Source organism: Hetaerina americana, unplaced genomic scaffold (genome assembly GCF_022747635.1).
Source record: "Hetaerina americana unplaced genomic scaffold, ioHetAmer1.1.p SCAF_29, whole genome shotgun sequence".
Classification (NCBI taxonomy): domain Eukaryota; kingdom Metazoa; phylum Arthropoda; class Insecta; order Odonata; family Calopterygidae; genus Hetaerina; species Hetaerina americana.
Window position 1 is genome coordinate 1,034,435 of NW_027286863.1, and position 144,179 is coordinate 1,178,613.

The 144,179-nt window shown below is 41.9% G+C and overlaps 4 protein-coding genes across 4 annotated transcripts; 2 read left to right on the forward strand and 2 right to left on the reverse strand.

Moving 5' to 3' along the window:
* Positions 1-561: 561 nt before the first annotated feature.
* LOC139689936 (lipase member H-like) lies at positions 562-25,854 on the forward strand. The gene is made up of 5 exons (XM_071587085.1): positions 562-686; positions 1,375-1,559; positions 3,644-3,946; positions 15,745-15,942; positions 25,679-25,854. Exons 1-5 carry the CDS (start codon positions 562-564, stop codon positions 25,852-25,854), a joined length of 987 nt encoding a protein of 328 aa, XP_071443186.1.
* A 13,000-nt stretch (positions 25,855-38,854) lies between these two features.
* On the reverse strand, positions 38,855-42,234 carry LOC139689919 (uncharacterized). The gene is made up of 5 exons (XM_071587046.1): positions 42,093-42,234; positions 41,872-41,972; positions 41,499-41,665; positions 39,638-39,761; positions 38,855-39,551 (listed from the first exon to the last, which is right to left on the reverse strand). The coding sequence occupies exons 1-5, from the start codon at positions 42,175-42,177 to the stop codon at positions 39,312-39,314; spliced, it is 717 nt and encodes a 238-aa protein (XP_071443147.1). The 5' UTR covers positions 42,178-42,234; the 3' UTR covers positions 38,855-39,311.
* A 3,119-nt stretch (positions 42,235-45,353) lies between these two features.
* Positions 45,354-49,586, forward strand: CheA7a (Chemosensory protein A 7a). The gene is made up of 5 exons (XM_071587056.1): positions 45,354-45,410; positions 46,859-47,037; positions 48,344-48,499; positions 49,013-49,177; positions 49,307-49,586. The coding sequence occupies exons 2-5, from the start codon at positions 46,927-46,929 to the stop codon at positions 49,490-49,492; spliced, it is 618 nt and encodes a 205-aa protein (XP_071443157.1). The 5' UTR covers positions 45,354-45,410; positions 46,859-46,926; the 3' UTR covers positions 49,493-49,586.
* A 789-nt stretch (positions 49,587-50,375) lies between these two features.
* On the reverse strand, positions 50,376-102,975 carry LOC139689908 (serine protease gd-like). The gene is made up of 9 exons (XM_071587027.1): positions 102,742-102,975; positions 71,046-71,331; positions 69,220-69,397; positions 63,503-63,775; positions 63,076-63,330; positions 60,444-60,611; positions 58,733-59,037; positions 53,763-53,919; positions 50,376-51,086 (listed from the first exon to the last, which is right to left on the reverse strand). The coding sequence occupies exons 2-9, from the start codon at positions 71,316-71,318 to the stop codon at positions 50,788-50,790; spliced, it is 1,908 nt and encodes a 635-aa protein (XP_071443128.1). The 5' UTR covers positions 71,319-71,331; positions 102,742-102,975; the 3' UTR covers positions 50,376-50,787.
* Positions 102,976-144,179: the final 41,204 nt, after the last annotated feature.

The window sequence follows — 144,179 nt, forward strand, 5'->3', positions numbered from 1 at the left end:
CTGGGGCTTGGGTGTTTGTAAGTGTTATAATTGTTATCGTTGTTAATAGTTCGATGTAAAGGCCAGAATGCGCTGTTTTCGGACTTATACTGAATAAATAAATAAAATTTCAATTTTCAAAAGATGGTAAGATATGAAATTCAATCGCTCTGTAAAGTAAAATGAAATGCAATTAGCATGTAATATGCAGGATGCAGGGGCAATTACCTTTGATCTTAAGACGCCGACAGCAAATTCGGAGAAAAGTGATTGAAAAAGATATGTAGTATCTTACACTACGTTACCCGAAAAACAATATTGAGTCACCTCGTCACGTTCATAATTAGTAATCGTTACAATACAATCTGCCTGGCGAGTCCCATCGTGACCTTGTACTAAACATATGCAATTTGTCTGGCGAGTCCTAACAAGTGCAAACTAAGGATAAAAGTATTATGAATATACATTAATGATTGCTTTCAGTCAACTGCAGCAAGATATCATTTTCACTGCATAGAGTGGCTCTGTAAAGGCAACAAAAGGTAACAATTCTATTCTTTGTCCAATCTGATAGGATGGGCGATGCGGAAACCTCGCTTAGGGAGCTTCTCCGTGAGAGGACTTTTCTTCAAACTTTGGCCGGAGTTTGAGGATCCCTACATCGATGAATTGGACAACAAGAAGATACAGTTCTACATGCACAACAAGTGAGTAAGCGGGTCAGCAGATCACGCAATTTCCTCACAGTGAGGACATGTGCCGGTGGCAACGCTGACGCATTGCTAGTAGAATCTATGTGAGCAGATGTCATACGCACACTCTCTTCCGCTCCAAAGCCCCACGCAAACAGCACCTCTCGAATCGTTATCGGCCATGAACTGTTGTCACTAATAAACAGAACTAAAGTGTCTCCGAATTAGTTAAAATGCGTGGGTATCCGGTAACTCCAGAGTATATCCGTTATTTTTTTCCTTTGATTACCCTAAATTATAAAATTAAATACCGTCGAGATAATATTGAAATTCATCAAGCTTCATGGAAACTAAAATTATAGTTAATACATTTTTGTGCGTGCCATTATTCATACTTTTCATTTTGCTCGCAGCAGTAGTACTTGACAATTGATTCTGAGTTTCTCTATCGTTGACAATGTTCGGCAAAACTTGAATTTTGCCAGTAAGTTTAAAAGATAAAAATAGAAATACGCGGCCAGTTGCAGCGTTCCTAAATAAAAATTTCTTAAAATGACATAATGATTAAAAACATTTGAAAGCAAACGGTAACGGAGTCGCTCATCTTGCATCTTGAACCTCATCGACTTTCGCTCGTCTACGTACTGCATATTTATTTTTCAATCATTTCCCTCCCTCTATGCTCTGTCCTCATCTTTTCTAGAAAATCTGCGGCGCAATCCACTCACCGGAGGTCTCCTGCGTCGTCCAAAGAAGAGTACAGTCGAATGGGGAGTAGTAACATGTTCGAAATCGCACGGGATATGAATATTAGCCTTCCCACGATAATATTCATACATGGATTTATGGAGACGGATAAGCCGAACGTAATCACGGAACTCATTTCAGGTGAGCTCTTTCGTCATCTATGACACAATTCAGTTAGGTTACCCAACCTTTTTAAATCTCATTACCAGTGTACTCCAAGGCTACATGCGTAAAATTTCCGCACGATAAAACTTAAAGAGGATTCAAAATATACGAATTTTATGATACCAACGCTGTAGTTATCCTCCATTTGAAATAAATTATCCCAAACAATTATACTCGATAATAACAGCTTGTCATGATTGTAAAAAAGAGATCCCTATAAAAAAATGTGACCTGGCTACAAAATAGTTTCATTGACGAAATTAGTTGGACGAGACTTCCTCGTGACCCATTTGACAGAAATTTTGGTGAGCGAGCAGTTAAATCATGAACAGATATAACGAAAGAAAGGAAATGGGGCAGGTGGTGCCTTTAAACAGTGCTGACGCATAAATACAATAACATTATCAATTATTAGTCAACAAAGATGACGTGCATATGATAACACTGCCATGACCTTGGGATCGAGTTTCAAAGCTAAAAGTCTACTTTCAAGTCCTCTAAAAAACACTCCTAAATGTAATACAAATATTGGAAATCCGCAAAGTGTGCACTGCCAACAAGTTAATCATTGCTTTCCATCAGAAGACTCAATTTGTCCAAATTACAAGGGCTTGTAAACTGATTTGCAGTTTTGAGAAACGGGCCCAGAGCAGACGGAACAATAGCACTGTTCTAAACTGCGTCATCTAAGGGACAGTAATCAAACAATATAGGAAGTAGAATTGATTAGAAAGACCGAATACTATGGAATTTATTTATTAGGAATAATGGATGGGTAAATCGGGAAAAAGGCCTTGTAAGTGAGCGGAAACGCTTCCTAGTTCCTAAATTTACTTCCCAATCCGTTTAACTGCTTGGATTGCTCTTCATACAATCTGGGTTTGGAATACTGCCAGTAATGGTGGATAACATCCCCGAGTTCCGCCGTGAAAATCTGATTCACTAAAATTTCACCTAAGCTTTGTATATAGCGTGCTGGGCGCCACTGAGCTTATTCAAGTTGCAGTCGGCCATTGAGTTCGCGAAGGGACAGAATTGTGAAAAAATCGGGCACATGAACCGGCTAGTTTTTGTGATGCAAACTCGTTGGCTTTCACCAAGGAAGTTTTGGTTAATTTATTTACAAGACGCCATCTAAAATGATATTATGCGATTATTTAATTACGGAGAAAAACCATCTAGATTCCTCCTTTACAATGGCGAACAGGTTTTGCGAATTCGTCAATTTGTTGGCACTACTTAAATTCCTTTTCGGGCCATTTTTATCACCAAAATTCTCTCTTCCATTAATCATAATTATATTGAGTAGAGTCATAATTTAAAGTCGAAAATTTCGGACAACTCTCTTTCAACCGCCTTTTGATCAGTTTTAGACGCAACGAAGATTGTAAGGGCTTGACTGTAAGGGCTTAGTTAGGAATGGTTCGGGGTCGTCGAACTCAAGACAATTCCGAGTTTTTGACGCATTTCTCTCCGCAAGCACTGATTTTGAAATATGGAAATCGGAATCCCTGAACGCTGTAACGACAATACCTCCCTTGTGCGGAGGTTTCATCTTTCCAAATATCTTCTTCAATAAGCTCCCTGAATAAGTCGCACATCCTGATATCTCCACACTAAAATAAAAATTTTCCCAGGTTTTGACAACAAAATCTTGATATTTTGAATGGTAAGTAAAAAAAATCGAAATAATTCTAGTTTGAATCTGACACGGTATGTTAGCGCCGCATTGCGGTGAAACGCGAGGCAAAGGATGTTAAGTAAAAGGGAATCGACTGCGGTCAGAGCCGATCGATATTGAGAATCACTCACCTCTCTTTCCATTCGAAATTACAACAGTAGAATAGAATGAAGTTTACGACATACTCCTTCCCGAATGTCCTCTATTATCAATTACTTAAATGATTGGTGACCTAACCCCTTCTCCCACATGCCATCGTGGGGACTGGCAGTCTTACGTTGATGAGGACGTAAATCGAGTCTTCCCAAAGTCCCAGTGTGGTGGAGATCTCCCTCATACCGGCATACCTTTTCTAATTCCCTCCCTCCATTTCCTGAAGGCCTGAAGGAGACTGGTCGCCGGAACATCATCCTGGTGGACTGGCACACCCTAGCCGCCGGGCCGTGGTACCCGTGGGCCGTGGTCAACGTCCCCGCCGTCGGACGCCTGCTCGCCAACTTCCTCGACACGATGGCGCGAATCATCAACAAAGAGAACTACTTCCTGGCAAACGATAACGATCTGTCCTCGCCTTCCGACACCTTCTTCAGAAACCTTCACCTTGTGGGCTTCAGCTTGGGCGCCCACGTCGCCGGAATAGCCGGCCACTTAATTAAAATGGGCAGAGTTGGTCGCATCACAGGTAAATAGGACGGTTGGAATTCATTATTTCGGGGGGATGGGCACATAACCGAATCATATCTGTCGCGGTTAAATGGTGAATAACATTTTCCGGCAAAATTCAAACTACCTCGAAAGGACGCTGAAAATATCAGAGGAACCAACGGAAAACGGATGAAATTCTTCCCTAATCCGTGACTCCATTCATTTATCCTTACATCCGCGACTTTGACTTTTGAAGCTTAGTGGCGGTTATGGTATCGTGAATGCATTGAAGGCAGTTATTCGAGATGGTATTGACAGACGACTGACTGACTCTATCTAATTAATATTTTTTCCAAGCAAAACTCTTTCCTGGGTCAATTTAGGGGTGAGGATTAAAACTCCCATTGCCGCAATCAAAGTTTCGGTAGAGTTCCTCGAGCAAGTGTATTTAGGTCAAAACTATTGACGGACCTGACCTTGGTGAAAATGCGGGAACGTTGTGTAGCAACGCCTAGAAAACCTACGGAGTCCGGATCATCGGAAGACGGATGAAGAGAAGCTGTTAGAAAATGAGACACCCGTTGGAACGGGTCTAATGCGGCGTCTACAAACAATCGGCAATTTGTTGGGAATGTATCCAATCGAAGGTGCATCGCTAGCATGGCGGTCCTTCTCACGGGGGAGGGAAATGATTTATATTTCATGATTATGAAACAGAGAGAGAGGGGTAATTAGGGGACAACGGGGGGGGGGCCAAGGTTCAAGGTCGATGATCATAGGAGAGCGTGATTCTTAGCAGACGGGTGCCTCGCGGAATTCATGCGAAGATCCTGCAAGAGTATTTTTCGCAAGGCGGACATTTTCGTGGTACGTTGGTGGGCCGGCATTATTATAAGGTGCTGCATCTTGCTGGCTGTATCCGGACCCCCGGGCCATAATTCCGCCAACTCTCTCTCTCTCTCTCTAAAGCACTGGTTCGGTTAGAGCATCATTTTATCCCCGGTTCTCAATATCTGGAGCATTCCCGAAGTGCCTTTCCCTTAAACGTACTAGTTCTCCCCGAGGTATTTTTTCGAGTATAAACACGTAACGGTGCGTGCTGCTGACGAGTCGTTGCGCAATGAGGCCAAAGAAAAACAATCACGCTAAATACCCGCTGGATGAGAAAGTTCTAAGACCCGCAAGAAAATTTTCATTCATCAAACACGCACGGAAATGAGATCAGATTGCCTTAATTCTCGGGTCTCTCTTCGACATATCCATTTTTGTGACCCGGCTTCTCATTTACTTTTCCTGACTGGAAGAATGCGAGCAAAAATGAGGCAATTTTGACAAATAGATAGATAGAAGTCTTTATTTGGGCAAAATGAGACCAAATGGTCCCTTCTTCCATTTAACCCATCGTCGTATTCAATCCAGATTAGCCATAATATTTATAATTACATGCATACACATAAACAAATTTATGCAGAAAGACACATTATGCGCAGATTTGCACATGGGAAAAAATGTACATATATACATCCATATTAAAATATATAAACAATATAAATAAAGTATACACGTACGCATACGCACATACTCAATGTAAATGACAGTGAAGATAGAGAACAATAAAATAAGGAAGGTCCAAGCAAAGAATGAGGTTTGTGGGAAAAGCTAGGGAGAGCGTGGCATTACTCAATTAGTAAAAACCCACGCAGGAAAACACCCACGAAGAGAGGGGGGTGCGAAAAACCTGCGAAAATCCTGTGAATTTATTAGGTGATTTCATGCGAGAAAAACTGTTTTAAAATACGTATAGGTGGTACAATTATTATATACATTCAAATGGGAACTGGTTCCAAGAGCGAACCGTATTTGACAAAATATTTTCCCTTTATCTATAATACTCATGTTCACCAATTTAAAAATTGAAATTCAATTTTTTCGTCCAATTCATAGTAGGCGTTTGGTATCACCAAATGGGGAAAACATCTGCTTAAAAATTACATAGATATATTGAAATTTGCCATAATTATAAAGAACTATGAATAACAAAACCTTTCCATTTCCACCGAAAGCTTGATGCCCAAATTCCGTATGTGCCATCGAAAATATTTACAGCGAATGACAAAAATAACTCGAATGATTTACATGTGGCCACCCCTTTACGTTCTACTATTCCACCCCTGGTGACCTACGGGAAATAAACAGGAGCCTGATCTTCCCTCTTACTACGCTATATTTAGAACTCATTAAAAAAATAGAATTCCTTATGAATAATATTTCATCCTAGAATTTTATATTATTGTGTAATGATTTAGCATATACGAGCTAGTGGAATGCACCATCACTATGGAACGATTCCACGACAGAACGGCATCTGTATGATATAAAGATATAAGTATCCTTACACTTGGTGATTAATAAAACTGGGGAAATTCCCTTTTTTGGAGTTTTCAAATTAACTAGTCGAAACGTAGATGCTAGAGCTGGGATAATCAATTGATGAGAAAAAAATCGTCACTTGAATGATATTTTAAAATTTGTCGGAGAGGTTGGTCAGTCTAGATTCCGAGTACAAAATCCTTAGACTTCTCTATTAAATGATGGTTACCCTCGTCAGTTACAATTATAACTATTACAAAAACAAAAATGCAAACAAATATGTGCAGGTTTTATACTTGTTGAAGACGTGTTGCTTCTCATGGACACGTAGCAAAAGAATGAAATCGACCGGGTTTGACCGATTTCCATCGACGTCCTTTCCTTCGTTCGCTGAATAATCCGAAAACAATCGAATCGTGGCTCAATTTCAGTGGAGCCGAAAGGGTTTGACCTCGTCCAACGAAATCCCTTCAATTACATGCGAAAGACTGCTCTCCCCGATCATCGTTTCCTGTTTCCTTTTCTACTACTTTGGCGAGTGCCCACCAAAGGATATTATTTCGATATCCCTTTCCCAGCATTTAAAAAAAACTTTCGTCTTTCACTGCGAAATTAAGTAAAAGTGATGCGTCGAATCCGTTCACGGGTAAACAGGTTTTTGCATGACCACATTCCCGAAAAAGCTTCCGCTCAGTAAAAAGTTCTAAGGCTGTATTTCATGCCACCGGCCATCTCCCTTCTTGGCGTTTTTCAATGCGGTACGCTGCACTTGAATTACACCAAGAGGTGATGGTATTTGCCCTGACGTGTGCTGGGTCTCCCATGCACGGTCGACTCCCGGGGAACTCCGAAATCTTTCTCGAATTAACGGCCCCGACATTGCGTGACTTAAAAATATCATCCAAATGAAAAACGGCCATCGCTCGAGTCCAACCGCTTCCGTCTCGCGTTTGCCACCGCCAGAGTCCGCTGAAAGATTGATTAAAGGCAACGGCTAAGACAGTGTCACGCCTCTGCATCCAAAATGAAAGTATTTTATCTCGGTTTCACGAAATTTGATTAATATTTCGAGAATGACTCTATCTTTCGCGAAGAAAACTATCTGTTGAGTTATCTTACTTGTCATCCAGACCGTGACGTGGTAGGTGGGCCTGCGCGCTCCTTTTTACCTATTGAGCTGTGCTTAGCGGGAGCAACAGTAATTCTCTTCTAGTAATGTCACCCTTGCCGGATGGATCGAAGGGTAGGAACCAAATGAATGGAAGTCTACAACTGTTCCTTAGCGAGGCAGCTTCAAAGGCGTCTGACCCAATAGGGCGGCCATTACAGTAATGCTGTCACGTTAAAACGTCATTGAGGAAGGCATCGGGAAACCACCTCAGTTATTTTTCCCGACCAACTATGATGAAATCACATAATAGAGCTGAATCCTGGCAACTCTGTCTGAACCTGTGCGTGGAAGATGGAAAGCCTCCGCCGTCATCATAACACGAAAGTCTGGCACAGCCGAGCGGATGTCAGCGGAAAGGAAGACACGGAAGAGAGACTCCTAAAGTATGATTAGGGTATTGGGGTTTTTGGGAAGGTGGTTTGGTCAGGACAGTTGAAACAAATCAAGCAAGAGTTGGAGATAGGAAATACTGGTATGTTAGGTACGATGTGCGAGATGAGGTGGAAAGATATTGCAGCGTAAGTTACAGAATAATGGCGTGGCACGGTACAGCCGTAATACTGAATAGGAGAACAGTAGGGAACGTTGAAAAGGTTAATCAAAGAATATCATTAGCCGAAATAAAAGCAAACCCAGTCAAGTAAATGATCATAAAGGTGGACACCCCGGCCATTGGGAGAAAAAAGTGGACATTTTTCATAATCAGTGAGGCGGAATGATTTCTAATGTACCTGGAATAATAAAACTTTGTGGTAATGGGAGAGTGAAATGCGGCGGGCGGTGAAGGAGAGACGGAAGTGAGACAGGAAGTGAGACGGTTTCGGGTGAGGTGTGGACGCAGGGAGAAATCGAGTGTATTGAGTTTTTTAGGAGACATTGGTTTATTATAACTAACAGATACGCCACAGTGGACATGGGTACAAATGGAAAATACTCGTAGAAAAAGAGAGATATCAATCGGCTAGATTATAATGATATGGTCAGGCATAGATTAAGGAATAGCGTGGTTCAACTCATATAGTTTCCTGAAAGCAGAATTGGATTGGGATCACAATTTAGTGCTCATCAAGTGCAGTGTTTGATTTCAGAGACTGGAAAAGGGGAGGGGTACGAGAAACTACGATGTGGCAAGACTCAACTGGGGCGAAGGGAGAAGATGATGAAATACTTTGCGGGAAAAAGAGGACGGGTCCCGCAGAAGAAAGATCAAAAGTTCTCAAGCATAAAATAAAGTAAACGGTGAACAAAACAATATGAAAGGTTAATAGAAACACGGTCATGAAGCCGTGAGTTACAAATTATGTTAAGGAACATAGGTTAGAGAAGGAATTGGGAGAACTACGGAGAGTTACGAAGAAGATAGTACAAAGAGTTAAATAATAAACGGAGGGGAGAAAATATTGGGTCAAAGAAAAGATGGAGAACAGAACAGTGCGAGGATATGAACTCACATCGAGAGCGAAATGGGCAAGCTACACAGAGCTGTGAATGGATTGTTTGTGAAGTAAATAAGATAATGCCGCTTACTGTATCAGAGATGCATCAGGTACAATAACAATCACAGGCGAAGAGGATAGTCAGCTAAAGGATGTTGAAAGGAGACAATGAGTATTAATGCGAAGATCAATTTGTTGCGTTCCCCATCTGTGGAAGAGAATTCTATTCAAAGCAAAAAACTCTTCTCTGGTTAAATATTTTCACTTCTTAATTATATCTTATCAAATCCATCATTTTTACCGCCAGTCCACAAACTGTCGGGGCTCCTTTTCAGGGTCTGCAGCTTCCAGTCCAGGGTTCAAGGACAACGGAATATCAGGAGAACTGATAGTCACGTCTTCTCCTAGTGCGCGGCACAATCAGGGGGCTGAAGGGCCCATGGGAGCTGGGAGGTGCACAGTACCCTGGGGCCCCGCTCCCCCCGCTCGAAATCCTCTTCATCCTCTGGTCGCCCTCCTCCTTCATCCCTAGCGAAGACAAAACACGACAGGGAGAAGTCTCCTTCCGCGAATGTGATACCTTTGGAGGGTATGGAGCACCAATTCTTGCGAATTTCGTCGTGAATTACGTGGTTTGGGGGAAAAGCACCAAGTAAAATTGACAGGAGACTGAGGCGAATCTGAAGGCTGGAAGAGGAATGGACCAACTCTCCTTCGCCTACCGACGAGGGTTCTTACCATTCTAAAATTTGGATTCGAAAAATATAATTGTCGAACATTTCTTTGCTTTTCATTGCTTTTTGACAAAAAATGATTTGAAACGAAATTCAATTTTAAGAATATAGAAATAAAATGAAAACAAAAGGAAGTATCGCGGCAGCAAAAGTGAGGCGGGTTGTGGCCTAACGATAAAATAAAAATCAAAGTAACGAAATAGGAACGGGAGAAACGTTGGTCATAAAAACTACATTGAAAAAAAGAGTCAGAGTAACTACCGCTCATTATCAAGCGTTTTTCAATCGTGCAAATAACATCTTGTATAAGAATATTACGAATAACATGCAATTGTTATCTGAAACCAAAATTGCCGCTAAAAATTGATGAGCCGCTTTTAATTTTCCAAGTATTTACATGGTAGGCGTGATAATTCTTAAAGCAATTCAAAAAATAAACATAAAAGAATAAAAAAATAACATTCCTATTGTGTGATAAAATATTATTTCTACATATTTGCTGAGCCGACTTACTTTACCTACTATAAAGGAAGTGTAGAACTGAAACTAATCGAATCTCTCCTAGTTTTCGAGTTTTGAACTCCAGTCCAGAAGAAAATATTCTAAACTAAGCACGGGCACGACGAAAAACGTAGCGTACGAAAAAGCGGCGATTGCAGTCAAAGAGCATATCAGCGACCGACCGAAGATATGAGCAGCAGCAAAGACTTAGAGTTAGCAATGAAAGCTTCCCGCCACAGGGTTTCCAAGGGCTCATCAAACCGTTTCAAAGATTATTGTCCCGACCGCTGCGAAAGGGAGAAAGGAGACCGGGGAGAAAGTTCGCCTCTGCAGGGAAACACGCTCCCTATCCATTGTTTAGTTACCCCAGTGTGAGCATCACAGACACCAGGGGCATGTCCGTGAAATAGGAAAAGGTTTACGAATGATTTTCCGTTACTTTCTGGAAGGGCATTTAAGAGTTTCCTCTGAGTGACGAAGATGAAGGAAATACAATGCACAAAAACCTGAAGGAAAATATCGATGGATAAGCCTGTAATTTCCTGAAGAAAGGCATGGATAATGAAAACCTAATACCATATAAATACGTATAGCAAATTCAAGTATTGCAAATATATTGAAAAAGCAATTATAAAATTAAATAGTGATCAGCATATTTCGTAATATGCATTCCATATATTAAACGAAAATTCCCAATCAAGTGATTAAAACATAAAATATCATTGGGAAATGCTCAGGATTAACGTATATTAAAGTGCATTTCAATGAATGATTCGCAATAAAATAACCAGGAAATGAATCATAAAACGAAGTACACTCGCAGAAAAGAATGAAGCCTTTTCAAGTAGGGTGGTTAAAATTTGAAAGCTATTCCGTCGAGTGGCCACCACCAACGTGGCACACGCCGCGCCGCTGTCGCTCGGGAACGGCGATCAAGAGCTGACCGTGCCGGCACCAGTAAATGGTGCGGATAGCGAACGGAGAGTCGGGGACGGGCAATGCCCAAGGGAAGGGAATAGAGCATGAATATCCACCCTCCCCTGCCCTTTGCAATACACATAGCATGTGCGGAGGAAATAGTAAGCGAAGCATGTGAAGGGTTGCAGGCCGGAGTTAAAATAGTTGGGGAACTCTTCAAATCGGTTAGATTTGGTCTAGAGTTGGTTAGCCAGCCCGCCAAAGGTTTACAATCATTACTAAGCGCACTGCAGAATTAGTGTAATGGGTATATGACAAGAATTAATCCTAAAAAACGAAGATAATGAGATTCTCGGGAAGTAGGCAGGCTAATATAATGGTTAAAGTGGTGGGGGGGGGCATAAATTAGAACTTTGCGAATATTTAGAAAGCATATTGGAGAAGGTTGGGCACGCAGAGTAGTAGGGGCACGAAAGAGAGAATTCAAGAGAAAGTAAGGAAGCATGTGTGAAAATGCAGGAGTTGATGACAGGCACCAGAAGTGAAGACGTAAAGAAAAGACAAGTCGAACTTTAACGTTGAGAGTAGTTATGTATAACTTTGAAACTTGATCTTGGAGGCAAGAGGATAATCGCAGATTGGTGGCTTTGGAGGGCGTGGAGAAGAATGGAGGAAATAAAATGGATGGAAAGAAAAACCAACCACGAAGTTCCCAAGGGAAACGCCAAGAATGCAGGGCAAGTTGATGCAGGAGATACTGAGCGACAGTGGGATGATGGAGAACACTGTAATAGAGAGGAGAACGCTGGGAAAGCTAAGCCAGTCAGTTCTGGCTTGACAGCAGGCGACACATAAACAAAAATGATAGCTTAAAGTGTTTGCAGTTATAAAGCTACATATATTCCGTGTCATATTTTGTTTCAGGCCCTATTCCATTCCGTATTATAACCAGTCTTTTATTCTCCCTTTCACAGCATTTACTGGCTGTATTATTCTTAAATATTTAGATATTTCATGGAAAATTAGATGCCCAACAACCTTCAATTTTCTTCTACTTTGATTGGTATTAATTTTTTTGTTATAGACTTAATATTGTTCCTTGATGGTAATTCCTTTTTATTTGAACCAGGTATTTAATATTTGCCATGAAAATAGTTTCCTATTATGATGACGTATCTCATCGAGCCTGTCTACGGGCAGAATCCCAAATTTTTGAAAGATATTTCTTCCATTTGGAATATTTGTATATTTTGATCTAGCCTAAGACATTGCCTCTAGGATTTTTAGCTGTTTATTTTTTAGTATATTAACTTTTGTAGAACCAATGGATCTGCAGACAGTTACACCATATCTTAAAATGCTCTCAACCAGTGCAAAATACTCTCTCTTGATGACATTCAAACTTACAAAACTAGTACTCTAGTGAACTTGATGAAGGATGTACTTTAATTTGTTATTTATTTTTCAAATATGCCCACCAAATTTAATACTTTGATCAATGATTACACTCAAGTAATTATATTTATTTTATTGTTCCCGCATGGGGAAATTACAGTTATTGGAGGAAGGTAGGCAGTAATGTGAATTAATCTGTAATTGAATATTTATAATGTCAGAGGCTTTGTGTTTCACGGAACAAGACTTTGGATTTTTTCTAATTGATAACAAGATTATTATCAGTTACCCATTAACTGATATTATTTAAGTGAAGTTGTATGCCCTGAATAACTGCGTGTGGTTCCCTATGCTTTGATATGAGTACTGCATCATCAACATACAATATCAACTCTCAAAAATGGCAGCAATTGAATATGTCATTTATATGGGATGAGAATCAATATTAATAAAACAAAGGTTATGCGATTTTCTAGAAAGAAAAAGGCTAAGCTTAACATTAAAGTAGGAGGGCAAAAACTAGAGCAGGTAGAACAGTTTACGTATCTCGGTAGTGTTTTGGACCAACACGGTCAAAGTAGTAGGGACGTAAGGCGAAGAATTGCGCTAGGCAAAGAGGCTTTCACAAGGAGGAGGGAGTTAATGACGGGGACGTTGAGTAATGATGTTAAGAAAAGACTCGTAAAAACTTTAATTTGGAGCGTAGCTATGTACGGCGCGGAAACGTGGTCATTGAAGCAGGAGGATAGACGTAGACTGGAGGCTTTTGAAATGTGGGTGTGGAGGAGAATGGAGAAGGTGAATTGGACAGAGAAGAAAACAAATTAGGAAGTACTTGGTATGGTGGGCGAAGAGAGGGGTTTGTTGGGAGCAATCCTATGGAGGCAGGAAAAGTGGATGAAGGGAGTATTGACCGGCAGCGGGATGTTGAAGACTGTAATAGAGGGGAGAATGTTGGGCAAACGAGGAAAGGGAAGGAACAGGATAGGGATGTTGGACGGGATGAAGGGAGGAAGAAAGTACTCAGAGATGAAGAGGGACCTGATATAGAGTAGGATGATGGATTTTTTGTTTTGCTAGGAATAATGAAATGTTTGTTTGGTAGTTGTGCCCATCCAAAAACCTACCTTAAGCGGTAGATTACCTTAAAAAAAATATATCATAAATAGTAAAGGGCCAAGAATAGATATTTATGGCACACCTGATTCTTTCTCATGTTTTTCACTACGTACATTATTTATTTTAGTGATTAGCTTTCTATCTTTTAAATAATTATAAAACTAAAGGTGGGTGGGTCCACAAACCCCTACACAGTATTATTTCTTCAACAATATATTGTGATCTACTGTAATAAGCTTTTCTAAGATATATGACTTTTATTATCGCGTTAAGCCTCCTATCCATTCCATCTCTGAGACTGTCCACAACTAGCTCAATAGCTTGTGTGGGATTTCATTTCCTTGGAAACCAAATTGAAATTTTGATACAATTTCACGACTGATCCTGGAAATTCAGCAATATGTCTGACATAAACCTTTCCATGATTTTTTAATGGCTGGTATTATTGATACTGGGCGATAATTATTCAAGTCATAATGAGATCCTTCTTTATAAATAGGTTTTATGACAGCTTTTTTTAAACCATTAGGGATTGTTTCTTTGCATATGGAATGATTTACAACATCCTTTAATACTGACTGGTATTATATATTAGGGCACCTTTTCAGGTCCATTATTCTTATGTCATCATGACCCGTTGGTTTCATATCCATTTTGTTAATAATCTTATGTATGTCATCGTCTGTTTCCAAGTTTATTTCTATGCTATTTAATTAGTTATTCGTATTTACGGAACTCGGAGGAGTGATTAAACTAGTGGAGAAATTAAGTAAGTGGAGTAATTAAGTACGGTAGAAAGGACGTTGAGCTAAAGAATGAGTCAGTGAAATATGTATTTTTGGATTCAAGGATAGGTTGTGTCATTCTAGTTAGTAACTCTGGTCTACCAGAGGTAGCGTGTCTGCCTCTGCCTGCCCGCCTAGCGTGTCCTACCTCTGCATGTGGAGCCGAAGGTCGATAGTTCGTATCCCGTAACCGGCGAAAAATTTTCAGCTTAGAAAAAATTTGTTGATGGTTTTTCGGAACGAGGCAACCACATATGAACAGGAAAACACAATAATGGTATTTCGGAACGAGGCAACGAGAAAAATAGACTCCCACTAAAAGGCTACCCTGAATCCATGATGAAAGGTGGGGCAGAGCGAGTGGCCCAGTGGCCCGGCCCGGTCAGCTGCCGCGGCTACGGGCGAGAGCGAAGTACAGCGGCCACAGTACTGCCATGTGGAAGGCAACGGGAATTATTACCGGATTATTCTCCATAGAATATGCATCCTTGCCTTGCATTCTAATAAGAGTAGAATGTAGCAGCTGCAGTAAACCACTCCTAGGATTGAAATATTGATTATGATAGTGTGTAGTGCTCTTAGCAATCAATCTCCTTTTAATGATCATAGAAAAAAATACCACCTGTTTATTTATGAATTCTTAGAGGGTAGAGAGATTTGAAGGGACGTTTTAGGCATGATAGGGCAAGGAAAATATTAGTGGGAAACCCCGCTAAGAAGGCAGATGGAGTGGACCAAGAAGATAGCAGTGAGGAACGGTGACATGTCCAATGGCGAGGCAGCGTCGGAAGGAAAATAATAATCATTTGAGGCTGCAAGAGCGGAGGAAAGGAAAGTATGAGAAACCGAAGGCTTGCAGAAAAAAATGTTTCTCTTTCGTAGCGCTTTAGAGCTCATATTTGCCATTAAATAGAAAAATGCATGATAAATTTAAAAGTTAAACTATGTTTAGAGGTGATACAAAACCTACTGGTAATACTGTGAGACTACCACTAAAAATGACTGGCTACATATTTTCAGCTCGCGATGAAATCTCATTGGTGCGTCCTGTTCTCTCTCTTGCCATCTGCGTGGAAGGCGTTTCAACTCCCGAGGACCTTATATTTTTTGAAAACATTGGCCACTTAATGAAACAGTTTATCTTTGAATTTACCGAGTTAATTTAATGGTTTCCGTCAAGGAGAAATTCCGCGAGGCAATAGCAGACACCGTTTCAATTTATTTACGCACGATTATCTTATGCGTAACTCCTCGCACAAAAACTACTTTCCCTGGCAAATGCCTCAGCGTGTCCCTCCACGCTGAACGGGAGGAATCTTCCCCGGTCCATGGGCCTCCCTCTCTCCGCGTACCTAACGCTGACCTGCCGCGACGACCAGCTAATTTCTCCTCTCCTCCTCTCTCAGGGATAGAGCCGGCCCTCCCGATGATCGACCTCCTCGACCCGGACACGGAGCGACTCGACCCCGCGGACGCCGAATTCGTGGACGTCATCCACACGTGCGCCGGCCGCTACGGGACCCCGGGCCCCGTCGGACACGTCGACTTCTACCCCAACGGCGGGAAGGCCATCCAGCCTGGATGCAGGCACGTCCTGGCCAAGTGTGAGTGGAACCCCCATGCCCTACTCGACAATTAGAGCTCGCCGAAATTCAATCAAACGCCGAAGGAATCGCTTATCTCATCACTATCGGCCATTTGACGATCAGCGTGCATGGCGGGAGAATGTATTGCCGTTGTCTGAGTGAAAGAAAATCGCAGTTACATCCTAATGACTAAAGGTGACATATCACGCTCTATGATGATTGCAAAAAGGGTACCTATGTATACCCGTGGGCATTACTTTCGTTCTCGAAGCTTAACCGAAACTACCCCAACATTATTCATTTCAATATCTATAGCGGTCGTATTTATTGTTATCCACAATCACTGAGGCTTACATCATAATCCTTTGGATTTCTTCCCATTATACTTTTCTTTTGTCCAAGTTTTTACACATATTTTGTCATTTATTTGGTCAATTTGTTTGATTGATTTTCTTTATTTGGAACTGTCGAAGAAATGGTTTAAACACAAAATTTACTAAAAATTTGCAATTTTTGTGAGAGTAATTAAAAATTGACTAATTAGGATATTTTTCTTCCTTTGATAAGGTGGCATACGTGCTAAACTTTCATTCCGCTCGCGTTCTCGCCGCAGCACCGTTTTCATGCCTGCGGTAATCTTAGTCGGAAACAAGACGCCGAAGAGGAGCCTATAAGGAGTTTTCTTGTCTCTAATACTTGGCTCAGTTACTGCAACTTCCTGAGGGACGAACGTCTTTCATCGTGAAGAACTTCACGCACTTCATCGATATCTTCGAGAACGTGAAGATCAGCAAAAACGACATCCTAGTCAGTTTTTATGTCACATCTCTCCATATGAAAAAAACGGTGTTGGACTCGCATGGGAAACGACCAAACCTTTGGCTGAGATACGTTGGCTTCGCAAACCAAACGTGTCTTACGCGAATTGGAGAAACTCCGAATATCAAGTCATAGAATTGTCGGACCAACCAACGGACGACTATCTACTCTTCTTGGATGAAGAGAGGAAGGGACAGGAAACTTGCCCACGCGATATAGTACAGGGAGAACACCCAAGACTGACCGATACTCGAATGCTTCTTCGCGTCATCACCCATATGAACTAGCCAAGTTCAAAAGTCCATGAAAATCGAGGGAAAGGACCGCCACGAGAAATTCATACCATTGAATTATTGAACTTTGCTTCTTGGAAAATTTACAGATCAACCCTTGAAGGTTTCGTCAATGTAATTCTTCCAAAGAAACTGCGGGAGATGCCGCAACAGTAACTTTTAACGGAGTCATCCGCTAATGCGCATTTCAATGCAACAATTTCAGAGTGTAAAAATCATTCGCCTTGACTGGGATTCGAACCCAGATCCCTCAATATCCGGTCGAGTGCTTTAGCCACTTAAGCTACCGAGGCGTCCTCTTAAACTCTGAAATTTTGGGGCTTTTAAAGGAACTAGATGTTGTGACGAAATGCCGTACATACAATGTCACAGGCATTCGTAGTCGTGCGCGAGGCGCCACAGTCCACGAGGTTAAAGCCAACTTTAAACACTTATGGTGTTTATACTTTGACAAATTCGGATTCAATTTCAGAGTTTAAGAAGACGCCTCGGTAGCTAAAGTGGTTAAAGCGCTCGACCGGATATTGAGGGATCTAGGTTCGAATCCCAGTCTAGGCGAATGATTTTTACACTCTGAAATTGTTGCATTGAAATGTAATTCTTGTTATAAACTGCTTCCAAGTTATTATTTTGGTGGCACGCATGGACTGTAAGCGTAACTCAGATATATTGAGCGTAATTTTCCATTAAATGAATGAAAATACGTCATATAATTAGTATATGTCGTAACACACGCTTTCACGTTCATCCTAAAAAAAATATTCGATGCCATAAAATAAATTAAAAGCCGTACCCATAGACTATCGCCGCCAGATTTCATACAATTCCGACTGGAGAGCGGAGTTGTGGCGTCACGGATGGCCAGCACGAAGGATTGGATAAATCCGCAAGGGCTCCGAAAGCACATTCAAGATGGCGACTCATAAATTTTGGGGATGCAAACGTTCTTTAACGTATTACGGGCGGAGGGATCACGAATATAAGATTAGAGAGATTGACTGCAAGACAAACAGGTTTAAATGGTCTTTTTTCCAAGAACAATAAGAGACCAGAATTCTTGTAATCGAAATCCCCCAGGAGCCGGCTCGAAATAATTAGTATTAGCCTACAAGGTAGCGACTGCGCATGGTTATAGGATTGTATTTGTATATTTTTTATGCAGGTTCCCCTTACCTTTCCCCATCCATTTGAAAAACCCTAACCCCCTCATCGCTTTTTCGAAAGAAATCTCTTTCCAGTGAAAACATGAAAAGAAAGTGGCAAAGGGTCACTTAATGCACGAACTTTTTAATTCAGCCGCTAATAACTACCTCCCGCATTTCGGGCCCGCCTGCTGAAGGGCAGCCCACAAAACAAGTGACGTGGGCAGAGCCCATTTCTATATTCCACGGGCAGACACAAGCTTCGGGCAGAGATGGTGGAAGGATAGGTCATTGGATGAAAAATAAACCTTTTGACTCTTTCTTTCAACATTTTAACTAAAAAAATGCAATATGGAAGTTGTTATTAAAATGTGTGTGTACTTAGAATCAAGTTTGGTTGAATGGCTGTTCGAAGAGTTTCAGAAAGCCTAGAAAGTGATATTACATGTATCTAGTGGACAAATTTTTTCTTAGAAGATTTCCGTGATCTCACGAATGTTTTACGAAGACTATTAATGGTGAAAGAATCCAATTTATATCATAGATCATGATTTACATTATGAATTCAACACAAGGGAGAGAATATTCAAAGGGCATTGCGATAAAGGCGTTTCAGAATCACCGGGGGGGAAGGTAGGGAATGGGTGGAAGTTTCATTAACCATTTCGTCCCGAACTTCCCCAAATGCATTCACACATGCACGGCAGCTCTGGTTTACACCAAGCTTATCCCGGTACAGTTGCGCCAAGTTTGAATTTCCGTGATGATTAGACCCAAACATCATCACCGATGAATTTCAAAGTCTGCGCCTTCCTCTCAAACAAATTAATTTTTCTCTCTTACAAACATATCTGTTTGGTGATGCGGACTCTCATTCACTCCCTCAACATGACCAAGTGCGCTATGTTGCCTTGTTCATGTTGGGAGAATGGATGAGAGTCGAATCACAAAACTTATGTATGTATGAGAGAAGAGTTGACGGCTTGAAAGGCGGAGTTAGACTGAGAAGGTCATGAGTGATAATGCGGACCAAGAGACTCGGTTCAGGAGAATAATAGAAATTATAGGAAGAAGAGAGCACGTATGAAACAATGTGACAGAGGCGATAGAATTACTCACAAGCCAGTAAGGAGAAAATTAGTGAAAACGAGTACGTTCACCTCATCAACCTGATATTAATCTGCTCGGACAATGTCCACTGCGAAAGGAAATGTGGGGAAAGATATGCGTGTGGCCGTCGTCGAATTAAGTGAAACCATTATCGGTATTGTTTCACCCCTCCCAAATTATAAAATGATCCGTGCCCCCCCACCTGTGTTCGCATTTATCCTTGCATTCATCGATATATCGAACTGGCACTTTTTTATACAAAAAAGAATAAAGCGCATTAAATTCTACGTAAGCGTGTTCAATACGATTGTTTATTGATCAATTAAGATACGCGTTCGTACTGGAGAAACGCATATTACCACGAATGACATTTTCGTTGTAACAAACTAAATACAATGAAATGAAATAAATATTAGAAACTTTTTCAAAGGAGTAATAAATGCTTTAAAAGAGTGAATAATTCCAAAGCGGCAGTTTCAGTGGCGACTATTTAAAAAAAAACGTTCTTTGATGATCAAGTGTTTTTAAAATTCTTCCGACATACAGTAAACGATGGCTGAAATAATGCTAAAATCAACTAAACGTAAGATTCCTCCTGGATCTCGCCTCCCACCGTTGTATGGAAATAGTGAGATCCCACCGTACCTGCAGTAAGGAAATGCAATGAAAAATTAAAGCAACCCCCCACTCCCTGAAAAGCTTTAAATAATGTATAGAGTCCATATGTATGAAAAAGCTGCTAATATTGGCACCTCTCCTCATAAAAGAGCAGAAAATATTTTATGGCGGTATTATTTTTGATGGCTTAAATGAGACTTATGGTGTTCCTCAAGATGTGAGGCCCACCTTTCTTTCGACATGATGACTTTGTCGAAATAATGTAATTACCGAAAATTCAGTCGTTAGAGGCGTTAAAGCGACTTCTGAGTAGCCATCTAGCGAAGATAATATCAACTCTCTATCGAGAGATTTGGATGCTTTTAAATAGTGTAAAACATAGTAATTATTATTATTATTATTAGGTAATCTACCGGTTAAGCTAGGTTTTTGGATGGAAACAGATACTGAATAAATATTTTGTGACTCCTGGCAAAACACAAAATCCAGCATCCTACTCTAAATCAGGTCCCTCTTCATCTCTGAGTACCTTCTTCCTCCCTTCATCCCGTCCAGCATCCCTATCCTGTTCCTTCCCTTTCCTCGTTTGCCCAACATTCTCCCCTCTATTACAGTCTTCAACATCCCAATGCCGGTCAATACCCCCTTCATCCACTATTCCTGCCTCAACAGGATTGCTCCCAACAAACCCCTCTCTTCGCTCACCATACCAAGAACTTCCTCATATGTTTTCTTCTTGGTCCATTTCACCTTCTCCATTCTTCTCCACACCCACATTTCAAAAGCCTCCAATCTACGTCTATCCTCCTGCTTCAATGACCGGGCCGTACATAGCTACGATCAATATCAAAGTTTTTGCGAGTCTTTTATTAATATCCTTACTCAAGGTCCCTGTCATCAACTCCCTCCTGCTTGTGAAAGCCTCCTTGCCTAGCGCAATTCTTCTCCTTACGTCCCTACTACTTTGACCGTGTTGGTCCAAAATACTACCGAGATACGTAAATTGTTCTACCTGCTATAGTTTTTGCCCTCCTATTTTAATGTTTAGTTTAGCCTTTTTCTGTCTAGTAAATCGCATCACTTTTGTTTTATTAATATTGATTTTCATCCCATACCTGTCGCACTGAATTTCCAATTCACTGAGAAATGCTTGCAACCCCTTGGCTGACTGACAAACTAAAGCTTGGTCATCAGCGAACCTAACTGATTTTACGAATATCCCGCCCACTTTCATTCCTACCTCCAGTTTTTCCCATGCCTCTTTAATCATTTCCTCTGCATACAGGTTGAACAGCAACGGTGGTAATGGACAACCCTGCCTTACACCTCTTCCTAACACTGCCCATCCTGACTCCCCGTTCTCCACCCGTACCTGAGCAGTCTGAGACATGTACAGGTTGCGGCTTAGCCTCCTTTCCCTCTAATCTCTTCCTATTTTCTTCAGTATACTCATTAGTTTTCCCCAATTCACTCAATCAAACGCTTTTTCGAAATCCATGAAACAGGCAAATACCTCCTGGTTGCATTCTATATTCCTCTCGATTAATAGTCTCATTACTGCAATGGTATCACGCGTACCTCTCCCCTTCTTAAACCCAAACTGGTCATCCCCTAAGAATTGATTTGCCCTACTCTCTATCCTTTTGTTTATGATCCTGAGAACAACTTTAGCTGCGTGGGATATCAAACTTATTGTCCGGTAGTTCTCACGTGATGTCGCCTTTACCTTTTTCGGAATAGGAACTAAAACTGATCTCACAGAGTCTACCGGCCAGATTCATTCCTCATAGATCCTACGTATCAGGTCATATAGCCTCTTTCTCCCACAGTTTCCTAAACAATTCAGTAGTTCTGCAGGAATGCTATCCACCCCACGGCCTTAATAAGTCTCATCTCCCTCAATGCCCTTTCTATTCCATCGTCGAGTATGCCTGGACCTAAGCTATCCTCCTCTGCGCCATGTTCCTTTACTATATCTAACTCTGTTGGTCTGAGTTCTTTACCATACAGTTCTTCTATATATTCCTTCGATCTCTGTTGGATCTTTCCTGTGCCAACTATTATCTTACGCAACCTATCTCTAACTGTTAGCATAGATCTCCCTTTCTTACTTCCCGATAAAGATTTAACTTTGCTCTACAGCGCACCGATGGCACCCTTCCTCTGCAAACTTTCCATATACTCACATTGCGTCTTCCACCATGCTTCTTTTGCTTTATTTGTTGCCCACCTTAATTTATTGCTTAATTCTTTGTACTTCATTTTTCCTAACTCTGTGTTTACATTCATCCATTTTCTCCTCTCATCCATCTTTGTAATCATCTCATCCGTGATCCATAGTTTCCTAGTCCTTTTCGCGTTAACGGTTCCAATAGTGTCTTGTGCGGCTTTAGGTAAACCTTTGTTGATACTTGCCCATTTTTCTTCGATAGTATTTAGCTCTTTACCATCCTCCATGATTTCCTGTACAGCCTGTTGGTACTCCTTCCTTTTTAATCCCTTTAATGCTTTTACGTTCCATTTTCTAACCCGACGCCTCAGCCTTATCTTTTTGAAACGGACGCTACATTTCATAACAACTAAATTGTGGTCTGAGTCCGCATCCGCTCCCGGGAAGCTGTGGGAATTTATCACACTGTTCCTAAACCTGTGTCTAACCAGGATATAATCTAGCTGATATCTTCCTGAGTCACCTGGCATTTTACATGTATACCTGCGTCTTTTGTGGTGTCTAAACCAAGTGTTGGTGATGGCTAACCTCTGTCTCCTACAGAACTCAACTGCTTTCTCCCCGCGGTCATTCCTCGTGCCTAAACCGTAGTCCCCCACCTCATCACCATCTCTTCCTACGCCTACCGTCGCATTCCAATCCCCCATCACCATCAAATGTTTCCCTGCCGGAACACACGCGATTATGTCCTCTAAATGATCGTATATCCTGTCGACCACATCCTCTGCATGGTTTTCGGTGGCATGTATACCTGAACAGTGACCATGTTCGTCGGTTCTGCTTTTATCCCTACTGGTAATATTCTATCCGTTATTTTTTCTATGTTGACTACGCTTCTTCTTACCTCTTCATTTAATACTCTGGCAACCCCTCGTTGGCTCTCGTCCCCGCCGCTGTATATTATTCTATAATTATCACTCCAGTAATCCCCGCTTTCCTTCGATCTCACCTCGCATAGACCTATAATATCTAGTTTTCCCCTTTTCGTCTATCCGTTAATATTCTCCAATTTCCCTGTCCTCATCATTGTCCTAATATTCCACGTTCCTATTCTAACTAATGTGGTCTTCTTCTCCTGCGTCTTCTGTTCTGCTGCCGGTTTTCCCTTGCAAGGGTTTCGTGGGATGACGACCGCGGAAGCCTTGCCTCCCCCGCTGCCGGGCACGACACACGGCCGATTGGGCCGAGCCCCGTAGTTGCCAGGACTCAAAATCTTGGGAATGATAATTTAGGTGGTTTCCCGTTGCCTTCCTCAATAGTGTTTTTAACGTGACACCATCACTTGCTGGCCGCCCCACTGTGGTCAGACGCCATTGCAGCCGCCTCACTGAGGAACAGACGCTGCGTGGACTACCTTTCGTCTGGCTCCTAACCTCCGACCTATTCGACCCATGGGTGACCCTACCAGGAGCAATTATCATTACTTTCGCCAGCACAGCTCTAGGGGTAATCGGAACGCACAAGCCCTTCCACCACGTCAAGGTTGTAGTCCGGGGAGGGACATAGTAATTAAATCAAAATAAATTTTATTGACTTTGGTCAACAATAAAGACAAAATAAAAAGAATTCAAGCCCGAATAACGTTGAAATCAAGAGAAAAAACTGTATTTCGAGAAGAAATGTGGGTGTCTAATCTTAAAATGTTTTTGTGTTGCATTACAGATGCTCATCTTTGCGGGAAAGTTAATGAAAAATTGAATTTAAAAAATTTTGCAGGATAAAGTGATGTACGGTAAGGTCAAATGCACTCCCGGAGCACAATCGGAGCGAAGACCTCTCAGGTTTTACGGCAGATAGGACGTTTTGATTCGCCGCCACTCGTCTTTCTCGGGACGCTGAGTCACCCGGGGAAAATCCGGACCGCCGGAGTAACCGAAAGACCATCACTCAAGTGAATTATGAAATGCCGGGAGCGTCGCTTATCTTCGTGCGCACATCTTTTGCCTTGCCAGTCTCCAGATCGCCTACAGCATGCGAGATGCGGCGAAGCAAATTTTTTGAGCTCCTTTCTATGTTTTCAACGTGAGATGGTTCCATGCAAGGAGCAGCCTGATTCATTCAAAATTATTTTCATAAAATGCAAATTCACCCAAGCACTTTCGGAAATGGTTTGGATAACCGTTAGAGAAAGGAAGATTGAACGCTATATTAAATAATTTAAATGGATTAATAATAAGTGGGTTAACTTCCACGGCGTTGTCAATCACCCCCTGCTGCGGACCGTTAAGCGATTGGTAGGAGTATTTAAATCAGGAGCTGGTTAAAATTTTGTCTTATTTTCGCCCAAGTGAAGCCACTAGATAAACTCTGGCAATAAGAAAAATCAGCAAGATTGGATAAAAATATGGCGACCATTAAGCGTCCAGCTAATGATAGTGACCACTGAATAGTCAGTATCTAGTCTCTACGTAAGTTTTTCAATTGATTTTAGCGAAGGAAATCGCATATCACTGCAGCATCCTGCCCAATCCTGAATAACCACAAGAGGCATTAAATGTAGCTTTGGCCACGGTTTTCTGGTTCTGGCATTTATTTCTTTAACTTTGTATATCCATATCATATACTCGATAATAAACTTAAAAGTTTAGCAGTGAATAACCGATCATACTTCAGTCACTCATAAATCGATCCTCTCTTTTTTCTTTCCACAATTTCAAAGTAAAGTTCCATCTTTCATTTTCTAATGATCCATATCCCTAAAGGACCGCCACGTATCTCCACGTCGCGTGCATGGTATCGCTACTTTAGCGATGGATCACGTATCTGTGTCCTTCTACGTTATTCCGCGATACTAAAACGATACAACAGAAGTCCAAGCGCTAGAACTGGAGCAGGGTCGCTAAGCAACATGATTTTGCAAAGTGCGCGCAAAAGTTTGCGAAATTGAGGAGCACGGAGCTATGGATGAAAATAGGATGAGTCCACGAATAAGATCCATGGAATCCCCAGGCCTGAAAACATTGCAGTGATACTTATAAATTTCTCATACCCAATAGTTGATCACAAAAGAACAATCGATGGATGGTTTGCACTTTGCATGTCGGTAATTGCAATTGATGTCCATCTTCAAGATCAAACTAGCATAAGACCATTTTAACATGCCTACGTATTTATTTTCATTCCTGAATACTCGGAGAAAGATAAAGTTTCCTGAGTTTGTATAACCTTGTGTACTTGGTGCAGCAATTTGTTGATTTTGTGCTTCATTTTTCGAATTGGTCATCTTGAACTAAACCGATCTTGAAGCGCCTTAAATCATGTCATCCTGCAAATCGATTGGCTTTAACGTTGACAAGGATTTAATAATTTGAGCATTACATTATAAACATCAACCGATATGGCAATTTGAACGACTCGAAATTAAAATCAAATGCCAGCAATTGCCGATTGCACTAACCTAGGTTAGTGACCTAGCACCCCATGCCACACGCTCACGTGGCGGCGTGATACTTTTAATGTCGACGCATAAATCGCATACTTACGATATCCGAACAAGTGAGCATTACTAATATTGAAAATGATGGTTTCCATTTCGTCTACAGACGTTTGCAGCCATTGGCGAGCCTGGGGCTTCTTCGCGGAGTCCATGCTGAACGAGAAGTCCTTCGAGGCCGTCCGCTGCGGGAGCTGGAAGGAATTCGAGGCGGGGCTGTGCGCCAACAGGTCCAAGACCCAAGAGGAGCCGGTGTACATGGGGGTGGGCGCGAGGCAAACGTAAGCACAGCCAATCCCGCCAAAGGGCATTGCGGAATTGGATAAATAGGAAATACCGCGCTTGGGTCCCGCTACCTCTTCGCGAATGGAGGACCACGCAGAATGAACGACCCTTTGTCCAGTGCCTATTGCCCAGTATTATTACCCGCGATGGTGATTTTCCTCACTATTTTTCCATGTAAATTTTCTTACTATTGTCCTTTCTTTTACTTCTAATTGCTCTCTCGGTGTTTTGTGTTCGAGACTGAGTGAACTTGATGAGTATAGTGCACCTGGTTTGATTACATGATTTTATACAACTGGATTTTTAAATGCAAAGGAGAGATTTTTTAGCATTAATACTTTTTGTTGCCTAAAAGTAGTTTTCATTTACTCGAGTCTAGATGCTATAGATTTATTTTTGTTGTGTTTTCCTGTAAAACATTCCCCAAGGTATTTCATTTTTTTTACTGCGAAGGCTTTTGTAGCCAACTTTTAGTGAATGTAAATTTGTTTTTATGCCCATCATTCGACTTTTTACGGATTAAATTTGGCATCCAATGGTCCCTGTTTATCTTCGAGATTGTCCAGCTCTTTTTGTGCATCTGGGATGTCTTTGGCGATTAGTACTGTAAAATCTGCAAAGGTTAAACAGTCTAGTTCTACACCATTTAGCAATGATTCAAGTCGGTGCCTTGGTTATCCATTTTCTAGCGATTTTTTCGAGGGCGAGTCGACCAAAGGTGGGGATAGTCCTTTATTCTGCCGAACTTTCGGGGCCATGTTAAATTCTTTGCTTAGTCCTCCCATTAATTTTATTTTGGATATTGTTTATGTTTTTCCTTGATGTTATTTGTGGACTTTTGATCAAATCCCAAGTCTGCTATTTCAGTGGTCCCAGTTATCCTCATTCGAGGAGTGACTGACGGGAAAATTAGGAGGAGTGGATATTGGGGGATGGGTAAAGATCAACAAAGAGCGGTGTGTTATGACTGCTTGGCTGTTGAGGTAGACAAATAGTTGTATAATGTATATTGTAGGCGCTGCCGAATTTGCCATCCGGAACACTACCGGCATCACGGAGCACCTCAATGTCCGTATGGATGTGCGGAGAAGCAAGGCCATTAATCTGGTTTTGGCGGGAGTCAAGACCCCTCTCGCCCTGGATTCCACACTTACCGGCTGTGGTGTTCATCGAAGGAACGATGCCGGGACAAGAACCAGGGAAAAGAGGGCGTTGCTATCTATTTATTTGCTGTTGGAAGTTTCCACGGCCCAGGTCATGACCTCGATGCTTGATCGCCCGCCGGTCATGAGACGCATTCGGGAATGACTCGAAATTGTCAACTCTCGACGAAATTGAAGTTCTGTCGTCATAGTGTCGTGAAATTTCAGTATGTACTCGAATATTCGCAAATCGGGGTTATCTCCGGAGCAGAAGCGTCACAGAATTTGAAAATCTCCATGCTTGCTTAATACTCGTGGACCAAATGTGTTTCTGTACTGGACTTTTAGAGGTCCAAGGGTTTCTAAATTGAATGCGGAACGCCTGCATAGCAAATATATTAGTCCCAAACGTCTTCTGAATCAGACCATTGCTCTTCAACTAGGGGTTAAAGATCTCAGCACATTAAAACAGGTTATCCAAAACGGGCGGGGATCGAGATGGTGCGGCGGCTATCGTACTGGCTTTCAACCCAGAGGGCCCGGGTTCAAATCCCGGCGGTATTGAATACTTTTCAGAGGTATCTAGATCCCTACTTGATGTGCTTTGGGGAGGGCACTTTGAGTGAGTACGCCGTCCGTCGGATGGGACGTTAAGCTACGGACCCTTTGGTGCCTTTCGTAAAGAGTAGGCTAATGCCGACGCCGGGTTTCTCTCCACCCTTCATCCTCTCCTGTCCATCCCCTATGGCGAAAATGACCTCAGCTATTGGTCGCCTGCCCTAAATACTACTACTACTACGAAACGGGAAAGAAAATTCAGTTCACCGTAAAGTTATTTTTTTACACAGATTATACATGTATACCCCCCGCAGCAATACGCACGCCATTTTTGTCTTGGGACTGGTTGGGAATTTCTTGTCCATTTTACTACCCCCATGGTCTCCAAGTTTTAAGTTTCACGCCAATGCATGCTCCAGTTACTCGGCGAACATCCACGATATAACGAATATAAGAATAGATAAAGTGATCCGGCGACCACTGCCGTTTACTCAAAATAACACGAAAATTAAAGAAGACGGCCGTTTGACACCCAGAAGAAAATAGAGGAGTAGGTTGAAGGGCGTGGATGTGGTCTCCAGCGGGAGAATAGTTTCCCGCTAATGAACCACTTTGTGTGTTTGTGGTCTAATAGTGCTGTTTCCTGTCCGCAGTCCCAAATAGAAACCGATAGAAGCCGCTCTATTGGACGGTGGGTTTGAACGTTGAGGTTGTCACCGTTGAGTCGCTTTGACCCTCTAAGCGATACACAACCTAGGCCAGTGTTTAGTACCGGTCCCTGGAAAGGGATTAATTTCCTCGCAGACCACACCGTGAGCTCGATACCTATTACTTCCGTTTCCTTTTCGGCGTCTCCGCAAAACCCTAAGGGACCCCGAATAGTGCTTCGGTTGTCTCTGACGAGAAAATAATTTTTCGAAAAAAACACCACTTCCGGCAGTGTGCTTGTCCCATGTGCTCGAACCTATACTGTAGGTTAAAATTTTCACAACGCGTGTGTTCTCGTTTTGAATGTTTGGCGTCAACATTTATTTTGACAATATGGGTTCTTCCATCCCATTCGCTTACAATTAATGAAGTCTAATAAAACGAGAAACCTTGATGTGGACCGTTTTTCGTGTATGGCGCGGATACATGGTCATTGAACCAGGATGGAAGGCGTGGATTTGGAGACTTTTCAAATGCGGGAGTGATGAAGGTGAAATGGACCCAAAGGAAAGCAAATGAGGAAGTACTAAGTATGACGGGCGAGGAGAGGGGTTTGTAGGGAGAATTCTATGGAGGCAAGAAAGATGAATGGAGGGCGTATCGATTGGCAATGGGATGTTGAAGACTATAATGGAGGGGAGAACCGGTGATATTTTACTGCGGGTATAATAATATGACTGTTTATAAATCTTTGAACTCGGCCCCTGTCGAGCCTAAAGTGGTTCCTTCCATTTTAAACGGAAATACACTTTCTACGCGTTCTTTGTACGAATTACATTAACACTTTCAGAATGAAAGTAATATCTTCACCCAATAAATATTTTTAGCGGTTTTTAGGCGACATTTCCAAACTAGAAACGTATTTAGGAGAACATAAGCATATCGGATTGGTTGAAGTGTAAGTGCAAAACTAATGTGACATTCTTGACCAACAAAAAACCGATCAACGCTTGCGAGGTGCTCATTGCCATTCTGTTCTATCACCATGGTTATCACTTGGACCATGAGCAGGGGGGGCGGGGTTTGCCAAAATCAGGGGTTGCAGGGGAAGAGATTGGTGCCCAGACAAAAGATTCTTTTTCCAGCCGTGCGCTACCTATGGGTGAAAATCGGCGACAAACCTTTTCTCACAGAAATTCATTACGTGAACCCTTTACCCAAAAATGAGCGGCCCAAACCAAGAGTAACTCTCCACTTATTAAGAAACGGTCAAAAGTGCAGTGAATGGCATTTAAACGGGACTGCCACCAGAGGAGTATGATCCTAGGGCGGAGGGAATCGCTAAGATCCCACACATTACCGGCCCCGCCGAAATATTTGAAAAAAAAGTGATAGTAAGAGACGCAACGGCGATAATTTAACAGTTCTTTTTTCCCCGAACAATTCGAGGTCACTAAAGAACCAAAAGATAACATCACAACGTTTTTTATTTCAAGACCTTACCACCATCCGACTCTTCCTTTCTGGCGAATAATTCGCCAAACAAAGTCATAATTCCATGCAATTACATAATTAAATTCAAAGAAATTTCAGGAAATCCCGCGACATCGGCTGTGGCGCGGTATCACCCACACACAGGAAAGGTAGACGTTCACACAATTACGAAATAGAATTGCAATCGCAAATAGGCGAACGACTCTTCCACCGCGGAATTTCTCGCAATAACATGGTCTCGCAATTAAGCACTCCCCTGCATCGTGCTCGCCTCAACGTGATGTAGCTGGAAGACGAAGGGCGTCACCACTAAGCTTATGGATTCCCATTTCCAATTTTTTCCCGACGAGCAGCCCAAACCCAGGAGGGTTTGGAATCCTAATTGGTACTGTTGCTGTGGTTCATTTCACCACGCTTCGCGCGTTACTCGTAACACGTCTGTCCAAAACTAAAGTCTCCTTTTTAACCAGGGCCTGCGCACACGATGGGCATCGTCTATTGAGAGCTAATCTCACAAATAAAATGTTTTCCGTTTTCACCCGGAAATTCCGATTCCCTAGGAATATTCCAGATTCGCAAATCGAATTCCCGACTTTTTCAAAAATTTCAGTCCTCTTCCTCCTCTCTCGACTTTTTTTAAATGAAAAAATTCGAGTAATTCCCAAATTTTTACGACCTTACACCAGGGCGTAAGACGGCTCGATTTTCGGCAAGGAAATTCGGATCGCAAACCAAGGCGATTGAGCTTTAATTCGAATCGAAATAGAGTGAAACGACATTTTCAGGAGCAATTCGAAACCTTGAAAAGCAGTTCGTTCACTGGACCACGTCGATTCTTAAGTTCCGCAATAGGTCGCTTTCAAACGCAAAATCACCCTGGCGAACATCTCGGGCGCCCAGCCGGAGCTGTCTGTGTTCATCATCGTGTTTGTACGGGCCAAGGGGATGACGGAGAGCACATTCGGAAGGAGCACGCGCCTCAAAACGACGTCTCTCTATTCGCTAGAGGTCGTCATAAAACGGATTCCAGCTCTGCTCCAACTCCAGAAAGCGCGTATTTCCATATGGAGGGGGCAAACGCACACCCCGGCCGCAAACCTGTTAGGTTGCGCTGATCCCTCTTCCGGCGCCACGCGTGCAACCTACCACCGAGAAAATCTATGCGGGTTAACATTTGGGAGGGTTCACGCCGCGCAATAAATTTTTTGTAACAAAATAAAACCTTTTTACATCGTTTATAATCAATTTTTTCCATACACGCAGGATAAAAACTACTCATTCTGAAGAAAAGAGGGTAACAATTTTCCACAAGGTAAGTTTAATAGCACGACCGGTTTCGATGTATTACATCAAATAAACCGGCATGTGATGATGCATCGAAACTGGGTCGTGCTATTAAACTTATCCAGTGGAAAATTGTTACCCTCTTTTCTTCATTATGTTCGAATTCCACCACATCCCGCCAGAAACTACTCAATTCGTCAGAACTCATTCATTCCACCACAGCAGTAATCAATGGTTTGTTTCGGTAGGCAAGGTTCAGTCAAGGTCTGAACTAAGCCAGGGATATTTACTTATCAGGGTAAGGGGGGGGGAGGGTACTTACTTTGTGCTCCTTGTAGTTCACCATGAATTTCTACCATTCACAAAATCGCAATTCTAATGTCTGAAAGAATGTGACCCCACAGTCTGTGGCTGACACACTACCCACTTGAATACCACCTTACTGTCTCCTTGGAAATATATGCCAAGAACAACTTTTTGCAATAATTACACCAGTTAGGAGACTTAATTACATGAAATAATGGGAGGAGCATTCCATTTGAATAGGCTGTGAGTTTCAACATTGCCAACATATGAGTGCATACATATAAAAGCTCTGCCATTGAGAAAACCACACATCAAATCTGAGATTGCCTTAAAAAAAGTAAAATGAATCTGAACATTATGATACAATACTTGAGTGATACTATTGAAGTTAGCAAAAAAACTTGATCCATGGCAATCTTTCTTGCTGATAGTTTAATAGACACATTACATTTGTGTATTGCAATTATATTATACTGAAAAAGTTTTGCGCCCTTGAAGAATATTGCTTCAAGTTATCACAAATAAAGTTCATATCTTATCCTGAACACCATACAAAATTTTGTCAGCCAGAAGCAATGTTCACACACATCACGGTTTTCCAGAGAGAATAGTATTTAGCACAAATAACACAGACAGTGAAATGCAAGTATGTAGTTTCTTTTCACCAGCCATATTAAATACACCAGAGTTAAATAAAATTTTGCAAGAATTCATTTTAGTAACAATGCCTTCATCTTTCACACTAACGGGCATTAAAAACTTGTTGAGGAATAAAAATACCTCATTAGTTTTGGTAGTCAATACATTTTTGTAAAAAAAAGATCTCACCACATTGGTCACATCTTTTGGCACAATTTTTTAAACAAAAATATGTAATTTTTTCTCAAAAATACTCCAGGATTTGCAAGAACTTCTTATCTAAGTTTAAGGGTATGATAAATTCAATGAGGTAGAAATTTCCAGAAAAATAGCCAGAAGGCCAACAGCCTCACAATGCATGCTTTACACCTTGCAAATACACAAAATGAGAATATCAGCAAACCTAGGTTGACTTATTATCATAAATATCCTTTCCTGTACATTTACTTTTTCAAAAGATTTTATTTTCCATGGTTTTTGTACAATCTTGAAGAATGCTCTATGATTATAAGTGTACGAAAAAGTGTGGGGAATGAAGATGTGAGAAATTATGAAGTTGGATTAAAAGGTCCATCAAATTAAGTTACTTTAGGTGTGAACTATTGCAAAATAATTAGGTCATAAAACTGTTTTGAGATAAGTAAAAGCAAAAGAAAAATCAAAGATTATTGACATAAATCTATTGTTCCGCCAGCCAGAAAGTAATCTGGCTAGACATTTAGCGACTATCGGAAAACACATTTAAGTGACCGTTAGGAAATCACAAATTTTAGCTGGTAATGTGAATCAATAGATAAACACTGCTGTATTTGTTTACTGTGCTCAGCAGTACGGCAAAAGCTAAAAATGATAGCAACATAATAATATAAGGGTGAATCAAAATTTTAGCCCTCTAATGATTTTATTTAAAAAATAGAAAAAGTAAAAACTATGAGTTGATCTTTTCCCAAGGTTTTGACTCAAACAAAATTAAATCAATCATTCATCTCAGCTTCGATGCTGAGTCTTAATTTAATTTTGTCTGCTCATATTATTAACCTAGAATTTGATTAATGATTACACTCTTGGAAATACTGTAATATATATTATCACGTATTATAGACAGTAAATAAATAGAAATGCCATCGACCATTTCACTAGCCCTGCTTTGCTCTCAGGCAATGAATGGAAATTAGCATAAAATTGCACGTACTTTTAAGACCACCTAAATATGAGAGTATTCGCATCTATGGCGTGTTCTCAGTTTGAATGGGCTCCAGCTATTTGCTTAGGAATTTTGAAATAATATCAGTGCAAAGTATTCGTGAGAGCCCTGAAATAGGTAGTCAAGACTGAGAAAGTACTGTGAGAGGAGACAATAGATTTTAAATCAAAGAGTCAATGCCAAGCCATAGTAATCCACACGAGGGTTGGTTTGATACAGAAGGATAGAGCTCACACAACCCAAAGGTATGTGACTTCCACAAATCAGGGTTTGCGGTTCCTTTACCTGTACCACATGCAGCTTCCCAGAGTGAAGAGGCACCCAGGAAATCACACGGATTTGTTTAGGCTGAGTGTGCTAAGAGTGATAACTCCACCAGAGGGCCTGAAAATCAAACCCAAGCCCTCCAGTCAGTAGTCTAGGACTATACCCACTAGATTAACATGCCCCTCCACATAGTATATGATACACATTACTGAATAAGACTGCAACTAATATATAAAATTGGATTAAGGAATTATTAAGATATCTAACCTTAAATGGAAAGCACTGTCATCTCATTTCTATCATTTCAGGGCGAGAGGAAATTATTACTTGAGGACGCATTCAACGGCACCATATTCTGTATCGCTACCTCAAGTGTGACCGAGGCACAAGCCGAAGAAAGTGTAGACCAGAAGAAATATCACCTTCAGCAGACTTCTATGGCAGAGAGAACAATATTCCCTTATGTCACTACAGACATTCATAAATTGAGAAGGAATCGCTACGCAGTGAATTGGCACAAGGAATTAAATATTTAATGCAAAAATATTAAATTTCAAATATGTGCACAAAATAGATTATGTGACTTTAAGTACAAAAGAACTGTTCATCACTTCCTTGATGGTGTGATCGATATAATGCTGACCAAAACTGTCTCGTGGACCAAAAGCTTGGGTTAAAATCTTCTACATAGGTGGATTTCACAGGTCCCATCCCAGAATTTCCTCGTACGTACCTCATGATAACCAAATATTTTAACTGCATTGGAAAATTGGTCTTTAAACAACTAATACACATGCTTAATTTGTCTCTTTATTTATTCAGGGAAACAAATGTCACTCTAAAATAATAATTTTTGTCTACATCCTCATTTCTCAACCAGGGAAAGAATTTTGAAAAGCTACAACCATTCACACATTTCCATGTGGAAATTTGTTTAAGAATTGAAAAAAAGAAAAATGTATATTTAAAAGAGATGCATGGAATTTACATGATCCAAAGTTACTCGTTAAGAAATCCATTATGGTGGCAGGTACACTTGGATATATAATTTAAAATGAGTGTACAATGTGTGATACAGTTACTGTCTTGTGGCAGGGTTTTATTTCAACCATTCTGTTTGGTTGTACAAACAGATGCATAAAATGTTATCTATTCACTCCTGTAACACTAGTAAGTGTATGTATGTATAAATATATTCTTGTTATTACATTTACCTGTACAATTCGCCGATAATTTTTATTTTATACATTCTACTTTCATTATGAAAGCATGTGGTCATGAGAAACAAATTTCATTGTGAAAATAAGACAATCAAAGCAATGAGAAATGATTTGGCATGGTGTCTGATATTTATTGAAGGAACCTAAAAAAAGAGTTTGTGATGTTTTCTCCAGTTTTTAAAGGATTCTCTCTCCATCTACCACTTCAAAGTTTCTAATTTTTTGTCCTCAAAATCATCTTTACATTCAAAGTCCCTAATCTTACTGGTTTCATTCTCTTATTTCTACTGCCATTAATTCCACTTTGCTCAGATTTCGTGACAATTACAGAAGTCTTGCCTCTCCCATTGCTCAGATTTCATGACAATTACAGTAGCCTTGCCTCTCCCATTGCTGGGTACGACACACACCCCAGTGAGCTGAATCCCATTGTTTGCAGGACTTGTACTCAGACCTATGTCCATAATTGTGTGGTGAGATAATTAATTGAATAGGTTACCAGTTGCTCCCCTCGATAAAGTTTTTATGTGACACCATCACATGAATGAGAGACCCACTCGGGTCAAATACTTCAATGAGGACTGGATGTTGACCAGATTACCTTTCGTCTAGCTCATACCCTTCGACGCATATCACATGAGTGACCTTACCAGGAGCAATTATTACTGACCCCACCAACACTCAAGGGATCATCAAAACTTTCAAGCCCTTTCACCACATCCAGGCTATAATCCATGGGGAGAGATCAATATTTTCCTTGAGTTAAGAGAAAAGAATCCTTCCATGGCTTGGGTCCATCAACACAAGGAGCGAGTGCAACCTATACCTATTTCTGTCATCTAGAGGACATATTTTTGGAAACTTTAAAATTCCTGAAGATTGCTATGGTTTTCTAAACATATTTTTTCTGCATTTGATTTTAATTTATAAATGATGCACAGTTAGGCTCAAAGTATGGGACCTAAATGTGACATAAAAACATGAAGTCATTCTTCTTCTAATTGCCATTTGCTCACAGTGGCTTGCAAGGTATTCTGCAATAATAACATTTTAATCTACAAAAAAAAGCTCTATGGCTGACTTCTTAGAAGATTGTCAATACAGGTTATCCTTCACGTCAGTATACTTCCTCTGAATTGGAGAAATGCTCACGAGTCCCACACAGCTGAGGCATTAGCAGCCTGGAGAAGGCAGTTCAATCATGGCCTCAACAACATTTATTGTTATATTCCATGACGCTGAAAGGGTAGCACAACCAAGATGCAACTTTGCCCGAGGATCTGGTGGTGAGAACAAAGACTGGTACGGAGTTGCACCGGGTTAATCATAACAAATGGATGGAAAGATGTTCTTCAAATCATGAGGGTAAAAAGAAACTTAACATTACCACCATAAAGATTTAATACTTCACGACCACGGTTTCAATGATGAGCAGCATTGAAACCACGGTCGTGAGATATTAAATCTTCACGGTGGAAATGTTAAGTTTCTTTTTACCCTAATAATGAAAGAATACCACAAAGTTAAACTTGTAACTGTTATGTTCTTCAAATCGATCAAAACATGAATCTCGTGTTTAACAAAACATGAATATAAAAAGATAATGTAGGAAATTGTTTCAGAGACAAAATTTTGCCAGCAAGCAGAGACACACGTACAGGAGAGCAAAAGGAAAAGATTTTTTAATCAGTGGAAGAAAACAGGCTTTCAAAAACTATCACTCACACAACGGATGATATCCTAAAAACAGGATGATTCGCCTTCTGAAGCACCAAATACATGAACAAATCCCAAGGAACTGCAGGAGATGCCTCAGCAGTAACTTTTGACGGGAGTCATCTGCTAATATGCATCAGCATGTAAACATCATTTGCCTTGACCAGAATTCGAACCCAGATCCCACATCTTAAGCTCTGAAATATTGAGGGACCTTGAGAGGGAAAACTGGCTTAACTGGCTAAAGCACTTGGATGGGCATCGAAGGATCTGGGTTTGAAGCCCAGTCAAGGCGAATGATTTTTACACTCTGGAATTGTTATATTAAATACATTAACTCTTCACCGGGCTATCAATGCCATATCAAATTATCAGTTCAGTCCATGCTTTTGCCTTCATGGCCAAGAGCAGTTAAAGCAGCACCCAAGAAAGCTTCAAGAGAGTAGGCAGTCGGTCAGATGGGGCATTAAATTGTGGACCCCTGGGCACCTATTGCAAAGAGTATACCAACGTTGTTTCTCTCCATGCTTCCTCCAAACCCTGAACATCCTACCCCTAACAAATTACCCACAATCCCTAATGGTGCAGATAACCTTAGATGTTGGTCACTCCCGCAATGACTACACACACCACCAACATTTTCCCAGTAGAACCATTTTCATTCGCTCATTAATATGAAATGATTCCGGCAGAAGTACAGGCTCTTTGATGATATAGCAGATATTAGATAGAAATTTCTTATTGTGCTAATCCTTTCTTGTATCTTTAATGAATTTAGGAAAGCATTTGATTCAAGACTTGCATACACTTTATAGACATTAGCCCACATGGACATACATTGTTAATCACGGCAACTTAATGTGTTATTGGGAGTTAGCAAGCGCCTACCTTTTCACCATCAAGAGTAAGGGGAAAAGCACAATAGATTATGAAAGATAACATCATTCCACCGTGAAGGATAAGTAAGCTATTCATGGCTCCAGCAGGAGTCTCAGAACATGCATACAGGTGGAGAATTCAATTTGAACGATACTTAACTGAAAGTAATGAGGCCTCAAGAAGTAAGACAGCTAAGTTGAAGGTGGACATCATGCAAAGAGGGCAAGGATAAATAGAATTGGGAGATGTGGGCACTGAGAAGAATGGACCAATACAGTGGATGGATGCGGCACTCGGATGTTTAAGGTTTCAATGGAATGGAGAATCTTGGACAAATGGGAGGGAGGATGGAGTAAGTTGTGAAGCCGGGAATATGTAAGAGGGGTCTACGATGCATAAAAGGTCTCCAGGAGAAGAGAACAGATCAAGCAGAGTGAGACCTAGGGAGTGGGAGTGCTTTAGGAGACCAAGGTGTTTCACAATCATCAGGGACTGTCCAATATCTACCTCTATTTCTATAGACAAAACAAAAATGACAATTTTCCAAAACCAACCCAAATAACCAAACAAAATGAAAGACAATAGAACTTCATTCATTCATCATGACCAAGGGATGACAAAATGCAGTGGTAAGTACATTCACAATAATAATTTCAACCTTGGCTTTTACAGACTTGATGGAAAAGTGTTAATTCATTAAGTTCATCTCGATCAACAATAGAATACTGATGCTAATTACAGCAAATGAAATAAATAAAACTTAAGACCTCCTTAGCCAACCTCTCTCTCTCCCACGGAAGAAGCAGGGCACCGCGGTTAACTTCCTGTTCTTACAATACCTCTGCCCCCCTTTAATTTTTTCATCCAGACTTGCCGACCCCGGTGGCGGCGGGGTAACGTCCTAGTCTGCCATTCCAAGGGTCGCGGGTTCGATTCCCGCCTGGGTGAGTTTTTCTCCACCTCGGGCTTGGGTGTTTGTAAATGTGACTATTGTTATCGTTGTTAATAGTTCGATGTAAAGGCCAAAATGTGCTGTTTTCGGACTCATACTGAATAAATAAATAAATAAATAAATTATCTAATTGAACTGTTTGTATATCAACCCTTCCACGAAGAACATAAGGCTAAATACTTACATACGAGGTTTACGGAATGATTATTTCCCAAAATTCAAGTTTCTACCTCAATGTGCACAGTCATCTCATCACTCCAGAAGGCATCTTTCCATAAATCCTCCTCTTCTCCAAAATATTTCGAGCACACCCATTATAATGTGTATTGGATTTTGCGCACATGAAATAAACACTCAAGTGAACCACCCAAAGTTGGATTTGATAGGTGAGGGTGGAGCTCACAAAATATTAGACCAAAGGGCGTGACAATTTCACACGTCAGGTCAGAGGGTTCAGTTTCTTTCCTTGGGCCACATGTGGTTCCACATTATTCAACCCGGCCCTTGGCACAAGAGCCCTCCCACACCCACCAAGGAAATGAAATAAATGAGCACAGCAAACGTTACTCGTTCAAACTGCACTCAGAGCAAAATTGGTGCGATAAACTTCATTTAATGAATAGGAATGAGATTTGATCATAGTAGCAATAAGATGTTAACAAATCATATATATCAACCGCTACCTGTTGAAATTCCCAGTTAAATGCTATTGTTTTAAGTTTGAAACAGCAATTTCGATGCTCTTCCATGACAAACGGGGCTGCATTATGTAAAAATTTGATTGGAAATCCGTGGACTATCAAACTCGTTTACAAGAATATATTACAAAATGACTAGGATTCGCCAGACACTCATGCAAAATAAAATTACATAAATTCTGTTATGCAAACTAAATATTTTACTTCATTTAAATCGTGTCTAATAAATAAAAATATTGTTAGCCTAAGCTTGAAGATTCCCCTCGCAGATGACTTTCATAATTCATGGGATCACACACCTAAGAAAATCAAAGAGACATTCCCGTCTATTCCAGCAATCAGCGTGGATGCCTAATAAACACGGACAAAGCCATGCATCACACGCACACCACATGTATTTCTCAAACAGAGCCCAATGCATGCCTTTTTTGCTTTATCGCACACTACAAATCACTTAAATAGTTGAGCATAATTGTCCACAAAGTTGGACAGTTCCTCCTCACACTCCTCCAACTTGCTCTTCTCCCCTTTCAATTTTTCCTCAGCCAGAATCATGTTGGGAGGCAGATTTCTGTACCAATCCAATTTATTTTGAAGGCCTTTGATTTCTTCATCCATTGATTTCATTTGCTCATGGCACTCAACAATTTCCTTCAAGTCAACACTCGGTTGGATTTCAGCAATGGTTATCTGAATTGGAAAAAATATATACAAGTTAATGCATAATGCAGGCAATAGATATGTAAATTTGAAACAAATACAATCAAATCTTTTACATCTAATTTTGTAACTTGTTCGTTGTATGACTTCAATTTATTTTGCAAAAAAGCAATGGATGCCACTTTCTTCTCATTTTGCCGGTCAAAGTTCTCGTTGTCATCTAATGCTTTTCCACACATCCTGAAAATGAAGAAATGATGGGTTACATTCATATGAAAATAGTAAACATTCCTTACAATTAAGAGCATTCATTCAACTGATGTCTCTAACAGTTTTTATACTTTTCGATTTGATTTGCACACTATTTTGTCAAATTGTACAGACCCTTAAAAATATTTAGATGCTGCTGGGGAGTTTCCATTAGTTAACAAATATACAGCAACAAATAAAGCAATGCACTTTTCAAATTCCACCCGATGTCGTTCATCCTTAATGCTGCAATTAATTTCCCAAGTCCAGGTCCTTAACATTAAAGATTTTAATTTTTGTTTCTAGTTAGTAAAGGGCTACAAGGCAATATAACAGTAATAATATTTATTGGTCCAGGACTTTAAAAAGTAAAATATAGGACAAGTGAGGGAAAAAACAATCCCATGCCACGATGTTCTGAAGACTCCCCAGGACCAGACCCCAGGATCTTGCCAGGGGGCGAGCAACTCACTGGCCACACTTGCCTACATCACATATGCCTAAGTGAACTGTTTCATTTACTTTAACATTTACTCTAATGGGAATTTAAGATGTGACAAAATCACTATCGATCAATTAAGTATTTCAACACACAGAGAAAAATGTTCATTAAATTTTGAATAAGAGAATATAAAAGTGAACTCAGAATAATATAATATGGATGTGTAATGCAGTCCTCGGATGCATGGCTATGCCTTTGCACTTCAGTATGTAGTTAGGAGATTAATTGTTATAAAAAGTACATTTTTTGCATTTGATAATATGGAGAAGAGATGTAAAAGGAGGAAATATAAGAAAATTGTACAAGGTGTTGGGAAAATAGGGGTTGAATGAACATTCATTGACGAGGAATCAAGTGGTTGATGAAGACATCATGTGAAGTGCAACCGAGGCTGTACAATTTCTTATGGATATACAGGGTGTGGCAACATGGCTCCTTTTTTTATACATCAAACCCCCTTTAGAAAAGGAAGTTATGCTTCCGCACCCTGTCTATGCTTGAGATGGATGAATGGATAAGGCAGATATTTATTGTTTGAAGAAGCAATTGTAAAATTTTTTTATGCATAGATTGACGGGTGCTTTGAAATTATGCCTAAGAATAAGCATATATGCCCATGGAATCCAATTGGTACATGGTACTTCGGGGATTACTTACATTGGAAGTAGGAGAGATGAGGAATTAGTTGGCAATGAAAGGATACAGATGCATCAGTAATTGACAAAATATGAACAACAAAGTGCTCTTCACCAGTCAGATCGTGGCAAGAGGATGAACATGAGGCAATTCACCAAAGAGGAATTTGAGAGGTGCCAATTATTTGAGAAGGGGTACACCAAGAAACTCATAGGTGAATGTGATCAAAGAGAATCTCAATATGATGAATTCCGTGAGCCTCGGGTGGATAAGATCACACAAAAAAAAGAATGCAGGACGTTCAGTGGAGGAGATGGTTATGAACGGCAGGGTGGCATGGTTGTACGCCAGGAATTACTATATGGGATTCCATTCCCTGAAATAGCTTCATATCAGGACTTCAGATTAACAGGATTTTCTTGAAAATCTCCCCTGAAAGGAGATGGATGTAAATATTACCACTTTAGGGTTACTAGTAACTTTTAGCAATTATTATGAAAATGTACCTTTAATGCTAGCCAACACATGTCATGACGAGAAAGAGCACAGAAAGGTCTCAAATATCTGTTATAAAAGTACTCATCATATACCTTTTGATAGCAAGCGTCTGATTCTCTAAGTCCTTCAAAATTTTCTTTACTTTTATTCCTTTCAGCTTTATTTCAAATTGCTTTTCATGAATTTGATGCTCCTTCATTAAGAGTTCAGTGCTTCTTATCAATAAGGTGTTTTCATTTATATCCTCCAATCCCAGAATCTGTAATAAGTTAAATTAATAAATAAAAACATTAGGCCTACGATATATTTAACATTTCATGGGTGCCAACTCAAATTAAGCACGAGTGAAATCGATTACAAATGGGTAAACATGACAAATATGCAAGTATACGGCCAATAAATATTGTTATTAAAGCTTGTAAGATAACTATGACCGTAGTTTCGAAGGAAATAGTAAAATAATACCTGGGAAAACTTTGCACACATCTCTAAACTTTCAACCATATCCCTCGGTAAACTTTCCATTTTCAGGTTCAATAATGATAATTTCTTATGGTTGTTAAAGGCTAAAGGTATAAATCATGTTGGTATTAATTCCAAATGATGTCGCACATAATGGCATTTGGCAGAGGACAACGTGAGATTAATTAAGACCTTTCTCGCTCAAATGATAGAATATAGGTTACCTTTACCACAATATTCATTCCTGATTCGGCTGATTATTGGGACAAGTTTCTCTTCTTCTTCCTTTCTATCGTTTATCAGAGACATTGCGAATTCCTTCGCTTTAGTTACTGGCAATCAGTTGTACGAAACTAACAACACACAGTTTACGGAAACGGCGGGAATTGAACTGACTGAATACCTGGTGGACGGCGAGGCAACTATTTGAACAACACACGATCAAAAACCCAAGACCAATTTCCTGAGCGCAAATTATGAAATTCTGAAATGGAGAACCTCACCATGACCTGGTGATAGTATCGTCATATATTACATTTCATTATATTATCACATGAGTTTATTTACAATACAAACAACACAATTAAGAACTTTTGAATCACTGTGCAGGTTAATAAATGAATATAATAACTGGTAATGATCAGCGAATTGTCACAGAAGTAAAATATTCTCTCTATTTAAGAATTTAATACGTTTTCCGTAAGGACAATTTGTTTCTCAGTAAAAGTTATTGCTGCCTGGCAAGGTCCCATGCATTATAAATATTAATGAAAATTTTGATATTCTCTATAACTTTCTAACGCATGCATACTAACTTGATCAAAAAGTTCCCGGAATAACCCCCGTGTGGCGCTCCCATCGTTCCGATTTGAGTTTTGTTTTTTTTGTTAAATTGGTACATCTGTTGTTGATATTCCCTTTAAATCTTAGTGTCATAACTTGACATTTGCAAAAGTTACGGTCGGTTTTCGGTATGTCCATCAGTGCTTCCTGCGATTTTTCCATTACTTCCTCTCGGCTGCTAAAACGCGTTCCCCGTAATGGTTTTTTAACTCGATTGAACAGAAAGAAGTCACAGGGAGCCAAATCAGGTGAATTCGGTGGCTGTTGGATGGTATTTGTTGCATTTTTCGTCAAAAAATTACGAATAATGATAGCACTGTGCGACGGTGCGTTATCATTGGTGCAAAATCCACGAGTTTTCTGCCCACATTTCTGGTCTCTTTCGGCGAATTGCTTCACGCAAACGTATCATAACGCCCAAATAATACTCTTTGTTTACTGTCTGGCCTTCTGGCAAAAATTCATGATGCACTACACCGTTGTAATCCATGAAAACCGTCAGCATTGCCTTCTTTTTTGACTGAAAACGACGTGGTTTTTTTGGTCTCGGCTCATTTGGTGAACGCCATTCACTTGCCTGATGTCTGGATTGCGTGTCGTACTCATAAACCCACGTCTCGTCTCCAGTAATGATCCTTTTGATGAATGTGGGATCGGATTCAGCCTCGCAAATCATGTCTTTTGCGACGTCAACACGGTCTGTTTTTTGCATGAAATTGAGGTCTTTCGGCACCAACTTTGCTGCTACACGACGGAAACCCAAATCATTAACCACAATGTCTTGGGTGGATCCATAGGCAATGTTCAAGTCCTCCGCTATTTCTCTGATGGTTAATTTGCGGTTATTGACCAACATTTCTTTTACTTTATCAATTTTTTCACCGACTTTCGATGTCGATGGTCTGCCACTGCGTTCATCATCTTCGATTGACTCACGACCACTTCTGAACCGCTCGTGCCACTGGTAAACGACCGTTTTTTTTAGAGAATCGTTGCCGAAACACTTTTCCAACATTTCCAACGTCCGTGCGCCACTAAATCCGTTTTTTACGCAAAATTTAATACAAGTTCGTTGTTGCAAATTTAAATCCATTTCTGAAATTGTAAAAAATCGCCAACACACACAGAGATAGATGTACTCTTGGCTACGTAACTTTTGCAAATGTCAAGTTATGACACTAAGATTTAAAGGGAATATCAACAACAGATGTACCAATTTAACAAAAAAAACAGAACTCAAATCGGAACGATGGGAGCGCCACACGGTGGTTATTCCGGGAACTTTTTGATCAAGGTAGTAGGTAAAATAGGATGACCGATAAAAATTTCCTGATCTTTCCAATTATATAATAAATATTCATTCCTCTTAACTATTAACATGGATTTCCATTTCTTAGTATTACTTCTTATTATTTTTTTCAATTTAAGATTATACACTATGCCAAGAAATAATGTAGTAAAATAGATTTTTACCCGCCTTAAAGCTGAACGCGCATGATCGTCTGTAGGTATATCAAAGATGACGCGGACATTCCTCGGTTGTAGATGTTCTTTGGCTACAGTATTGGGCAAAAATGTCAATCACTTTCCAATTCGTAAACCTGAGCCGAGTTGCTGTCAGCATTAAATTCGATCCGATTTGACCTACCTTTTAAATACGTCCGAGGTTCCGCACATTCAGGTGAACAGTTGCGGATGAAGGGCAGAGAGTCTTCCAGGTTCTCGTCGGAGTAGGAAATTTTGGACGGATTTCACCTTCAAAGGCCTGAAGGGTGAAGGTAGCCTAAATTCGAAGGGAGGGGACGAAGGAAGCCAACTTGAAGGCTCTAACTCCGACTTCGGGCTCTAACACTTCTTGTGTCCTAGACATATCGTAACAGAGTGCAAGGACTATTGATTACTGATTCCTAAAGTAATAATACGAGTACTAAAAAGAGATAAGTATTATTGCAATTATCCAACACACGTAATAATAAGAGATGATGAAAGAATATATTTATAATTCGAAGAATGTAACTAAAAGAAAATTAATAATCGATTATGGTGTTATGGTGGATGCAATTAAATTAACGAGCCCTGGTATAGTTGGTTGTGCTTCTAAACACCATTTCTGAACGTAATTTGTATTGTAACGTTTTGGTTGAACTCCGGCGCATTGTGACTTATATGACGCGATTTTAATTGCTGTTACTTCAACCTCAACAAAAAATGGCGTGTGAGAAAAAAACCCCTCGTTGAAATGACCTCTCCTTTCATTGTCTAGGTCTCATTCTTCTCAAAATATTATCGCGGGCAGAAATGGATGGCAATGGCCACGAGGGCGAGTATTCGTCCGCTTTGTTTCCGATGGATCATCATCAGGCCGCAACGTCACATTCGCCGTGTTCTTCCCACACGCATACTGAAAATTCCTAGAATAAAAAAAATCCGACGCATCCTCAATGGCGTAACCCTTCATTATTTCTGCGGATTACCACCGACGCTGGGAATGTCACCGTGCCTGTGAGACCCAGCAGCCGTGACCCTCCCCTCTCATCTATGCTCTCTGATGGGGGCGCCAATTAAGAGAATGCCGCGACATCATCACCCGCGCAATCCAGCACTCCCAACTTCCGCCCAGGCCCTTTTATAACAGCGGTGTCCGGCTGCCCTCGCCGTGAGACCTGGACCGTTGGCCGAGGATACAGCTCTCCCCCCACGTAAGTGTTTAACTCCTCGCCACCGCTACATTTGCAACTGAGTGAATCGCTCTAGGGAAAAGAGCCAGCCTCCCGAATACCTCTTATCTGCTCTTTTAGACCAGTCTCTGATCCTCCCTTTCGTCTCTTTGGATTTCAATCAACTTCGCCGACAGCACCCTTTTCTCCTATTTGAGTTCACCGTGCCCAATCAACCAACAGAAAGTCAATGCAAACTTAGAAGAAATAATATCCTAAGGAATTCTACAGAAATTTGTCTAAACTTTGACCTACTTTTTAAAAATGTCTACAGAATTCCTTTGGGAACTGTGAAGATTCTTTCCGGACAATACGTTTTTAAATGGATTATTTCACCTGTATGCGAATGAATATTGTTTCGGTCCAGTTGGTAATTTCAAAAATTAATAATTATCTTTCTCATGTTAATTATCTTGAAATTATCTGAAGGTTCTCTGAAGGTGGTCTCCTATGCTCTCGGAAAACTCTAAAAATGGAGCGTGAGAACCATTTGAAGGGTTATTGTGGAGATGTCCGTAAAAACTTTAGACTTCTCTACTTCCTACAGAATTACAGCGACTGATACGTCTGATTTCCTTAGAGCTCCTTAGCAATCTCGGCAGTTTGTACGTCCGGGGAGCTTTAGACAGGAATGCAGTGAGTAACTTTTTTAAGAACAGTGTTATGACAAGCTGAAGAGGACTGATTGCATTCACAATTCTCACGAAACAAGAGTTTTTGACGCCGTACGCACTACGAGTCACGGGGTACATGTGGCCCGACCCTATTTCACTTCCTTAACCTCTACTTCTGTGATAAAACTTAAATTAGCATTCAATTTCTTAAGTAAACCCGACAGTGATTTCGGAACCACCTTTTCCATCACTATAATCCCTTTATCGTTCCCAATTTAGGAAAATTAATTTCGATGCACACAAAAGAAGTGCTTGTGAGGACAAAAGACCACGCCGCGCTGAGTGGATTATTCGTTTTCAATTATCTATATCTGGTGCTTCGCAGTCCAACGAACCAAGAAGGTGCAACCTTTGCTGGGCATTCGGGTCACACTTTCACGCTGATTGACCATTATTTGTTGTTTGACGATGAGTAAGGTAAACAAAAATATCATTATTAACATTTCTCGTATTGTACGAAATTAGTTACGTTGAATATTGTAAAATTGAAAAATCCCATTCTCAAATATTTCATAAAAAAGTACGCGAGTATGCGGTGAACCAAAATTTATTATCCCTATAAAGCGCTTTCTTCCACCAAGAAGTTTCCTCTGCATTTTAAATGTTAAATACAGTTATATTATCCACACCTTTCAGTGAATTAAGAGTGATAAATTCTACTCCTCAATTTTGTGAAGTTACTGTCGTTCATGCATAGCTATAGGTGCCTTTTATTAGGGAATGAAATTGCTATCATTTAATTGTGCTTCATTTCAGTTCACCAGAGGATGACAACGCACTGACTGAACTTCTGAAGGCCATTAAACGTCATTACAAGTGCAGCTATGATGGTTAAAATTTCTTTCCGGGAAAGCCAGGACTCATGGCTGAAAACTCACCCACTCCTAATATACATCGTAGCGTGCTATGCATGCTTTATCATAACAGCAGCAGATGTAAGTCAGCTTCAAGGTACATTCCTCATAAAATTATCAGACTTGAACATGTCAGGGAAAATATGTTTCAGAACTTGCAAATACTTGTAACTTCGCTACCCGTATTGAAAGTTATTACAAGCTAAGGTCATATATATTTCATTCTCATTTACCACCCTCATATTGTTTATACAACCACTCACTAATAGTTTATATGACTGTGAAAAAAGTTGAAATCCTTTCTTAAATTTTAACATATATGTTCATTAGCATTTTAGGAATATGAAACTTGTTTCAAACATTCGAATTTACTTAAGTTGTGATACATTACTCATTAATCCAGAAATATTCCAGGGGACAACGTTTTACTTATTCCTCCAATCCCATAAGATGTTGAGCTACCTATTCTGTATTTCGTGTTATTTACTTTGGTTTCCACGCCCCTACTTTCTTTCCCATTATTTGAGCACACTTTTCAAGTTTTCAATTAGTAACTTCAGATTGGTCTGAAGTTTTCCTGGAGGCTTTGGTATACAGTGCTAAGGTTTAATTACCTTCTCCATGAAAATTACTCAAAAAGAGGCAACAGTTTCTCGTGAATTTACTCTTGATTAGTGCTGTAGAATTATTGAATTTTAATATCGAATTAAATTGTATATTGAATGCAATGAATGAATACCCGTTGCAAACGCATTGATGTGTGGATATTGTACTGCAAATGTACGTCATTGAGTACAAAATATGTGATATGGAAGTTACTCTATTGCATCATTATGCAGCGTCACAAAGATATTAAGACTAATTGATTTAATGAGATTTCATGGCATATGGCACTCTTACAGTCCAATTGTAATATAAATAATATTGATGTATATGATTAAATTGATAAAATATAATTTAATTAACTTGCTCATTTTTCTCATGACTCTGAAGTGCTTTAACAAAGACCAATATTAAAACCAGAATGCGGAACTTAAAAAATTCACACCACAGCATTGTATATAAATCACAGAGAGATTTTGTATTAATATCCCATCCTCTAATCTATTTTACTGCAGCCCTAGAGTAGTTTGCCCCTAAAACCTAAAGTAGTTACTTACAAGCAGAACCTATGACAGAGAAATAGGAAAAAAACAACAAAAAAGTATTCATATTCAATGGGGAATATCGATAAATATTAATCCTTTGAATTTTATTCTTGTTGCAAAGGCACTTGAAATATTCCATTCATTACATTTGTAAGCATCATTACTACCTATTCTATGGATTTTCGATTTATGCACCATCTCTCATTCATCTACTCATAATGATATAATGCATCTTCCAGAGAAATTATAAAATTCAGTTGGATAAATTTGTGACTATCAGTTATGACGACACTGCTGTGAACTTCACCAATGTCAAAATGGTCAAATACAACCGCAGCACAAGTGCGCTTAATGGAACTTTTGACTTCCTAAAAGGCCCACGACCTGAACTCCTGGTAAGATAACCAAATTCACACTTTATTTGCATAGAAATAACTTAAAATAGCCTTGGCTCACTATTTCGCTTTGCTCATCTAGCGTTCAGCAAAAAATATTGTTGATATTTGCATAAATGAAAGGATAATACTTTAATTCAATTCAATTTAATTAATTTTTTATTAATCTGTGTTGACCAGATATGCCTGTTGAGTTCAATTAAAAACTAAAGTCATAAAAAAGGATGATCAATATGATTAATTGATCCTGAACCCCTTTTCTCTTAATAACCCTTCAAATTGAAAATATCAATCACATATATTTATTTAGTGCCCATCTATTTTTAAACCATTTTCTTGCTGTTCACATTGTTGATATCCATACTAATTTCATTCCAAGTTGTCACAACTTCAGTCAAACAAATGAGTGGAAGATAAGGATATTGGGATAAATAACCTGTAAAATTAAGACAAATTTGTTGGCCATTTATTTTGAGAGGGAAATGTAATGGGTTGAAATATTTATTTTAATAGGTTTCAATTGAAGGTTATGAGAAGGTTGGAACTCAATACATGTTGAGTGGAATCCAAGTCAAAGAGGAAAACCTCTGTGTATTGCTTGAAAAATATGGCAATTTGGTTTTCTCTCCAGATGACACTATTACTTCCAATTTCAAAATGAAATGCCCCATCAAGAAGGTGAGAAAAACGATTAACCACTGCAATTTGAATAGATTTCCATAATTTTGTCTAAACGTGCATGCTTTTCATTTTCTCAGTGTTAAATGAAGAGAAGGAATAAAGGAAGTGGATATTTCAATTTTTCAGGGCACATATTTCATTGAGAATTATCGACCAGATGAAAATAACATGCCCGAGGATGTTCCTGGGAATGATTGGAGGTTTGATTTGAAGGGGAGATATCCAGAACAAGTGGACACCTATGTGTTCTACTTTGAAGCTTACATCAAAATTGAAAGGGATGTGACAAGCTGGAAGCCAGGAATGATGTAAAAATAAATGCATTCCGAAACTCAAGTCAAAACCAGAGTTAATCATTGGTAGTGAAACACCTAGTTCCATGTAACTTTTTGGAAAATGTGTGAAACGGAAAATAAATTAGTTTACATTAACATCAATCTGAACTGTGAATTAGTATTGTGAGCTTTTATGAAGCTCTTCATTCTTTTAATATTGTATGTTTAGTATGTAGGGAAATGTGTCCATAAACCCCAAATTGCAAAGTATTTTCAATAGATATAACAGAATTTTACAAGAATTCTATAGTCTACTGAAGAAAGGTCTTAAGGTATTTCAAGCTCTTTAGTGCCTACATTTTCAATATGCACCACAAATCACAGGATTTTGTCCAGTTCCCTAAAATTAAGTTTATCTTTGTCAATATTGAATTTGATGAAAACTCATGATAAATGAAAAATAATTAATCAGCTCTATAAGGAATAGCTTTTCTTTAAAATATTTGATTAACCAACAACTGTTTTCTGTTAGGCACTCTTCCAAGATTTAAATACATAGACAGAGCAATTTTGTAAGGAGAGGTTCCTTCAATTGACTCTTCATTAAATAAAAAATGTGTTGGTTGTATATTATTGGAATGAATACTATACATTCATTGATCATAGTCTCAGAACACCTGATAGGTCAGCTGATTGATACTCATATCTAATTTTTGCATAACAATAATAACTGTAGTTCCTAATAATTTGTTATAACAATTTAATTAAAAAATTCCAGAAATTAATATCAATACAAATATTTATACTTTAATCAAAGTAATTCCTAAATAGAAATAGGTACAAGTTTAAAAGTCATAACTTATTAAATATTTACAAATTTGTTGACATTTTTATGTACAATGAATAGATAAAAACATATCCATTACAAATTTACATCCACACTTTCACGGGTTGTACTTGTGGCAGGTAACGAATAGTATATTGATATGACCAAAAAAATTCTTATGTGCACAAATTGTTTTCTGGTATTACAGAGAACAGTGTATTTGAACTGATGCCTACTTTGAGTATTAGCATGAATTTGATCCTCCCTTTGTTGAATCATAGTCACATAGGAATTCATGGTTTTAATTCCCATCAAAATGTTTTCCTTTGATAATGTCTTAAACAATCTTGAATTAGCACCACATCAACAACACACTGGAGAATCAGCATATCTTGTCACTCGATCGGAAGCTCTACTACTACTTGCTCATCACTCCAACTATCACTTTTAGCATTATTAAAAACACGAACTTGCCAAGTTTCTCAGAGGCACTCTTCTATTCCCATCTATAGAGATCGGAATTGAATTGGGTCCCAATTGGGATTCATTTCTTCAATGTTATTCCACCCTTTACCAAGTCTTGTGCTTGTCAATTCTCTTCTCGAATCAACATGAATGTACGTTGACAACCAATTTCCAAATTTTGCCACATCACTGTACACAATATAATTTCTTAGATCACACAATCTGCCCACATCAGTAAGCGATAGACTAACTATTCCCCGCAAAAACCATCTTGAGTCATTATTATCTGTCACGAGGAACAAGAGACCTCCACCGCTATCTCCATTGCATGGACCAGAGCCTAAAAGGAGAAGAATAAATGAGAAATTAGTTTCAGCATTCCATAAATCACACCAGCTGGTGAAAGTACAGGACAAACATGCAGCAGAGGATAGAAATAGCTTGGAAACTAAGTTTCTTCCACTTCACATGGTTACCAACTGAGCTTTTCTGAGTTTTCTATATTAAATTTTCCTTACATGTAACTTCATATTCCATACAATAATGTGAGACAAGGAATTAATTATGACTAAAAAAAATAATAAAAAAACATAATCCAAATAATATGCATAAATAAAGTTCATTCCTAAATGAGAATTCATCATTCAGAAATCCACTATTCAGATCCTGGCATTTTGAATTCCATTCACATTATCAACAAATATCTTTCTGTTCCAAATCAAAATTTGGAAGGGTATTCATTGGCAACTATGACTTAATAATTTCATTTGAAAATTCCTTTTTATTTATTTATAGTAGCAGTTACACACGATAACTTGGAACAGGAATGCAACAAGCAATGCAAAGAGAAAATTGTATAAAATGATGTCTCATGTATTACTATGCTATCTATAGAGCAGACATGGGAAATTTGTGAAATGAAGAAAGGAACACTTAAAGCGATGTACATGCACTAAAAGAGTGAGTTGCAGGATAGGGTGAATATTAAAAGATAGAGAAACAAATGGGCATCAGCACTGATATAATCAATACCATAGAAGTGTAGAAGCTAAACTGATTTTGAAACTGGGCAATGAAGGAGAATGTATGGTCCTCTAAAACATGGCACTGGCTTCCTTCAGAATGAAAGAAGTGATAAAGGGTGTGGTGATTGTGGGATGTGGAAAGAGGTGATTGACTTGGATGATGTATGAGGAACAAGGATGGTGATGGACAGCACATGTTGTTTTGAGAAATTTCTGAGGTTTACTTCACTGCCTGGAATGATGAAAGCACTAGAAGACAGAAGATAATATGAAAGAAACATCGTGCCACCATTATCACTGTAACTCCATTTAAAATTTTAAAAATCTGTTTTCCGACATGGAGGGGTGGAAAATATACTGATCAGACTCAAGTGCCTCCTAGTCAGTAAACTTGTTCATACCTACCATAAAGAAAACCTGTTTATCTTCAGAAGCATAACTAATCCATAGGGTACTTGGGCACCGTACACATTTATTTCTAGTCATTTACTTAAAAGGTAAAAAATCCTCATACAATACAGTGAAACCTTGAAAAATGTGCAAAAGAGCATAATCTGTTCTGGAATCTTTCTTGCAAAAAGCAAAACAATATTTTTCAATATAAACTACTGACATGATGATTATTTGTAATTACCACCAGGATCTTTCTTGTAAAGCAAATTTTTGGTGAAAAAATTATTCCCATACATATTAATGTAAAATACAATAATGTGTTCCATGGTGAAAAAAATAAAATATGCACAAGGTTTATTAAAAAAAAAAGTATACATAAATTATTTAAGACCGTGGATCATCATTTCTTTTCCTTTATCGTGGAATAAACTAATCAGGAATGTAAACTCGATTTGTACAAACAAAAAGAATCAAGAAAAATAGTTTATTATTTATGATACTTTCCTAATTCCTTTTTACTAGAAAGCTGCCTAGAGACATTTGTTTTCGCTGATGCTTCAGAATGTGACTCAGCGTTATCATTTAATAAATTTCTAGTGCACATATCTACTGCCTTATTAGGGTGATTCTTCGTAAACATGGTATGATGCAACTATTTCCCTTGACCTCCACATCATATTTAGCCGACTGTTTCGCACTTTACACTGCTTGAAGGCTCATGAAATTTCTAAATGGTAAACAAACCAGTTTCATTTTCAAAGTGCTGCTAGCATCGGCACAAAATAGCAGCATGAGAGAGCCTTTCATTCTCCTCTGCTGTTACGTGAACAAATATAGGTTTACTTTGGCATCTTCTTCCAGAAGAGACCAGTTTCATCAAAATTAAAAACCTGTTGCAGAAGGTAACCCTAAGACTCTCTGAGCCTCTTTTTAAGGCATTGATGGAGTGCTCAGTTGCATTCGATTTGGAAATTGCTTCTTCACCAAGCCACTCCATGCCATTGTTCTTCTCTCATACTTAAAATAATCACAGTTTCCCTAAAATACTTCTTTGGCTATTGATGATCCTTTCAACATTGTTGAGAATGTGTAACCTTGGCTAGATATTCTTGTCCCCTCCTTCAAGTATCTTCCTCCTTAATTTTGTACTTATCCTTAAGGATAGGGTAAATTAATGATGTTAGACCATTTGTATGATCATACTTGATCAACCATGCTCACACCTTTTCCTGTATTTTCAATGATTTTAGTTTTCATTCCTACTGTTATATTTATTCTCACGTGGTTATCTTCTAGCAGCTTTTTCCCTAGGTATATTTTTAGCACTAGTCAGAAAATGTGATTTAACTTAGCATAAAAAATCACAAATAATATATCTAAACACATGTTTAGTAAAATGTTTGATCACAGCGATTTTTTCTCATTATGCAAATTATTTTCTAAAAAAGGAGCTCATTATGAAAGGTTCCACTGCATTTGCTTATTAATAAAATAACAAGCCTTTAAAACTGATGACAATCTGTAGGTGCCTTTATGATTTATATTTATTCCTGCGCTTGGCTTACTCAGAATTATAAGTACAGTTTGCACAAACATACCATCTCGTGACCCTGCACACATTGTCCGGTTGGAAGTGAAATGCCTGAGACCAGTGTGCGAATCAAAGCATTCCCTCTGAGAAACAACTGGAACTGTCACAAACCTTGGTTCTTGGGTTACCATGTTTCCACTCTCATCTCTTCCCCAGCCCATTACCTTCAAAAAGCAAAAATAATGACATTTCATTAAAATACTTATTTCATAAATCAAATACGCATTGGTACATATACATCCGATAATTGTTTAAGTATATATATATATATATATATATATATATATATATAAACAATTTTTATTGCTCTGGGAGCAAAGTCCTTGGAGCAGAATACAGGTGACATTAGGTTTTGAAACCTATGGAGTGAAACTGGTTCTAAACTAGTGAAACAAGACATAATTTAACATCAGTTGAACGAAACATATAGTACAATACATACATACAAATACAAAGAACAATAGTTAAATATTTAGCCTGTTAGAACAGTAATAAGGTCATTTTGGTAGTGTGGTAGACAGATATTCAAACATTTTCCTGTTGAATTAGGATGTGTTCCTGGATAATTTCACATTATTAGGCAAAGAGTTCCATAGTTTACTGGAAGTAGGCATAGTACTGATATTCTTTATAAGATTTTTTCTGAGTTTTCACACAAAATGCAGATGCGGGTTTAAAATTACTTATTTCAAATTTAAAATGATTATTTCAACAACTTATTACAAATTGAATTTTCCCAAATGCTTGATACACATTCATGAGTACAGCAGGGAATAGTCACTGCCACAACACATTCCGTGAATAGCGAGAACTAATACAAACCTTACTCCACCGAGCATGCTCCCTCTCTGACGCTGCCTCCATTGGAAAAGAAAAACAACATCTGCTGAAAACGTTCCAGATGAATGGCTTCCGGCGTGACAACATTCTGAAGATAATGCACAGGGTGGAAGGAAAGAAGCGGATGGCCCTGGAGAGGACCGACGAGACTAGCCCTAAGGAAAAGGCGACGGCACACGCTATCCTGCCGTACGTCGCCGGAACAACGGAAAAAATTGCGAGGGCCCTCCGGAAACACAACGTCTCAGCCAGGTTCAAATGCGTAACCAAAGTGGCCAATATCCTCGTCAACGCGAAAGACCGCCTCCCAAAAGACATCGCTGGAGGAATCTACCAAATCAAATGCAGCTGCGGCAACTCCTACATCGGCCAAACATCAAGAGCGCTGAAATGCCGAGTCCAAGAACACAGAAGGGCCGTAAAAAATAGACAGTTCCAGCAGTCAGCGGTGGCTGAACATCATTGGAGTGGTCCGACACATAATATTGAGTTTGACAACGCCACTTTATTGAATAAAGAAGGCCGCTACTACCCAAGGATCATCAGAGAGGCAATTGAAATTGCAAAAACGCCCAGAAATTTCAACCGCGAGGACGGCTACCCCCTCGCCAGCGCGTGGAAACGTGTCCTCAAGGATTTCAACGAATCAGAGCACACCTCCACAAAATAGGCGCCAAACGGAGGGTATATATATATTGGACCAAAACCTGCATCGGCACTTCAGTGGACCTGAGGAAGCCAACTGGAACGTTGGCGAAATATCGTCCGAAAAATGGATACACGCGGAAGAAAACCCGAAAGAACCACTTCCTACATCAATAATCTCCGCGGAAGCCTACATGGAAACTTTAAACATTTCTACGGGGAAGAAATTGCCAGGCAGAGCAGAAGGTTCGAGAAACTTCGTAAGAGGAAGGACAAGCTGCTTTCTTCTCTGGCCTTTCTTGAGCGTTGCAGAGACTCCGATACCATCCCGTCTTTTGTCGAGGTGAAACACCATATCCAGTCGAAGAAAGCCCTAAGGATTCTCCGGAGAGCCAGCACAGCCCTCCTAAGGGAAAGGGTGCAGCACACGAGATGGACCATCCAAACACGCACGGAAGAGCTGTACGAGTTGCACTTAAGACTTAGTGCAGTCTTGAACATAACGGATTGGGACACATTGGATAGAATTACGTGGAATTCCGCTACAACAGCCTTCGTCTCAACTAGAGATAAACAAGTGAAAAAGTATGAACGCCTCCATGGCCTTCAACACCCTGGACTGGAGTCTCATGGCCCTGAAAAGGACCGTACAGTCGTGAACCTAACTGACATTCATCTGAGTGATGCCGCCATCAGCGTACTTTCCAAGGGACTGAACTTCGCCGTTGCTCCCGCCCGCCTACCAAAAGAAGAACTAGTGACTGAAGTCGAATACGCCGTCCGGAAGCTACCTAAGGAAGAGGCCGAGGAACTTCGAGGAGAAGTAAGCCGTATACTGCTCAATGCTAAAACTCCTAAACCCAACGTCACCCGAGAGGAGAGGAAAGCCTTGAGAGATCTCCGGACGAATGATGACATTATAATCTCTCCAGCGGATAAAGGGAACGCAACGGTGTTGATGAAGAAGGATGACTACAATAGAAAAATCAACAGTCTCCTGAACGATGAGACTTACTCGGAAGAAAAACGGGATCCCACCTCCAGGATCCAAAAAGAGATTAAGCAAATAATTACACAGTCTTCGATCCCTCCAGAAGAGAGACGGTGGATCGTCGAATCGGCTCCCAAACCACCTAGATTATATGGCCTACCTAAGATCCATAAGCCAGGTGTCCCTCTACGACCCATCGTGAGTGCCATAGACTCTCCATGCCACAAACTCGCCAAATATTTGGCCCAGCAACTCTTACCGTTCTCTGGTAAGTCGTCAACGCACGTGAAGAACTCCGCTCACTTCATTGAGATTATAAAAGAGACCAAAATAAGCAAGGAGGATATTTTAGTGAGTTTTGACGTAGTTTCTCTCTTCACAAGCATCCCGATCGGTGAAGCAGTAGAGATTATCAAATCACTCACGAGTGACGGCCTCCCGAAAGACATCCCAAAGAAGGTGGAGTTTTGCCTGAGAAACGCTTACTTCACGTGGAACGGAAAATTCTACAGGCAAACAAATGGCGCTGCAATGGGGTCCCCACTCTCACCGGTGATCGCCAATCTTTTCATGGAAGCTTTTGAACGAAAAGCCTTGCAATCCTTCCACAAAAAACCCAAACTCTTTGTGAGATACGTGGACGACACATTTGTAATATGGCCCCACGGAAAAGAAGAACTCCAGAAGTTCCTGCAACACCTCAACGCACAAAATGGTGCTATTAAATTCACCATGGAGATGGAAACGGACAACCGGCTGCCCTTTCTGGATGTCCTGGTCGAGAAAAAAGAAAATGGGTCTTTGGGACACTCCGTTTTTCGGAAAAAGACCCATACGGACCAATATCTCCATGCAGACTCCCATCACCACCCTCAACAAAAAGCCGGAGTAATTAAAACCTTACTCCACCGAGCATGCTCCCTCTCTGACGCTGCCTCCATTGGAAAAGAAAAACAACATCTGCTGAAAACGTTCCAGATGAATGGCTTCCGGCGTGACAACATTCTGAAGATAATGCACAGGGTGGAAGGAAAGAAGCGGATGGCCCTGGAGAGGACCGACGAGACTAGCCCTAAGGAAAAGGCGACGGCACACGCTATCCTGCCGTACGTCGCCGGAACAACGGAAAAAATTGCGAGGGCCCTCCGGAAACACAACGTCTCAGCCAGGTTCAAATGCGTAACCAAAGTGGCCAATATCCTCGTCAACGCGAAAGACCGCCTCCCAAAAGACATCGCTGGAGGAATCTACCAAATCAAATGCAGCTGCGGCAACTCCTACATCGGCCAAACATCAAGAGCGCTGAAATGCCGAGTCCAAGAACACAGAAGGGCCGTAAAAAATAGACAGTTCCAGCAGTCAGCGGTGGCTGAACATCATTGGAGTGGTCCGACACATAATATTGAGTTTGACAACGCCACTTTATTGAATAAAGAAGGCCGCTACTACCCAAGGATCATCAGAGAGGCAATTGAAATTGCAAAAACGCCCAGAAATTTCAACCGCGAGGACGGCTACCCCCTCGCCAGCGCGTGGAAACGTGTCCTCAAGGATTTCAACGAATCAGAGCACACCTCCACAAAATAGGCGCCAAACGGAGGGTATATATATATTGGACCAAAACCTGCATCGGCACTTCAGTGGACCTGAGGAAGCCAACTGGAACGTTGGCGAAATATCGTCCGAAAAATGGATACACGCGGAAGAAAACCCGAAAGAACCACTTCCTACACAAATGATCACTATTCACAGAGGTTTAGGAAATGCTTCAAAGAAAGGGACAAATGTCTCAATGGAGTTTTCACTGGGGATTAGGTATGGTTCAATATTATGAATTTAGACAGCAAGGAACATTATACGCAGGAGATATGTTCACCTAACAAGCCCAAAAACTTCAAGCAAACACTTGTCTAACTGAAAAATGGCAGCAGGAGTGTTTTGAGACTAGAAAGGAAACTTGCTGTCAGACTGCATGAGTCCAGGGATGGCAATGTTCTAAGATTATTTTACAGCATTGAAAAATCACTAAGCAATCCAAAACAAATATCAAGAGATGCTCACAAAGAGTCTGATTCTTCTGCATGACAATTCTTGGCCCAACACTGTCAAGAAATGACCCTCTACAATATTCTATAAACTCTAGAATAAAAGAAAGGATTGATAGGATGTGGTAGACTAGTGGGTAGATTGCTGACCTACTACCTGTATATGGAGGGCCCACGTTCAATTCCCAGGGCTACCTCCGGGCACCCTAAGCCTCACATGAACTGTGTGATTTTTTGGTACCATAATTTCTTGAAAACCATAGGCAACACTCAAAGGAACTAGGTCGCTACCCTCATGTGCAATTTTCACCTGCAAGTGGGTTTAGTAATGGGTGAGCTCTAGAACCCTAAAATATCCTCTGCATAGATTATAGTAGTTTGGTCGATAATATTATTTAAGACCAATTATGTCACTTTAATTTTTACCATGCAAGTCACCAAAAAGTTCATATTTACCGTTCCATGCCTTCCAACCAAAGGATTTAGGTCTGTGTAGTCTCTAACATCCTCATCTTGTTTCTTAAATGGCCATAAACATGCTGGTTGGACATACTGGTTGTACACAGCTTTGGAGCTAAGCTGTAACAATGCTATATCTGCATCACTCCCTTGAGTTTTGTAGTCAGGATGGACATGAATAGCTCTCACGTCCATAGCCTGAACATCAGCCTCTGTCCACGATTCTAAGTTGAACTTTCCAAGATAAAGAAGCAGGCGGTCTGGCTCCAATATCCTTTTCTCCTCAGCCACACAGTGAGCAGCTGAAATAAATATATATAAATTATTACAGGTATACCATAACTAAAAATAGTGGAAAACCACCATAATCACAGAAGTAAAGTGCCTAAAAATTGCCATTCCATAATATGTGCCAATTAATAAGCATGACTTATTTCAGAATTCAAGAAAGAAATTCGGTATGTCATAGATTACCAAACCAAGAATCAATTTAAGAATCTGACAGACACAGTGAACTCCATAGTGAGTAATTCGCATTCATTTTTGAGGAGGCGAAATTGATTTTGGCCAACCTCATTAAGAAGATGCCACAATCATCAACAACCTCAGAGGTATTTAAGTGTGTGTCATGAGATGTGTCTTTTCTGGAAGAAGATGCCAAAGTGAATTTATATTTCAATGCATAACAGCAGAGGTGCATAACAACAAATGCATCACATAACCACAAGCTAATGACAGGATATTTCATGCTACTTATGTTGTGTCTAAGTATGTGGCAATTGAAAATTAAACCCCTGCTTGTTTATGATTCAGAAACTCTACAACACTTCAAGGAGTGTCAAGTCCCAAAAGAAGGCAAGATATGATGTGGAAGTCATGGGAAGTTATTGTATCATAGTAAGACAGTGGCTATGAGCACCAAAAATTTATTTAATAATAATACCGAGTCACATTTTTACAACATTTTGTAGCATTGCCAAAAACAAATGTCTCTAGACAGCTTTCCAGTAAACAGGAATTAGGTATGTATCATAAATAATAAACTACTTTTCTTGTTTCTTTTTCGTCTAAACAAATTGAGCTTACATTCCCAAATGCTTCATTCTGTAATAGAAAAAAGATTTAAATGATCCGCAATCCTAAATATTGTATGTATAATTTTATTTGAAAAAACTTTGTACATAATTTATTTTTGCATCATGGAATGCATTATCGCATTTTACATTAATTTATATTACAATAAAACAATGTTCACTAAAGGAGTGTTATGCATTTTGAGGAAGATCCCAGATCAAATTATTCTCATTGTACAAGGTTCCATTGTATGCTCGTTCAGGTACCGATCCCGACTCATTTTAATAATACAGTTAAATGATTTGGTACCTGTTTTCTATGTTCAATAGAAGATAAATATTAAAATTTGTTGGTGTAATAATACTTAGCAGCATAATCAAAGATAACCGTTTGCAAAAAGGTTGCTTCTTTCACAAAATATCACGTCAGCTCAAAGAACATTTCATTCGTGCAAAAAGTTATGAAAAAATGGTTCAAGCATTGCATTAAACCAGAATAACAATTAAAATACAAAGGTCCCACTATTTTTTTGTAAGATAACCTCATTCACAGTGATTTTTGTTTTGTGAAAAAAAATCAAATTTAAGCAAGTGTGAAGTTTAAAGACCAAATGGTAGAAACAACTATTACTTACCCGTTATAACATACTCTTCATTGATAAGAGTTCCACCACATGTAAATTTAACTCCGGACACATCGAGAAACTTTCTAAATAAAGCAACAAGCCATGGCCATGCCCCCCTCTTCACTTTTTTACCCTTGGCCACCAATTGATTGCTGAGCAGTGGTTTTCCACACCCTCCTGATTAAGAAAAAATAAAATATTTGGAAGTTAGGATTTTTCAATTTAGAATAAACAAGACGAAAAAAATTTAATTTGGGCATTTATAATAAGAATTGGCATTCGTCATTAACTATCTATGGCATATTGTTGGGTCCTTTAAATAGTTTTTTCCAATAAAGGTTTAATATATGTCCATGTAACCATAAAAGAGAGGCCCAAATATACATGTAGGTACCAAACTAGATATTGAAATGTAATGAAATAATTGACTTTGTAATTCCACACACTTTATTTAAAAAACACACGACCCAGGTTTCGACGTTGAACGTCATCATCAGGTGGTCCTCATAGAAGCACGCTGGCTATATATACCTTCTGATCATAGGAGGGGGGGGTTGGTCAGAGAGGGAGGTCGGAGGGGTAAAAAGGTTACAATGTAGCTGGGAAGAAAAGAGAATTACATTTTTGATTTAGAAGAGTGGTAGGTCTAGGAGTGGGGAGTGGGAGGGATACAAAATTTCGTTGGCAAGATCATCTTTCCAACGGACACATTTCAAAATTTCTAACTGCTCCAAAGCATCGAGCCTTTGACCTTTTTCTTCAAAATGAATAATTTTTGTCACAAAGTCACTTTTGTGATCACTTTCGATGAGGTGTTTTGCAAAGAGGGATGTTATGTTCTTATTTTTTACACATGTTTGGTGTTCTTTAATCCTTTCTTTAAATTTCCGTCCTGTTTGTCCAATATACTTTGTGCTACAATCCGAGCACTTTAACTCATACACTCCACTCCTCTCGTTTTCGGGGACTTTGCCTTTAGTGTGAGAGATCAGGTTCTTAAGGCATGAACGACTGTAAAAGGCACATTTAATTTTTTCTTTAGGTAAACTTTTAATTACTTTTTGAGAAATAGTCCCAAGATATAGTATTCTCCGCCATTTGGCAGTGGGATCTTTTACATGTTCGGGGTTGTAAATGTGGCTTAAGGCTATTTTTGTAAGTTTATTCCGGTAAAGTTTATTTATTAGATCTTCTGAATACCCATTGTTTACTGCTAACGTTTTAATTACATTAAGTTCCTTATTTACATTGAATTTTGACATAGGGATAGCGGTCAAACGGTGGATCATTGCATGAAATGCCGAAAGCTTTTGGGTGAAGCAATGCCTTGAAGAGGAATCAATTAATTGGTCTGTATACATTTCTTTCCTAAAAATGGAATACTGTAACCCGTCTTTGTCTTTAGAAATGGATAGGTCGAGGAAATTCAGGGAACCTTTTTCCTCTTTTTCACACGTGAATTGTACATTAGAATTGATAGAATTTAGATGTGCTAGGAACTGATCTAGTTGCCTATCAGAACCTGTCCACACACAGAAGACATCGTCTACATATCTTAACCAACAAAATACATTATTAATGAGAGGGTAGGCTGAGGAGAACAAAACTTTTTCAAAATTGTCAAATTATTCATTTTGAAGAAAAAGGTCAAAGGCTCGATGCTTTGGAGCAGTTAGAAATTTTGAAATGTGTCCGTTGGAAAGATGATCTTGCCAACGAAATTTTGTATCCCTCCCACTCCCCACTCCTAGACCTACCACTCTTCTAAATCAAAAATGTAATTCTCTTTTCTTCCCAGCTACATTGTAACCTTTTTACCCCTCCGACCTCCCTCTCTGACCAACCCCCCCCCTCCTATGATCAGAAGGTATATATAGCCAGCGTGCTTCTATGAGGACCACCTGATGATGACGTTCAACGTCGAAACCTGGGTCGTGTGTTTTTTAAATAAAGTGTGTGGAATTACAAAGTCAATTATTTCATTAAATTTCAATATGTTATGCAAATTCCACAAAGTTACGCCTGAGACAACAAACCAAACTAGATGTTTTGATACCTTATGTTATTTTTATTACAAATTGAAAGCTGACAAAGTAAATACAAAGTTGGACAGCTCAAATTAATGACAAAAATAGATCATCTTGCAAGAAACCAACATTTTTCTTCCAGTACAACTGGCTGACATTATTCTACATTGGAAAGGTCTTAACTTTAGTGAGGTCCTTACTGGCAGTTAGGCACATATAATAATAATTTCAAATGGTAATTAAGTATTTATACAATAAAACTTGTCAAACAAAACACATCAGATATACTATACAAAGCAGCACATAAGGTAATAATGAGTCAGAGGTGGTATTTCACTGTGATTTCAGTTTGACAAATTGTTACGGTTAATCAACCACATTTCCAAGTGGAGTAGTTAATGGTTGTAACCAGTATTAGTTAACTTGATTTAGAATTGATTCAGAAATGTATGGGACGCATTAGAGAGGTAAGGATAACAAGAAATGAGACTGCTTTCAATTTAAGAACACATTTGCATCCAAACTCTGGATCTATGTCTAAACTACACAATCAAACTCTACATCTGTCTCTATTTTACTGTATATTCAAACTAAGTATGTCAATGAGTACTTACTGCTTTGTCCGAAGAGGAACTCTTGTTCATAAGCACTCGGAGTATTTTTCTTAGTAACTGATTCTGTTAGCGGTGTTTGAACTATATGCGGTGGCTGTAAATTTTGGGGTCTCGGAGCATTTTGTTGTCCTAGACTGATTTGCGGGTTCTGAACAATTTGAGGTCCCTGGAGAACTTGTGGTCTCTGCACAGGGTCCTGCCTCTGAATAAATGTTGGTCTAACATCAGAGTTTGCAGAGGGAGCAGAAGGAAATCCTGGAAAAGAGGGACTAGTGATTATTCCATCCTCAAACAATAATACTTTTGATTATTCAATTAAAAATCAACCAACATGTGTTAAAACAAATACGTAGGTATAGTAAGAGAATCTAATTATCTACAAGACAAAATTAAAATTTACACGAGCAATAACAAGAATGTGACTCACCATCAGCTATTGGAAAAATGGGAGAATTGTACGAGTTTTCTGAATTTCCAATGCCAAAAGGATTATTATTACCAAAATATCCTCCATTGTAATTTTGTCCTTGATTGAAATTTTGCCCCTGGCTGAAAAGTTGTGCTCCATTGTTGTTATTATTATTATTATTGGGGTTGTTGCCATTGAAACCTCCCTCGACATTCAGGGCATTGGCAGATGGAAAAAATGTATGTTCAAGTGCAATTGAGGTGATAATGCGACCATGGGAGGTAAATGAATCTGAAAAACAAAGCAATGAAAAAATTATTGACATTAACATTAATATAAAATGTTTTCAATTAGGTAATATCTGTAAATATGTACAGAATAATCATACTCTCATTACCCTGGAATCTAATAAATGGTAGATCATAGGAATAACTATTCATACAACTATTACTGACAATTATGCAGGATAACAAATTTACTAGGATCATAGTAAGGTCATTGTGGCAGTTCATTTGTTGATGTAGCAGTTCATTTGTTTGTGCGATTCAGGGGTGTGCCGCGAGGTGTCACCCTAGGACTGCTCCCGGGAGGAAGCATTTTGACCCACGCGGGACCAGTCACGCCTGAACTCCCACCGAGCGTTCATCCCTCTTGTGCACGTTGCGCCCATGGCAATATATCTTTCCGTGTTGACCTTGGTCTGTTATCCACAGCACTCAGAATAAATCTGCTGTTCATTCAAACGCTTTATATGTGCTTTATTAGTATTTCCTAGCACCGCCTGCGCTAATATAATTTCCAGCACTCCCACAAATTGGTGACCCCGACGTGATCGCTAAGGTGACTCAAGTGTTGCGCGCGAAAAGTTTTTTATATTTATTGTGTGGAAACGGAAATTTTCAGTGCTCGCCGTTTATCTAAATTTTGAAGTGCTAGCTAATCACGCATCCTCACGGGAATATGGCGGAAGATACACACGCCGTCAACCACGTGGCCATGCGGGTGCCGCCATTTTGTCCAGAGAAGCCACAGCTCTGGTTCGCCCAACTCGAGGGGAATTTTCGCCTTGCGGGCATAACCGAGGACACTGACAAGTTTTGGGTGGTTGTGGCGAATCTCGATACCCGTTACGCACAAGAGGTCGAGGACATAATCGTCAACCCTCCCTTAACGGACAAGTACAAGCGGTTGCGAGAGGAATTGGTTCGGCGGGTTTCGCCGTCCGAGGAGCAAAGGATCAAGCAACTCCTCGGGAATGAGGATATGGGTGACCACAGACCGTCGCAGTTTCTGCGACATCTTCGCTCTTTGGCTGGCGGAGCTGTTCCGGACGACTTTTTACGGACAATTTGGCTGAGCCGCCTGCCGCGTCCCGTCCACGCCATTTTAGTCACCCAGGCGTCTACGAGCTTGACAGATCTCGCCGCCCTGGCAGACAAGGTAGCGGAGGTGACTCATTCGCCGTACGCTGCCGCAGTGGCCCCCGACCCAGTTATTAGTGCAATGATGGAGAAGATAGAAAGCCTCTCTCAACAAGTGGCAGCGCTCGCCAACGAGCGCGGCCCACACTCGCATCCCCGTTCCCGCAGCCGTGGCCGAACCCCACCCCGTCACCAGTCCTCCATTAATTCCCAGCGAGACCAAGGCATCTGCTGGTACCACCGCCGTTGGGGGAGTAACGCCACTAAGTGTACCCTTCCCTGTTCATACGACGCGGGAAACGAAGCGGGCAGTGCCTGAGGGCGGCAGGTTACTGTTTAGAGCTATCCAACCGTCTTTTTGTCGTTGACGCCGCGTCCGGCGTCAAATTCCTTGTAGATACTGGTGCCGATATCTGTCTCTACCCAGTCACGCGGCTCCGTGAGCGTCGAGGGAAGTCGGATCTTCAGCTTTTCGCTGCCAATGACACTCCCATCGCCACATACGGATCTGTCACTCTCTCCCTTTCCCTTGGCCTCCGGCGAGAATTTTTGTGGAAGTTTGTTGTCGCCGATGTGCCGCAGCCAATAATAGGGGCCGATTTTCTCCGCCATTTCGGTCTCCTTGTGGACATTGCACGTAAACGTTTGGTGGACAATGTGACGACGCTATCGGTTAAGGGCACCGTCGCCTCTCCCAGCAAAGGTCAAGTGAAAGTTGTCAGTGGTGTTTCCCCTTATTCCCACCTTATTGCCGAATTCCCGGATATTACAAATCCATCGGGAGCTCCCCGGCGAGTCAAGCACTCCACGGTTCATTTTATAGAGACCACCCCTGGCCCTCCGGTTGCATCTAGGCCCCGCCGTCTCGCACCAGACAAGCTTGCCATTGCCAAGAAGGAATTTGAGCTGATGCTTCAGACAGGTACTGCGCGGAGGTCATCTAGCTCTTGGTCGTCTGCCTTACACCTGGTGCCGAAGAAGAGCGCCGAGTGGCGCCCGTGTGGCGACTACCGCGCGCTGAATTCCAGAACCGTGCCCGATCGTTACCCGGTACCGCATATCGAGGATTTTGCGCAGGGGTTATGTGGCTGTACCATATTTTCGAAAATTGATTTAGTTAGGGCGTTCCACCAAATACCTGTCAACCCTGCTGATATTCCCAAAACTGCCATAATAACGCCTTTCGGCCTTTTTGAGTTTCCATTTATGACATTTGGCCTTCTAAACACTGCGCAGACCTTTCAGAGGTTTATAGATGAGGTGTTAAAGGGATTGCCTTACGCGTATGCATATATAGATGATATCCTTGTTGCATCACGTAATCCTATGGAGCATGAGCAGCGTCTGCGGACAATATTTGGCCGCTTGAGGGATCACGGCGTGGTTATTAATCCCTCAAAGTGTGTTTTCGGTGTGAACGAGGTACAGTTTCTAGGATGCACGGTGTCGGAGGAGGGAACTAAACCACTCACCGAGAAGGTTAACGCCGTGCGTGATTTTCCCCTACCAGCTACCGTACGCCAGCTGCGGCAATTTTTAGGGATGGTAAATTACTACCGCCGTTTTATCCCCGATGCCGCAAATAGCCAGGCTCCCCTTAGCGACCTTCTGGCGGGCAAGGTAAACGGCAAGGACTCAATCAGCTGGACACCAGCATTAGAGACTTCGTTCCTAGCCTGCAAAGAGGCTTTATGCAATAGTGCCATTTTAGCACATCCGAACGTGTCTTTACCCCTGGCCCTTTTCACAGTCGCTTCAGAGTTTTCGGTTGGCGCCGTCCTTCAACAACTCACTTCCAAAGGATATCAGCCTCTTGGTTTCTGGACCAAGAAACTGAGTGATGCTGAAAGGCGTTACAGCGCTTACGACAGAGAACTGTTAGCAGTATATAAGGCAGTGCTCCAGTTCCGGCATATGGTGGAAGGACGAACCTTCACCATCTATACGGACCATAAACCCCTTTCTTTTGCATTTTCCCAGAGGCATGAGAAGTGTTCCCCCCGGCAGTTTAGGCATTTGGACTTAATAAGTCAATTTACCACTGACATCAGGTATGTAGCAGGTAAAGATAATATCGTAGCAGACACCATGTCCCGCATTCAGAGTATTTCTGCCTCCATAGATTACTCTGCACTAGCTGCCTCTCAGGAGTCTGATCATGACCTTGTCAATTCTCTTCAGAATTCCTCATTAATTTTGAAGAAAGTTGCTTTTCCTGGTTCATCACACCCTCTGTTATGTGATATGTCCACTTCCTCAGCCAGGCCAGTAGTCACCGAGCCTTTCCGAAAACAGGTATTCCTCAGCATGCATGGATTGTCCCACCCTGGCATTCGACAGACAACCCGCCTAGTAGCTGAGCGCTTTGTTTGGCCTTCCATGAGGAAAGACTGCCTTGCGTGGGCACGCTCATGTTTACAATGCCAGAGGAACAAAATCACAAGACATGTTTCGTCCCCCATTGGTGCTTTTCCCATTGCCAGTGCCAAATTTATGCATATTCACATAGATTTTGTTGGGCCTCTTCCATGCAGCCATGGTTTTCGATATATATTGACATGTGTTGACCGCTTCAGCCGGTGGCCTGAAGCTTTTCCAATTCAAGACATCACTGCAGAAACTGCCGCCAGGACCCTTTTCCAGGAGTGGATTTCGCGTTTTGGAACTCCCGTTCGCATCACCACTGACCAGGGGCGGCAATTTCAGAGTAACTTGTTCCGGCAGCTGATGCAGTTGACGGGGGCAAAGCACCTGCAGACATCGGCCTATCACCCTGCAGCCAATGGGATGGTGGAACGCCTTCACCGCCAGTTGAAGGCAGCTATCCGTTGCCATGGTGGTAACCAATGGGCTGATGTCCTGCCCGTGGTTCTTATGGGTCTGAGGTCCACATTTAAAGAAGATATTCAGGCAACGCCTGCAGAGGTCATTTATGGCCAAACACTTCGGCTTCCTGGAGAATTCTTTTCCCCTTCCACTAGTGCCATTGCTGCTACTGCAGATTATGTTACCACCCTACGGCAGGGCCTTTGCCGACTCCAGCCACAGCCAGTCTCTCGACACAGAGCCCGCAACATTTTCATGTTTAAAGATCTGGAAACTGTTTCCCATGTATTTTTGAGAAATGATAGGCTCCATCCATCTTTGGATCCTCCTTACGATGGGCCATTTCCAGTGATCCAACATGGTCCCAAGACATTCAAGCTTAAAATCCAGGGTAGGGAGGTATCTGTGGCAATTGACCGCATCAAACCAGCATATGTTGTTAATGATGACGTTTCTTGTGCCCAGTTTGATGAAACTCCATGGTTAGTGCCACATTGCCCTGCTGCTACCATACCTAGGGCGACCAATCCTACCGTTCCTCAGCAGCCTCCCATATTACCGCAACCTAGACGTTCACAGAGAAGAGTGCATTTTCCCAAGCATTTAGCTGACTTTGTGACTTAGGGGCGTTTCAATTTTTTTTTTTAAATCTCCTGTATGTTATCTTATTTTACTTTGTACTTGCTGATGTGTTATTGTATAACAGTATTTGTGTTTTTTTTTGTTGTGTGGTATTATGTACCTGGCATTTGTTAAGTAATTTTTGTGTTTTGTGTGTTTTACAATCACTTCGTGAAGTGCCAGTTGCAATTTCTCTCTCTTTGCAAGAGTATGCTCCGCATCTGCCAAGGGGGGTGATGTGGCGGTTCATTTGTTGATGTAGCAGTTCATTTGTTTGTGCGATTCAGGGGTGTGCCGCGAGGTGTCACCCTAGGACTGCTCCCGGGAGGAAGCATTTTGACCCACGCGGGACCAGTCACGCCTGAACTCCCGCCGAGCGTTCATCCCTCTTGTGCACGTTGCGCCCATGGCAATATATCTTTCCGTGTTGACCTTGGTCTGTTATCCACAGCACTCAGAATAAATCTGCTGTTCATTCAAACGCTTTATATGTGCTTTATTAGTATTTCCTAGCACCGCCTGCGCTAATATAATTTCCAGCACTCCCACAGTCATCCCCTAGGTAAAAATCAAAATACGTACCATTTTTGGTACTTTGTTTTAATTTCCAAGCGATAAGAATGGAGTTAACAAAGATGCAGGTATCCTATCATTGGAAAAATTGGCACAAAATCTAAATATTATTCCACATGAGCCATTATAGTCATATTTTGCTTTTAATTCATTTGGTTGATATGTATGAGTAAACCTTCAATTACTTGGAATGAAGTGAAACAAAAATACTATAAATATACAGCACAACTGACCTATACGAACACCAAGCATGTAGCATCCTATGGCTACGAGTGTTTGTGGGCTGACACTTACTTGGATTTCCAGTGCAAATAGAATTGCCATTCACTGTGATCAAAATAAGGATAGGCAAATTATTTGTGGTGGGAAAATGGAGTCTGTATAGAATCAACCCTCTCGAAGAGTCTCCTTGGAGCACTTTCTGAAGAACAGTTTGCTTGCTTTCAGCCAGTTCCAATCGCCCTACATATTTCTGTAAAATAAACAAGATAAGGACACATTTTCATCTTTTTAATATTAATTATGGTGGGAAAAATATGCATAGATATTTTCTATGAAATGGCCAATTTATGCGCTTCAAAAATCTTACAATATATTATTTCCCTGCTAAACAACGAGCCATTTACTATCTTTCTTAAGTTGCTAGAGCAGTTAATAATTTAATAGCCCAACTTATTAATTAGAATACTATGGGATCCATACAGGAGAATTCTATATTTTCATTTATTTTAACAAAATTTAAATAACAGAAAAGATTGATCTTTTTAAGCTTACATATCTCTTGGTATCAACCATGATATGTATTTGATTCAAAGAATACAGAACCTAAACATTAAATATGGTTTAATGGCAACAATCTATGTATAATGTAATAGATGTATTTTCTCAAGAATTCAAATGCAATGATTTCTTTGCATATCAGCCTTTAGCACCCACCCCTCCTCCACATATACGTACACCCTTACAATCTTAGTCATTATCCCTGTCATGTCATAGTATTTGATACTCATAGAGAAATTCATATAAACATCATAAATTGTTAGGAAAATAAGTGAAATAATTAGTTAACCGGAAATTATTCACAAAAGCTAACCATTTGTGTTTATAATGTGACATAGAAGGAATTTGAAGTACTTCATTGGGGAATGAGAAATTTAAAATGGAGTAGCGTAGCCAAAAAGAAAAAGCATTTAAGGTACTGGTTAGCCCTATCCAAGCATACTCGTGCATAGTATGGGATCCATGTGAGGTGGGACATATTTAGAAGATAGGAAAAGTTCAAAGAAAGATACAAAAGAACAGATGTTGTGTCACGGAAATGTTGGCTATATTGAAATGGGATTATTTGAAATATAGAAAAAAAGGAGTAGGTTAGGCACGATGCATAGAATTGTATCAAATGACGAAGCATGGGAAGATTTGTAGAAAGAAATAGAAAAACCAAAATTTAAGGGAAAAAATGACCACAATTTAAAATAAAAAAAATAACAATGCAAAAAACAAATAAGAAAAAATACTCTTTTTAAACAGAACTATTGTTGAATGGAACCAACTGCCTGGAGGCTTCTTTGAGCCCTTTCCATCGAATGTAAGGAGTTTTAAGAATAAGTGTAAAGCAGCCACTGGTTGATAAACTTCATTGATCAGTGATTATTATATTATTGTACTTATTAAAATATTGTTTGTGCGTGACGTGGACAGTGGGAGAAATTGTATTGCAAAAGTGAATGATATGTTAACGGCATGTGATTTTGAACGGTATATAATTGCAGAGTGCGTGATTATGGACGGAGTGCGGCGATGGATGGAGCACTGTATATATGTATGGTGTGAACCTAGCCCTTGTGTGATACTAAAGGTGTGGTTGGTAATATTAAAGCGTCATTGCATATAAGAGCATTTTGTCTCACATCTGTTCTTCTTGTGTAGGTATGTATGTGCATTGTAAGAGTGACCATTGACCAGACTTGACCGTTACCACTAGGATAATTGCCTAATTTCAACCAAACGTATATCATAATAATAATAGTATAAGAGATTAGGGATGTCTCTCAAAGCAAGAACACAGCAAGAAGGGAAAGTAAGCAATTTCCACATGAATTTATTCAATAGCAACTTACCGAAGGAAGGAGACCAACTACTCGTAGCCGAACTTCAAGCTTAATTGGAAGTACACTTCTCAAGCTGGGATCTGTGTTGGGCGGTGTAATGGCTATTATGCCACTCCATCCACTGGTGCTGTATTGATACTGGAAGACTTGAGGGCATGGTGTCTGTGGCACCTGGACACTTTGGTCACTGCTGGAGTCAACTGGATATATTCTAACGTTTTGACCCATTGCAGTTAAGAGGCACAACTGCAGCAATCCAAATAGCAGGAGAACTCTCTCCATATTTCCTCTGGTCCTGTTGAAACAAGAAGTGTGGCATGAAACTTAGGCCTTTGATTCTAATTATTTGCAAATTTAATCGATAACAACAACAAAATAATTATTTCATTGGCTAATTGGATAAAATTTATTGCTGAACACGCAATTTGTTTTGAGAATCCAAATCTTAAGGGACATCTTCCGGGTGGGTCCATTTTCTAGGATGACAGTTTCACACGCACTGCAGTTGGTGTCTTCAGGCCAGAAGTGAAGCATCCTAAGGTCTTCTGACTGCAACGCTGCTGAAACTCTCATCCTAGAAAATGTACCCACCCAGATGAAGTTCCGAAAGATTTAGATCTTCAATTGCTACACTCCACGGAAGCCTGCGCAGCGAATACAATTTTTGTTTTGGTGTAGAATTATATTTCTTGCGCCAATATGAAAGTTGACAATGGTTGTTATGAAAAATGATATTCTTGTACACTTTGTGCAAAGCCCAGTCCAGATCAACAAACGTAATATAAGCCAGTTGATCTTTCTCTCACCTCTCATTTATGCACCAAGGAATCTGAGAGGAAGAATAGTTGCTCTTGTTCCACCAATGTTTCTAAACCCAAAGTGGTTCTCTCTTAAATACTTTTCTTCAACACTCTTCATGGAGAATTATTTTTGCCACGATCTTCTATAGCGAGGGCTAATTGTTCAGGAGCTTTCCGAGTTTTCTGCCCTTTTCTTCTTTGGTGTAAGGTTTATTATATTCTCATTAAAGCCCACTACTACATTTCTCCAGTCATGCACATATCGCGGTTATATTGCTGCATAGAAATATCACTTCGTGAATTTTTCCATGTGAACCTAAAGAAATTTCATTGAATTATTCAAGTAAAATGAGCTCGTGTGGAATTATGTTCCTGAAAACATTTTAAATATTTTCCAAGATAAAATTTGTTGTCTCCAGTGTAACTGCATGGAATTTGTATTTCATTAAATGAAGAATACAATGTATCTTTCCACTGTCTTTTATTCACATACAACCGGTTTCAACGCTCAAGCGTCATCATCAGGTGCAAATTAAACAAGTCGCAGTCCATTTATATATCAATCATGAGGGAGAGGAGGGGAGGGTGAGAGAGGGGGGAGAAGGAGGAGAAAGAAAATGGGGTTGTGATTGACATTGATGGGGAGGGGGGAGAGGGGTGTTAAGCGTCAGGAAAGGTGATTGGTGGGTTTACAGTAGGGTGGGGGGTTTATTGGGTCTTTCTGTGAAGGAAAGGGGTACTTCCAGGATTGGGGAGAGGTATTCAAACAATAAATCATTAACCAAATGACCCGCTTTTAAATTCTTCCTAATTTCGATCTCTTCCCACTTGTCCATCATCATTCCTTTTTCAATCTGGTGTAAGAGTTCTGGGTTGAAATCACTCCCATGATTTTCTTCCCATGGATGCTTGGGGAAGTGTGATCCTTTGATGTGATGAGGTCAGTTTCTAAAACAGTGTTTGTGTTCCTCCGCCCATGCTTTTATGTGAAATTCACACATCAGGGTAGGGGGGCCAGTTCCTTTCCCTGTGCCAGTTATGGTTCCCCAGGAAGATCTGGTACCCGAAAAATCACTTTAGCTTGGGTGGAGTTGCAGGTGCCCAGAGTGCCTAGCCCGGGAATCAAACCTGGGATCCTGCGGTCAGCAGTCCAACGCTCTACCCCCTGGACTACCGCGACCCGCGTGTATATATATACATATATATATATATACACACACATATATACATACACATATATACATACACATATATACATACACATATATACATACACATATATACATACATATATACATACATATATACATACATATATACATACATATATACATACATATATACATATACATATACACATATACATATACACATATATACATATACATACATATACATACATATACATACATATACATACATATACACATATATACATATACACATATATACATATACACATATATACATATAAACATATATACATATAAACATATAAACATATACACATATATACATATATACATATACATATATATACATATATATACATATATGCGTGTATGATTATTCGTATTTTAAAAATCTATTCGAAATTTCTCCCTAGGAAAGAGGTTGGCTAACTTTTGTGAAATTAATCCATAATATGGGAGTTTGCACCATTTGTAACCTATTTCCTCCGCATTAATTGGTTTGAACAAAAGATTGTATGCTTTGGAGGAACATTTTCTATGTAATATTTTGTCAATTAAATTTTCTTTGTAGCCATTTTTCATTGCTAAACCTTTAATCGTTTTGAGCTCTTTAACAAAATTACTTTTGGAAAGAGGAATGGCCAACAGCCTGTTTAGAAGGAAATGAAAAGTGGCAAGCTTATGCGATATATGATGGCGGGAGTAGGAGGGGATGATGTGGTCTGTGGTGGTACTTTTCCGAAAAATTGCAAATTCAAAGTCCCGTCCCTTTCCCGACACTGTGATGTCTAAAAAATTTAATTGATTATTCTTTTCTTTCTCACAAGTGAAATTAATAGTTCCGCATTGGGAATTCAGGTTGTTCATAAACTTTTCCAACTGTCTATCAGTTCCTGTCCATATAGCAAAGATATCGTCTACATATCGAAACCAACAGTGAATATTCTTGGTACAAATTGAGGGGCTGCTGAATATTTTACTTTCAAAATCGTCCATGTACACGTCAGCAAGTGGTGGTGATAACGGGGACCCCATGGCTAATCCTTCAACTTGTTTGAAGAATTCATTGTTAAATTGGAAATAATTTTGTTCCACACACAATCTCAAAAGTGACACGAACTCACTGAGGAAGGGTGGTTCGGCCCTAACACTTTTTAGCACTCTTTCCGCCACTACCAATGCTTCCAAAACCGGGATATTTGTGAGAAGGTTTTCGACATCAAAAGACGCTAGGATATGTTTGGAGGGCGGGGGACCTTTCTTGGCGAGCTGTGCACAGAAATCACTGGAATTTTTCACTCCCAACTTAGATTGGAAATTTGTCAACTCTCTGAAGAGGGAGGCTAGTTTTCTCGTGGGGGCGGATACACGGAAAGATTCATTGTATTCTTCATTTAATTAAAATGAATTTCCACAAAGTTGAGCCGGAAACAATTGAATTAGTATAACATATTGAAACTTCGCATGTTGCACTAACTACACCCAATGGTAACTAATCTCCATGACAATGGCTACTAACGAATTTTGTAAAAATCCCGAAGTTGGCCGAAGCTCGCGTTGTTGCAATGATCGGTAAGACCGGAAAATGAATGCGACGTTGCCGAAATTAATTGCGAGTGAATGAAAGAAGTCCCTATACCTTCTGGAAGACTGAGTAGAGCAACTTTGAGGTAGGTTTAGGGGCCAGGCGGATGGGGCTACGAGTCACTTCGAACCTCCCTCGTTACTTCGCTTAAAAGTCCGATTAAATCTCCGTAGAGGTTGGGGGAATCCCCGATGCCATAGGAGCTTGCCTCTCGGGAAGGGGATATGGAGGAGGAGTACGCTCCCTCGAGAGAGCCACCCCGACCGCTCTCTAACACCAGAGGGTGATAGGACTTCGGCGATCATTTGGGCGGGGAATGACTCGCGTGACATTCATCGCCAAACTTCCTCGCATAACTGCCATTCCTTAATTCATGAGCATCGCCTCGAACACTCACGAGAGAAACATTTGCAATAACGCACGCAACTCTCGCTTAAATCCAAAGATTTCGCGACTAATACCGAAAAGTAGATTTACCAGCGTGACCTGATAAAGGTCTTAAGTTATAAGAATTCACCATTTAAAATGTTTTCCTACGCTGCTTACTTAAGCTAGCGAATGTGGAGGTGTCTTAATTAAAACAGCACTCCGCGTGCAACTGATTTTGCTTCTAGTTCCTCTTGAAGATATTCTCTAAGAAAGCTCTCACAACAAGGAAATATGTGTACACCGACAAATAACACATGCGCACACTCGCCCCGTTTCCTGCGTTTCTCTCATCCTCCTAAGTTAGGCTTCTAGGGAAAAAAAACGTCGATAGAGAGTAAGCTCTCTGCGTGAAATATTTATCGGTCAAAGCAACAATTTCAGAGTGTAAAAATCATTCGCCTTGACCGGGATTCGATCCCGGATCCCTCAATGTCCGGTCGAGTGCTTTAGCCAGTGAAGCTATGATATAAATTATTTTATTCGGTTCAGAATATTACAAAGTTGCATAATATTAGGTCACAGATAAAGGGTACATCATGTATTTCTTTAATGCAATTGTTTTCATGAATACATACATAATACATATACCACATACATATACACTTGCACATACATACGCACATATGCACAGGCACACGCACACACATACATATAAACATATGCAGACAGACGCGTACACGTACCTTTGACCATTAACATTTAGCAAGAAAATAGAAAGGAAGACAAGGTCCACAGATATTAGAAGGAAGATTTTAGCTAGCAATGGAAAATTATGCATTGAAAGAGATCATCAGGGTAGTGGCAGGGTTGAAATTATCGATGCAATCAGTCATTCAGCAAAATAAAACTCTTCAACGATGGACGGTGTGTGTCCGGCACCGGGTGGCTACCGGACATCACTTCCCAGAGTTCTGATCGTGGCTTACGTCGCTTCGGTCGCGACTCGACCCCGGGCGACGAGTGCTTCGCCGTTTCCCGGGACGCCTCGTCCAACGGGTCGACGAGCGAGGACGCGGCATTTCGCCGCATCCCTCCCCCCCCCCCGGCCTCGTCTGAAGAAGAAGAGCCAGCCGTGGTCTCGACGTAGAGCGGGTAATTCGGCAGCGTTCCACAGGGGGCATTCATCGAAGGAGCACCGCTGGGGGCCGCCAAGGGGCAGGAGGTAGCCTCCGGGAGGGTCGGAGTGGCGGACTGGGGCTCATTCGCCGAAGGGTTGTGGTCGGGCAAAATCAGGGGAGATAGTTGCTTGTGGCCCGTCTCTAGAGGAGCGCTGGGAAGATCGTCGACACCTTGGCTGTCCTCATTGGGGAAGGACGATGGGGTATGTGGGATTTTTGACTTTGGGAAACTTGTATGTGTGTCGACTTCCGGGGTCGATGACGCTTCCTTTATAGTCAATGATAAAGGGGTCGAGGGATGAGCTGTTGGGGACGGGAAAACATGAAAATCAGATGCATCCTCCTCACCTGTCACCAGAGGTTCTCAGGGTGTTTGAAACCCGTGATGCAAGGATTGCAAAGCGAGGGCGTCGATGGCGTGAGCGGGGGGGCGAAAGTCCATCCCTCCCTATTTGACGAGTTCACGGAGACGGGGGCTGGAGGTCGTGTGATTTTATTAGGCGAGGTGGTAGGTACGTGAGCTATTTGTAGATCGGTATTCGAGACCAGGAGCTTGGGGTCGTCTGTTCTCTTCTTTTTCGGGTCCCTTTCTTCTGTTGACGATTTTCGCTCCCGCTGACATTTCCCTCCAATTGAAGGGAGATGCGGGGGACCGACGGGAGCAGCCGGGGCCGCACCCTCGATGAGTAGAAGCGACCGCGCTCTCTCCTCCACAGCCACTTCGGGCTCGTCCATCTCCACTGCGGCGTTAGGGTTGGAGGGCATCGTCATTGCCTCCACATAGCTCTTACCTCCCTGGTTCCGAGGGCAGGTCTTGCGCTCGTGGCCTTCTTGGTTACAGCGGGCGCAAGTGCGGAGCTGACCCTCATAGATGATGATGGCCCGGTTGCCGCCGATGTGGAGGTACGAGGGGATATTTCTCTCGACTGTCATCCGCACAACACTGGTGCCAGTAAGCACCCGCGCCATCTTGTCTCCCTCCCACCTGTTCTCCCACGAGCGATGGATTTTACCAAAGCGTTGGAGCTCGCCTATTATGTCTTCCAATGGGGTCTCCACGGGGAGACAAAACCCTGACATTACACGGGCTGCCGGAAGTCACGTCAATTGTTATTGTCGTCCTCTGGTCACTTAAAGACGGAAACGGTAGTTTCCGCGGAATATTGTCTAAAATCCTAGTCATTGTAGCTTCGGTTGCCAACTTCAGGAATATCAAATGGTGATTGTATCCAAATTGGATCGCCACTATCTCTTCGGGTGTGAGGCCCAGCGACTCTAACGTGAATAGGTGGACCTCCAACGGGGTAGGGGGCTTCGCCTTCTCGTCAACTTGGCGAGCGTGTTCAAGCGGCGCCATGTGGAAAAATCCATCGCTCGTGGGAGAACAGGTGGGAGGGCGACAAAATGGCGCGCGTGCTGACAGGGACGAGAGTGGTGCGGATGACGGTCGAAAGAAATATCCCCTCGTACCTCCACATCTTCGGCAACCGGGCCATCATCATGTACGAGGGTCAGCGCCGCACCTGCGCTCGTTGCAACCAAGAAGGCCACGAGCGCAAGACATGCCCTCGGAACCAGGGAGGGAGGAGCTATGCGGAGGCAAGACAATAGGGCCTCCAACCCGAACACCGCTGAGGAGGTGGATGAGCCCGAGATGGCTGTGGAGGAGAGGGCGCGGTCGCTGATACTCATCGAGGGTGCGCCCCCAGCTGTTCCCGCCGAACCCCCGCATCCCCCTCCACTTGGAGGGAAATTTCAGAGGGAGCGAAAGTCGTCCACGGAAGAAAGGGATCCGAAAAAGAAGAGGACGGACGGCACTGCACTGCTGATTCCGAACATCGATCAAGCTGCGGTCCCTACCAGCTCGGATACACTCTCACGACCACCGGCCCCTATCTCCGTGACCCCGTCAAAAGAGGAGGGATCATTCTCCGTTCTTCCTTTCTTTGGCCACACCACCGACGCGCTCTCACCGCAATCCTTGCATCACGGACTTCCAACTCCCCGAGAATCACGGGTGACAGCGGTGGAGGATGCATCCCATTGCGATTGTCCCCCTTCCCCAACGACGGGCCCCTCGATTCCGTTGTCACGGAAACTCCAGAAAGTATCAACGGCCGCGGAAGTTGACACATATACGAGTAAAACTTTGTCGACGTCAACAATCCCAGACATTCCATTGTCCTTCTCCTTTGAGGACAGCCAAGGTGTCGACGATCTTCCCAGGACTCCTCTAGAGGCGGACCAATTCGACCGATCTCTTCTAATTTCTCCCGACGGGGCCCCTTCGGCAGATAACCTCCAGTCCGTCACCCCGGCCCCCCCTGAGGCCACCTCCTGGGCTGGGACTGTCCCCAACTGTGCTCGCTCGAAGAAGGCCCCCCGTGGAACGCTGCCGAGTAACCCGCTCTTCGTAGAGACCACGGCTGGCTCTTCCTCTTCGGACGAGGTCGAGTGGGAGGTACGCGGTGACAACTCGAGACCTCGATCGTCGACCCGTCGGACGAAGCGTCCCGGGAAGCGGCGAAGCACTCGTCGCCCGGGTTCGAGCCGCGACCGAAGCGACGTAAGCCACGACCAGGACTCTGGTAAGTGATGTCCGGTGCCCATAGCTGTCCTCTCATTCCACCAATGAATATTATTTCGCTTAATATTGCTGGCGTTTATTACGCTTTAAAAATTGCAGTCCTCCAACGTTTTCTCCGCGATCTTAGGGACGATGTAATCCTCCTTCAAGAGGTAAAGGAGGACAGAGTCTGGGATGCGAACATCGTTCAGGCTATCGCCAATTTCGCCGAACATCATTCTGGCAACACCACCCTCGTCCGAAATGGCATTCCGTTCTCTCATGTTCGCCGCCACCCCTCGGGCCGAATAACGTCCGCTATCGTGAATGGTGTCCATATCGCAAACCTTTACTCTTCCTCCGGTGAGCGCGCGAGGGCAGAGCGCGAAACATAATTTAATGAACTTCCCCTCCTCTACCTGTATTCCTTCTCGGGGAAGGCCATATTGGGCGGGGATTTGAACACCATCTACCGCAGACAGGATAGTGCCTCGAACAGGGATAGGGTGACATACTATCCAAGCCGGGCGCTCTCACTGATGCTCGACTTCATTGGATCGATAGACGCAGTGCGTTCTTATTGCGCCGGTCCCGCCCCCTTCACACGATCAGGGCCTAACTGTCGGACCCGGATTGACTACCTCTTCGTCTTGGCATCCCTAAAGAATGATGTCCAGATAGTGGACACCCTCAAGGTGACCTTCTCTGAACACTGCGCAGTGATCATGAGAGTTATATAGTATGCCCGGGCGCGCACGTCCACCGCTGCGGCTCCGTGTGGCGCATGGACCTCAGCGTGTCGGAGGACGCGACTCGTCGCATTTCTATCCACACCCGGGGGTGTGAACTGATCGCGGCACTCCGTCCCGGTGCAGACCTCGCTGTATTGTGGGACGATGTTTTCAAACCCCGCATTGTCACCCACATCAAGAGGCAAACTTTTGAGTGGCGTAGGGAAAAAAATGACACCATCTCCTTCTACCGCCGAGCGCTAGAAGAGCTCCTGCGTAAGGATGTGGCGCCGGAGGGTTTCCACGCCCAAGTGTCGTCCCTAAAAAAAATTATACTAGGCCACGAGCTCCAAAAATACGTTCCCCAAAAGTGGCAAAAAGAACTGGAAGCGGATATAGGGGGCCCCCTAACGCTCTCTGAGCTTCGGCGCTGGATGAAATCCAACTCCGGCTCCGATATAGACAGAATCCCTGTCAGAGAATCTGCCGCCGGTGACACCGACCTCCTTAGGGAAGCGGCCCGGCACTTTCAAAACACCATTGACAGGTATCCTCCATGGAAGGACGGAGACACACCCCCTCTACCCACGCTGTCTACAGATCAAAAAGACGATATTTGTCGAGACATAAGTTCAGACGAACTGTACTGCGTCTCATCCATGTTCCCAAAAGGCAAAGCACCTGGCTTTGACGGCCTACCCTTTGAATTTTATTTAGCGTACTGGGATGTTTTAAAACCTATTTAACCCACCTTTTTAACTGCGTTTTAACTAGCGGCTCTCTGACTGCAAGTCAGCGGACCGCCGTGATAACGCTTATGCCAAAGAAGACGCGACCCAAGTCGTTCAACGACTTCCGGCCAATCGCCCTTTTAAACGCAGATTATAAAATATTGGCGCACGTCCTACGATATAGAATGCCAGCTGCTGCCGACATCGTCCTCTCTCCATCCCAGTACGCCGTGTCGAAAACGCGAAACATTTTCGATGTAGCACTTTTAATTCGCGACATTATTTTTTCCGCGCCCTTGTGTGGCGATCGTTTTTTATCACTGGTGGCTATCGATCTTGAGAAAGCATTTGATCTGGTCCGGATCGAATGAATTCTAACCGTGCTCAAGACGATGGCCTTCCCCGAGTACTTCATTCGTGCCGTCTCAACGATGTACCCCGGAACATACTCTATAATTAGAATAAAGAATTCCACCTCGCTGCCCATCCCCGTGAGTAACTCCGGTCGGCAGGGCTGCCTGCTGTCAATGCTGCTGTTCGCCTTTGCCTTAGACCCCATACTAAGACGACTGCAGAGCAGTGGTATCGGGGTACGCCGTCACGACGCCGTCTGCCTGGGCGTCGCATACACTGACGACATAACCCTCTTCATAGACGACCCGTCCCACATGTCTCTAGCCCACGACATACTAACGTCATATGAGCAGGGCGGAATCTTCCTCAACAACCGAAAATCCAGGTTTCTGCTGCTGAAGGGCAACAGGCCCTCGACCTCCATCGGTTGGCCAGAAGCACCCTCGCTCAAAATCTAAGGGTTCTGGAGGGAGGAGTTGGCTCCCACGATTGAGCGAATCTGGGGATTATTGACCATCATGTAAAATGAAGTGTTGGAAAGCTTTCCCTCCCTTCCCTCCCGATCGTGACCCGCGTCCGCCTCCTCAACCAGATTGCCTTCCCAAGGATATGGTATGTGGCCCATACCCGCTAAATACAATGCATACTTTATTAGAACGACCAACCAAATGATCTGGAATGGCTACGTAACGAAAGTGTCCCGAAACCAACTCTATGGCCCGTTCGAGCAGGGTGGTCTCAATTTAACCGATACAGCTCTAAAGGCGAAGGTGGTCTACGCGAAGCTCAGCCCGTGCTTTCTCGGCGGTGACGACGCATGGTAGGAACTCGCGCGCGACGAATGCCACCGGAGGGCGTTTGAAGAAACGAAAAAGGTCGCTTCTCTCCTGCGAGATGGAGAAGCAATTAGGGTCAAGACCCAGTATGTTCGAGCGCTTACCGAGCAGCAACAAAATACATAAAAAAGAACGGTTTCTTGGAAAACTGGGCAACCAGCAGGGCGAACGATGAGGCACGTAGTGGAATTTTTAACCTAATCGCGAACACAGTCATGACGAGGGCACCACCTTCAGCTAGCCAATTCGCCCCTTCGTCTGTCATGCGGTCGAATAAACAACGTCGCGCATCTGATCCTTGGATGCAACGATAAAATCAGAGAATGGGAAGCTCTAAAAAAGATCTATAAAACCTGGGACGTGTTCGGTGGTGGTGCCATTACCGACATAAATCTGATCACCTTGAATTGTCGGCTCTTTCCGAGCTTCAAATCCTTCATAATGACCACCCTAATCGTGGAATTCACACAGATGAGAACCGCGAATAAACATTCCGCTAAAGGTATGTCAGCAGTGGTGGAACGGATGTGACTGCCCCCGGTACCGGACACACTTCGTCCGTGGTTAAAAAGTTGTTTTTCTGAATAACTGTGCTTCAAAGCTATCAATAATATCAACCAAATGTAATGTTCCGCTGCTAATCCAAATATTTCCTTCTATATCTTGCGAACCCTGCCTTCATTATTCCCTTCCACAGTATTGTTCATGGTCACAATTGTTTTATGCAATGCATATGAATGTATGTCTATGTAAGTGTGTATATGCATATTTATGTTTATATGTATGTATGTGTATGTATATGCATACATATATTTATAAAGAGAAAAAATATATGCTGTAACTATAATCTGTAGGCTGACAATGTGTACAATGTAAACACTAGCAGTGTAACATACAGACCGAATAAAACTAAATTGAACCATAGCTTAACCTGCTAAAGCACACGACTGGGCATTGAGGGATTCGGGTTCGAATCCCGGCCACGGCAAATAATTTTTACACTCTGAAAATATTGCATTGTAATGCACATTAGCGGATGACTCGGCTAAAAGTTACTGTTGCGGCATCTCCCGCAGTTTCTTTTGTATTTATCGGTCGTTAAATCTAATGTCTCACTAATCCCTGACAAAAAAATCCAAAGTTGAATATCTGCATAGTATCGCCATGAAAAAACAACTAATAACACCCAATATCGTAGATTCGGGCGGTCTCGGAAAATGGGGAAATTTATGCAATGGAAATGCTTTGCTTTCTTTGCTGGACTAACATCAAATTCACTCGAACATTTTCCACGTGTCGGCGACCATCTCAACATGAAAGAAAGTCAAGGAATATCATCAAATTTATCAGGCACAAAGTCCGAGATGATATGTGGCAGTTCTGTTGAAAAATATCGAGACCACCCTTAAAGAAGAGCTTAAAGCACGATAGCATCACGTTACTTATGGCCGCGAAAGTCTAAACTTGCGGCAATTATATTGGTTTAATTTAAAGCATAACTTTGGTTTTCATCGAATATAATACCTGAAATTATTTCCCCCTATAATCTTCTTTGCTAATCACAAACTCCAAACTCAAACGAAAATAACATGGTAGCAAGCGAAAGTGAGCTTCTTATTATTCGGTATTCAATTTTGGGTTTAACAGTGACGAAAATACATGCAGAGGTACAATCATGATGCATCTTTTTTCATCTCAAATGGAATGGTGAATAATCCATGGAAGCTGACCGAGGGCTGAACGAATAGCTATGGATTTGATCCAGAGTGACGCCTATGGAGAACTGGATATTTGATTTCCTGACAAACAGATCCTCATCGGAAACCACAGGAGGCACAGGATAAGGAAATGCAGTGTGGTTACTTGAAAATTTCAACCCGACAATAGGAAAACATTTGCTAAACATACCGTGAAATGTAATTGTTGCCACGGCAGGCCTGAGTATGAGCTAACAAAATTCCGTTAGCAAAATCCTCATGTATGTGATGTGGAAGTTTGTTTGCATGTTATGTGGAAGTGTCATCGTATGTAAGAATATTTTGTCTCCTATCTGTGTTTCCAGTGCTTGAATGTATGTAGTATGTTCGTTGTAAGAGTGGTCATTGATCAAAATTGACCGTTTCCACCAGGACAATTGCCTAATTGCAACGTAATTCTTAAATAATAATAAAAAATTGCATGTAGTTCTAAAATTGCGCGGGACCCTCGTCAAATTTACCGACCGTTGGAGATAGAAGAACGGTTTAGAATTTTAAAACCCACAGATAAACCAGTCACATATATTATGCGCATCTAAGTCCACCCAATACTGTTGTAATGAGATAATTAAGGAGCTTCGTTATTTCACGTTGGTTAGGCCTTCGCCTAGAGTACGTATGCTGTTAATGTATGGGATCCTCATGAAGAAGGTCGAGTGCAACGCAGAGCAGATAGGTTTGAGAAACTTTTGTAAACAAGGCAGCAGTGTCACGCAACTATTGGAAGAATTAGGATGGGAGCCACTTCATGTAGTTAGCCGTAGGTTTAAATACGGGTTAAATTTACTGCGTGGATTAGAGGCAGGTTACTTGTCTGATGATGTTGAAGACATACTACAAGCCCCGACTTACCATGGTAGATTACGTACGTAAAATCAGGGAAATATATAGTTGGACTAATAGAATTAAAATATTTTTTCCCCGTACCATTAGAGATCAAAATAGATATGATATCAATCGCGCAGGAGATAATTAGAATTGGAAGTTTATGTAATGCATTTTGTCGATATCCGGCACGTTATTTTTTGATTTAATATACCCATCGTAACGACAGTTCCACCACTTAATACAAGTATCCTGTCATTGAATATTGTAGCATGTAATTATCTTGCAGTACCTCCTATCTGCATAATTTGCGGGGTATTATGCAGATGATTACTCCGCAAGGGTATGAGGCGGGAATGTTAGGGCACTACCCTATAATATTAGACTATGAATACAGTTGATTACACGTCAGCGTATTAAAAGGAACACTCACATTCATGCCCATATATATATATATATATATATATATATATACACTATCCAATGATTGTTGTTTGGCCAATTCATCAAACCCAAGTTGAGTATTTAAGTTGATTTCATTTTTTTGGATTTTGGGTGGAATTTTGTTATATTATCGTGCGTGAAGGAAGAACGATCATTTGAATGTCCGTGGCGGAGTCTCTATTTTATCCGGATGGTCGGAAAAATTCGATACCGTAATAATTACCTCGGTGTTGCAAGGAAACTTAGGTGCCCAGTGCCTTTACCTGAAATTCTAAGTCATGCCTGCCACGTTAAGATCCTCTTGTTGGATAGGTTATATAAACGCCACAAACATCCCGCAACGGAACCTCATTTATGAATAACTGAGCGCAACGACACCAGATGTAAGTTTCAGCGTATTCTCATACAACTGGATTTTCTTCAGGAATAGAATGCGTCGTCGAATTTTGACCCTATACACACCAGGTAACCCTATTTCAAAATCCATTCGCTTTCTTACGTCTCTCTCTGGCCATTATATAATGAAGTGATACGCATTGATGGAAGTCACTGGCCAACAAACGAACTCTTTGAGAACAAACTACGGAAACTTCATTTCATCTATTTATGCACGCATGTGTCCAAAAGCTCTCAAGAGGCGCCCGCGGCTCTCGGCGCCCGCCTTGTTTCCTTCGCTGATGGAAGACGCTAATGCGTGCTACTGCCTAATCCCAATTATATAATGAAACTGTTTGGCAATATCAGTAAAGATTCATCTAGGAGAGAAGAGGAGACGCGAGAGTCGCCAAACCCACATAGATAAACTTCCGAGCCCTAACCTCGAAACTTATCGACCAAAGGATAAGAGTATATTCAACCTGATAGCCATTTATATTCGTCACTTATTTATCTGGGCCATTAATTTTATCTAAACTCAAAGTTATCTTTGAAAATAATCACAGTATTTTTAGACGAAACTAATTCGTTCAATAACGTTTAAGTACATTCGTGTAGTCAATGATTAAATAGTACGAAAATTACCCCACATCCACAATGATAACTGATAAATAGATGATCTACACGGACAGACTTCCGCACACCAGGATTTGTGACAAGTAAAATAACGCGATAACGTGGATGCTGAGAGAGGCTTTCCAATCCATCATAGATCCAGTTAAATTCACCTCAGCTTGCCATACATTGTTCGGAATTTAGTTGCCAATCTACCCAAGGTTTTCACCGAGCGTTAAAGTCTCCTGGAATGAAAATCTCCCTGGGAGAAGCTGACGAGCACCGCGCGCCCTTCCTCCTTTCCACAATGGGTTCGAAACGCGCGCCTGGCTTGGGGAGAAGTCACGCGGGGATTTCGGTTTTCCCAAATTCGAAATTTCCCACCTCTCACTCTCCCTGTCCCATGGCCTCTCGCCATCGCTGCGGGGATGAAGAGGAGACTGTTACCAGACAGCGGGGGGTGTGGGAGCCTTTGTAATCCTACATCGGCTCCTGGCAAATGAGACCCGGGGTGAGGAATGTGGGGGAGGGCACGACCGCCATCCGCGTCCCTCCCCCATGTTCGTGAGACCTCCTCCCCCTTCCGATTCGCTCGGAGGGACAACTCGGGGGGGCGAGAAAGGAGGGGGCGCACTGGAGAGCGCGGGCCGCCTCGCGGTGGAATGCGTGGGGGGGCGCGCGAACCCGAGAGGTGGGGAGGAAGAGGAAGGCGAGGAACGCACGAAGAGGCGGAGATGGATTAGGGCAAAAGGCGGCGAGCGGGCCGCGCGGAATGAGCCGACCCTCTCCCGGAATGCATACACACGCTCGGGGAAATAAATAGGCCCCGGGAAAAACCGAGAATTTTTCCCTTTCTGGGGTCATTGGAACCAAGCTATTGTCAGTCAGGTGCACTGAAGTCAAAATTAAAGAGAAAAAGAGGAACGGCCGGCACTTAAGCATTCGTTTGTTAAGCATGATTCACTTGCAGCTTATTTTTTTGAACTTCGAACCCCTAAAGCGGTGAGAACACCGCAGCCATTTTCAAGACTGGCCAAAGAGCAGCGAAATCTACATCGTAGTAGTGGGAAAGGGCGCATTTTTCCAGAAAGGTTGATTTATTATCAAAATATGAAAATCAAATGAAATAGTTATTTATAGAGTAGATGATATCATGATCAATAAAACAGTCGGGTTTACAAAATAATAGTCGGAGCAGATCATTCCAGCAAAAATAAATTATCAGGCATCAGTGTTATTTACTCGGAGGCCACAATCTTCTGGCTATGGCTTAATCTGGGTCAAAGACGTTCGATCAGCGTACGGGTGTATCATATAACAGCATATAGAGAACACCTAAAAACTAAACTTTCATATATGACCTCAAATATTTTATGACCATTTCTCCTAAAAATAAAACTTAAAATCTTGTTAAATGGCATCACTTCCTTGAGATCACGCGCTCAGCAGTCAAGAAGTTCATACCCAGTAAATTTATCAAAGATAACACCGAACCACATTGGCACAAAGCGGATGCTAGAAGAGCATTACGACGTCAAAGGCTATGAAAGATGAAAAATACTAGGATTGACATCTTCAGCGGCAAAAGGAATTAGATCACTTCTGATTATCAGATATCTCGGGCGAATGCCAAGAGCGAATTTTGGAGAGCGTTAGGGGAATTCAAAAGGAAAAGATTAAAGGAAAATTTGAAAGAGAATCCAAGAGTATTTTGGTCATAAGTCAGAGAAGTTCAGGGAAATAAATAAACTGTTCCTTCGCTCAAAAATTATAAAGGCGAAAGAGTAATCAGCAGTTTGGAAAAGGCTTTTTTCCAAACTGCTGATTCAATTCCTTCTTTCAAAGCGTCGTCCGTAATATCTCAGAGAACACCCCCGATAGCTTACCAAATCGTGCGGATCAACCAATGCCCAAAATTGAAATCTCATAAAATGCAATAGAACGTTTGCTGAAAATATTTAGCATAATAAATCCTCCGAGCCCAATAAAACACCCGCACGTATATTTAAGTACATAGCCTCGGAAATTGCGCCGTATCTAGAAATAATATTTAAGAAGTCGCTGGTAGATCACAGGGTTCCCAGAGATTGGAAAATGGCTAACCTAACACAAATATTAAAAAAAGAGACTAGGAGGAACGGAGAAATTACAGACCTATTTCTCTCACAAATTCATTTCATGCAAGGCTATGCCCGTAGCCAGTTCGAGATACCTCGATAATCAGAAGTATTTAATAAGAAATCGGCACGGTTTCCGAAAATCCTGCGAGACACAACTTGCGCTTTTTCCTCATGGTATTCTCATTTCAATGTTCCAGTGGACGCGATTTTTCTAGGTTTTAAGGAAGTCTTCGACAAAGTACCTCATAGTAAACAACTCACAAAGCTAGAAGCATATGGCATAGATGAAAATATCTGGGGTTGGATTAAAGACTTATTGAATGGTCGGGTTCAAAGAGTAGTTGGAGTTAGCTCAAAGGCAGCAGAAGTTACTTCAGGTGATCCCCAGGGAAAGGCCATTGGACCTCTTTTATTTCTTCTTTACTTCTATTGTGTATTCACCCCCTGCCACACACTCTCGTGGTGGCTTACAGGGTATACATAAATGATGCAGTGGTTTACCGTAATATCCGTGATCCTGAGGACAAATCAGCTTTGCCAGAAGACCTTAATGCAATAAAACGCTGGTGAGACACTTGGAAATTAGAACTGAATTTGAAAAAGTGCGTAGTCATAAATTTTGTAAAAAGAGCAATTCCTACCCTAACGCCTACTGAATTGGGAACACCACCGAAATGGAATGTGTAGACTCAATTAAACCCCTAGGCATTACCCTCGCTCACGACCTCTCCAGGGTGGAACACATTAGGGGAAATTAGGAAGAAGCTAACAAAAAATTAGGATTTATCAGAGGAGTACTTGGTAAATGTGATGAAAAGGTCAAAGAGAAATGTTATCCGTCGTTGGTTAGGCCTCATTTAGAATATGCTGCAAGTATAAATAGGATCCTCACGAAGTTGGATTAATTACCGAATCGAATCGCGTGCAGCGCAGAGGAGCTAGATTCGTATTACCTTGTTATGATAAACTTAGCAGCGTATCCAAAATATTAGAGCAGCTAGGCTGGGAATCACTCACGGAGAGAAGGTTAACTTACAGATTGAAGCTCTTGCATAAATTGGAAGGTCTCTTTAGCAGTGATTTTGAAAATGTATTATCACCCCCATCGTACTACGACAGGAGATATCATGTCAATAAAATTAGAGGAAATGGCAACGGCCACAGAAAGAATTAAAAAGGGGTCATTTTGAACCTATTTCTCAGAAATATCAATATTTCTGTATCATTCAATATCATTTTGGCCATCAAGTCGTTTTCTCAGCCTGAGAAAACGAATCGATGGCCAAGGATTTAATGAATAGCGTAAAAAGTTAGTTGAACGACTACCTAGAAATATCACATCCTCACCGGTCGCCACGGGGATGTGTGGCAGGGGGTACTTGGACGCCATTCTCATCTCCTGTAAATGCAAATAATTGCGTTGTAGTCTGATTAAGAGCCATAGTCTTTAAGTTTCCGTGCTCGAGTTCTTCATCCTGTGGTCATTCTGGAACTATTTGCCGCGTTTCAGGCAAGCATGAGTATCTGAAGCTGTCCATTTCGGAGTCGATCACTGCTATTTAAGCCATTTGGTATGATCTACCGAGTTGCCATCGTGCATTTTCGTGGGGTGAACTCTTCACGGAGGTTCCCAAATTTTCCACAGAATATTTTGTGTTGAATTCTTTGGACCTTGTCAACAAAACAACGAAAAAGGCCATCCCGAAAAAGTGCATGCTTGTTTCCTTCGATGTCCGCAACCATTTCACTAACGTGCCGCAACCCATGGAAGCTGTGAACCTCGCCGAAGACATCCTCCTCCGGTAATTCATCCCAGTGCCAGTTACGAGCGAACTCAGCTCATTACTAAAGACGTTTGTTTCCCAAATTTATTTCATTTTTAATGGTACATATTGCCATCATGTCATCAGCCATGGTCACCTCCCTGTTCCCCGAGGCTCCCTGAATTCCCTCGACTTATCCATTTGTAAAGACAAAGAGGGGTTACAGTATTCCATTTTCAGGAAGGAAATGTATACGGGCAAATTAATTAAATCCTATTCAAGGCATTGGTTCGCCCAAAAGCTTTCGCTATTTCATGCAATGATCCACCGTTTAGCTTCGATCCCTGCGTCAAAATTCGATATAAATAAGGAACTTCATGCAGTTAAAACGTTAGCAGTTAAAAATGGCTATTCAGAAGATCTTATTAATAAACTTATTAGTCTGGTGTATATTCACCCCCTGCCACATACCCTGGCGGTGGCTTGCAGGTTATATATGAATAAAATAAAATGAGGACAACCTGATGACGACATTAAACATCGAAACCTGGGTTGTGTTTTTAAATAAAATATGTGGAAATACAAATTCAATCATTACATTTCAGTAGCTCCTATTTTAACGTTTGATTTGACTTTTCCCTTCATCGGAAACCTATTAATCTTTGTCTTGTTCACATTCATTCACACCCCGTGCCATCACTGATCTTCAAAAGTGGTGGACAATGAGCGCATGAGAAAAAGGCATGAAAGTAGGAAGTGGTGAAACTTCTTGAGGTAATTGTTCGGGAAGCGGAAGTGGGAGAGGTCCCGCACGAGCCTCCACTGACGAACGGCGCGGATGGGGACCGTGGGGAGGAACTTGTCGGCGAAGGCGTGCTGGTTGCAAGCCAAGGGCGGTGGCACGTTGAGTGAAAGAGAGGGGTGATCACCTCGTCTACCTCCGAGGGGCCCTAGCCAAAAATGAACGGCGAATTCACGGATGAGAGTGACAAGTGCCTCGGATTCATTCGCACGATCACGACAGTGACCGGAGCAGAGGAGATTTCAAGTTTATATACGTGGAATGAAAACAGTATCACACATCACGCAGAAATTCGCTGACATAGTTATTGATCAAGACTATTTACCAACGCAAAAAAGGTGGACATTAGAAAGGAATTGAAATATAATTAATGAGGTATTAAAAAAATACTTAACATGAAAACGAGAAGTTGGGTACACGTTTGGAGGTACACAAATTGTATATTACCGAATAATTAAAAGCATTTTTAAAAGCATGCATTTAGTTACTTCATGTTGCATTTTCGAACAAGGAAAGAGCTTGGATACTCTCTAAGATTCTAGTATTTAATATCTTACCCAAGACATGATGCGTAGACGTAGAATAATATTTATGTTATACCCCAATACTTATCAGTTCAGAATTTACTCGATTTACGGCATTTGTGTAGCTGTACTTTTTTATTTTTTTAATTCATATATACCCAGCAAGCCACCGCCAGGGTGTGTGGTAGGGGGTGAACACACATCAGAATAATGTTACCCTAACATGACCCTACCACTAATATGATCCCTTATTGTTCGTGGAAAATATGAATTCTTAAATCTATTTGTTCTGCACTTAATCTCTCTAATTTTATCAGCATGATCTCTCCTACCGTTGTACGATGGGGGTAATAATACATTTTCAATATCTTTGCTAAAGAAACCTTGTTCCAATTTATGCAAGAGCATCAATCTGTAAGTTAACCTTCTCTCCGTGAGTGATTCCCAGCCTAGCTGCTCTAATATTTTGGATACGCTGCTAAGTTTATCATAACAAGGTAATACAAATCTAGTTCCTCTACGCTGCACGCGATTCGATTCGGTAATTAATCCAACTTCGTGAGGATCCCATATACATGCAGCATATTCTAAATGAGAATTCAATTCTAATTTTGCCAGAGCGGCTTTTACACCCCTCGAAGGCTCCCTGGTTGGCGGATTCCGCAAGGTCCTTAATGGTATGCATGCAAGCTTCTTTGACGGGACATAGGGTCACACGGCAGTGTCTTCTTGAGGGAGGATTTCATTTTTAGGAATAGAAAACAGTTTTCTGGTGGCAAGTTGGGACTGTTAAGGGGGTTGGGGAATCGTCGCGATGCTGTTATAGGTCTTCGCAAGCAGTCACCCTCGACTCTACTCTTTTGGTCGTCCGTCCAAAGACCTTCTGGAGGACGAGTTTAGCGCAGGTCTGAATTCAGCACTTCATGCACACGCTAGGAATAATTGTTACCGATACTTATTATACTAACCTAGTACATTTTGGCACATGAAAAACCAGCAATTGGAAGTAACTGCACAATAATGCCTCGCCTTAAGTGCCCCTTTTAGAGTCGGGATTAGGCACGAGATTGAAATAACACTCCCTTAGCTGCTACGAATGAAGACCAAGGAAATATTTTGAGAGACGCATACCAAAAATAATTGTAAATAATACTCAACTGTGACAATCAGCAAATGAAATGCTCACATCAGTAATTAATTACCATATAAAACTGCCTAGATGCAATAATGAAATGAATAACGTAATGTAAAAATGTTATGAATAACTGATCGTAGCACTTTTCCGCTAGATAGTGCTGCGATCAGAGATTCATTATGTTCGACTTCCACCACATCGCGCCTGAAGCTACTCAATTTGTAAAAAAGTTACGCTAAAAGTATAACGCAGATGAAGAGGAATGAAAGACGAGCTGCGAAAAACCAATCCCAGGCTTGGTAACCGATTTACACAATGAGTGATGAACGAGATTCGAAATTGTTGACGAAACACTCGCCAGTTTGAAAAAATCAGTAAGAAAGAGAAAAAATGTAATAATTGATTGCTTAAAAATTTAGCACGATTGTAATATAACATATTTAAAATATTAACTTTACAGATGCATATCCAACTATGCCCTTGGTAGACAAGAAAAACTTTTCGACAAATCAGTGGTGCCCCTATCGGAAACCTGTTTTCCGAAATCAAGGTCGTCGGCGGGAACTTCACTCTCACCCACTCCTCGAATTTAACCTTTGAACTTAACCCCATGTGACCTCTTTTTCCGACTTCCTACAAATAAGATCCCGCAAAAATCACATGATAGAGGATTCGACTTCTTATTGCCCATTATTCTTTCTTAATTTATCGTTCCTTTTGTGTTGTAAAAAAATGTGTTGCCTGCCGAGAGAGGAGCATGACATATCGGGGCCTCGGAATCTTGAATGAGTAAGATAAAACAAAATGAAAGCATAATCCCAGACACTAAGGGTCAGAAAAAGATGGGTTTCGAGGTGTCTGCGGTCAAAAGAATGTATACACTGACAGCCGATTTAAAACCGGGGACTCAAACAACGCAGTGAACATTTAAATCTTTACACTGAGAACTTAAAAATTATTTCAATAAAATTTACCTTCCTTCACCCAGCGGCGTCTTCTAATCGAGCACTGCTTATCATGGAAAATGAAATGCTTGCAGAACACAGCTTTATTCCTCCCGCTAATCGCCTCCTCCCAGGAGGCTATCAATCACGATTTACTTCCTGCCCATCGCATCTTAGCTCTAGCTGAAGGGATGGTTGGCAAGTCACACCGAATCATTCAATGAGTTGTATGCTTGCTTTCAGTGGTAATAGGAATTAATTTTGATCGGCCCAAAATGTTCGGGGCAAAGTGACATGGTTCGTTCAAAAGACGCCGCCATTAGATGCCTTCGCGGCGCAAGACGAGGCACTTCGAGAGGGCAAGGTCGAGCGACCACAGCGAACGGGATGATATGGGTTCAATGGAACAATGAATGACCCGGGCAATAAAACTGCGTTGGAGCGGTGGAGGCGTGTTCCAGGAAAGAATCGGCCCTCACCAGGGCCGTCTCTTTCCTGGAACATGCATCGACAATGAACACATTCATTCAGGGGCGACTTAAGTCTGTGAACGGGTCGACCCAAACACCATCATCCCCACCCAGGGCCCCCGTACTATACCTCTAACCCGAGAGCGCAGCGTCACTGTGGGTAAGGTCGCCAAAACACACACGGGCCCCCAAACTGTAGGTATATTCTACGTACGTAGGTAGAACTGTTATGACGACGGGCCTATCAAGTTAAAAAATAACATGAAAGATATAAACTGTCAATTCTAACTATCTCCTTCGCAATTTCTGTCATGTCTGTTATCATCTCGAATGGTCCGAGGAAAAAACGACATTTTAAATCTATTACTTCTACAATAAATCTCCCCGAGTCTTACGCTGGTTATCTGATCTACCGTAATAAGTGGGGGCCTGTAATATTTCTTTAACATCCTAAGATAAGTAGCCTGTCTCAAATTTACGCAGTAAATTTAACCTGTATTTCAACCGGCGGTCAACTAGTGGCTCCCATCCTAATTCTTTCAATAGTGTGCTGAACATGCTACCTTGTTCATAACAATTTTACACAAACCTAGTTGCTCTTCATTGTATTCGATCTATTTCCGAAATTAAGCCCACTTCATGAGGATCCCATACACCAAAGTGCAAACGAAGCATATCCACATGAAGATACTTGAACAAAAAAACAGTGCCCGACAACTGAAGGGACCGCGGGGAAGAAGTTTGAAGGGGGCCTCTGATAATCCTATCGTTCTCAAGTACTCCGTGAAATAAAAGAAAGGACAAAGACGAGAGGAAGACTGTGGCCACCGCGATATTCATCTCAACCTGCGAGGACAATAGAGCCACTACACATCCCCACCATCCCTGACACCATTGCCAAATATCCCTCGGCAACACCCTCCCTGCGCGTGCCTCCCCCCAACAGCCCCTTACTTAGGGGTAGGGAAACCACGAGACAGGTCCCTGCTCCTCCTTCCCTAATGACTCCAGGATAAACGACTCAATGTTGTGGCTTTCTCTGGAGCCTGGGCGACGACGCTGTCAGCGCCCACGGGGATGCAGCAGGGTGGGGAGGGAATGAATCGGAAGGCCGGGGGTCATTGCGAGGGTGGCTCCTCGTATTTGAGACGGCGGGGGAAGGTATTACTCCCCCCCCCCCATGCCATTAGGAGAGCTTAGCATTTCCAAGAATAGAAGTGGCGCACACAATGAGTAAGCCAAGCGTGAAATTGTGAGCCAATAGAGATTCAGTTGTTCTCCGTTTAAACTACTTGGTTCGCAAAGCGTTCGAATGGCATCTAATGGCCATTGAGGAGGACAATCAGGAAATACGCGATGAAGGGAACATTCAAACAGTGAGGGCTCCATGCAGAGCGCAAACGATACATGCAATTCACTCAGGTATCCGAAAAAAAGTTATTGATGGGTCAATGTATTACAGATGATAAGAAAAATTGGCATGTCAATAACTTTCATGTTATTATAATAATATATATCTCAACCGGAGTTGCAACTGACCCATCAGATCTTGATGACAAAGCAAATCAGCTTGGGCATTCTTTTTTCTCTCTATTGAAATAATCTATCTCATAATTTAAAAGCACACAAATACATTTGCAATAGATGTGTGTACATGTACATCTACCTAAATATTCCGCGATTAACCAAAATATGTGGGGCAGGTGGATGCGTGATATGAGTGGATGCATCAGGTGGGAAGGGTAAAGGAAAAAAATATTCACTTAAAAACTCAAATAGCGTGCCAATTTGTCTACATGCTGCATCAAGGAGACGCCACGATGAATTTGCGTTGAGTCACATTCCCTGAGTCACATTCCCTATCACCTGTGTCCTTGGGGGTGGAGACCATTGTATGCTACATGTCCACGTGGTAATGTCGCCTTCTTACTTTTCAAATTCTAGCTTGCACGCTATTGGGTACATTTTTACTAGTGTATGTATTAGCATGCATATAAGTCGAAAAGGCTTTTGCATGAATGTATACGTCACCATGGGTGTAAGCTAGCATCAATATGTCGATTTTGCATGTGGTTTCGTTCTCTTTTACGGGTGGTGACCTAACACCCCCCGCCACCCGCCCTTGCGGGGTGTTTTGTAGATGTAGGTGAATAACAAAAGGCTCTCTTTTCTTCCGCGACGGTACGAGCGACGTGATCCTGGTGGCTCGGGATGACTTCATCTGCAACTACGAAAATACCTCGCGATCCAGCAAAAAGGTGGATGGCAGGGGGTGCAAGCTCCAGGTGGAATGGGTAAGGGATAAAGGTGAGGAAGTGAATTTAAATTGTTAGAAAAAGGGAAACAACATTCGCTGAAAACCAAAAAGACGAACAAGCTTAATAGCTGATGAGGAATTTGAATGTGCCGCTGAATAAATTTCGGTTGATGCATTTGATACGTCGCAGTAAGACGCAGTGGCGACGGACATACCGTCGGTGTCAGCTCAAAATTTGCACCGCGAATATGACAACATTTAAAAATGTGAACGGGTGAAATAATATGTATTCAATTTATTTTTGTTGATAATCGAAAACACCATTGCGGCAATGGCAAATATTCCGAAGTCCTAATTGTTGGGGTGCGTGAATTGAATACGTAATACTATCTTCATAATGTCTACATTAATATATTAATGCATAAAAGCACCATTCGATCAATTGTCAAAGAGGCAGCGGTAGGCTTTTATTGTTACCAACACTTTACGAAGTTGCTATTTAACACCAAAAATGATGTTTCAAAAAACGAAGTCCCTCTCACACCTGAAGGGCTCATGGGAGACAAATTATTGTCCCAGAAAATAGAATGGAAAAACTTCCGAAATATAAAGCAAATAAGGCCTGAAAAAAATCCCCACGGGAACACCTACAGGACTAACGGAAGACCTAACTTTATCCTACAAACGATTTTCGATAGATGAAGGGTCAATATATCGCGACTGGAACTTGGCCCATGTGACCCCTCCCTACAGAAACGACGACAAGATCCCAGTATTAACAGAATAATTTCTTCGGTCCCGATCTCCTGCAAATTCTTAGAACGAACTACCCGTATTGCTGGTAATGTAATGGCCATTCTTGACAGCAGGAAAGCACTCGGCTGCAACCAGCACGGGTTTAGGAAAAGTACGAGATTAAGCGAAATACGAGGGCGGTTCAATAAGTACCCGTGTTAGAAATGAAGGAACCATTTTTTTCAAAAACATTTTTTCCCAACATAGTCCCCTTTTGAAAGATACACTTCTCCCAACGTTTCGGTCATTTTTTTTACCCCTGCAAAAAATAGGATTTGTCGAACGCCCAAATACGCCTCTGTCTCGGCGATAACTTCCTCGTTTGAGCTAATTTTTTTCCCGCGAGCCATTCCTTCAGGTTACGGAAAACAAAAAAAAGTCGCAAGGAGCCAGATCGGGTGAATACGGGGGGTGCGGCAGCAATTCATACCGTAGTTCATGCAGTTTGGTGGCGACAACTCCGGATGAATGTGTTGTCCATCGTGAGCAATCACAGCACCCATCGGGCCGACAATTTTTTCATCGCCAACTTATCATGTAAAATATCAATTGCCGTTCCGGCCGACACTCCCACGGCCTCGCACTTTCGTTCGTCGATCGGCGAGCATCATGGCGTGGACTTTTTGAATGATTTCCTCGGTAACCACGTCTGCCGGGCGTCCAGGTCCTCATCAAAAACAGATGTTCGCCCACATTTAAATTCCTTGATCCAATATCTAACTGTGGTCATAGATGGCGAAGTGTCCCCATAAACAGCATTCAACTTTGCTTTTATCTCCTCGCATTTCTTCTCATCCAAAAACAAAAAGCGAATTACCGAACGATACTCCTCTTTTTCCATCTCAGCGTAAAATGACGAAACACGTCTTACTCGAATGGCTGCCGAATCTAAACTAACCTTTAAATCAGCCTGAATTTTGTCGTCAAATACGGGTACTTATTGAACCGCCCTCGTAACTGGGTATATGTATTAATAACCTAAAATCGGGTGAAGGTATACCTTAGCGAGTGCCGCCTTTCAATTTCAAGAACGCCTACAACTAAGTCCCTCACGAGAAATTAAAACAAAAAAGCAAGATAATCACGGTGTTGACGGGAAAAGTGACTAGATGGCTAAGGGACGACTTATTACAAAGCCGTAAATAAATAGAAGAAGTCGACGGGCTGAGTGCGTTAATTACTTCTTGGCATACACGAACGACCTAAGCGAAAAGGTCAGCAGCAATCCCAGGTTATCAGTGGACAAAGCAGCGATTCACAAAGACATTAGGACGCCCACACACACACGCACAGCGTGCCACTCCCACTTCAGCACGATTTAGATCGGATGGTGTAAAGAAACGCAACGCATTGCAATCTTGGAATAGGGCAAAAGATATGCAAATGAAAAAATACCTCCGCAACCACAGCACCAGGACGACTTAGGTCTAGTTATCGAACTTCAATACTAAGAGAACAAAACTCAGCCCCGAAGGAAATATGCGAGTTCGATCTCACGAATAATTCTTCTCGGAACAGAACGGTCGGTCCAAAAACAACGGACGCAATAAAATGCCAACTTAATGGTCACCGAGCTCGGAAAGGAATGAGAATGGCGATAACAAAAGCTACCCTCTAAAAGGAATGGCACAAAAGTCAGTAACGAACCGTGCTAATGGCAGAGGCCACACACAATCCTACTCGAATGATTTTATTTGCAAAAATAAATTAGCAAGTTGAATTCCTCCTACAACTAAATCTATTTGATACCTCGTAAGCCGCCGCAGGGGCGTGTGGCGGGGGGTGTTCGGACACCACCCGTAATTAGTAAGAAAAGAGAACCGCAGGCCCTCCACCGCCGCCCCTCACACTTCACAAAAATGAAACGCGCGCATAACAAGGGCCGGCGAACGGAGTGTGCAAACACCACGGACATATCTCGGGAGTACAGAGTGACTAATGAGGAGTAATGACTCGACGGAGGAAGAGCAAGTTCGGTTGAAGACAAAACGCCTGCTGTCGTCATCCGATGACTTGGGGCGGTGGAGGAAACGCGTGAAAAACAAACGAAACATTCCAAAAGAAAAAGGTCTCCTGCCCTTCGTCTCACACATCCGTGGATCCCCGCCATGCCTGATTTCGTCCGCCCGATGTCGCCCAACACGTGCCCCGAAAACACCACCACGAACGCCGACGGAATTCCTCGTCGCGCACCGTCCACGTACGATTCCAATCGCAGCATGGCGAGCCAATCGAAATCTTCCATGACACCATGCAGGAGTCACGTAATGAAATATTTCAAAATAACTGTATAATATAATTAATAACGCAACGCCGGTGACTATACATCTTACTTGTAAAGAAGTAGTCCTTCATGATAACTACCAAGATCCCTTATGGCTTGCGCAGAAATGACATTTCTAATCATCGCATCCACATATGTTCTAATTTTATTTCATGCTCAGGAGAAATCATGCGTGATTAAGCATATTCGACTACGTCTCTCCGAACTGGAGAAACATTTTAAAATACGAGGGTGGTTGGAAAGGTTCTCGGATTCACAACCAGACGTCAGCGCTAGAACAGTGAGTTTCCCGCGTAGTAATAGGTAATCCTTTATGAATAAACAAGTAACACGTCAGTGCTCTGGAAAGAGATATGTGGTGCGGACGCCTATTGTTTGCTATTAACGCATGGTGAAGATGGAAAAAATTGAAATGAGATCAGAGACTAATTACTTCGCAAAGATAGGAATGAAATCAAAGGAAATTCATGCTGCCCTTCAGCACACCGGGGGACTCTGCTTCATCTACATAATACCCCGCAAGCCGCCTCGAGGGCGTGTGGCAGGGGGTATTAGGTCACCACCCGTAAAAAGGAACAATACCACATGCAAAACAACAAAATGGAAAACTACACCCACAGCGGCGCGCACACTCATGCAAAAATCCCTTCATCCAACAACAGTTCATCTTCAACTGTTGTCAAGTGGTCAAACGAGTTGAAGTTTGTCAGAGACAGACAGCTTGGATGATCCGCGTAGTGGTCGGCCAAAATGTGCCACTGTCCCAGAAATTATTGCTGAAGTCCATAAAATGGTAATGGAGGGGCTCCGACAACGAGCGAGAAATCCCTGAAACGGTTAGGATGTCATCGAAACGGGAATATTTTAATTAACCAGTGGAATTGGATGTGAGAAAATTAACTGATGGACGGGTGCCGCGACCCTTGACGCAGGATCACAAACACGTCAGAATGGAAACTTCCGAACCCGTTTTAAGAGTAACCAGCAAGATTTTCTGCGCCAGTTTTTTGACCACAGGTGAAAATTGGATTCACCACTAAACCCCCGAGACCGAGCAGCAACCAAAACAGTGAAAACATGTCGATTTACGAACACCAAAGAAAGCAAAGGCAATATGGTCGGCCGGAAAGGTGATGGCTTCAGTTTACTGGAATATGAAAGGGATAATCTGATGATAGGTTATCTTTCCACTGGTCAAACAATTACTGGACAATATTAAGCTAACCTCCTGGACCTACTAAAGCAAAAGATACACGAAAATGGGCTAGGTAAGGTAAGGAAGAAAGTCACCTTTTATCTCGACAATTAACTCCCACTCAAAAGTGTTGTTGTCATGACAAAAATACGTGAACTAAGGTACGGAGATTCTCTTCAAACAAAGAACTAACAGCCGAAATAGACATGTTTTCCACATCCACACAATACCCCGAAAGCGCGTGCGGCGGGGTGTTAGGTCATACCCGTAAAAAGAACAAAACGACGAGGAAAGCCAAATCATCCACATCTACTTAATATCCCGCAAGGGCGTGTGGCAGGGGGTGTTAGGACACCACACGTAATTTAGAAAAGAAAAAAAACCGCATGCAATAACCACAAATGCATACATCCACAAAAAACATGCCATACATCTATGCAAGAACACTTACACCCCACACGTGCAAACACTCACACTACCAACATACACATGCACCTGAAAGTATACCCAACATCTTTGCAGTGTTTAATTTTGTTCCGACTTGCATATTCAATGTTTTAATTATTTCTAAAGCGACTTCGGTTTCTTGCTATTATGATTACTGATTGTTCGGGGAGAGAATGAGTATTTGTACCTATCTGTCCTGGAATCTATCTCCCTTAGTTTATCTTTGTGGTCTGATCTACCAAAGTAGTGTGGGGCCATTATAATTCCTTCAGTGTCATAGTTAAACTCGTTTGTTCTGAACCTTTCTAAAAGTCTAAGCCTCGCTTGTTCTCTCCGCACTTCAAGTGGTTCCCAGCCTAATTCCCCTAAGAGACCTGCCACACTTGTGTTCTTATCATAACAATTTTTAACGAATCTAGTGGATTTTCTCTGGGATTTATCCAATTCTTTTTGTCAAATTTTCTCCCAAGGATCCCCAACACTTGCGGAATATTCCAAATGAGGTATAGCTAGAGAAAATTAACACCCCTCTTTAACTTTCTCATTACATTTCCCCACCACCCGTTTTATGAAGCCAAGTTCCTTTAAAGCTGATCCGCATATTGTCCTGATATGTGCTCCCCATGAAAGGCGTGGTGTTAGAACAACCCCCAAATATTTAACTAGATTGGCCGTAGTCAGTACTGAACCCTCTATTTCGTAGTTTAAATCCTGTTCCTCGCTTCCTTTGCTCCAAAATTTCAAAACTGCGCATTTATCTATATTAATCCCCATTTATTGCACCATTCCGAGTTATTGTCTAAATCTCTGGAGAGTAGCTCGCGATCTAATTAGTGCGTATAATATAGATGCGATTAATTAATTATTGCATGCGGTTTTTTTTCTTTTCTAAATTACGGGTGGTGTCCTGACACCCCCCGCCACACGCCCTTGCGGCGGCTTGCGGGGTATTAAGTAGATGTATATGTACTTTTCACAAACCTATCCCATACACTTGCAACATGTATATATTTTTCTTTATATATAGATACATACATATATATATATATATATATATATATATACATATACATATATATACATATATATACATATATATATATACATATATATACATATATATATATATATACATATATATACATATATATATATATATACATATATATACATATATATATACATATATATAAACATATATATGTATATAAATATATATATGTATATAAATATATATATGTATATAAATATATATATGTATATAAATATATATATATATACATATATATATATATATATATATATATATACATATATATATATATATTTATTTATGCATGCAAAGCTGCGCGTGCATTGGGCCAACGGTACAACGGCAAGTTTTTATCCCAGTGGCGACCATTTCGTAGCCAAAAATAAAAGCCCACCTTCACCACACAAAATCCACCAAAACTTTACACACACCCTCGAGTAAAACCTGATGGCTCAAGACACAAAAACATCTCATTTAAGTGAGGAATGAAATTCTTCACGAGTACGAGACATTTAAAGCTTTTGACGTTGACACCTCTCGGTAAGGAACGTTTCAGAATTTCTCGAACCGAAATGCTAATGTTCCGAAAAGAAAACATCAGTTATTTCGCGATCGAAAAAGTGTTGCCTATCCTTGTTATTTAAAACATAGGGGGATCGAGATGGTGCGGGGGCTAACGTACTGGCTTCCCACCTTGAGGGCGCGGGTTCAAATCCCGGCGGTGTTGAATATTTTTCAGAGGTATCTCGATCCCTACTTGAGGTGCTTTGTGGAGGGCACTTTGAGTGAGTACGCCGTCCGTCGGACGGGACGTTAAGCCGCGGACCCCTTGGCGCCTTTCGTAAAGAGTAGGCTAATGCCGACGCCGGGTTTCTCTCCACCCTTCATCCTTTCCTGTCCTTCCCCTATGGCGCAAATGACCTTAGCTGTCGGTCGCCTCCCCTCAAAACTACTACTACTACTTAAAACATAGTTTCACTTGGGTAGCAGTGACTCGGTCGGTAAGAAAGTTACTGGAGACCTGATCCAAAACAGCGACATTGAGAGACGGCTCCCGGTGACGCTTGACGGGACGACTTCATATGGAAGAGTATGCGCGGTCGGGAATATTTAGACGAAGTCCTGCGATTAACGGAATAAATGGGGGACAGAGCCGAGGAAGGCGAGAGTCTCACGGCGGGATGGGTGCGGACATACGTGGAAGAGAAGACGGAAATCGCCCGCAAAAGAGCATTAAGAATCTTATGACGACGTCTTGAGGAGTACGAAGCGATCGGAAGGATAACCAGTCACCATCACTCCAAAACTAACATCGCAAAAATGTCTTACGATTCCACTACGAATATATTAAGAAAATGCGCAAACGAGAGTGAAGACGTGGAGCGGAATCGTACACACGCCCCGCTGGATGAGCGATTGATTGGTCGTCGCGACTCGTCTTCTTCCTCCGCGAACGTCGCTTGCCTGAATGAGTTTCCGGGGACGCCCATGCAGACGGACGTGAGACACTCGTCCCAACTCCAGCAATACAACGTTTTGCTCGATGGAGATAAAAACATTTTCATATCCGAACTCACCTTCACACCAGTCTCGCGGATGGACCAAACCTCTGCACGTTTCTACACTCCGGAGGATTCCCAGAGGACAAGGGTCACGAAGGATTCGTCATCCCTATCCGGTGAAGAGAGGTCGAGGTGAGAGAGATCCAGGTGACTCGGGCACACGAGCGTCGATTCGAAGGGAAACCGGAAGAACACTGATATCTTCAGATCCGCGTCAAGCACGTCACACAGTTATCCCACAATCACGCACACTCGATGGAACACCGAAGGAACAAGCGCAGGACGGAATGCGGCGAGAGAACACGCGACCGCCAAAATTGCTCCCTCTCTGGCTCGGATGCCCCGGTCGACTGCGGAGGAGAAGCTCGCTTGACGACCCGCCTCACGATTCACTGTGCTGGTGGGAGGGAGTGGCGGCTCAGTGCTGGTGTGGCAGGGGGAGCGAGTGCGGTGAGGAAGCTCACGTGTGGGAGAGGCAAGGGGGGGGAGGGGCGAAGGATGTGTGGCGGGAATGAACATGACGAGGAGGAGAGGTCCCCTTCGCGGGGCTCATTAGGGAGGGGGGGTAAAGGTGAGAGGGGGTATGCGGAGAAGGGCTTGGTTGGGCTCGATGAGAGGGAGATAAAGCGCTGAAAGGGTGGGAGGACTTGGGACGAGGGTCCCCCGAGTGGACGAGCTTTGGTGGAGGCCTTAGGGGGGGGGGGTGAGTTGTGCATTATCCCAAGGTCCTTGGCGACGGATTGTCGCCTTCGAATCCCCGCGGGGGCAGCCGTGACTTCCGTTGTGGACGAGGGCTGGTGGGGAGGGCCTAAAAGAGTGGAAAGGAGCCTTCTGGTGGCGAGGATTTTTATGGAGGCATGTGAAGGGGAAAAAACGCCTAGCAGCGGCCATCATTATGTATGTCCCTCGGCTGGAACTGTTCGCGTTGAGCGTGAGGGGTGGAGTGATGGGTATTCAATGGAGGGGGAATATCTTACCTTTTCGAGGGAATGATTTTTTGACTCTTCCGGAACTAACGCGTGCAGTATCCTGTTTGCCGTGAATCGGATAACTGCGAGCGACCGCGAAATGAGGAAAAAACATTTGTTATTCTAAATAGACTAACACTCTAACATTTTTTTATTTAACTCTTAGTTTATTGCTCCTCTTGTTATTAGTAGTTCTACTCGTGTGCATGAAGAATTACCTCATTTTATCCTCAGATACCGCATAGCAAGTAACAATTACTATTATTTCTGTTATTTGAAATAAATCAAAAATGCATTGGCAAGTGAAAATGTATCAGCATATTGAATGCCTGGTGTTTAAATCAACCCTGCCACAAACCTCTTGAGTCTTCATCGAACAGGTTGTGGGAGAAAGCAAAGGTCTGGGCCTTTAAGTTCAAGCATAGAAAAATATTCGGTGGACCTACTTTTATTTAGTTTGCTTTTGGCATGTCGAGAATGAACAAGGATCACAATATCGGTATATTACGCTATCTGGATAAAATTATTGGAGAAGATTCTCGGTATCTACATCTACTTAATACGTCTACATAATAACCCGCAAACCGCCGCAAGGGCGTGTGGCGGGGGGTGTGAGGCCCGTAAAAGGGAACGAAACCAACACATGCATACAAACCAGTACCCACAGTGGCTTATACATTCATGCAAAAATCCTTTCATTTTACACGCATGCAAATACATGTACTATCATCAATGCGGTTTTTTTTCTTGTCTAAATAACGGGTGGTGTCCGCGGCGGCTTGCGGGGTATTAAGTAGATGTAGATCAAGCCAATAATGACACCTTAGGATGCAGTAAGAAATGTATCCAATCACTTGCAAGCTAGAATTTGAAAAGCAAGAAGGCGAAATTCCACTACCACATGGACATGCAACATAAAACGGTCTCCTCCCCAAGGAGACAGGTAGGGAATGTGACCCAAAGCTGCAGATAGCGGGACGGTCCCCCCCACGGAGAGAGACGTGGGACGGCAGGGGAAACTTAAAAACAAACAAAGTAAAGCAAGCAATACTGTATAGAGCAATACACTATTTAAAGGCATTCCAATGAGGTCATACGGAAAGGAAGGGTTTGGACGGCAAAACACACGAGGTTAGTGAAAGTGCATGCATTTAAGTAGAACTAATTATTCTTTAGACGCTGAGGGTGGAAATTGGAATTTTTGTTATCTATCCTCCTCGGTGCTGAAACATGCGGTCTGAATTTATTAAGTAAATTACACCTAGCATTAAATCATCTCTCTTCTAATGATTCCAACCCCAACTCAAGAGACATTTCAGCAACGCTTTTCGTTTTATCGTAATAGTTTTTAACAAAACGGGCTTCCCGGCGTTGAATCTTCTCAATATCCCGAATGGGGTCTTCTTTACTCGGATCCCATACGCTGCATGCATATTCTAAATGAGGCCTTAAAAGAGCGTGGTAAGAGCGTTCCTTGACCATGGAGTCACTTTTGCCGACAATGCGTCTAATAAATTCCAATTTTTTATATGCTTGCCCGCAGATTTTATGTGATTCCCCAAGTTAAGTCTTAAGTGAAAATAACACTTGGCTATTTTACCATATCAACTACTTCCAGGTCATCTCCAGCTAATTTGTAAGCAAATCCCGTTGATCTTTCAAAGAAATTTACCACCGAACATTTGTTAAGATTTAATGACAATTCCCATTTTGAGCACCATTTAGTAATGCAATCTAAATCCTGTGCTAGACTTGTTCGATCCTCATCCCCAGATATCTCCCGATAGATCACCGTGTCATCCGCGAACATCCCAATCTTACTTTTCACTTCGCAGTTCAAATGATTAAAAAAAATCAAGAAAAGCAACGGCCCGATTACATTTCCCTGAGGTACCCCCAAAGTCACTCGTGCGATGTCGGAACTGGGCGGACAGGGCGCTGTCAGCCGCCGCAAGAGCATGTGGCGGGGGCACCAGGGCGGGGGGTTTTAGGTCACCACCCGTAAAAAGGAACAAATACCACATTAAAAAACAACGACATGTAAAACTACACCCATAGCAGCGCACACACTAATGCAAAAATTCCTTCATCCAACACTCATGAGACATGTACAGGCTGCGGATTAGCCTCCTGTCCATCCAATCTATTCCTATTTGCTGCAAAATATTCAATAGCTTTTCCCAATTCACTCTATCAAACGCCTTTTCGAAATCTACGAAACAGACCAATACGTCCTGATTGTAATATGTATTTCTCTCGATTAATCGTCTCATGATCAGCTCCTCGCGACATATTTTTCTTGCTGACGATTTGGCTGTTTTATAGTTTCTGTTTTTAAGTTTCCCTTTCAATCCCTCGTCCCTCTCCGCGGGGGCAAATTCCTGCTACCTGCAACGTTGGGTCGCATTCCCTGCCTTTTAGAGACTCTTTGGGGGTAGAGTGTTTCGTGGTGCATGTTCATGTGGTAGTGCTGTTTCACATTCTTGCTTGTTGTGTCCTGGCTTGCGTGTTGTAGGATGGCTTTCGTGCTGCATCATGGGGTGCAGTTTTTTAGTTGTTTTGCGGTTTATGTGTTTGCATGAGTATTGGATGAAGGGATTTTTGCATGAGTGTGTGCGCTGCTGTGGGTGTAATTTTCCGTGTTGTTTTTTTTGCATGTGGTATTTTTCCTTTTTACGGTTGGTGACCTAACACCCCCCGCCACACGCCCTTGCGGCGGCTTGCGGGGTATTATGTAGATGTAGATGTAGATGTATAGTACGTGCCATTTATTTTATCTTTATTTTATGTACTACTCCATATTGTTTATCGTTAAACTCGTTCTTTTGTGATCTCTTCATTTTTTAATTTAAGCTTTTCGGTGTTTTAATGCTTCACGTTCTTCTACGTTGTTCCAAGCGGGAGTATTGATAAAATGTTCACAAATGTCAATGGAGTCAAATATTGGACTAAATATTCCCGAACTGGAAAGTTAGGAGCTATAGGTTGATGTCTGCGGACGTTAAGGATTCAGAATAAGTGAAAACGACCGTGCTCGGGAAAAATATCCTGAGTGTCCTATTAATTTGTCATAATTTTGTATAACCCTTACTTTATCGTTCTTCTTGTCGCTAGCTACTCGTCTCGTATACGCAGTGAAGCATTTTACAGTAGTATAATTAACGGTTGTGAAATTTATTTCCATAATTTGAATTTTTTAACATATTTATTGGTAACTAATAATTAAGTGACACTCAACTTTCATCTATGTAATACCGCAACCGTACCGTAATACCCCGCAAGCCGCCCTTGCGGCGGCTTGCGGGGTATTACGGGTAAACTTTGATTTTGTATGCCTGGTGCGGCATCACCATCTGCCACACACTCTAGATGCGATTTGCAGGGTATCATGTTGATGTACGAAAATCTTACTTTTTTAAACAATCCATGAGGTCATCGGATCCCATCGTTAATACTATGTATTGAGAATTGTTCGCTCTTGAGCTTATTTTCAAGTGAAATTGAACGCAGTGCAGGTATGGAATATACTTGCATTTCAATGACCCCAACGGGTTAAAATAACCCATTGTGAGACACAACTCGCACAGACTGGGCCAGAGAGGATTGTTCTCTAGCTTGCAGCTTCTAATGTGAAGCACAAAAATGAATAACTATCGAAAAATCCGTCTCGGCACAATTTACATACTTAGTCATTCGCCAAATCTTTCTCTCCGAAGTGTGCGTGGGCAAAATCCGTTACTTGTCGGATGTTGCTATTCCCGGTGCCGTAGTGATTAATATATAACCGCGATTGTTCCCCGGACTCATTGTTCGCGGATATCAAAGAGAAGGTGGTACCAATGACCTCATATCCGAGGGGATTCGGTTCGGGGAAAGGTCACAGCATGGGACGAAATCCGCAAGGCGCTTCAAATGTCACATTCAAGCCTCTCGTCCGTGATTTATATTTCTTTTCGGTGATGACTCTCGTTGGTTGAGAAAACGGAAAACTCGAGCCTAGGGGGGGAAGGGGGAAGAGAAAGGCGTGACGTGAGACGGCCGTCTTCTCTCGCCCGCTTCCCCTCGCGGATGGAACGGGGATGCTTCACTGGGAAAATGGAGTCTCTTTCGCGGAAACGACAGGCCGCGAAATTTTAGGTTCAAGGAAAAAAGCGGCGAGATGACCCGAAGGCTATTTGCTAGTCCTAAGGAGCCTTATCCAAGCGGGTTTCCTCTCATGAATTATTGTGGTGGTGGTGGTGGACCTCATTTGGAATATGCCGCAAGTATTTGGGATCCGTGGGAGAAAATTTGGCAAAAAGAATTAGATAAAGTCCAGAGAAAATCCGCTAGATTTGTTAAAAATTGTTATGATAAAAACACAAGTGTGACAGGTCTCTTAGGGGATTTAGGCTGGGAACCACTTGAAGTGCGGAGAGAACAAGCGAGGCTTAGACTTTTACAAAGGTTCAGAACAAACGAGTTTAAATATGACACTGAAGGAATTATAATGGCCCCACACTACTTAGGTAGATCAGACCACAAAGATAAACTAAGGGAGATAGATTCCAAGACAGATAGGTACAAATACTCATTCTTTCCCCGAACAATCAGTAATCATAATAGCAAGAAACCGAAGTCACTTTAGAAATATTAAAAACGTTGAATTTACAAGTCGGAACAAAATTAAACACTATAGAGATGTTAGGTATACTTTCAGGTGCATGTGTATGTTAGTTGGTAGTTTGAGTGTTTGCATGTGTGTGGGGTGTAAGTGTTCATGCATGAATGTATGCCATGTTTTTTTTTATATATGATTTTGTCGTTATTGCATGCGATTTTTTTTTATTATTTTTCTTTTCTAAATTATGGGTGGTGTCCTAGCACCCCCCGCCACACGCCCTTGCGGCGGCTTGCGGGGTATTGAGTAGATGTAGATGTAGATACATTATGTACTTGGGTAGACTGGGCCACCAGGATAGAAAAGAGAGATGGGTTACCGTCTACGACGGATTCAATCACTCCATCTTTCCTCGCGTTATACGTAATTGCAACAAACTCAGACCAACTGCACTTTCTGAAGTCAATAAGAAGAATTTCAATCTTAACTCGAGCACACGTCGACTCAATTGACGCAAGGGCGTGCATAGCAACAGCCATGCATACGCAAATATTAGTTCATGCATGTATTTGAGAAAATATTCGCTCAATAATTCGTACACATGCACACTTCCACTTGCCATTCCATAGGATCACGAGGGAGGGGGGTCACGTGTTTGTGAAGGCATTGGAGTAGATGTAGTGTTGCTGGTCACCTAACAACCCGTGCCACACGTTTTTGCGACAGCTTGCTGTGTAATTTCTAGATAGAGGGTCAGATGTACATTCCCTCTCAACTCACTTAATGGCTGACATCCTAACGTCCTATAAGTGAAGTTTTAGGTCTAATCTATCCGTTAATTGCACGTCCTACATGGTTAGAATTCTACCCCCTGGACTACCGCGATCAACGATCCATAAATATATATATATATATATATATATATATATATATATATATATATATATATATAGATATATATATATATATATATATATATATATATATATATATATATATATACATACATATATATATACATATATATGTATACATATATATATATATCCCTCCCTGGACTACAACCTTGACGTGGTGGAAGGGCTTGTGCGTTCCGATGACCCCTAGAGCTGTGCTGGCGGGAGTAATAAAAATTGCTCCTGGTAGGGTCACCCATGCCAGATAGGTCGAAGGTTAGGAGCCAGACGAAAGGTATTCCACGCAGCGTCTGTTCCTCAGTGAGGCGACTGCAATGGCGTCTGACCCCAGTGGGGCGGCCAGTAAGTGATGTTGTCACGTTAAAAACACTATTGAGGAAGGCAACGGGAAACCACCTCAATTATCATTCCCAAGAAAAATATGATGGACAATACAGAGATTTTTGGTCCTGGCAACCACGGGGATCGGCCCAATCGGCCGTGTGTCGCGCCCGGCAGCGGGGGAGGAAAGGCTTCCGCGGTCGTCATCCCACGAAACCCTTGCAAGGGAAAACCAGCAGCAGCAGGACAGAAGACGCAGGAGTAAAGACCAAATTAGTTAGAATAGGAACGTGGAATGTGGGTGTAAGGCAGGGTTGCCCATTTTCACCGTTGCTGTTCAACCTGTATGCACAGGAAATCATCAATGAGGCATGGGAAGAACTCGAGGTAGGAATGAAAGTGGGCGGGGAATTCGTAAACTCAGTTAGGTTTGCTGACGACCAAGCTTTAGTTTGTCAGTCAGCCAAGGGGTTGCAAGCATTGCTGAGTGAATTGGAAATTCATTGCGACAGGTATGGGATGAGAATCAATATTAATAAAACAAAGGTTATGTGATTTTCTAGAAAGAAAAAGGCTAAGCTCAACATTAAAGTAGGAGGGCAAAAACTAGAGCAGGTAGAACAGTTTACGTATCTCGGTATTGTTTTGGACCAACACGGTCCAAGTATTAGGGACGTAAGGAGAAGAATTGCGCTAGACAAAGAGGCTTTCACAAGGAGGATGAAGTTGATGAGAGGGACGTTGAGTAAGGATGTTAAGAAAAGACTCGTAAAAACTTTGATATGGAGCGTAGGAGTGTACGGCGCGGAAACGTGGTCATTGAAGCAGGAGGATAGACGTAGACTGGAGGCTTTTGAAATTTGGGTTTGGAGAAGAATGGAGAAGGTGAAAAGGGCAAAGAAGAAAACAAATGAGGAAGTACTTGGTATGGTGGGCGAAGAGAGGGGTTTGTTGGGAGAAATCCTATGGAGGCAGGAAAAGTGGATAAAGGGGGCGTTGACCGGCTGTGGGATGTTGAAGACTGTGATAGAGGGGAGAATGTTGGGCAAAAGAGGAAAGGGAAGGAACAGGATAGGGATGTTGGACGGGATGAAGGGAGGAAGAAAGTACTCATAGATTAAGAGGGACCTGATACAGAGTAGGATGCTGGATTTTGTGTTTTGTTAGGAGTAATAAAATGTTTGTTTGGTAGTTGTGTCCATCCAAAAACCTACCTTAACCGGTAGATTACCTTAAAATATATATATATATATATATATATATATATATATATATATATATATATATGTATGTATGTGTGTGTGTGTATGTGTATGTGTGTTTGTTTGTGTGTGTGTGTGTGGGTCGCGGTAGTCCAGTGGGTAGAGCGTTTGAATGCTGACCGGAGGGTCCCGGGTTCGATTTCCGGGCAATGCACTATGGGCACCTATAGCTCCACCCAAGCTATGTGGGTCTTAAAGTACCAGATCATCCTGGGAAATTAGAACCGGCACAGGGAAAGGAACTGGCCCCCCTGCACTGATGTGTGAATTTCACACGCCGTATAGGGCTTAGTACTGGGTGTACTTTATTCAATTCTATTTTAACAGTGACTTGCCTTCATTCCATCAACTCTTTTCCTTCCTCTAGCCCGCTTAGCCGACGTTCACCCCTCTATAACATCCTTCAATTTCCCACTGCCTTTCAATGTAACCCCCGCCCACTCTCTCTGCCTTTTTAAGATTTCCCGCCTCAACTTCCTCTCCCCCATCCTATTTTTAAACCTCAGATTTTAAGCCTTGTTCTCTGTCCCACTTATTTTTTCCATACTCCACCACACATCTCAAAATCCTCCAATTCACGCTTTTCCTAGTACCACAGAGACCAGGTTTCAGTTCATTATACGCTCTGCTCCGTAACACGTTACTAGTCCTTCTACCTAATTTATTTAATGTACTCGTCAATAATGAGATAAATATGCGAACATATCCTCAATTATTTTTTGCCATTACGCCTTATCATCCTATCAATATGCCACGTTCTAAGTTACAAAAGTGCTCGCATTTGAGTCGTCTGCATCAGGTTTCCATTTCCTGGTGTCATCACGAATACTAATATTGGATCTTCATCTTTGAACGAACATCTATCAAAAGGTTTACAGGGAAAGAATATTAGTCAATTTATCAGCGGGAATGCTCAGCTAGTTTAAAATGGAATGCGAAAGGGAAAGGTATGTCAACTTGACGTCTATTAGCGAGAGGGATTATTTTGTCATTATTATGGCCTGTCTCTCCTAGACGGCGCCTCTGTCTCCGAATGGCTGCATTTTCTAGGAGCGTGATTTGGGAGCTGGAAGAACTTTCACTCGGAAATATTCTCTTTGGTTTCCAGCCACCTTAAGCTATCCTTATTCATCAATGTGACTTTCTTTTCAATTTGCAGAATTTCTTGGGCCATTGCGCGCTGCGTTTAAGTACAATTTAATCTGCACCGCCAATCAATCGGAAAAGCATTGCACTCAACTAGAGAGCTCATGGAATTCCAGTTAATTTGTTAATTTTAGTTTCACTAAAGCTTCAAATATTGACATACTGGACACGTAGATTGATATACGTATATCACTGACGCATCTTAGGCAAAGAAGGAAAAATAATGAATTATGGTTAATCCATTGAAAGAATTACAATATTTTGAGAATACTGCCACGAACAACCAATTAGAGTATTCACAAATTTACTTTACTATCAGATTTATCCAAAATATTGACCAAGTTTGGGTGCATCCATGTATTACGTATAACTGTACATGGATTCACGGCATCAACGGCAGCACGGCAGTGAAAAATGCGTGCGTCTGCAGAGATTTTGAGCTGAGAAGTAACCGAGGTTTCAGCTATCTGGTCGAAATAGTTTACCTGAAAAATTAGACCTTAGAAATTAAACTAGAGCCACCTATAATTTTTTGCAAATGCCTTTCCTTTAGTAGAATTGGAGGTGGTGCATTGTGCACTTTCCTTGCTTCTGATGAGTGTACACATACTAGTTCATCGCATGCTATTTTTTTCCTACAGTGAGGCTCATGCATGGTGCGTGACTTTGTCGGTTCGTGTGCTGTGCGTGTCTGGTGTAGATACAGCTCCTGCTATACACCTTCTCGGTGGCTTGCAGGGTATTATGTAGATGTATATGCCATAGCAATCTCGAAATATTCTTATCGTTGAGAAATCACAATAGTAATTTATCTGACAAAAAGGCACAAAGAATTTAATACAATCTTATACCACACGGCGGAATACAAAACTGTATTCCGATATTGTCTGAAAGGTTTAATCGAATTGCAAGCGGGATTCGAATCAGCTGCTTTGGTCCATTCGATGAATTCCATCCATTATCCCAACCCCCGAACTCCGTCAGGATTGAGTGTCCACGAAGAGAGGGACGTCCCCACGAATACGCAACCAGGATTGGTGCAAGGATTGTATCGTATCTACATCCACATGAACCCACCGGTAGGCGTTGTTGTGGTGGGCGCATCCTCTCTAGGCTTGCAACATCAAAATTACGTCTTACTGCATATATTTGACCAGGTTTCGTTACATTTGCACCAAGATATCGAAGTCTTTAATTCTCTTCCTATAAAGCACTGCAAAAGCTGCCGCAAACATGTGAGAGGGGTAGTGCGCACATACACACATATAAATATATATAAACCATAAACACAGTAATCAACCCGAAGGTCGTTTTAGTAGGTAATGGTAGAGTTCACCCAGTACTAAGCCTTGTACGGCGTGTGAAAATTCACACATTTAGGGTAGGGGGGCCAGTTCCTTTCCCTGTGCCGGTTATGGTTTCCCAGGAAGACCTGATAAATATAATTATACAAACATATATATATATATATTAATATATATATTAATATATATATTAATATATATATTAATATATATTATATATATAATATAATATAAATATATATATATATATATATATATATATATATATATATATATATATATATATATATATATATATATATATATATATATATACGTACACACAAACGGAAAGTATATATATGAGAGGGTGTAGAGGAGGGTGGATTGGTTGCTGTTTAGCAGAAGGGGGTAAAAGGATTTGAGGGGAAGGCAGGAAAAGAAGGCAGAACGGAAGAAACGGGTGAGTTGGAATATATTTCTGCATATTGCCTCAAATTGTGGACCAATGCAGATGCCACAATGAAGCTGCTAAGCGTTTTTATTTTTAAAAAAATGTTCTTGAAAATATTTTTTCAAAGCAGTTGTAAGTCAGAGATAATTTTCTTAGTCAATTTAAAGGTTTCCTTTTTCCTGAGATAAGCTCTCCTTAATGTTTTGTCATTCGGTACTTAAGTACATGTCATTGACACGGGAACCAGAATCAACAGAAGGCACAAGATCTGAAGGACAAGAGAATGCTGATGCTTTTCCTACGCTTCAGGAGTGAGTCGTGGCAGGATATGATAAGGTTTCACGTCTCCTCGGCGATATTTGTCTTCTGTCCGAGACACTGTGTCCGCGGGACTCGTGAGTGCCAAGGCGTTTAAGATAAAGGAGATGCAATGGGTGAAGAGGACGTGTTGGAAGGAAGACTAAATCATTTGAAAGCAGACTGCGAGCGTTGGCGAAACGCTTCAAGCGCTCGAGCGCTCGCCACGGATTTCCCGGAAGACGCCCACCTTGGAATGCGAAGTCGTGGCTGTCCCTATCTCGATCGACATCTCTGCTCTTCGCCCGAAATCCACTACCCCATGCGACCGCCAGCGAAGAGCCTTTTATCCAAATCTATTTCCGTGCGATTGTCTTCGCCCATTTCACGCGGATAGATTCCTTGATTCGTGATTCGCTCCCGTGCGTCGTAACCTATCTGTATGAAAGACACTTTTTAAAAAATATTTGCGCTGAAAAATTACAGAATGGTCTAAAATGCAATTGCCTGTTGATTCAACACGGAATAATATGGAAGATAAATGGATAATTAAAATTTCAAAATACTGATTGTGGTTCCCAGTGAAGGAATACAAAAATATTGGAAAATTAAATCATTTTTCAAAATACGAGGGTCATCCGGAAAGTAGTACCCGTTCGTGAAATAAAGACACAAAAGTAAATATTAACAAACATAAAAAAATTTATTTGAAAGAGGATACTTTAAACTACTTCTCAACATAATCTCCAAGCAAATTAAGGCATTTGTCATAACGTGTGACAAGTTTCTGTATTCCTGCTGCATAGTCCTTCGCCGCCAGCTCATTGAGATACGCGAGGGACCCATCTTGCACAAATTTTTGCATAATGCAGATGGTGTTTAACAATTTCATGAACAATTGTTCGAGAAACATTGGGAAAATGCTCACAGATGTCATCAATTGTGACGCGCCGATCGTTCCTCACGAATTCGTCAACTGAGCTCACCAGTTGGTCTGTAATGACAGACGGTCTCTCCGAACGCTCATCGTCGTGTGTGTTCCCCCTCCCCATGTTGAAGTTGCGACACCACCGCCGAACAGACGACTCGTCCATTACATTGTCTCCATACACCTCCTTTAATTGGCGATGAATATCACATGGGCGAACGTTTCTTGCATTGAGGAATTTAATCACTGCCCTCACTTCACAACTGGCGGCGTTCTCAATTTTTTTAAACATTGTAAACAATCACAGAAACAACACAGGCAATGCTAGCGTCACGCAACTTGGCTCAGAGAAGGCAGACAAGCCACTGAAGCTATCTGACCTCGTCCAGCGGCTACTCGCGTCGTCAGCACTTCATGCGGCACGAACGGGTACTACTTTCCGGATGACCCTCGTATATGATTGGCGCTTCGCTTTTGCTTCATTACCAGGGTTACTCTTGTTTCGCCTGCTGCGCGAAAAACATGAACACAAGTTTAAGCATGCTAGGAAATAGACACTAAACTTTCCTCGAGAAAATTTAATGGTGGTCTGTCAAAAGGTGGGATTTAATGTGCAAGCAGTTAAAGTGATAAATGGAATTACAAACGCACGAAGACGACTCTTTGAGCTTCACTCGGCGTTAGCTCATTGTGCAATCAATGGCACAAAAGTTTCAGGTCTAATATAAGATTTTCTGGACCAAATAATGGGTAACCACTAAAATCAAATGGCAGCATTCGGTATTAGAAGGCGTGGTTCGACCGGGAAAGTTTTTCCCTTCCTTCGCGATCGCGATTCGCCACGGGGGGGGGGGGGGAGCGCAGGGATTACAATGAAACTGGACGGCGGGGCAGAATTTGAAAAACAAAGAATCGTGTACGCGTGCGATAGGTGTGCTCGCTCCCAGGACTATTCTAGCTCCGAATTGGCCATGTCCTAAAAGATCGTGTAATTGAACATGCAGGGATTATCCACGGAGAGAAGGTTTACTACTACAGAAGTAATTATTCAATTCAATTTTAATATCTTTTGTAAATTGGAAAGTCTCTTTTGCGGATAAACAGGGTGAAGCAGAATGATTTGACGGAGAAATTGTAATAAAATCAACCAAGATAATGCAAAAGGTTTTTATTTCCAAAAACTACATCCGATGCCATTTTTTTCATCGAAGTTTGAAAATTATTTCATCCGGGTGACGACCTTATTGAGCGATACACACGCTGAGTCGTTCTAAAGAGTTCTTGAAAACTCCTCTCGGTGTATGTTGCGTTCTTCCAGCGATGGCATCCGTGATTGCCTCCTTAAAAGATTCCAAGGTCCTTGGTCGAACTTTGTAAACCTCTGCTTTGAGATTTCTCCGAAGGAACAAATCGCATGGGCTCAAATGCGGGGAGGGAAGGAGGGTCCACGGAACATCCCCTCGTGAGGAGATCGGGCGGCCGGGAAATTGTTCTCGCAGGATTCGGTGTGAACCACGGTCGGTATGAGCGGTGCCACCATCCTGTTGAAACCGAAAGGCTTCTGTGTCATACACCATACTCTTCCATTTTGGGGAGTAAAGCGTTCTCCAGTATCATACAATAGCGGACAGAGTTCACAGTCACAGTTGAACATCGAGATTCAAAAAAGTAAGACCCGATAATACCTATGGAGGACACAGCGCCCCAAACTGTCACTTAGTGGCTATGAAGAGGTGTTGGGTGAAGTTCGCGAGGGTTGTCAGTCGCCCATTAACGAAAATGTTGCTTATTTGCTGAGCCGGAGAGGTGAAAAAGCGCTTCAGCTCTCGACCAAAGCGCCCTCATCGTAGCCACCACACTATAATTGTTCATGAAGAACGTTTCTACGATATAGCTCAGATGATCATCAGACCACTGCATGGTAATTACTAAAAATGGCGTTGTTTGCCCAGCTAACGCCACTACTCTCGCTCCGCTAATTTACCCGTGCGCTCTTCAGTATTTTTTTAAAACTAGGGAGTTCATTCTGCTGCACCCTGTATTAAAATATATTATTAGCTCCGTCGCACCACGGTAGTAGAGGTCACAAAAATGAGATCAGAGTATTCAGGGTATCATGTAGATGAATGTGTATTGTATGATGGAAGAAAGAGTATCTTCATTGTGTCTTTTAATGCCGGATTCTTTTTCTCTTTTACTGTTCGAGTGGTCTAATTTGCCGATATAATATGAGCAACTAATGATCCCCTAAATGCATTCAAGTGCCCTTCCCATTCGCTCCGCTTTTCTTTGAAGAGACTCCTATCCCAGAGCGTTATATTTTTTTCTAGTCCCCATCACACTTGCATTCTTTTCAAAACAGAACTTCACAAATCCAACCGCCTTTCTTTCGCGTTTATCTAATCCCTGAATCACTTCTTCCGATGAAGTCGCGAAAGAAGCTTCATTACGGCGTGCCCTTCGATACCGCCAGGATCAAGGCGCTCCTTGGCTTTAGCATTGTTTGGCCCATACTATTCTTATGATAGTGGGCATGTGTGCCGAGACGCACGCCTTAATTAATCCTCTAATTTGCTATGAAATGGCTCTAAAATGTTTAGTTATCGCGATGGAGGGGAAAAATGTTCCCAGTTGACTTCCTGCGAAGAAACAACCTTTTTTTGAAGACTGAAATTTGTTTTAAATGTTCTCGCCTGCTACACCATCAAGGATGTGAACCGGGTTGGCCGCATAGTATGCCAAAAGAGCGCGCCCTTGAATGCAAAATACCACCTTCCCCAAAGTGTCTCGTTTCATTTGCCCACGATCTATCCAACTAAACTGTTTACTTAAGGTGAAACTTATTCATTCTTAAGTACGAGGGTGGTCTGAAAATTTTCCGACCTAACAAAGATACAAGACATTTTTTCTGAAATTTTCTGAGGTCGGAAACTTTTCAGACCCTCGTATATATAATAATAATAATATATTAACAATTATGAAGTAAGCGCTGATCACACGTATCTTAAAGGCCTCGTCACTCACAAGTAAGGAATAGGTTCTGCAGATTTTCCTTCTTTTGTTTCCTTTCTTCCTTGTTTGTGCCGTTATGAGATTTGCTAATTGAAATTGCTGTATAGTATCCGCCGTCACTTTGTGGAAACGATTCATAATGAATAAGAATTACTTAATTTTTCCACACAATCTTTTATTTTTACGACCGGGTTTCGACGAGGATCGTCATCACCTGATGATGACGATCCTCGTCGAAACCCGGTCGTAAAAATAAAGTTTGTGCGGAAAAACTAAGTATTTCTTATTCATTAAAAATTGAAATTGCCTTTGCTAAAACCCGTTTACCTATTTCGAAGGTGTCGTGCGTTTCATTTTATTTTATTTCCCTTGCGTTTTATTTGTTTTATTTTTGCTTAATACTCTAAAAAGAAAAATTCTAAGTCAAACATTAAAATAGGACGGCAGAAACTAGAGCAGGTAGAACAGTTTACGTATCTCGGAAGTGTTTTGGACCAATGCGGTCAAAGTAGTAGGGACGTAAGGAGAAGAATTGCGCTAGGCAAAGAGGCTTACACAAGGAGGAGGGAGTTGGTGACAGGGACGTTGAGTAAGGATATTAAGAAAATACTCGTAAAACTTTGATACGGAGCGTAGCTATGTACGGCGCGGAAACGTGGTCATTGAAGCAGGAGGATAGACGTAGACTGGAGGCTTTTGAAATGTGGGTGTGGAGAAGAATGGAGAAGGTGAAATGGACAGAGAAGAAAACAAATGAGGAAGTATTTGGTATGGTGGGCGAAGAGAGGGGTTTGTTGGGAGAAATCTTATGGAGGCAGGAAAAGTGGATCAAGGGGGTATTGACCGGCAGTGGGATGTTGAAGACTGTAATAGAGGGGAGAATGTTAGGCAAGCGAGGAAAGGGAAGGAACAGGATAGGGATGTTGGACGGGATGAAGGGAGGGAGAAAGTACTCATAGATTAAGAGGGACCTGATATAGAGTAGGATGCTGGATTGTGCGTTTTGTTAGGAGTCACAAAATGTTTTATTTAGTAGCTTTGTCCATCCAGAAAAAACCTACCTTAACCGGTAGATTACCTAATAATATATAAAACCATAAACACAGTAATCAACTCGAAGGTTGGTGAACTATACGGCGTTTGAAAATTCACACATCAGGGTAGGGGGGCCAGTTCCAGTTATGGTTTCCCAGGAAGACCTGGTACCCGAAAAATCAAATAGCTTGGGTGGACCTGCAGGTGCCCAGAGTGCCTTGCCCGGGAATCGAACCCGGTACCCTCCGGTCAGCAGTCCAACGCTCTACCCCCTGGACTACCGCGACCCACTAATATATATATATATATATATATATATATATATATATATATATATATATATATATATATATATATTTAGGGGTAGCAATTTTTGTCTTCGCTTGCATGATCGTGCTACTCATAGCACTCATATTCCTTCATCCGCGATTTTTACACACATAATTTTTCTTCGCTGTCTCATGTGCCTGTGTTTATTTTACCCGTAGTTACGGTTTTCCTTAACGGTACGCGACGGCAACCCTTCGTGCACTGTGCTGGCCTGGCGGGGAAATAGAAGTCTCTCTATCCGAAGGCGTACATTAACCGCAGTAATCATCCATCATGACAGATCGTATTACAGTTTCCACCGACTATTCGGTTTTCTTCGTTTTCCATGATGCTGATTTAATCACAGCTTTTCATCCATTAGAAAAACCTTTGTTGATTCCAGATTTTCCAACGTGTATCCACGGCAGCAACACCAATAGCCTTCATAGCCTTCGGATGAGCACAAACTCTTTCTTAAATGACATGCCCCAGTAGAGGCATTTTCCATACACACTCCATGCCAGTGACCTTTTTAGGGTATCGCGTAGATGTTGGCGTATGCCCGCGGGAGTGGGGGAAAACAGGATAGGTCTCTCCCTTGGTGCGTGGGTGCGCGGGCGCCCGCGGATTTCACATCGCGGAACAGAGGCTGGATGCCGGGAACCCCCGCTCACGCACTCGAGCCTCATTTTTATATGCGGCAGGAATTCCCCGACTCGTCTATATTCGCCTGCTTTTCCGCCACGACGGACGAGGCGAGCCACGTATCGGCATCTCGCTTCAGCGTCAATCCCATGCGTCAACCGTAACTTACATTTTGATGAAAAAGCCAGGACATGAAGGGGGGTTGGACGAAAACATAATCGATGTCCTCGGGAGAAATTGGGAGATTTGCCTTTTCCGCCGTCCTCCGAGAATTACATACAGGTATATTTACGAAAGGGGTTTTCATAGCCGGTCTCCCCTCCCCTCCCCTCGATTCGTTCCAGGGAAGGTGGGAAGAGGAAGGATTTCATTCGCCGCTGTCCCGGTCTCCAGCGTATTTTTCCTCGTTGGCAACGGCCCCGCGCGAGGCCTGTGGACCTCAATCTAATGAGGCTGGATTTCCTGGGCGCATGAAAGGAAGCCAGCGATGTATCCACCAAAAATCATTAACGCCCTCTTCTCGGGTCGACATGAATATGGCTCTCCTAACCCAGATTGACTGGACCAGGTGTGCTTAGGCTCAACCGCTATTACGGATGTTAACAGTCCGTACATCCACATCTACATAATACCCCGTATACCGCCGCAAGGGCGTGTGGCGGGGGTTGTTAGGTCACCACCTGTAGAAGGGAACAAAACCACATGCAAAATCAGCACATACATGCAAACCTATACTCACAGTGGCATATACATTCATGCAGAAATCCTTTCATTCTGCACGCATGCAAATACATGCACCATCATCTAACAAATAATTGCACCTTAGGATGCGATAAGAAATTTATCCAATCACGTGCAAGCTAAAATTTAAAGAGTAAGAAGGCGTGCCACACCTTTAGCCTAGGTTCAACTTGACCTTCACCACTTCATTACCCAAGTTTGCACGACGAAAGAATGGTTTGTCGCCTAAATATTCAACGTTGATTTCAAGATAAAAATTTAATATCTAATATAAATATGACCGATGGTACTTTCACGTTATTCTTGGGAGGAGACGGCTTAGCTAGAAATTCTTTCGAGCGGGTGGAGACAAGCATCCTTCGGAGATTTATTGCGAATGAGCGTCTGATCGATGTCTTCAGCAACCATGAAGTCGACACTCGCCATTTCCCTTTTCACAGAGCTACAAAGATAGTGAACATCCCGCCTTTTCCTCCAAGGAATGAGTAATTATGAAAACAAGATCCGTCCCATTCTTAGACTTGTTTACCTCTTTCATAATCGTAGTGGATGCGTATTTATGACCATTTTATAAAGACGTGGACGCAAATAGGGACGTGAACAGATCCAATGAGTAGCCTTGGTTCGCTGTTCGAGTTTTCACGGATGGACCGTGGAGATTTGAAACACAGAACAGTAAACGATCGCTCGGTTCCCAAAAAATTACGCATGGGTTATTGGTCTCTATGGATTGGTTGCAGGTCTTTTGGACAGAGTTCGGCAGGCAATCAAGTCAGAATCAAAAGCTATCCCGAAAATATTGAGGCTTCATAACCACCACCACACTATTCAACTCGAAGTCGGTTTTGAACGGCAAATGTATGTGTGTTCCTATCGCACTAAAGAGGTCTAACTGGGGATTTAGAAAAAATCCCCAGTTAGACCTTGGTCCCCTTCTGGTCCCCAGAAAATGATATCGCTTCAATTTTGACGAGGAAATATTCGTGGATATGCGTGCATTCGAGTCGGATGGCGCCTCACATTTGAAGTCATGTGCTCGGGACGAAGCGCAGAAAAGCCTCACATTGGAAGTAAACGGGGTGTAGAAAATAGCTGCCCGTTTCGTGAAGAATCGCCACGGACGAAGAGAAAGGTCGCTATTGAATATTCTTTGCTGGAAGACCGCAAGTACGACGACTGTATGCACGAGGTGGACTATTAGACAAGTACAAACCGTAGGAGGGTAGACTGACACAGGGAGAATAATTTTAGCGCCGCATTACTACATTGGCTGGCGAGGCCAGAGTGAGGGGTCTGGAGAAAATTGACCACCGAGCACAAGTAGCGATTCACGGAATGCTTTTGTCCTGGCGCAATCCGTGACCACGACCGCGGGAAACATCACGAACGACCATTTGAACAATCCGAAAATAAAATGATGGGACCAATGACAAAATTGTCTAAAGGCAGATGACTTTACACTCCCTGCCACACATCCTCGTGGCGACTGACGTGGCAAATAAGTGGTTTCTTAACAGAGGGCGTTCAGAGGCGTCATCCGACTTAAATCTCCACACGCTTGATACGTAGCCTTAACCCATTATGCTATCCCGCAGCTCCATACTGGTGCTCTTAAAGATATAATTCCCTCCGCATAATCCCCTCATATGCTACCGTATATTGCGACAGATAATGCATGCGTCTGATACTAATCACTGACCAAGAACTCTACTTTTTTGATTTATCAATGTATTGATCTGGAGGACAGAAAAGTACAGGTACGAATTTCATCAACTATTGCGATAATCTGCCACACCTACGGTTCGTATAGGTCACATCTGGGATATGGAAATGAGCTGGCTCCCATGGCTCAAACCGATGGCAACGAGATTTTCGGATAAACTTCGCTTTCTGATTCCGCATACTCTCTGACTCAATGTCACGTAGCACAAGAGAGAGCGCCTTCGCCCTTTGGTCGCATTAGAGCGAACACATCGAGGTGAATGAGCCGAGGAAAGCACGTCGAACGCGGGAGGTTTATTTAGCAAAGACGAGCTATCGTGATGCACCACTAGGGTTCAGAAAATGTAATCGTGACCACCCGAGCCTAGGTGGAGTGTTGAGTTATCAAGTTTCCCTTGTTATTTCAGTTATTTGTTCACAATCTCAGGCGACCAAAGAGCGAAGATTCTCTCTGGTATGCTACAGGTTTGACCAGACTGACTTGAATGGCAGTAAATACGAGGGCGATTGGAAAAGTAAGGTCTCCTATTTTTTTCATGAAAAATCTAATTTATTCTCAACTTTGTGTGCATCGTTGGAAAGGTTTAGCATTTAGCTATTTTTCTTCATAGTCGCCTCGGGAAATGTGGCATATTTCGGCAGTAAGTAATCCTTTGTTATTCAATTACGTGAGATATAAGTAGTCGTAAACAAGTGAGTCCTAAAATTATTTTCCTAGCATAATTTAACTACGTTGCAATTAATAGTAATATGGTTTTAGCTGATCTACTTTTTTCTTTTCTATTGATCGCTATAGTTTGCACTCAAATTTTGTACTTCAATATTTTAAAAGTTTTGGCGCAGAACGTCCGATTTTCAACTTTTAAACGAATAACCGTATTTGATTTGAGACAGGTGGGCTTCTAACGCAAAGCGAATTCGTCGTCATCGGTGTTGATTTTAGTTTCCGGGATCCTCAAGTGACCTTTGAGGTCTATCCTTCGCATTTGGATGCTTAATTTAATCTTTTTAAGGTATTTTTGTTTACATTTTTTTCCATCCAACTCTTGGAGACTTGGGCGTCAAGGGCCTATGACGCGAGAATATGGGTTGTGTAAGTGGTCAGAAGATCAATCAATAATAGGCCCAGAACGATGACGACGCAAAATGTGATTCAGTCCGGGTTCGACGGTTTAGAATCGTACACTGAACAAAGGAACGGACTCTGTTTTAGAGAGACCTCTCACGAAATTATATTCAGGTAGCCGTTAGAGGATGACGGGCCGCAACAAAGTTCTATCCTGTTATTATCTTACTGTGTTAAATACTCCCTGATATTGCAAAATACCCATAATAAAATATATGTAGGCTTTTAGGCTGAGGCCGACCTGTAGGCTGTAGCGAGCGGTCTAAGGCGCTGGTTGAAAGCACCAGTCTCTTCGGAGGCGTTGGTTCGACTCCCACCGCTGCCAATTATTTTATAGATGACACTTTTAGATTTTACTGACGAATCTATTAATATTAACTTATCTTCAATGCAATATTTTTAATATATATTTTGTTCACGTACACATTTGAAATGTTACTGAAACATATTTCCTTAATCGCTTACTGTCTAGCACGGTATGTCATTATTATTTGGTGATCTACCTGTAAAAGGTAGGTTTTTGGATGGACATAATTACTAAATAAATATTTTGTGACTCCTAACAAAACACAACATCCAGCATCCTACTCTACATCAGGTCCCTTGCAGGTAGCAGGAATTTCCCCCGCGGAAAAGGACGAGGGATTGAAAGGGAGACTTAAAAGCAGGTGAACAGAACAGCAATTTGAGAATTCCTTGTTGGTCCGCTGTTATTTTTTCCATGGTTTGAGTATGTATTGTTTCTTGGAGATATGCGGTGCCAACATCGTTCGTGAAAACGCTTTGCAAGCATGAATTTAGGATGTTAGCTTTACCCTCACTGTTTGTATGAATTATATTGCTACATTCCCTTAAGCAAGCCACGGTTTGTTTACTCCCATTTGCTTCCCTAACATATGACCAGAAAGCTTTAGGGTCAGTGTCCAAGTACTCGCAAAGTACCTTCATCCTGGGGTGCAGTTGTTTGTTGATTTATGGTATGTGTTTGCATGACTATTGGATGAAGGGATTTTTGCATGAGTGTGTGCGTTGCTGTGGGTGTAGTTTTGCATGTTGTTGTTTTGCATGTGGTTATGTTCCTTTTTACGGTTGGTGACCTAACACACCCCGCCACACGCCCTTGCGGCGGCTTACGGGGTATTGTATAGATGTATCATAATCCGTATGAAATAACCTCGAACATAAATATACCGGAAGAGAATTTCCAATTAGGGCTATTACCATCAGTGCTCAAATATGTCATGTGTTGATTAAGGGAATTTCCACAAGGTTGAGCCGGGAACAATTGAATGTCATATGCTCTTCCATGCTAGAAACACGTCGGGAAAAATGAGATGTACGAGGGCGACTCGAAAAGTAAGGTCTCCTATTTTTTTCTTGAAAAATCAAATTTATTCTCAACTTTGTGTGCATCGAAGGAGAGACTGAGAATGTAGCTATTTTTCTACATAATCGCCTTGGCAATCGATTGCTTTCTGCATCCTTGTAACCAGCTTTTTAAAGCCGGCGTCGTACCTTTCTCCCGCCGCGTCACGAATCCAACAGACGACTGCTTCTTGCACTTCCTCGTCTGACTAGAATTTCTGTCCTCCATGGTGTTTTTGAGAGTGGGAAACAAGTGGTAGTCACTGAGGGCCACGGCCCGGCTGGATGGAGGGTAGTCGATGGTATCCCAGCCGAATTCATCGAGTAGGGTTGTCGTTTGTTGTGGCACGTGCATGTTTGGTGTGGACGTTCATTGTCATAATGCAAACACACTCTTTTGGTGAGACATTTTGTTGTAACTGAGGACCTCCGACACAATATTCTTCACAGAGAAGTAGCTACTCTCTTCATTAAGGCCTTCCTTTATCTCATGAAGGGTAATTCTCCGGTTATTGAGCACCATCTCGTCAATTGGAGCCACCGTTGATTCCGGCAAAATCGGCCGCCCCGACCGCTGCTCATCGTGGACGTATTTCCCGGCCATCAAAAAACTCCCTGCGCCACTTCCGCACGTCTTTGATGCCCACACACTTCTCACCGTACACTTCCACTGAATGGCGATGAATTTATATCGGAGAAGCAGTCGTCAGTTGGCTTCGCGACGCGGCGGAAATAAGGTATGGCGCCGGTATTAAAAAGCTGCTTACGAGGATGCAAAAAGTGATTGATCGTCAAAGCGACTATGTAGAAAAATAGCTAAATGCTCAGCCTGTCCAACGATGCACGCAAAGTTGAGAGAATAAATTTGATATTTTATGTAAAAAATAGGAGACCTTAATTCTCGAATCGCCCTCGTAAATGAAGTGTGTCCGTGAGAATATAGAGTCTCGACGCATGCAGAGTACAATTTGAATGCGTCCGAATATTGTGTTCAAGGGGACCAAAGAGAGGAGGTAAGGGAGGCCGACATGGTTAGAGGTTTCAGCGCCGACCGCCACGAACTGCGGGGGTATTTCGTTTCGATTGTCAAGGAAACGTCTATTCATAGTGTAAATCACCTGATTGGTCAGTTATTTTGTGCTAGAGGTACGTACACCCGGTATGATGTCATTCGCCTACTTTCATGACTGTACCCACAAAACATCCATCAAGGCTGCATGTCAAATCCCTTTCGTTAAAGCAGGCGAACGACATGATGGCATCGACCATGATTCCTATCAACCATTGGCGCCAGCGTCCTCGGCGCCCCATGTCTCTGAAGCGTCTGCATCCTTGGCGTCGTCCGACCCTGCGCCCCGGGAATCGGGATGAAGGTGGAGGTGAAGCCGATCGACGCGATTCCGGTGAAGGATAAATCACAGAATGCTTTAGTCTTTTCTCAGAACGGCAATCTATTAAGAGGCGTAGTTGTCAACACTCGTGGTTCACGAACGAGTTCGTTCATTAGGAATCCCTGCGTTGTGAGAGTGATGGCATTTCGCTCTGTCCCCTCAGCTCGACGCCGATTCATTCGGCAGACTTGTGTTCGCAAGACGTCGACACGAGCACATGTGGCCATGCAGAACTGACTGCGTAAATATCATGAACCTCCTTCGTGAGATGCAATTTCAATTATTTGGACTTTTCGAAACTAATACGCACTAAACTAGATTGAAAATGCGTTAAATGACGGCACAAGTCTAGTTCTTGCATGAAACAGCTCTGTTAAGCATCATTTCATCAATTTTTAGGTTTTATCTAGGTACCGAAGTATGATATATTTTTTAGCATTATTGTACAATATTCCTAATGAACTCCGACAAATATAATTGAAGTGATGTAGATTTTCTACCTTAGAATCATTATAACCCCTGTACATTGCTCTTATCTACCCTCTTCACATTTGTTTACTTTACAATGCCTAGTCATGCGAACATGACGAATAAAATAACCTTTGGTTTCCTCTTTCATGATAATTGTTTTCAGCTGACTGGAAGAGTTTCACCACACTGTTCTACAGGTTTCATTGGGATGAAATAGTCATTTGCCATCACCTCGTATCATTATTTCATTAGAATTCCCTATGCCTAGGGTTTGAGCGGAATAAGGGACTATTCAGTCTCAATCTCACTCCAATGAAGATTTTATGAATTATTTTGATCCTTGGACAGACATTGGTTTCTTCCGTGAGTAATTTCGTATTGTTGATGGTTAAGTATTGTCCGAGATAATGGTCGGCCAGGTCAAGGGGGGATCATTCTAGGCTCTCTTAAGTTCAAATCATCCTGCATCTGGCCCACGTGAGAATTTTCGCATAACAGCGCCGTATCTATTCAGACTCGGTGAGTGGCAGTGGGTCCACTGGAGGTCTATTCAATCTTTCAATTTTTGAGGTTATCTTTCGATTTATTTTTATCTTATCGATTAATAATATTATACTTCTTAATTATTCTAGATGTTAGAAATATTATACATATTTTTTTACATACATTTTAGATTACATACATACATTTTAGATTCACTATCATTTTTTAACATTATTGTATTTTAAAATAAACAGGCATCTTACGAGATTTCTGAAATAAGTATTTGCAACTCTTACTATTTTCATTGTCTCTCGTCGGAAAAGGAGCAGTGAAGAGAAAGTTATCAAAATTCACATTTTGCAATATTAAACCGTGCCAGCGAAAATACCGCAATTCAAGGAAGGCTTCGCATTAAATATCTGGGAAAGATTTAAAATAGTATGCATTCATCTAAAAATGTTAATGATATCATCATCAGCATTTATAGATACGATGATTACTTAGCTGAATTTATCTCGCAGCTGGCACAGCGTGTCTTAGCTGTCTATCGTATAATTTGCCTATTCTTCCCGGGTGTGAGTGTGTGGTGCAATGTTAATTCGAGACGTGGAAAACATGTGAAGTTGACAAGGAAGAATTGGACGCCTTGTAAATGGTGTCGGAGACGACTGGTGACAATGCAGTGGATGGGCTAAGTGAGATATGAGCAATTATTCCGTGGAATACGCCAGGAGAGGTCTCTGAAGCGCCGTGATAAAATAACCGAAACAGCCGGATGGACACATCACGAGACATCTTGGGTTTGTGAGCGAGATAAAGGAAGACACGTCGGCTCGGAGTCAAATTACAACGGGAGTGAGAATGGAGAGCTACAAGAGAAGGGCGAAGAAATGGCTGCGGTTTCCAAACATCGGGTCGAAGAATTAATAATAAATAATATAATTAATGCTTCATTTCTTTATGATCCATAACACGCTACGCGTATTTAATTCTTTACAGTTGCCTTTACTTCCTGCCGTCCATTGTTTTGGGATATCATCGCAACGAGTCAACGCTTAAGATGACGGACGCGATGGAATTGGCACCGAATTAAGATCCCGACTCGGGGCTGAGAGGGATTCCTTTCCACTCACTCCTCGAGCCCACTGACCGTTGCGCTGCCCCTTGGGACAGAGGTGGGGGCGTGGTCGGGAGGCTGGTCGCTCATCCATCGCGGAGGCGTCCGTCCGTGCCCACGAGAGCACGCGTCCTGCGCGGATGACCGCACGCAGCACGAATAGCAAGCCAGCGGGTGACTTGTGGCGGCGACTCACGCAGACGAAGCGGAGGCCGACGCATAAACACCAATCTCCCTGCCACCGGCGATTGGACTTTTTCCTCTATTAACTCCCGGCCTGGACGCGGGGACATCTGGAAAATGAAAGTCTCATCTCAAGCGATGGATAATCTACATTAGCATTTCGTCGGCTGCGATGGCATAGCAACCGCCGTGTCCCCGTGAGAATATTGAGCTCCGGTGCGGACTTGCACGCGGAGTTTCTCGGGCCCACGAGTATTGAGAGGAGGACCAGACGAAATGCAATCTTCATGCTCTGGACATTAATGCAATTGCACGAATAATGTGGAGTACTTTAATTTTTGTCGAAGACGAATCTTTCGTGTCGCAGCCCCAAATGGAAGTGTGAATGTCGGAACAAAAGAAAGTAGCTATGAGTGGTCGGAAGAGGACAATCGAGTTCAAGGGGACATTTTCCAGTTTGCTCATGGTATTGAAAATGCTTTTGCGGAGGAAAATACCACGTGAGGACCACATGACATCGTACTAAGACACCGTTTCCACGGGAAAGAGCTCAAAGGGCTGGATGACACGGACAGCAAAGTAATTTGAGGAATTAATAGCTATATATAAGCATTCATTCATTCAAACGGAAATCCGTATTGTTTTCTTCGAAACTGAAATCGAAAAGAAACACATTTACACAAAATTATAGAGCATGAATGTGAATATTGAAAGATGAATTCGATTGGGTTGTCCCCGCGTCTATAGCCTAAGATGGTGGTGTTTAATTTGCTCTAAAGGAATGTCAAAACAGCTTTTTAATATAAACACAAGTCGAACTTAAGATCCGGAAGTAATATCTGCCTAATTTATAAGTGAATTTCTGAAGTCATCGGAAATTATCTAGAGGATTTTTTATATGCCTTGGGGCATCCTTTTCTGTAATAAAAATCACGGAATTAGGCCTATAAGTAAATTCGCAATGTAATGCCTGAACAAATGGGGTATGAGATGTTATCATAGTTAGATTGTATTGAACAAAAAAATAATAGGAATTAGGAGCCCAACTAATGAATTGTAGTCTCTCTACATGACAAGACACGTAACGAATGAGCAGGGCTCTTACCAGTAAAGTGTCTACCAAAAGCTCGGGTAATATGGCCAAAAATAGGTGTATTTGGCCTAAGTGAAGAACTTCGGACGTCGTCATTAATTACCTCTATATTCAATTTTGCAGGATATATTAGCAGAAAGATAATAAAAATTAGGCGAGAGAGATAGCTGTAGAACATACACCATTAATGTTCATTTTTCCGCAAATGATAATGGATTAAAATAATTATTCCGAAATCGTTCAAGAGATAAGTCTTGAGATGAGATTGTCTCCAAATATATTTAGCCACAATTCCATATAGATCTCGTTGTATTAGTACCGCTAAAAGTAGCCCGTCCGGAATCCTTGGGTGTGGTGTGGACAGTTGTTATATAGCGTTGGTTAGATCGGCCTTGAATTACTCTTCCAGCATATTGGAACGTGCCACAAAATTTGACCACGGATTAAACGGGGACTGAGAGAAGAAGAGCCATTTCATGGACGACTAACGAACGTACGAAAAGATTCACATTATTATTGGAAGGCCTTGATTGGGCCTTGGGACTAGAAGTCCCAAGATTACACGAAACACTCAAACCTGTAGAAATATTAAAATCATTCGGGTTTAACGACCATTCAGAAGGAATAATATGCATTAGTGCGGAATTACATTGGTCGACGAGAACACAGGGAGAATTTGAGGGAACAGAAAACTGAACGGAGCTATTTATAAATCCCCTGAAAATAAAATTGCACGGAGCACCGATAGTCCCCAGATACACTCTTATCTAGTCGGTGGAGAATTAATACTCTCTGCCACACACCCTCGTGGCGACTTGCAGGTTATTATTTATATATACCACTAGCTGACCCGGCGAACTTCGTACCGCCTTACAATCAATGAAGAGTTTAGTTTTAACATTTATAAATCAAGAACGGCTGTACCGATTTTATTCATAGTTGACTCGTTATAATAGTAGAAGGAAAATATTCATAAAAACTAAAAAAATAAGTATTACAATGCCTTGTCAGAAGGCATTTTTTATATTCAATCTATGTATCGAAAAATCATTGACGAATCGAGCGGATGGTACATCCGGGTTTATTCTATTGATTCAAGCACCTTCTTATAGAGAACATTTTTTGTTTTATTATCAGGCGCAAGAACAAATAAAGCGGATGGTTTACCAACACGTGAACGTGTCACATATAATTGACCACGAGAAAAACATGGGTTTTCTAGATTTAGACCTCAAACACTCAACGTTTGGTTAATCGTCATCGCGAATGCAACACGAATTGGAAATTTAATTCATTTTAACTCAAGGGGTATATCATGGGAATCCTCGGAATGAGAACTTCCTCATCTTTGAATTTTCCTTTGAGTACAGTCGCGTGAATGACATTGATCATCAGTTTTTTTTATCACCAAACGCGTTCCATTGAATAGTTCGGGTTGGTTTAGGTTTCGAAGCATCATGACCTCTGTGCCAACCTTCAGCTGTAAATTGTGTGGTGTTATGTCAGGCATATCCAAGGAGTTTAAAAATTCAGATAGATAGTTGGTGACTTCATCTTCGTTTGTTGCTAAGTGAATAGATTTGAATGAATGCCGAGGACTATCGATTTGATTCTGAATTACGAAGTTTAAGTCATCTACATCTTTGTTCTTAGCCGCCAAAATTGCTCGCTCACTCAATCGTTTGTGATTGTTGTGGATATCAATGATGTTCGGGAACACTTTGTTGATGAGCTCATCTTTCGATGAAGCGAAATCGCAAAAATACCGAGGGAATGAAATCCATCCGTTCGATTCGTCGACAGTAATAGGGCCACTAATGATGGTGAACAATTGCTTGGAGAAACCTTCATCAGATGGATCGTTCAGCAATGCAGCTCTCATGTTTGTTGTCAGTTGAAGTTACTTCACATAGCGCCACAGATTTGATGATTTGAGGCAAGCGTTTATTTCATCGGCAGCAGTCGGTCTTGGAATGAGTGGCAGTGTTTGGCGGAAATTGCCAGACAGTAAAATCATTGCGCCACCAAAGCATCTCGAGTCATTGCGCAGATCTTTCAATATCCGGTCAAGTGCTTCCAATGCGCGTTTGTGCGCCATCGTGCATTCGTCCCATTTGATTTTAGATCCTACTAAAATTTTGGCCATTTCGGACTGTTTCGAAATGTTACATGTGGCTTGCTCAGAATTTTGTAGGTTTAACGGCACCTTTAACGCTGAATGAGCCATACGGCATTCTTCCAACAATGTGGCCGCTATGCCAGAAGAAGCAACTGCTACCGCAATATACGTACTCGCACGAACAGTGTTCAAAAGCAATGATACTCGTATTAGGAATGTCTCCCCAATTCCATCAGGGGCGTCCAGGAAAAATAAGCCACCGTTTCCATCATCGATTTTTTATTGATATATCATACACTTCCTTCTTTTGGGGAGTAAGCAGAGTACATTCATTTGAGCTGATACTTCATGACGATCACATTCGCGAACACGTATCAATTCTCGATCAAACGCTTCCTTCATTCCACGATCTGGCGTTGGCATTCCTAACTTAACCAATAAACTGCCGCACATGAAGTAACACGTGTCTTCAATCAAGAGCAAAGACTGGTTATGCATCTCCTCATTTACTTCAACATCGAGATTTCTTGAACTTACACGAATTCGATGTAAAATATCTCCTGACATGTTATCCTTGTATTTGTTCCCCGGGTCACGTGGATTGGAGGGAAAGCATGTCCAAAGGATGATAGCAAATAATATGTGTGTATGACTTGGAGATGCGGAAATAGTTGGTGCTTCAGCCATTGTCGTGCCCCAATGATTATCTTTTTCAAGAAAATTGAGGTCTTGACATGCAGCACGGAATTTTGAGCACACTATACCATTTACAGTGCGTAGTAATTCGAACGATGTTGGCCCTCAAATATTCACCAGTAACAACCGCAAATTCATCATTCCGCGGATGAACAGCAGAGCGGAATACAGAGCATCAGTAGAACGCACATCCGGATGACCAGGAACCACGTCACCTTACTTCCGACGCTGAAATTTATTCGATGAAGCGATTCGCTACGGTATTTTAAGATACGATAATACTGTACGATATTATAACGATATTTTAATGGGTATTCTGCTATTCTGGACAGAGATGGATCCAGAAAACCAAATATCATTAAAATAGACGATACGATGTCATATTTCACGGTACGATGTTTCTCGATGCCATACTTTTACGATATTTTATTGATGTTCTGCTATTCTTGGCTGAGACGATCCCGAAAAACCATATACCATTTAAATTGACGATGCGATATTTTATGATAGTATACTTAACGAAACGATATTTCACGATGCGATACTTTTACGATATTTCAATGGTTATTCTGCTATTTTGGGTTGAGACGAATCCAAAAAACAAAATATCAATGCAATTGACGATACGATACTTCTACCATATTTTAACGGTTATTCAGCTATTCTGTCTTTTATTAGCTTAGCCTTTTTCTTTCTAGAAAATCGCATAACCTTTGTTTTATTAATATTGATTTTCATCCCATTTCTGTCGCACTGAATTTCCAATTCACTCAGCAATGCTTGCGACCCCTTGGCTGACTGACAAACTAAACCTTGGTCATCAGCAAACCTAACTGATATTACGAATTCCCCGCCCACTTTCATTCCTACCTCCAGTTCTTCCCAGGCCTCTTTAATCATTTCTTCTGCATACAGGTTGAACAGCAACGGTGATAATGGGCAACCCTGCCTTACACCCCTTCCTAACACTGCCCATCCTGACTCCCCTTTCCCCACCCGCACCTGAGCAGTCTGAGACATGTACAGGTTGCGGATTATCCTCCTTTCCCTCCAATCTATTCCTATTTTCTGCAGAATACTCATTTGTTTTTCCCAATTCACTCCATCAAACGCTTTTTCGAAATCTACGAAACAGGCAAATACCTCCAGGTTGTGTTCTATATTCCTCTCGATCAATAATCTCATTACTGCAATGGCATCACGCGTACCTCTCCCTTTCCTAAACCCAAACTGATCATCCCCTAAGTAATCATTTGCCTTACTCTCTATCCTTTTGCTTATGATCCTAAGAACAACTTTAGCTGCGTGGGATATCAAGCTTATTGTCCTGTAGTCCTCACATGATGTAGCCTTTACCTTTTTTGGAATAGTAACTAACACTGATCTCAAAAAGTCTTCCGGCCAGATTCCTTCCTCATAGATACTACGAATCAGCTCATATAGCATCTTTCTCCCACATTTTCCTAAACATTTCAATAGTTCTGCAGGAATGCTATCCACCCCACGGCCTTATTAAGTCTCATCTCCCTCAATGCCCTTTCTATCTCATCGTCGAGCATGCCTGGACCTAAGCTATCCTCCTCTGCGCCATGTTCCTTTTCTATATCTAACTTTGTTGATCTGAGTTCTTCACCATAGAGTTCTTCTATATATTCCTTCGATTTCTCTTGGATCTTTCCTGTGCCAACTATTATCTTACGCAACCTATCTCTAACTGTTAGCATAGACCTTCCTTCCTTACCTCCCGATAAAGATTTAACTTTTCTCTACAGCGCACCGATGGAACCCTTCCTCTGCAAACTTTCCATATACTCACACTGCGTCTTCCACCATGCTTCTTTTGCTTTATTTGTTGCCCGCCTCAATTTATTGTTCAATTCTTTGTACTTTATTTTGCCTAATTCTGTATTTATATTCTTCCATTTTCGCCGCTCATCCATTTTTGTAATCATCTCATCCGTGATCCATTGTTTCCTAGTCCTTTTAGCGTTAACGGTTCCAATAGTGTCTTTTGCAGCTTTCGACAACCCTTTCTTGAAACTTTCCCATGTTTCTTCGATAGTACTTAGCCCTTTATAATCCTTCATGATTTCCTCTAGCGTATGTTTGTACTCCTTCCTTTTCAATCCATTCAATGCTTTTACGTTCCTTTTTCTAACCCGACGCCTCAGCCTTATCTTTTTGAAACGAACGCTACAGTTCATAACAACTATATTGTGGTCAGAGACCGCATCCGATCCCGGGAAGCTGTGCGAATTAATCACACTGTTCCTAAACCTGTGTCTAACAAGAATATAATCTAGCTGATACCTTTCTGAGTCACCTGGCATTTTCCATGTATACCTGCGTCTATTGTGGTATCTAAACCAAGTGTTGGTGATGACTAGCCATTAACATCCATTCATAACATTCATAACAACTATATTGTGGTCAGAGACCGCATCCGATCCCGGGAAGCTGTGCGAATTTATCACACTGTTCCTAAACCTGTGTCTAACAAGAATATAATCTAGCTGATACCTTTCTGAGTCACCTGGCATTTTCCATGTATACCTGCGTCTATTGTGGTATCTAAACCAAGTGTTGGTGATGACTAGCCACTGTCTCCTGCAGAACTCAACTGCTTTCTCCCCGCGGTCATTCCTCGTGCCTAAACCGTAGTCCCCCACCTCATCATCATCTCTTCCTTCGCCTACCGTCGCATTCCAATCCCCCATCACTATCAAATGTTTCCCTGCAGGAACACCCGCGATTATGTCCTCTAATTGATCGTATATCCTATCGACTTCTGCCTCCGTATTGTTGCTCGGTGGAATAATAACCAAGTTCGTCGGTTCTGCTTTTATCTCTATTAGCAATAATCTATCCGTTACCTGCTCTATATTGAGTCTTCCTACCTCTTCATTTAATACTATGGCAACCCCTCGTTGGTTCTCGTCCCCTACGCTGTATTTTATTCTATACTGATCACTCCATTAATTCCCGCTATCCTTCCATCTCACCTCGCATAGACCTAAAATATCGATATTTCCCCTTTCCATCTCTCGCATAACATTCTGAAATTTCCCTGTCCTCATCATTGTCCTAACATTCCACGTTCCTATTCTAACTAATTTGGTTTTCTACTCCTGCGTCTTCTGCCCTGCTGCTGCTGGTTTTCTCTTGCAAGGGTTTCGTAGGATAACGACCGCGGAAGCCTTGCCTCCCCCGCTGCCGGGCACGACACACGACCGATTGGGCCGAACCCCGTAGTTGCCAGGACTCAAAATCTTGGGTATGATAATTCAGGGTTTTTCCCGTTGCCTTCCTCAATAGTGTTTTCAACGTACACTTGCCGTCTCACTGGGGTCAGACGCCATTGCAGCCGCCTCACTGAGGAACAGACGCTGCTTGGTCTACCTTTCGTCTGGTTCCTAACCTTCGACATATCTGGCATGGGTGACTTTACCAGGAGCAAATTTTATTACTCCCGCCAGCACAGCTCTAGGGGTCATCGGAACGCGCAAGCCCCTCCACCACGTCAAGGTTGTAGTCCGAGGAGGGAATAAAAGAAATATGAACTCATTAATCAACTCAGAAGGTCGGTTAGATAGGTTTAAATAAAGTTAACTAAGACTAGGCCCAACTGCGCGTGAATTTCACACACATCATGGTAGGGGGACCAGATCCTTTCCTGTGGTTTCCCAGGAAGGTTTGATATTCGAAATATCTCGCTGCACGGGTGAAGGCGAGGGTGGCCAGAGAATCGCGTCCTGCGCCTCCGGTCAGTGGTCCAACGCAGGACTGCCACGTCCCCTTTAAATAACAAAACTGGTAAAATTAATTTATTTTCCTTTGTTTTCTGCCACGAATCTATTTTATGCACGGTATCAAGGAAACTATATCCTCCGTGATAGGATAAACATTAGAATATGATGGACACAATGTATCACAGGGCGGGATCACTATAAACGAATAGTATTCGAGACGAGAAAGTTGGTCAAATGATGAAGCCCCGTACGTAATAAGCCAGTCGTAGAAAAACCTGACTTCTCGCTAGATACTCGTAAGTTGCTCAATTCCAAACGCGCATGCTCGCCGAGGCGAAGGGATCCGCTTGTATTTTGGAAATTCAAGGACAGGCGTCGTCGTAACTTCGTCGATGGGTCCGCACACCTTCGCGGAAAAGAATAACAGCAACCTCGAGGGAAACCTGCCGATGTGGCGAACTCACGACGGTGAAATTCAACTTAATACATATATAATCAATCTTAAGTCCAGCGCCGCTTACATACCGTTGACCTCTCACCCAAGGATGCAGAGTAAACAAGAGAACACCGGGGCTCCGTGTTTTGTAATATTTGCTCAGCACTACTCCATGAATTCCCGAGCTGCCGCGAGCGAAGGAAATCTATCGCGAAGAGCCATTCCATCCCAGTGTGGGAGGGGCGGGCGGGGGAGGGCAGGGGGCGCACTGGCGGGGTGCGGCGACAGCCGGAAGCGAGGACCTAGTGGACACTCCTAATCGCATTTTTACATTAAAGTATCGTTGTTTTAATTGAATTTTCTCACGCTCACCAAATGACCATTAGGACACTCGAGGAGTGTAACTGCTGCAGCAATCCAATCGTCAAGGGTCAAAATTCCCCATCGATTAGTGTAGGGGTCATTCTCGCATTAATACGATCATTGAAAAGCAAGCAGCAAAGCCAGATGATTCGCCGATGACGAGACTTATTCACAGCGACGTAGTAAATAGCAATTCAGACGGCGAGACTCTTTGTAGCGTAGGCCTTAACAACAGTAGTGGTCGTTTCCAGGGCTGGGGTCCCCTATCAAATCTGAAAACCTGTGCAGTGATGAAATTCTAGGAAAAGAAACCTTTAAGCCCTTACGCCCACACAAACGGAGGGGGGCAAATCAAATCAGCGGGCCAAATATATTATCTGCGAGTCACACAATAATAAGAACTATAGATAGATAGATAAAGGTCTTTATGTGGGTGAAATTGAGACCTAACGGTCCCTTCCTATATTTAACCCATGGGGAGGCACGTTCGGAACACCTGTTGAGTAGCATTAAGGGAACTAGGGTTCGCAAAACGAATATTGGGGAAATGCTCGGATGGAAATATTAAGGAGAGGTGTCATTTCGCATTGTTTAGACTTTTACTTTAATATGTGCTTCAAGTGAATGGAACCTTTCGCAGAAGGACCTAATAACAGGGCACAAGGTAGCTATCCATTTCAGGGAAATACGTTATGAACGAAGAGAAAGCGATGCATCAATCTTGGCAGGCCAAATTGGGAGACATTTGAAATTAGATTACAGGCGCGACTTAAAAGTTTAGATACATAAAAATCATTCGATTTAAACGCCCACGGAGAAGGAATAATACTACTGCCAAATTAAATTGGCCGGAGGGGACCACGAGTTAATTACGAGGGTCATCCGGAAAGTAGTACCCGTTCGTGAAATAAAGACACAAAAGTAAATATTAACAAACATAAAAAATTTTATTTGAAAGAGGATACTTTAAACTACTTCTCAACATAATCTCCAAGCAAATTAAGGCATTTGTCATAACGTGTGACAAGTTTCTGTATTCCTGCTGCATAGTCCTTCGCCGCCAGCTCATTGAGATACGCGAGGGACCCATCTTGCACAAATTTTTGCATAATGCAGATGGTGTTTAACAATTTCATGAACAATTGTTCGAGAAACATTGGGAAAATGCTCACAGATGTCATCAATTGTGACGCGCCGATCGTTCCTCACGAATTCGTCAACTGAGCTCACCAGTTGGTCTGTAATGACAGACGGTCTCTCCGAACGCTCATTGTCGTGTGTGTTCCCCCTCCCCATGTTGAAGTTGCGACACCACCGCCGAACAGACGACTCGTCCATTACATTGTCTCCATACACCTCCTTTAATTGGCGATGAATATCACATGGGCGAACGTTTCTTGCATTGAGGAATTTAATCACTGCCCTCACTTCACAACTGGCGGCGTTCTCAATTTTTTTAAACATTGTAAGCAATCACAGAAACAACACAGGCAATGCTAGCGTCACGCAACTTGGCTCAGAGAAGGCAGACAAGCCACTGAAGCTATCTGACCTCGTCCAGCGGCTACTCGCGTCGTCAGCACTTCATGCGGCACGAACGGGTACTACTTTCCGGATGACCCTCGTATATAACGTCTTTATTCGGGCGAGATCGAGTCGTCCGAGTCCCTTCTTCCACCTTAGCCTCTAAACATTGAAGACGACCTCAAACAACTATGACCTTGGTGGCGGAAAACCCACCTAAGCGGGAAATTGAACCAGCGACCTCTGGGTTGGCAGGTGAGGACGTCATCGCGCGATAAATTCCCCGGCGAGGAATCGATCCCCGGTCTCCCGCGTAACAGGCGGGGATACTGACCATGATACGAGCGAGGACATCATGGAGATTTGAAGGGAAATTGGCCAACAAACTTATCGATAGTCGCTTTTCGAACAATTCGAGACAACAGCAGCAGGAAACGTAATTTACGAGGAATCAATGAATAAGTACTCTGGTGGTTTACCTTAACCCACAAGCCGCTTACATGGTAACATGTAAATAATACAATCTTATTGCTCTTAAAAGCCTTCAAAAATTATTATAATATTAAATGAATAATAAAATTAATTTTATAAGTATTTTAAATATTATAAACCAATAAATTGCATACAAGTGAAAATGTTTGTAAATAACATTTTTACTTCACCGGTTTTCGTCAAATTAACTGATAAGCCTGTAGATGGAGACAAGTCGCTCTAAATGTCGAAGCGAAGACTGGGAAAGCCAGGGCAATTCTCCTTCCAGACTGAAATATATACAGGATGCTTAGTCCAGGTACAGCAGCTATCTCCGAAACACAGCCTCTTTTTACGAAACGTTAGAATAAGTAGCTGTTTCTATCGACTTTCTGCGTCTCCTTTCAACCAATTGTGCTTCGTAATGTCAGTGCACCGTAATTTGAGTTTTCTCTCATACTTCCTGTGTTGAATTTTCAAATTTCAATGACATTTTGCATTGCCAAATTTCTCAGACCTCAACCTTCCTTCTTCCCTCTCTTCCCTTCGGCGTTCAAAATTAAAAGTGCGCAAGGGAAAGTTTCGGATCGAACATCCGCCTCAGCTCATTCTTTCTCTCATCGGAAGCCAGCCAAGACGTCGTGATTATGATTCACTCTGACCACCGGCTCTCATCCTCACTTGAGAACGATTTTGACGGGACTCTGCCGTCCACGTTCGGCTGCTCCTTGCCCTCCTACGTGACAACGCAGCTTGAGCTACCCAAAGTGGAGGTGGGACAGAGGAAGGGCTCGAGTCCCATGTGGCGCTGCGGATCAGTCCCATAGACCCCACTCACCAATCGGTTATAACTCTTGACGGCTTGTTTTCTGCCAGGAGGAAGGGCACCGTGCCTGCTGCTCGCATCTCACCCCTGCCCTCGAGCGACTCCACGACGACGTCCGAAAATCTCAACAAGGCAAAAGCACGAAAAGTGAAGAGTCAGGCGTGATATTGTGGAATCGAGACATAATGAAAACTTCGTTGCAATTTTCCACAGTTAAAACTTTATTGCCGACCATGGTTTCGATACACTGTATCATCTTCAGGCGATTCAGACCTGAAGATGATACAGTGTATCGAAACCATGGTCGGCAATAAAGTTTTAACTGTGGAAAATTGCAACGAAGTTTTCATTAAGGCAAAAGCATTTTCATCCATTGAAGGCATTGATAACTGAGCTTTCCATGTTTATATTGTAAATTTTTAATTATTACTAATAAATAATCGAAATAGAAACTAAATTTTGATTTGTCATCCTTAACACTCCTCAAAAAAGTATTCACCATCCAGAATTATACATTTCCCTCAGCGTTTCTTTCGACGGCCGCCATTGTAGAACTCTGCAGATTGCTTCAAAATCCATTGTTCCACCTTTTGAATGACGTCATTTGTGTTGTTAAAACTCCGAGCCCACAATGATTTTTTTCTGTTCTGAGAACAAGAAAAAGTTGGTACGGGCGAAATTGGAAGAATAGGGCGGATGCGGCAAAATTTCGAAAACAAAACGCTTTCATTGCCAATCGCGCCGTGTTTGCTTCTGAAAAGGTGTCAGTAGTCGTGAAACCCATCGTGCTGACACCTTTGACATGTGCATTTCTTCGGGAATAATCTTCCACACACTGCCACTGTAACTAATACCAGCCTTAATATTCATGATCATTTGGATACTTGCTCTCCCTGATTCCTGAATTTTATCGTTCATGCCGCGGTTTGTGCGATTCCCACCCGAGGGTGGGGAGGTATGACCCTTCCCTGTGTCGCGCTACATTTCTTAGCCTCGTCTAACAAGAGAAAACCTGGCACCCCACAGTACAATGAACTGCTTCTCAATCCCACATGCTCTCACTCTATCTCCCTTCATTCCATCCGATATTCATGTCCCGTTCCTTTCTCGTTTGCCTAACCCCCTCCCCTCCATCGGAGCGATCATCGCCAATCAAAATTCCTGGCATCCATCTTTCTTTCTTCTACCAACTACGCTCTCCCCTTCCCAACCGCTCCTTCGCATGATTTGCCCATTTTCCATCCTTCTCCTCACCCACATTTCAAAGGGCTCCAATCTACGCCTATCATCATGACAATAAAATAGAGAAAACAATTGCAACATATCACTTTAAGTGGAAAATGACAATTGTTTCTATTTGTTTCGGTCATTATGGAACGATTCCACGGGGGATCGAGATGGTGCGGGGGCTAGCGTACTGGCTTCCCACCCAGAGGGCCCGGGTTCAAATCCCGGCGGTGTTGAATATTTTTCAGAGGTATCTCGATCCCTGCTTGAGGTGCTTTGTGGAGGGCACTTTGAGTGAGTACGCCGTCCGTCGGATGGGACGTTAAGCTGCGGACCCCTTGGCGCCTTTCGTTAAGAGTAGGCTAATGCCGACGCCGGGTTTCTCTCCACCCTTCATCCTTTCCTATCCATCCCCTATGGCGCAAATGACCTCAGCTGTCGGTCGCCTCCCCTCAAAACTACTACTCCCCAACGATTCCACCGTATCGCACCTGAATCTCCATTGTACATATCATTTTTCTTTAACGACCAAATCATCTGGCTGCACAAAACCACGAGAAGACACCGACATTTCGAGGGATATTTTTTGAACTTCAATGTGGAAGCTTCTTTCCCCAACGCCATTATTCTTCTGATACATGTATAGTATTTCTACTACACTGATCGCCGTGGTCCGAGGGAAGTCAATGACACGTTAACTGTTCCACCCGTTCTAGTTTTTGCCTTATACTCTAACGTTTAACATATCCTTCCTCATCGAAATCCATATCCTTAACGGAAAAATAAAAACTATGTCTCACTTTCATTGATTCGCGTCTCATACCTATCGCTCTGATTGTCTGATACGCACCCATTGGCTGACCGCCCAGCTAAACCTTCCTCATCAGCAAATCTAATTTTTTCGCTTTCCAGTTTCTTCCAAGCCACGTTCACCTGTATATCCCCTGTATGTAAGTTAAAGAGCGCGACGGTGATGACACCCCCGTCTTTCCGTCTTCCCGACGCCTGGACTCTCCATCCGCCGCTAGCACGCGAGTGGAGTGAGACATGTGCATAGGCTATCGATCCTCTCTTTCCAATCCACCCTCTTTCTCTTCGGCGCATTCGTTAACGCTAACAAATCCACCCTATCAAACGCCTACTCGAAATCTATTACTAAGATAAGCTCATTCAGATTGTATTATTCAACGCTCCTCTCTATTAGTGACCTCATTACTCTTATTGCATTACGCGTGACCCTTCCCTTCCTGAACCTTAGCTGACCATTCCCTAATGATCATTTTCCCTTTTCTCCATCCCCCTATTGATCATTCTAAGAACCACTTTAGTTGAAGGTGCAATCAAACTAATTGTATGGCTGCGTAGATTTTCGCGGCGGTGGCTTGAAGAATTCTGCATGTCCGGGTTTTCACCGCGTTGTTGTTTGAAGCCGACAACAGTTTCGCCGAAGTTTCATCCGGCGTCTTCAGGTCGAAGAGCTGAATCTTCGACCTGAATACGCCGGATGAAACTTCGGCGAAACTGTTGTCGGCTTCAAACAACAACGCGGTGAAAACCCGGACATGCAGAATTCTTCAATCAAACTAATTGTTCTACAGTCCTCAAATATTCTTTCCCTTTTTGGCCTTTCCTTTTTTTTGGACAGAAACCAATACTGATCAGGCGAAATTTTGCATCTAAATTCATCCCTTATAAATGCTACGAATTAGTTCATGTGCGTTAAACCTCTTCCTTTTATGTTTTCTTGGACCCTAAGTAATTCCGCGGGAATTTTATCTACACCAACCGCCTTATTTGATTTCAAGTGCCTTAATACCCAGTCTATCTTGCCATCAAGGACGCCTGTACCTAAGCTATCCTCCTCTGCGTCATGTTACCTTTCCATGTTCATGCTTGATGGCCAAATATTTCTGTCATGTAGATGTAGATGTTCTATGTTTTCTTTACATCTATCTCGAAACATTACTGATTCAATTAATAATTTTCCTCTCATATCTTAAAAAATGTGCACGAATATATAAACCTTTTTACTTCCTGACAAATCTTTCACTTTCTTGTACAGCGGACCATTCACGCTTCCTTTGTGAACTGAATCACCTGACCTGTAATCCATATTTTCCTTTTTCTTTTAGCCGCTCCTTTAGTTTCGTTAGCGACTTTCGATATCCATTTCTTGATGAGCTCCCTCTTTTCCTCCGCTGTACCCGTCTCCGCGTCCGAGCGCAAATTTTCTCGCTGCCTCTGGGTATTCCTTTCTTTCTGCCCCGCCTACTACTTCCACATTCCATTTCCTCATCTGTTCCTCATTTTATCCTTTTGAATACGGCGTTACGCTTCAATTATACCAAATTATCTAAATCATATACCTATCATCGAAATCTACATCCGGAAAACTGCGCAAATTAATCGCGCTGTACCTAAATCTATGCCTAACCCACCAATAGCCTTTCGTACGTATCTCCCTTGAACCCCGGGGAATTTTTCATGCATTCCCACGTCTGTTTTGGCGTTCAAATCAATTGTTCGTTGGGACGAAGCCTTTCCTCCAGCAGAACTCTATTTCATTCTCTCCACGTTCATTTCTTGTTCCTAAATCGCATCCCCCTTAACTAAACCCAACCCCTCGACACTATTGAATGTTTCCTACAAGGAAAACCCTCCATTGATAACTTACTTGTTCCTTCTTCCCTGTGGTTACTTATCATGTAGACCTGTATAGTTTGACCACGTTCATCATGGTAACTTTTACTAATACTTATATTAAAATATTCTATCGCTCGCCTGCTTTATATTTACTTAACGTCTTTCCTCCTTTTTGTTCGATACTGCTGCCACCTCTCGTCGCCTCTCTTCACATCCACTTGCGCATTGCACTATAATTATTCCTCAAATTTTACAAGTACGTCAAGATCAGTGCTGTCTTCCCAAAGGCTTGAAAATTCCTCAGAAACAACGAGATCTCTCATCAATATGATCTTATCTTTTGAACTACCTTTCACCAATTATAGTAAAACCCTAGATATAACATTTTTGAAACATTAATGTGAAATTTAAAGTGGATTTGAAATGTATGAAGACCATGATAAGAGTGTTTCAATCCTTAGAGACGCGTACACAATCAAGGCAGAACAATTTTAAATCTACTCTGATTAAGTTATTTTTTTAGCCATCCG

Bases quoted from the DNA above. Each gene is read 5' to 3' on its own strand.
- CheA7a (XM_071587056.1), top strand. From the start codon at position 46,927: ATGATGGTTAAAATTTCTTTCCGGGAAAGCCAGGACTCATGGCTGAAA. The intron at 47,038-48,343 runs GTAAGTCAGCTT...TGCATCTTCCAG, and splicing joins TTATCATAACAGCAGCAGAT to AGAAATTATAAAATTCAGTT. The intron at 48,500-49,012 runs GTAAGATAACCA...TTATTTTAATAG, and splicing joins GCCCACGACCTGAACTCCTG to GTTTCAATTGAAGGTTATGA.
- LOC139689919 (XM_071587046.1), bottom strand. From the start codon at position 42,177: ATGTCTCTGATAAACGATAGAAAGGAAGAAGAAGAGAAACTTGTCCCA. The intron at 39,762-41,498 runs GTATATGATGAG...CTTCATTTTCAG, and splicing joins CAGACGCTTGCTATCAAAAG to GATGTGTGGAAAAGCATTAG. The intron at 39,552-39,637 runs GTAAAAGATTTG...TTTCCAATTCAG, and splicing joins AACAAGTTACAAAATTAGAT to ATAACCATTGCTGAAATCCA.
- LOC139689936 (XM_071587085.1), top strand. From the start codon at position 562: ATGCGGAAACCTCGCTTAGGGAGCTTCTCCGTGAGAGGACTTTTCTTC. The intron at 1,560-3,643 runs GTGAGCTCTTTC...CATTTCCTGAAG, and splicing joins AATCACGGAACTCATTTCAG to GCCTGAAGGAGACTGGTCGC. The intron at 15,943-25,678 runs GTGAGTGGAACC...TTTCGTCTACAG, and splicing joins CAGGCACGTCCTGGCCAAGT to ACGTTTGCAGCCATTGGCGA.
- LOC139689908 (XM_071587027.1), bottom strand. From the start codon at position 71,318: ATGGAGAGAGTTCTCCTGCTATTTGGATTGCTGCAGTTGTGCCTCTTA. The intron at 60,612-63,075 runs GTAAGTACTCAT...TTTCTTAATCAG, and splicing joins GTTCCTCTTCGGACAAAGCA to GAGGGTGTGGAAAACCACTG. The intron at 51,087-53,762 runs GTATGTTTGTGC...TTCTCCTTTTAG, and splicing joins GTGTGCAGGGTCACGAGATG to GCTCTGGTCCATGCAATGGA.